The sequence below is a fragment of the Heptranchias perlo genome, chromosome 18 (genome assembly GCF_035084215.1).
Source record: "Heptranchias perlo isolate sHepPer1 chromosome 18, sHepPer1.hap1, whole genome shotgun sequence".
Taxonomy (NCBI): domain Eukaryota; kingdom Metazoa; phylum Chordata; class Chondrichthyes; order Hexanchiformes; family Hexanchidae; genus Heptranchias; species Heptranchias perlo.
The window spans coordinates 7,649,332-7,793,510 of NC_090342.1; the positions used below are offsets into that span (position 1 = coordinate 7,649,332).

At 45.4% G+C, this 144,179-nt stretch overlaps 1 protein-coding gene and 4 long non-coding RNA genes across 9 annotated transcripts in view; 3 read left to right on the forward strand and 2 right to left on the reverse strand.

Annotated features, from left to right (window-relative positions):
* Positions 1-16,415: 16,415 nt before the first annotated feature.
* Positions 16,416-71,154, reverse strand: LOC137334549 (uncharacterized). Of its 3 annotated transcripts, XR_010966173.1 has the most exons (6): positions 70,886-71,154; positions 61,853-61,887; positions 23,172-23,286; positions 21,901-22,056; positions 17,835-17,933; positions 16,416-17,468 (listed from the first exon to the last, which is right to left on the reverse strand). It is a non-coding gene; the product is annotated as an uncharacterized lncRNA (long non-coding RNA). The 3 variants fall into 3 exon arrangements; XR_010966174.1 differs by lacking the exon at positions 61,853-61,887 and having other exon boundaries at positions 21,901-22,010; XR_010966172.1 differs by lacking the exon at positions 61,853-61,887.
* A 2,993-nt stretch (positions 71,155-74,147) lies between these two features.
* On the forward strand, positions 74,148-87,154 carry LOC137334550 (uncharacterized). 3 transcript variants are annotated; one of them, XR_010966177.1, is made up of 4 exons: positions 74,148-74,380; positions 75,216-75,293; positions 82,777-82,836; positions 86,856-87,154. It is a non-coding gene; the product is annotated as an uncharacterized lncRNA (long non-coding RNA). The 3 variants fall into 3 exon arrangements; XR_010966175.1 differs by having other exon boundaries at positions 75,216-75,267; XR_010966176.1 differs by lacking the exon at positions 75,216-75,293.
* Positions 87,155-92,707: 5,553 nt separating this feature from the next.
* On the forward strand, positions 92,708-102,824 carry LOC137334551 (uncharacterized). Its single transcript, XR_010966178.1, has 3 exons — positions 92,708-92,832; positions 93,655-93,690; positions 102,155-102,824. It is a non-coding gene; the product is annotated as an uncharacterized lncRNA (long non-coding RNA).
* Positions 102,825-127,613: 24,789 nt separating this feature from the next.
* Positions 127,614-129,850, forward strand: LOC137334553 (protein BTG1-like). Its single transcript, XM_067999316.1, has 2 exons — positions 127,614-128,131; positions 128,613-129,850. The coding sequence occupies exons 1-2, from the start codon at positions 127,987-127,989 to the stop codon at positions 129,005-129,007; spliced, it is 540 nt and encodes a 179-aa protein (XP_067855417.1). The 5' UTR covers positions 127,614-127,986; the 3' UTR covers positions 129,008-129,850.
* A 9,717-nt stretch (positions 129,851-139,567) lies between these two features.
* Positions 139,568-144,179, reverse strand: part of LOC137334554 (uncharacterized) — an 11,084-nt gene continuing 6,472 nt past the window's right edge. The window contains exon 3 of the long non-coding RNA XR_010966179.1: positions 139,568-140,135. This is a non-coding gene — a long non-coding RNA (uncharacterized lncRNA). The remainder of the gene's footprint in view (positions 140,136-144,179) is intronic.

Here is a 144,179-nt window from a genome sequence, read left to right on the forward strand (position 1 = left end):
TGAATTTGTCCTGCTTTTTGTGGACAGGACATACCTGGGCAATTTTCCACATTGTCGGGTAGATGCCAGTGTTGTAGCTGTACTGGAACAGTTTGGCTAGAGGCGCAGCTAGTTCTGGAGCACAAGTCTTCAGCACTACAGCCGGGATGTTGTTGGGGCCCATAGCCTTTGCTGTATCCAGTGCACTCAGCCATTTCTGGATATCACGTGGAGTGAATCGAATTGGCTGAAGACTGGCTTCTGTGATGGTGGGGATATCGGGAGGAGGCCGAGATGGATCTTCCACTCAGCTCTTCTGGCTGGAGATTGGTTGCAAACGCTTCAGTCTTGTCTTTTGCACTCACGTGCTGGACTCTGCCATCATTGAGGATGGGGATGTTTACAGAGCCTCCTCCTCCTCCCATTAGTTGTTTAATTGTACACCACCATTCACAACTGGATGTGGCAGGACTGCAGAGCTTTGATCTGATCCGTTGGTTGTGGAATCGCTTAGCTCTGTCTGTAGCATGTTGCTTCCGCTGTTTAGCATGCATGTAGTCCTGTGTTGTCGCTTCACCAGGTTGGCACCTCATTTTTAGGTACGCCTGGTGCTGCTCCTGGCATGCTCTTCTACACTCCTCATTGAACCAGGGTTGATCCCCTGGCTTGTTGGTAATGGTAGAGTGAGGAATATGCCGGGCCATGAGGTTACAGATTGTGCTGGAATACAAATCTGCTGCTGCTGATAGCCCACAGTGCCTCATGGATGCCCAGTTTTGAGCTGCTAGATCTGTTCTGAATCTATCCCATTTAGCACGGTGGTAGTGCCACACAACACATTGGATGGTGTCCTCAGTGCGAAGATGGGACTTCATCTCCACGAGGACTGTGTGGTGGTCACTCCTACCAATACTGTCATGGACAGATGCATCTGCGACAGGTAGATTGGTGAGGATGAGATCAAGTAGGTTTTTCCCTCACCACCTGCCGCAGGCCCAGTCTAGCAGATATGTCCTTTAGGACTCGGCCAGCTCGTGGTGCTACCGAGCCACTCTTGATGATGGACATTGAAGTCCCCCACCCAGAGTACATTCTGTGTCCTTGCTACCCTCAGTGCTTCCTCCAAGTGGTGCTCAACATGGAGGAGGACTGATTCATCAGCTGAGGGAGGGCAGTAGGTGGTAATCAGCAGGAGATTTCCTTGCCCATGTTTGACCTGATGCCATGAGATTTCATGGGGTCCGGAGTCAATGTTGAGGACTCCCAGGGCCATTCCCTCCTGACTGTATATCACTGTACCGCCACCTCTGGTTGGTCTGTCCTGCCGATGGGACCGGACATACCCAGGGATGGTGATGGAAGAGTCTGGGACATTGGCTGAAAGGTATGATTCTGAGAGTGTGGCTGTGTCAGGCTGTTGCTTGACCAGTCTGTGGGACAGCTCTCCCAATTTTGGCACAAGTCCCCAGATGTTCATGAGGAGGACTTTGCAGGGTCGACTGGGCTTGGTTTGCCTTTGTCGTGTCCGGTGCCTAGTGGTCTGTCCGGTTTTATTCTTATTATGACTTTTCGTAGCGAGATTTTACAACAGAGTGGCTTGCTAGGCCATTTCAGAGGGTGATTAAGAATCGACCACATTGCTGTGGGTCTGGAGTCACGTTTCGGCCAGACTGGGTAAGGATGGCAGGTTTCCTTCCCTAAAGGGCATTAGTGAACCAGATGGGTTTTTACGACAATCCAGTAGTTTCATGGCCACCATTACTTGATACTAGTTTTTTATTCTGGAATTTTATTTAATTAATTGAATTTAAATTCGCCAGCTGCCGTGGTGGGATTTGAACTCATAACTCTGGATTATTAATCCAGGCTGCTTTGATTACTAGTCCAGTAACATAACCACTATGCTACCGTACCCCGTTATTGGAGCTTTCAAGACTGAGGTGGATTGATTTTTGTTAGGTAAGGGTATCGAGGGATGAGGAGCAAAGGCAGGTAAATGGGGTTGAGGTACAGATCAGCCATAAAGAATAAGAAGACCACATACTCCTTGCAAAATGGGGTTGAGGAGCAGAGGGATCTTGGGGGGTACAGATACACAAATCACTATAAGTGGCGATGCAGGTCAATAAGGCCATATAAAAAGCAACAAAGCACTGGGGTTCAATTCTAGAGGGACAGAATTGAAAAGCAGAGAAGTTATATTAAATTTGTCTCGAACCTTGGTTAGACCACACTCGGAGCACTGTGAACAGTTCTGGTCTCCATATTATGAAAAGGATATAGAGACACTGGAGAAGGTGCAAAAAAGATTTACCAGGATGATACCAGAACTGAGAGGTTATAACTATCAGGAAAGATTGAACAGGCTGGGGCTCTTTTCTCTGGAAAAGAGAAGGCTGAGGGGTGACCTGATAGAGGTCTTTAAGATTATGAAAGGGTTTGATAGGGTAGACATAGGGAGGATGTTTCCACTTACAGGGGAGATCAGGTGAAATTATCCACTTTGGTAGGAAGAATAAAAAAGCAGAATATTTTTTAAAAGGTGAGAGACTAAGAAATGTTGGTATTCAGAGGGATTTGGGTGTCCTTGTACATGAATCACAGAAAGTTAACATGCAGGTACAGCAAGCAATTAGGAAGGCAAATGGTATGTTAGCCTTTATTGCAAGTGGGTTGGAGTATAAGAGTAAGGAGGTCTTGCTGCAATTATACAGGGCTCTGGTGAGACCTCACCTGGAGTACTGTGTACAGTTTTGGTCTCCTTACCTAAGGAAGGATATACTTGCCTCAGAGGCGGTGCAATGAAGGTTCACTAGATTGATTCCTGGGATGAGAGGGTTGTCCTATGAGGAGAGATTGAGTAGAATGGGCCTATATTCTCTGGAGTTTAGAAGAATGAGAGGTGATCTCACTGAAATGTATAAAATTCTTAGCGGGCTTGATGCTGAGAGGCTGTTTCCCCTGGCTAGAGAGTTTAGAACTAGGGGTCATAGTCTCAAGATAAGGGATCGGCCATTTAGGACCGAGATGAGGAAAAATGTCTTCACTCAGAGGGTTGTGAATCTTTGGAATTCTCTGTCCCAGAGGGCTGTAGATGCTCAGGCACTGAGGATATTCAAGACTGAGATCGATAGATTTTTGGACTAAGGGAAATGGGGATAGGGCGGGAAAGTGGAGTTGAGGTAGAAGATCAGCCATGATCTTATTGACTGGCAGAGCAGGCTCGAGGGGCCATATGGCCTACTTCTGTTCCTATTTCTTATGCTGTTATCAGAACGAGGGGCCATAAATATAAGATAGTCACTAATAATTCCAATAGGGAATTCAGGAAAGTCTTCTTTACTCAGAGAGTGGTGAGAATGTGGAACTCGCTACCACAAGGAATAGTTGAGGCGAATAGCATAGATGCATTTAAGGGTAAGCTAGATAAACACATGAGGGTGAGAGGAATAGAAGAATATGTTGATAGGGTTAGATGAAGATGGGAGGGAGGAAACTCGTGTGGAGCATAAACACTGGCATGGACCTGTTGGGCCGAATGGCCTGTTTTTGTGCTGCAAATTCTATGTCATTCTAGGTAATCTATGCAATGATAGAATTGAATGGCGGGGCAGGCTTGAGGGGCTGAATGGCCTACTCCTGTTCCTATGTCTGTTCACTCCACAGATTTCGATTGTTAAACTAGTTAGCTTCTGGTTTCCCATGTGGTGATATCTCCATCTATCCACAACGGATGGTATTGTAACTGTTTGCAGACACTAATCCGGCATTGCCTTAAAGAACAGAGCTTTCACATTTAAGAAGCAAGTTATTTATTCAAGAGATGAGAAGAAAAAGTAACTTGTAGTGGAAAGTCAGGAACGTTATATTTAAACAAAAGGATAATTATCAGAAGACTGTACATGTAGATTCGTCAAGTAGTTTGATAAACCTGTATTCAAATACTCCCACCTAGCCCCCCCCACCAAGATTTAGATATCTGAATACACTCCTTAATTCATTACAGTGAGTGATGGTGAAAGTTCAATCTATCTAGGACTCTTTTCTCTAGAAAAGAGAAGGCTGAGGGGTGACCTGATAGAGGTCTTTGAGATAATGAGAGGGTCTCATAGGGTTGACGTAGAGAAAATGTTTCCACCTGTGGGGGGAGTCCAAAACTAAAGGTCATAAATATAAAATAGTCGCTAATAAATCCAATGGGGAATTCAGGAGAAACTTCTTTACCCAAAGAGTGGTTAGAATGTGGAACTTGCCACCACAAGGAGTAGTTGAGGCGATTAGCATAGACGCATTTAAGGGGAAGCTGGATAAACACATGAGGGAGAAAGGAATAGAAGGATATGCTGATAGGGTTAGATGAAGTAGCGAGGGAGGAGGCTCGTGTGGAGCATAAACACCGGCACAGACCAGTTGGGCCGAATGGCCTGTTTCTGTGCTGTACTTTCGATATAACTCTTTTTGTGCCTACTCCAGAAGAGATTCTTCAAAGGGAGATCTTGGGTACTGGTAATTTGGTGGTTATGTTACCGGACTAGTAATCCAGAGGCCTGGGCTAATAATCCAGAGAACGTGAGTTTAAATCTCACCTTGGCAGTTTGAGAATTTGAATTCAGTTTAAAAATAAATCTGGAAATAAAGAGCTGGCATCAGTAAAAATGACCCATAAAACTGTTGGATTGTCTGAAAAACCCAGTTGGTTCACTAATATCCTTTAGGGAAGGAAACCTGCCATCCTTACCTGGTCTGGGCCTATGTGTGACTCCAGTCCCAAACCAACGTGGTTGACTTTTAACTGCCCTCTGAAGTGGCCTAGCAAGCGACTCAGTTGTATTAAAAGCCCTGCCCAGTTGTTCAAGAAGAAGGCTCATCGCCACCTTCTCAAGGCAACTAGGGACGGGCAATAAATGCCGGCCTTGCCAGCGATGCCCACATCCCGGGAATTTTATAAAGATAGACTGATATCTGGTGAAGATACGCATGTTCAGAATGATTGTTATTAGCCAGTTGAAGCAGCTAACAGTTACTCTGATGCTCATCACAGGCCACCAAACAGTGGAGATGAGACAGAGGTGGAGATCTGCAGGGAGTTCAGAGAGCGATACTAGAACAGCAGGGGGCAATAATACTTTGCAACAAACGAAAATGGAAGTGAGAATTTAGATGTACTAGATGGGATATGGAACAACTGTTCGAGATAACTACAGAAAAGAAACTAGTTTTAAAAGAAATTGTAAAACTCAAGATGAATGAGTCGCCAAACCTGGATGGCTGTATCCTAGGCCATTGAAAGCAGTCAGAGAGGAGATAGCAATACTCCTTAAATATGAAAATGGTGCCTTGAGACAAGAGAGTAATCAATGTAACATCTTTGTTCAAGAAGGGGTAGGGGGATAAACTAGGTAACTATAGGCAAGTTAGTCTCAGGTCACCATTGGCGGCCGTGCCTTCAGCTGCCTAGGCCCTAAGCTCTGGAATTCCCTCCCTGAACCTCTCCGCCTCTCTACCCCTCTCTCTCCTCCATAAAGTCGCTCCTTAAAACCATACCTCTTTGACCGAGCTTTCGGTCAGCTATCCTAATATCTCCTTATGGGGCTCGGTGTCAAATTCTGTCTGATAATCGTTCCTGTGAAGCGCCTTGGGACGTTTTACTATGTTAAAGGCGCTATATAAATGCAAGTTGTTGTTGTTGACTGGTGTAGTTGGGAGGAGCATTCCCGCTTCTCCTGGCTCCACAGGAAATGTAATTTAAAAATTTTTAATTGAACTCACCTCCAGTTGGGGGTCCGGTGAGGAATCCTGGGGTGGGGGGGGGGGGGGAGGCCAAACGTCCTCCTTCTCTGTTGTAAACTCACCCGGTGTGTAATCTGTACTTTTTACTCCTTTCTCTGTGTACAAGTAATTCCAGAAATGATCTGAAATAAAATAAATGTTGATAGATCAAACAGAATTAAAAAATCATAAAATTACTCCCTATATAAAATCAATGTATTAGTTTTTAGTTAAGATCAATTCTCTATCAATTCTAGACACTTTTTGCACCTTGGTTATGTAAGACCAAATTCCTCGTTCTCCATCTTGCATTACAATATTTTAAATTATTTAATTCATTAATGTTCAAATTATGTGGAGTCAACCGTCGGAACAAATTAGACCTAGTTAGTTATACTGGTTATAATGGGATAACTCCGCACCGGCTATGATTGACGGCCTTGGACTATCTCTGCAGTGTTAAAGGATAGAATCCAGCATGCAGAGGGCCACTGATACCTATTTTAGGGGCTTTAGGAATTTTGGCCTCTGTTGAACAAGATATGGTGCTTGCCAAACAGGGTTAAGATAACCCATCGTTGGACCAATACAGGCCATGAAGAACGCGAAATCGAAAGCAAAACACAGCGGATGCTGGAAATCTGAGATGAAAACAGAAAACGCTGGAGAAGCTCAGCAAGTGGGGGCAGCATCTGTGGAGAAAGAAACAGAGTTAACGTTTCAGGTCGAAGATCGACTTTTGAGCAACGCTGAGTATGTTTACATTGCTAATAAAGTCAGCTGAGCTGTTCTGCGCTGGGATAAACCAGATTCAGCGTCCCCCTGGTCCTTTTCAAAGGGGTGTTTTCAGAGTCTGTGGCCTACAAATACTGATGTGGGGAGAAAGCTCCCAACCGGTATTAATCTGGCCAATGGAGATTGGAAAATTGTCCCTCGAGTTCCAGCTCCGAATGTGCACTGTGCAAATCTTTTTCTCCGATCTCCGATCTGCCCATCTTTTACTGCTCTTGCACAATGGCCCATTTTGTAACTCAGGGTAGGTGGTGAATTAGTGGTTGCCAATCCTCCAGGATTGTCCTGGAGTCTCCAGGAATTAAAGATTGATCTCCTGGACACTGCTTCCAGCAACTCTGGAGAAAAATCATTGGGGCATTAAAAAATGTGGGTTTTCTTTTCCATTTACTTTCAAAACTTTTTTTATTAGTTATAAAAATATTGGCGATGGGGGGGTGGGGAAGGTTATCTGATTGACAGTCAAGAATTATCCAATCAGAATCTGTTCACTTTCCATTAGGCCATGGGAAGGTGGGGAGCTGGGATAACGGACATTCTGGGCAACCAATGGCGGGAGTGTGGGGGCGGGGCGGATGGAGGCGGGAGGGTCATGTGATGAAACCTCCGGGAATACATCCGACCAGAGTTGGCAACCCCAAGGTGAGGTGAGTTACTCACCCACAGGCTCCAAAAATCAGTCCCGGGCTGCTTTAAGGGGTAAAGGAGGGGGTAGAATGTCCCGGGCAGGGGGGAGGTCTGATGCTTTCCTTGTGGGCCCACTCGGAGTTAAAATTGGAGGCTGGTCCCGAGTCGGCAACCTCTCCGATCTGCCCACTCTTTGTATCAACTCTCGGAGGCTTCCTTACAACGTAAGACTTATTGTCAGGCAATAGTTATTACCTCCAGCTACCTCGGCCTTGTTTCTCTCTCTCCCCCCTGGAGAAAGTGCCAGGGAGAGAGGGTCCGGCGGGTGGGGTCGTGCGTGGGGTTCCCTGTCACCCCCCCCCCCTTCCCCTTAAGTCGCTCATTCCCCCCTCCCCACGCTCGAGCTGCTACTGCTGTTGCTGCAAAGGTGGCAGCAGGACGGGACTGAGTGAGGTTCTAGGTGGATCCCCTTGTGCATGGGCACCGTAGGCCCGTCAGTTAAATTGTCACTGACTAACATCAACCTGAGAGTCAGCTGTGGCTCAGTGGGCAGTACTCTTGCCTCTGAGTCAGAAGGGTATGGGTTTAAACCCCCACTCCAGAGACTTGAACACATAACCCAGGCTGATGCTCCCGGTGCAGTACTGAAGGAGTGCTGTACTGTCAGAGGTGCCCTCTTTTGGATGAGACGTTAAACTGAGGTCCCTTCTGCCCTCTCAGGTGGAGGTAAAAGATCCCATGGCATGATTTCGAAGAAGAGCAGAGGAGTTCTCCCCAGTGTTCTGACCAATATTTACTCAACCAACCACCTAAAAACTGATTATCTGGTCATTATCACATTGCTGTTTGTGGGAGCTTGCTGTGCGCAAATTGGCTGCTGCATTTCCTACATTACATCAGTTGACTGCACTTCAAAAGTACTTCATTGGTTGTAGAGCAGATTGGTACGTCCCGATATCGTGAAAGGCGCCAAATAAATGCAAGATCTTTCCAGTGGGGAGGCAGGATTTAAACTTGCTGCAGTGTCCTGTCCTGACGTTCCCCCCCAGACTGCTTCTGTCCCTACGCTGATCTTTACCACAATCGGGGCCAAGGGATCAGGTGGATCTGCCCCGCGAGCGTTTATGTATCTGAGTACGATACACTGAGCTACGTTCGACGTACAGAAGATTTGCAGAAATAGGAAAACAAGGATTTTATCTGCGTTTTTTTTGGGAGGATAATAATAGATTCAGGAATAAAACCAGCGTGAAAGAGATGGATGGAGTAATTGTATCAATTAAATGTGTGATTAAAACGAAGATTAAAATTTTTAATCGCGAGATGAATCACGATTATTTTTTTTAATTGCTTGACAGCCCTAATAAAAATACTAATCAAAAATTGTATACAGACATTAGGGGTCATTTTATCAGGTCGTCATTCTTGTGTGGAGCCTCAGGTGCTGGGAGTGTGAATTTGTGATATGGTCCCTATTCAAAGAATCATGGAATCATACAGCACGGAAGAAGGCCATTCGGCCCATTGTACCTATGCCGGCTCTTTGAAAGTTATCCAATTAGTCCCACTCCCCTGCTCTTTCCCCATAGCCCCTGAAAATTTCTCCTTTTCAAGTATTTATCCAATTCCCCTTTTGAAAGTTACTATTGAATCTGCTTCCACCACCATTTCAGGCAGTGCATTCCAGATCATAACATAAGAAATAGGAGCAGGAGTAGGCCATACGACCCCTCGAGCCTGCTCCGCCATTCAATAAGATCATGGCTGATCTTCTACCTCAACTGCACTTTCCTGCCCGATCCCCATATCTCTTGATTCCCTTAGTGTCCAAAAATCTATCCATCTCAGTCTTGAATATACTCAACGACTGAGCAACCGCAGCCCTCTGGGATAGAGAATTCCAAAGTTAATGTGTAGGTACAGCAGCAATTAGGAAGGCAAATGGTATGTTAGCTTTTATTGCAAGGGAGTTGGAGTATAAGAGTAAGAAGGCCGTGCTGCAATTATATACGGCTCTGGTGAGATCACACCTGGAGTACTGTGTACAGTTTTGGTCTCCTTACCTAAGGAAGGATACTTGCTTTAGAGGGAGTGCAACGAAGGTTCACAACCCTCTGAGTGAAGAAATTTTTCCTCATCTCTGTCCCAAATGGTTAACCCCTTGTCTTGAGACTATGACCCCTAGTTCTAGACTCTCCAGCCAGCGGAAACAGCCTCTCAGCATCTACCCTGTCAAGCCCTCTAAGAATGTTATATGTTTCAATGAGATCACCTCTCATTCTTCTAAACTCCAGAGAATATGGGCCCATTCTACTCAATCTCTCCTCACAGGACAACCCTCTCATCCCAGGAATCAATCCAGTGAACCTTCGTTGCACTCCCTCTAAAGCAAATATCCTTCCTTAGGTAAGGAGACCAAAACTGTACACAGTACTCCAGGTGTGATCTCACCAGAGCCGTATATAATTGCAGCAAGGCCTCCTTACTCTTATACTCCAACTCCCTTGCAATAAAAGCTAACATACCATTTGCCTTCCTAATTGCTGCTGTACCTACACATTAACTTTCTGTGATTCATGTACAAGAACACGCAAATCCCTCTGAATACCAACATTTCTTAGTCTCTCACCTTTTAAAAAATATTCTGCTTTTCTATACTTCCTACCAAAGTGGATAATTTCACATTTCCCCACATTATACTCTGTCTACCACCTTCTCGCCCACTGTCTTACCCTGTCTATATCTCTTCGCAGCCTCTTTGCACCCTCCTCAGAGTTTACTTTCCCACCTCGCTTTGTATCGACAGCAAACCTGGATACATTACACTTGGTCCCCCTCATCTAAGTCATTGATATATATTGTAAACAGCTGAGGCCCAAGCACTGATCCTTGCGGCACCCCACTAGTTACAACCTGAAAATGACCCGTTTATTCCTACTCTCTGTTTTCTATCTGCTAACCAATCCTCAATCCATGCTAATGTATTACCTCCAATCCCAAGAGCCCTAATCTTGTGTAACAACCTTTTGTGTGGCACCTTATTGAATGCGTTTGAAAATCCAAATATACTCCATCCACTGGTTCCCCTTTATCTACTGTGCAAGTTACACCCTCAAAAAACTCTAAAAAATTTGTCAAATATGATTTCCCTTTCATAAAACCATGTTGACTCTGCCTAATCATATTATGATTTTCCAAGTGCCCTGATACCACTTCCTTAATAATGGATTCTAGCATTTTCCATACTACTGATGTCAGGTTAACTGGCCTATGGTTCCCTGTTTTCTCTCTCCCTCCTTTCTTGAATAGTGGGGTTACATTTGCTACCTTCCAATCCATGGGAACCGTTCTAGAATCTAGGGAATTCTGGAAGATCAAAACCAATGCATCCACCTATCTTTGCAGCCATCTCTTTTAAAACCCTACGATGTAAGTCATCAGGTCCAGGAGATTTGTCAGCTTTTAATCCCATTAATTTCTCCGGTACTTTTTCTTTACTAATATTAACTAATTTAAGTTCCTCACTCTCATTAGATCCTTGGTTTCTGGTATGTTTTTTGTGTCTTCTACTATGAAGACAGATACAAAATATTTGTTTAATGTCTCTGCCATTTCCTTATTCCCCATTATAATTTCTCCTGTCTCAGTCTCTAAGGGACCCACGTTTACTTTCACCAGTCTCTTCCTTTTTACATACTTGTAGAAGCTCGTACAATCTGTTTTTATATTTCTTGCTAGTTTACTCTCATATTCGATTTTCTCCCTCTTTATCAATTTCTTGGTCATCCTTTGCTGATTTCTAAAACCCTCCCAATCCTCAGACTTACTACTCTTTTTGGCAACACTGTAAGCATCTTCTTTTAATCTAATATTATCCTTAACTTCTCTAATTAGCCACGGTTGGATCACTTTTCCCGTGGAGTTTTTATTCCTCAAGGGAATGTATATTTGGTGAGAATTAAGAATTATTTCTTTGAATGTTCACCATTGCTTATCTACCATCATATCTTTTAATCTAATTTCCCAATGTACCTTAACCAACTCGCCCCTCATATCCATGTAATTGGCTTTGTTTAAATTTAAGACCCTAGTTTTGGACTTAACTACATCACTCTCAAACTCAATATGAAATTCTACCATATTATGATCACTCTGCCCTAGAGGATCCTTAACCATAAGTTTACCAATTAACCCTGTCTCATTACACAATCACAACACTAGATCTAAAATAGCCTGTTCCCTAGTTGGTTCCTCGACATATTGCTCCAGGAAACCATCTCGAATGCATTCCATGAACTCGTCCTCCAAACTACATTTGCCAGTTTGATTTTCCCAGTCCATATGAAGATTAAAGTCCCCCACAATTATTGCATTACTCTTGTTACATGCTCCTCTAATTTCCCGATCGTAACAACTCGCTGTGTAAAAGAAACGTTTCTCATTTCCCCCCTATTGTGTCCGATTCTGCGTAAATTTTCTTTTGTTTGGATGGGTCGAGATGGCAGTTGAGTTCTTGGACTGGGATGTCCCAAGTGCTAAACCAGAGTGAAAACTCCATGAAGCATTAATGTCAGTTTAAGGCCCAGTGGCACAATATAAACAAGACACAATCCAATGGTCCGACTGGTTTGTCTTTGGGCTGTATCTCTTATCTTTTGACTGTAGAGGGCGCAGGATCTCACTGGATGAACATTTCTCCTGCGCTCTCGTGCAGCTGGATTTTAGAACCATGTGAACATGGCAGATCTCAGTATGTCCAAAATGAGTACATCTGAAATCACTCCACAAACAAATGATAGAGGCTCATTTATAAGTTCAAAAGAGTAGGTTTGAACCGGGATTGGGATCTTCCCAGTGAAGTGATTTCAATCTGAATCCAATGAGAATGGTTCATGAACAAAACTTGCCTCTGTTCCTTTGCTTTCAGCTTCTCTCTGGGGCGTCCTCACCCAGGGTAGGAATCAAACTGTTGGTGAAAAGCTTTTCCCCACATAAGCATTGAAGGCTCAACATGCCATAGCATACAAGGCTACGGACCAAATGCTGGAATATGGGATTAGAGTAGACAGGGCTGATGGCCGGCGCGGACACGATGGGCCGAAGGGCCTCTATCCGTGCTGTATAACTCTATGACTATGACTCTATGACTCTATGTCAGGCCTTGGCTCAGTGGGTAGCACTCTTGCGTCTGAGTCAGAAGGTTGTGTCCCACTCCAGAGACTTGAGCACAAAATCCAGGCTGACACTCCCAGTGCAGTACTGAGGGGGTGCTGCACTGTCAGCGATGCTGTCTTTCGGATGAGATGTTAAACCGAGGGCCCCCTCTGCCCTCTCAGATGGTCGGAAAAAAATCCAATGGCACTATTCGAAGAAGAGCAGCGGAGTTCTCCCTGGTATCCTGGCCAATATTTATCCCACAACTGACATCGCTAAAATAGATGATCTGGTCATTATCTCATTGCTGTTTGTGGGATCTTGCTGTGCCCAAATTGGCTGCTGCATTTCCTACATTACAACAGTAACCACACTTCAAAACGTACTTCATTGGCTGCAAAATGCTGTGGGAGGCCCTGAGGTCGTGAAAGGAGTTATATAAATGCAAGTCATTCTTTTTTTAATCAGTTACATGCAGGCGCTGTCTCTCACAAACACACTGTTAATTTGTGCAGTCACAAATCATCTCAGAAACCTAACTGACCCCCGTCACGGGGGGACACCCCCCCACCGCACCCCTCCGCACGACATCCCAGGGAATAACTTCCGATCGGCGAAGTTCAAGTTTGAACACGTAACGCGTTTGAACTACAACCTCTGTTTGTTTTTACGCAGGCCTTGACCGTTTAAAATAAACACATGAAGTGTTCGAAGGTGAAATCTCTCTTCCGTCTCACTCTCCCTTTCATGCAGCCTCTTTGAGTGTAATCTTTTCATTCAGGGCAGTTTTACGGGACGGTTTATTTGTTGGAAAATTGGTTCCAATCGACTTCATGCTGTAAAACTTTAACAACTCTCAGATACAAGGGAGGTCTGTCTGAATTAGATGGGGGGCACAGTTACCTGCGATGAAACAACAGCGTTTCAAAAAATGGTCCCAAAGCACAATTTTATCGACTCCTTAAATGATCCCATCTCTTTAAGTCGATGCTGGCTGCACCAAGTTGTAAAAACGTTAACAGAAACGAAGTCAATCATCTCCCCGCAGTTAACTTCCACAGATCAGATTACTTGATCAGTAAACTGCTGCAATGGGGAATTCTGTAGAAAACAAAACCATTCAGTATTCCTGTAGATATTTAGTCATGACTCAGTGGGCAGCAGTCTTGCCTCTGAGTCAGACGGTTGTGGTTTCAAGTCCCATTCCAGAGACTTGAGCCCAGAATCTAGGCTAACATTCCTACTGAGGGAGTGCTGCACTGTCACAGGTCCCGTATTTCGGATAAGACATTAAACCGAGAGCCTGTCTGCCCTCTCAGGCGGACGTAAAAGATCCCACGGCACTATTTGAAGAAGAGTAGGTATTTCTCCCCGGTGACCTGGCCAATAGTTATCCCTCAACCAACATCACTAAAAAACAGATTATCTGGTCGTTATTTCTATTTGTGGGACCTTGCTAATGTTTCCTACATCACAACAGTGACTACACTTTAAAGATACTTCATTGGCTGTAAAGCACTTCTGGACATCCTGAGGTTATGAAAGGCGATATATAAATGCAAGTCCTTTCTTTCGTTATAAACTACTTGGGAATTATTCTTGCGGGGATACGGTCACACTGTCACACACACTCACACACACATTCACAGACAGGCGCACATACACACCCCATATATACACACGTGTGCGCACACAGAAGAGTTAGGCACGTATGATTAGCAGTAGGCAATGAAGCTCTAAACCACTAAGTTCCCAAAATGAACTGACTTTCAGAGACAGTGTACGATCTCGGGGCTGGAGGATCTATCTGGCCTTGGAAAGTGTACCTTCTGGTGACGGTGAGCGTAAAGGGCTTTGGGACGTCCTGAGGTCACAAGAGGCACGATGTAAATACAATTTCTTTCTTTATAATAAGCACTCTCACTGGGAGTGCAGAAATGGAAATTTGAACCTTTACGTTACGAGATGACGTTGCCTAAAAATGGAAATGTATCTTAAATTGGAGAACGGCTATTAACTCATTCATTTATATAAAGAATATAATTTTATCCAATTAGGCTTTGCTTTGTTTTTATTTTGGTTTTTTTTAAAGCTGTGGTTGGTCAGTCCAGCCCCTGAGCCCATCGATTGGCTCCAGTTGGAAAGTCGATACGACTGTGCATATATTTTTCGTTGCTAACCAAACAAAGTCACCCCTTAGAGTTTGAAATCTGTCTCAGCTCACTGTGCCAAATAAAACAGTTGCTGCCTTAATCCTGCCCACGGTCTGGTAATAATTACAGAGTGACCAACCGATAAAATAATCCTCGGCCACCACAAACCCCAGCTGTTCCAGAATTGGAAATTAAATTTTAACCAAGTTGAATCGAATGCTTCAGGAGCCAGTTTTGCTTGTTTCAAAAGATTGCTGACTTTAATAATCTTTCTCTCAGTTGCTGGTGATTTTTAAAAAATATTCGAATAGGTTTGTTTACGTTATGACTGCTGATGGCGTCATCGCGGGAAATGGTTTGGACGAGCCTGCCTGTGCGGGGGAGACCAATTAACATGTACAGTGGAGGTGACTCGATCACTTGAAGCACCCGGCGTTAATTATTGGATGTCTAGGAGAGTTAATTCAGCTCCTTCACTTAGCCAGGCTCAATGGCTGCTCCAGACAAACTCTCCCGACGATACCATCAGCCTGTTCAAACAAAAAGGTTCCAACAAAAATGTAAACAAAATGATATTGAGGTTAACCACTGAGAACTGTAACTGGTCTCTAAAAGAGGGTCCAGGTGTGTTGGAGAACAAACCTTCATCTGCCTAAGAAAGATTTGGGTCTTGCACACAATGGTGAGGAAGATGAAGAAATTATGCCAATGTTTCTTCACTCTACAGGCATTATTGGGTTAATTGTCCAAGTTCACAATACTGATGGGCAGAGTCATCCGTTGGCTTCGCAAATGGGCCCATACCATGTTTTCTAGTACTGATCAACCCTAGCTCAGTTGGTAGCACTCTCACCTCTGAGTCAAATCCCACTCCAGAGATTTGAGCACAAAATCTAGCGCTGACGTTCCCAGTACAGTGAGGGGGGAATGCTGCACTGTCAGACGTGCTGTCTTTCGGATGAGATGTTAAATCAAGATCCTGTCTGCCCTCTCAGGTGGATCTAAGAGATCCCAAGGCATTATTTGAAGAAGAGCAAGGGGGATTTCTCCCTGGTGACCTGGCCAATATTTATCCCTCAACTAACACCAAAGAAAAACAGATTATCTAGTCATTTGTCTCATTGCTGTTTGTGGGAGCTTGCTTGTGTACAAATTGGCTGCAGTGTTTGCCTACAGGACTGTACTTCAAAAAGTACTTAATTGGCTGTGAAGCACTTTGGGGTGTCCTGAAGATGTAATAACCACTGTATTAACGCAAGTTCTTTCTTTCTTTTGATTCATTTTAATTTAGTGGTCGGTAAACCTGTGATTTCCTGATTGCCATATCTAGTGGATGAGGCTAATTGGTGGGAGAGTAATCTCAAAAAATGACCTCCACAAAGCTGAAGGATGAAACGCCATTGCCTCAATTTCTGTCTCTTCCTCCCAGTGTGTATGAGATCTCTTTAGATGTGCTTTGACAGGCTGACAAATGAAACGTTGATCTAATGTAAAGCCAATACTGAAGAGAGAAGGTTTTAAAAAATTCATTTTTGAGAGATGGGTGTCGCTAGCAAGGCCAGCATTTATTGCCCATGCCGAGTTGTCCTTGAGAAGGTGGTGGTGGGATATTGCAGCTATTGAAATGGATACAGCAGAGAGCAACCAGAATGATTGAGGGGATGGTGGGATTGGATTCCGAGGAACGATTATGTAAGTTGGGCATGTTCTCACTGGAAGAGAAAAGATTGTCAGGTGATACCATTGCTGTTTTTAGGATTCTGAAGGGACTGGATAATGTCGACCATGACAAACTATTTCATCTTGTCCAGAAGAGTAGAACCAGCGCTTGAAGGCGGTAAATTCAAAACTAATCTGTGGAAACAATATTTCAGTGAGCGAGTGGTCAATCTATGGACCAGACTCCCAAGGGAGATGGTGGAAACAGTTAGTATCGATTCATTCAAATGCATAATCGATAGATTTATTTCAGAAAATGACATTTTGGGATACAGTATATGAGTAATTTGAGACATGTCATGTGGTGAGTGTAACTTGCTTGGGAGGAACAGGTCACTTTGGACCTATGGTTCCCAAAGCACTCCACCACTGGGGGTTTTCCTCGCCTCATGTCTGGGTCTGTTGTAGGCCAATTGATGGAGACTGATTGTTATGATTAGTCAACAACTCCATAATCGAAGCGTCATGTGAGTATTAGGATAGTAGGAGACGAACTAGATGGACCTTGGTCTTTTATCGTCTAGCAATTCCTATGTTCTTCTTGAACCGCTGTAGTCCGTGTGGTGAAGGTGCTCCCACAGTGCTGTTAGGTAGGGAGTTCGAGGATTTTGACCCAGTGATGATGAAGGAACGGCCGATATATGTCCAAGTTGGATTGGTGTGTGACTTTGGAGGGGAACTTGGAGGTGATGGTGTTCCCATACAGCTGCTGCCCTTGTCCTTCGAGGTGGTGGAGGTCGCGGGTCAGGGATCAGAAGAAGCATGTTTGATTCGTAAAGTAAGTTCCTTGCAGATACAAAACTTTTTTTTTTGCAATGTTCTTGCTTCTCTCCTGAAGGCGCTGAGTTCGTACTGGGGTACAGTTCAACCAAGCGGCCATTCTTCACGTGAGAGTGTTGACAGCGAGGGTCAGTTGGCTATTTGACTATATGTGGCATCAGGTATGAGCTTAATCTAGTTCTTTCCCAACCGTCACACACTCGCACTTGTCATTAGATGCCTGTAAGGAGCGGGACCGCTGACCGATTTTTATCCCCCTTCCAACTGCAGGGCATGTGGCCTTTAAACATGCAAATTCTCCGTTTGAAGTGGAACAAAGGGGAGGCTCCAGCTCCAGTCATGAACGTTAGCTCAGTGAGTTTGGACCAAGAACATGTCTGAACACCAGTAGCCCTTGACATCACATCACCTGTTCACACAGGTATTCACAGGAATGGCAAATGCTCAAATAATGTTCTGACAAGGAAGTGTGTTTAAACAGCAACACGGTGATTTCTGCCAGGTGAGAAAAAATAAAGAATAAAATGATTCACTGATCAACAGTGTTTCTTTCACAAACACAGCAAGTCATGAGGATGTTCTTTGAATTGGAGTTTAACTAATCAGTACATCACCCTAAGGTGGTTCTAGGGCTCTTGTTAAAACAGGTATAAAATTGTCTGATGCAGTCATTAATATATCTTTATTTTATTGCCCTTTAAACTTTGATAATATGAAAGCTTTCCCAGCTTGGACATGTTTGCATTCTTAGGATTACGAATTCAGGCATTTAAATGAACGCAGCTGTCTCATTTTAATTTCCAAAATCGGTAGTGCATGAGAACAGAGGGAAAGAGGGCAAGCTGCTGCAAATACACTAACCTCAGGGACTGGAGCTCAAGCCAGAGAAAACACAGACCTCTCCTCTGAAGGTTTGATGTGTGGAATTGCCCATTAATGTCTGTGGCACTTATTTCTGTCCTTTATACAAGATAAAATGATGTAACAAAGTCAATTGCACATCAATAGATTTTTTAAAAAATTCATTCTCAGGATATGAATTATCCTGGCAAGGATGGCATTTATCGCCCGTCCCTAATTGCCCTTGAGAAGGCGGTGGTGGGCCTTCTTCTCAAACTGCTGCAGTCCGTGCTCCCACAGTTCTACCTGTTAGGCAGGGAGTTCCGGGATTTTGACCCAGCGCCAATGAAGGAACGGCTGATAAATGTCCAAGTCAGGATGATGTGTGACTTGTCTTTCTAGGTGGCGGAGGTTGCGGCTTAGGGAGGTGCTGTTGACATCAATGTTTGTGGTTTGAGGCCTAAGGGGTAGACCGCAGAATGCCTGAGAACTGGTGAGTACATATTACATATAGGATTACACAGAATGTACAGCAGAGAAACAGGCCATTCGGCCCAACTCCACAGAGCCTCCACCCCCCCCCCACTTCATCTCACCCTATCGGCATACCCTTCTATTCCTTTCTCCCTCATGTGTTTATCTGGCTCCCCCTTAAATGCATCTATACTATTCACCTCAACTACTCCTTGTGGCAGTGAGTTCCACATTCTAATTACTCTCTGGGTAAAGAAGTTTCTCCTGAATTCCCTATTGGATTTATTGGAGACTATCTTATATTTATGGCCCCTAATTTTGGTCTCCCCCACAAGTGGAAACATCTTCTCTATGTCTACCCTATCAAACCCTTTCATAATCTTAAAAGACCTCTATCAGGTCACCCCTCAGCCTTCTCTGTTTGTGGAGAAAAGAGCCCCAGCCTGTTCAATCTTTCCTGATAACCTCTCAGTTCTGGTATCATCCTTGTAAATCTTTTTTGCATCTTCTCCAGTACCTCGATATCCTTTCTGTAATATGGGCACCAGAACTGTACCTGTAAACTTCTTAAAGTCCACTGAGACACTAAGAGCTCCACATATCTGTCCCACTCTATCTGGGATAATTCCATCCTGCAATGCTTCTCCCTATTCCAAATAAAGTAATAGAACCAAGAGTGAAGATGCTTTTTAAAAAGTTGGTTTTCATTATGAATGAAAACACTGAAAAGAGTTGGTTGTTCTTTGGCATAATTACCATCTTGATGAGTTTAACTCTGTCACAGATGGAAAGTTGCAGACTGTGTGGGAGGTCCCATTCTGTCTTGTGCAGCAAGAAAATAAAATTTTATTGCGTTACTCAACCCAAGTCATGCAAGAAAGTATGTTGAAAGTATGTTGAGGCAAAGTCCAACACCACCAAAGCAGCTCAGCTGGTTATTCATCTCATTGTTGCTTATGGGACCTTCCTGTGCACAAATTGGCTGCTGCGTTTACCTACATAACATCAGTCTCTGCACGTCAAAATTTATTTACTCATTGGCTGTGAAGCATTTTGGGATGTCCTGAGAATATGAAAGGCTCTGTATAAATGCAAGTCTTTCTTTCTTTCTTTCTATTTGTATTAATTAGCAGATGAGGAAAGGAAACTTATCATTTAAAGGGAAAGGGAACTTATCATTTAAAGGGAAAGGGAACTTATCATTTAAAGGGAAAGGGAACTTATCATTTCCCCTGCACTGTTGGAGGTGCCGTCTTTCGGATGAGAAGTTAAACCAAGACCCCACCTGCCCTCTCAGGTGCACGTATAAGATCCCTCGACAAATATCTTGAAGAAATGCAGGGGAGTTCTCCCCAATGTCCTGGCCAATATTTATCCCTCAACCAACATCACTAAAACAGATTACCTGGTCATCTGTCTCACTGCTGTTTGTGGGATCTTGCTGTGCACAAATTGGCTGCTGCATTTCCTACATTACAGCAGTGATTACACTTCAAATGTACTTCATTGGCTGTAAAACACTTTGTGACATCCTGTGGCTGTGAAAGGTGCTATATAAATGCAAGTCTTTCTTTCTTTCTCTCTCTCTTTTTATTTCTTTCTGTATCTATTAGTCAGTCAACGCTTTAACGTTGCTTGTTTTTCTATGGCTTCTTTATTATTGAACTGTAAGGTACAGCATGCAGATATAAAATGCATAAGATATGGCAGTCTTACACGTCCAGGGCAATGCATCTTATGGTCAATGTGCTACAAAGCCATTAAAGGCCCCCACGCCAAGTTACTCCTTGACAAAAGTGGACTACCCCGGAATGTTTAAAGTGCGGCCGCACGTACTGAAAGACAATCTATCTGTACTATATCGAGGTTCGTCTGATTGGAATGGGAAGAGTAGAACGACGGGCCTCTCTCGTAGGAGCATATTTAACAGGAAACACAGCAGAGTTAATGTCGGAAAATCCCGCGCCGAGCCCATGCTGCAAGCCTCACATTCCTGATGGGAAGCAGCTGCTCACGGAGCAGGTGGAGATGCTACACAGCGCCCATATGGAGTCACTCCGACTTGAAGACTGATGAGAAGCAAGTTTATTTTAAAGAATGGGACCAAAGCAGGGACACTGGTAATGGGGATGGAATCCTGAGGTCCTTTTAACTGTCTGCTAAACACCTATTTAAATATGGAATCGCTGAAACAATGTCTGTGGAGCTTTTTAAAGACCACAGACTGCTTTATTTCCCACCCCCCCCCCCCGCCAAGGGTCACGTCTAGAATCATTTACCGACACCAGCCAGGGAAAACTCTGTTTCGTATTTATCGTACAATGAAGCTTAGCTCAACAGTTAAGCTTTTTTTTTGACGTTATAACCCGTACTTGTGAGGCAAAAGCAGAGACAGTAACCTCAGCCCTGCTGGGTAATTTGGCGTGGTGCCACTTTTGCAAGTTTGCATGTGTAGAAGTTTCATCTGAGGCTTCATTAAACCTCTGGAGTTACACCCTCTTCCAAAACAAGGCTGACCCAGCCAAAACGCTACAGGAACTATACTGGAACTGTAGGGATCAGTTCTACAAAATTGGCCTATTTTTGGGTAGGAGAAGATGACGGATGCCCTTTAAACTGGAACAAAAAGAAATAAAAAGTAAGAACTTGCATTTATATAGCGCCTTTCACGACCTCATGACATCCCAAAGGGCTTCACAGCCAATGAAGTATTTTTTGAAGTTCAGTCACTGTTGTAATGTCGGAAATACGGCAGCCAATTTGCGCACAGCAAGGTCCCACAAACAGCAATGAAATAAATGACCAGATAATCTGTTTTAGGCGTTGGTTGAGGGATAAATGTTGGCCCCAGGATACCAGGAGAAACTCCCCTGATCTTCTTCGAAATAGTGGCTGTGGGATTTTTTTAAAATCCAGTTGAGAGGGCAGACGGTGCCTCGGTTTAATGTCTCACCCGAAAGACGGCACCTCCGACAGTGCAGCACTCCCTCAGTACTGCATTGGAAAGTCGGCCTAGATTATGTGCTCAAGGCTCAGGTAAGTTAATCTCCTGGTGTCCTAAGCGCTGTAGCTGGGGAGATACTGCAGTCCTCCATCCCTACTTAAAATCCTATTGGATATGTTTTTTGAAACTTCCCTTTCCCTCGATGGCCTGGTAGGCAAAGGACTGCTTGACATAATATTAAGACACAGGATTGATTCCCAGGCCTTTCTGAGTTAGCTGACCTCAAGCAGGGTGACAGTTGACCTCATTGCTCATGCTCGGGGTTAGGGGTTGCCAACTCTGGTAGGCCATATTCCTGGAGGCTTCATCACATGACCTCCTGCCGCCCACTGCCCCGCCCCCACACTTCCGCCAACGGATGCCCGACATGTCCATCCTCGCGGCTTCCCGCATTCCCGCGGCCAATTGGGAAAACGAACAGAATCCCCATTACCCGATTGGACGAATCTCGACTCTCAGTCAAACAACCTTTCTCCCCCATCTCCAACATTTTTTTATAACTAATAAGGAAAATTGTTCAAAGGAAGTGAAAAAGAAAACCCAATTTTTTCTTTTAATCGGTGATTTTTTCTCCCGGGTTTTGCTCGCAGCAGGGTCTTGGAGATTAACCTTCAATTCCTGGAGGCTCCAGCACGATCCTGGAGGGTTGGCAGCCCCTGTTTGGAGTGGGGAGAAGACAACCAGCAAGATCCCGACCCCTGTTCGCTGCTCAGTGGTTCCTGCCGTAACACGTAAAGTTTGAGAACAAAATGGCTGAACATCAGGCTGAAAAAAAAATCAACCAGCCAGTGAAAGTACCTAACAACCTCTGTTATGGTCAAGTGTGAGTAATGGGGGGGGGAGGTAGGAGGAGGAGGAGGGGGGGAGGAGGAGGAGGAGGGTGACGATGGTTTCAGGCAGCAGCAGGCCAGGAAAATCAATGTACCTTCAAATCGAGTGGAGTTTAAAACAAGCTTCTGATCCTAACTCACTCCGTTCCTGCCGGACAGGTTAGGTTAAAATGACCCCACTATCCCCACCAAGTCTCTACAGGTAGCGCAGTATAGAAATGGGACACACTGTAGACGTGCATTGTCCTTGAAAAACCCAACAGGATAATGTGGAGTTGGCTTCGAATACATGGACGTGTGAAGGGATTTTCATTTCCAAACAATGCTTGATCCCTTCCCCCCCCGCCCCCCCCCCGGCCACTCCTCCCCACACCCGCCACCTGCCTTCGCTTTATAAATACAGAAGTCCTTGGCCTCCCTGACGGAAAGCAGCAATGTTTACTTTACGCAGACTTGATGCAGACACGCTGACTCAGGCTAAACCGAGGAGTCTTTTAATGCTGCATCTGAACAATAGCCTCTTTACAAAGCTCTGTGGCAGTGAGACAAACAAACCAGTGTGCTGGGTGTCTGTACCTACCAACCCCACCAGCAACATGAAAGCGAGTCATTTTCTTGTGCCGTGAACCACTTTTTTGTTTCACACAAGTCGGGATAACGACATTTCGTTAGCTACAATCTTGGAACAGTCTATAAATGTTTCCAATCAATTTATTCTGAAGCCAAGTAAAATCTGTGGCCACTTAAAACCTCTCAAGAGGGCTTTCAGGCTAATCTGTTTCCTGAAGAATAATGCACAATTATTTAGAAGCGTTCAATAATATATAGCCAATTAATTAAAACAGTGGAAGGTTGCAGTTTAAAAAAACCAACACAGAGGCTTGCTCTCAAGGACAAGAGAAGATATGGTAATCTATGGTAATTATAATCTGCATTTAAATAAGAAATGGTTCTTTTGTACAAGCTCTTCAGAATCACTCTGCGTAAATCATGCAGTAAGAAAATGTTTCAATATTATGCTTTCAATGTTCTAGTTCCTCAGTCTGTTACCTTAAGAAAAACGTGGACTTTCAGCAGGCTACAACAGAAGCAAAATACTGCAGGTGCTGCGAATCTGAAATCAAAACTGAAAATGCTGGAAACGCTCAGCGGGTCAGGGCAGCATCTGTGGAGAGAAAAAAAACAGAGTTAACGTTTCAGGTCAATGGCCTTTCATCAGAATTGGAAAATGTTAGAGATCTAACATCTAATGTTAGAGACTGCGCTTGGCCTGTTCCATTCATATGTATCCAGACGTAGCCAAAGAATCACCTGCAATGGCTTCTCTTCCTGCTCCCACACCGTTACCTCTGGAGTCCCCCAAGGATCTATCCTGGGCCCCCTCCTATTTCTCATCTACATGCTGCCCCTCGGTGACATCATCCGAAATCACATTGTCAGGTTCCACGTGTACGCTGATGACACCCAGCTCTACCTCACCACGACCTCCCTCGACCCCTCCGCTGTCTCTTATTTGTCACATTGCTTGTCCGACAGGATGGGCAAAAATTTCCTCCAACTAAGTATTGGGAAGACCAAAGCCATTGTCTTCAGTCCCCGCCACAAACTCCGTTCCCTAGCCACTGACTCCATCCCTCTCCCTGGCCACTGTCTGAGGCTGAACCAGACCGTTTGCAACCTCGGCGTCCTATTTGACCCTGAGATGAGCTTCCGACCACATATCCGCTCCATCACCAAGACCACCACCTTCCACCTCTGTAACCTAGCCCGTCTCCACCCTGCCTCACCTCATCTGCTGCTGAAATCCTCATCCATGCCTTTGTTACCTCTGGATTTGACTATTCCAATGCTCCCCTGGCTGGCCTCCCATCTTCCACTCTCCGTAAACTTGAGCTCATCCAAAACTCTGCTGTCCTTATCCTAACTCGCACCAGGTCCCGTTCTCCCTGTGCTCGTTGACCTACATTGGCTCCCGATCCGGCAATGGCTCGATTTTAAAATTCTCATCCATGTTTTCAAATCCCTCCATGGTCTCGCCCTTCCCTATCTCTGTAACCTCCTCCAGTCCTACAGCCCTCCGAGATCTCTGCGCTCCTCCAATTCTGGCCTCTTGCGCATCCCCGATTTTAATCGCTCCACCATTGGCGGCCGTGCCTTCAGCTGCCCAGGCCCTAAGCTCTGGAATTCCCTCCATAAACCTCTCCCCCTCTGCTCCTCGCTCTCCTCCTTTAAGACACTCCTTAAAACCTACCTCTTTGACTAAGCTTTTGGTCACCTGTTCTAATACCTGCTTTTGTGCTAGGTCTCAAAATTTGTTTGATAATGCTTCTGTGAAACACCTTGGGATGTTTTATTGTGTTAAAAGCGCTATATCAATGCAAGTTGTTGTTTATAAGCACGTCCAGAGCCAGGGAAAAGGGAGGCAGCAAAAGAACAAAAGGGAGATTGGGTGGAGGGCAGGAATGATTCATTGACAAAAGTGATGATGGTGCGAGGCAAAATTGAGTGACATTTTGTTCCTATACTTGTCCCATTGCCATGTTCTGTTTTTTATTTCAGATATACTGCATCTGCTTTTGGAGAATTATCCATGTTATCTAAGTTCTGATGTTACAGATTTTAGAATGTTTTCTGTTATGAATGATAAGGGGTAATTTTAAGAGTTTGATATTCCTGTCACAGAGTGTTGTGCGATGGGAGTGCATATCAGCCCATTCGATTCATGGTCCGAATGATTTTCCATCCATTAATTTGCATTTATAAAGCTGCTTATCAGGTCCCTCAGAAATATCTCTTGAGTGCTTGACATGCAGTGAATCCTTGTTGTCCTCCAGGCCCAAATTCCTGAGATGTGGGCCATTTAAAAAAAAATTAATTCATGGGGTGTGAGCATTGCTGGCAAGGCCAGCATTTATTGCCCATGAGAAGGTCATGGGGTGAGCCACCATTTCATTGAACAACTAAGTGGCTTGCTAGGCCATTTCAGAGGGCAATTAAGAATCAACCAGATTACTGTGGGTCTGGAGTCATATATAGGCCAGACCAGGTAAGGACGGCAGGTTTCCTTCCACTAAAGGGGTTTTTACGACAATCTGGTAGTTTCGTGGCCAAAGGAGGAGATTGCGGGGGCTCTGACACATATATTCAGAACCTCTCTGGCCACAGGGGATGTGCCATAGGACTGGAGAACCGCTAATGTAATACCATTATTCAAGAAGGGGAGTAGGGAAAAACCGGGGAACTACAGGCCAGTGAGCCTAACATCAGTGGTAGGAAAATTATTGGAAAAAATTCTGAAGGACAAAATTAGTCTCCACTTGGAGAAGCAAGGATTAATCAGGGATAGTCAACATGGCTTTGTCAAGGGAAGATCATGTCTGACTAATTTGATTGAATTTTTTGAGGGGGTGACTAGGCGTGTGGATGAGGGTAACGCAGTGGATGTGGTATACATGGATTTCAGTAAGGCCTTCGATAAAGTCCCCCACAGGAGATTGGTCAAGAAGGTATGAGCCCATGGAATCCAGGGTGCCTTGGCACTTTGGATACAAAACTGGCTTAGTGGCAGAAGGCAGAGGGTGATGGTCGAAGGTTGTTTTTGTGACTGGAAGCCTGTGGCCAGTGGGGTACCACAGGGATCGGTGCTGGGTCCCTTGCTGTTTGTGGTCTACATTAATGACTTGGATATGAATGTAAAAGGTATGATCAGTAAGTTCGCTGATGATACAAAAATTGGTAGGGTGGTAAATAGCGAGGAGGATAGCCTCAGTCTGCAGGACGATATAGATGGGTTGGTCAGATGGGCGGAACAGTGGCAAATGGAATTTAACCCGGAAAAGTGCGAGGTGATGCACTTTGGAGGGACTAACAAGGCAAGGGAATACACAATGAATGGGAGGACCCTAGGCAAGACAGAGGGTCAGAGGGATCTTGGTGTGCAAGTTCACAGATCCCTGAAGGCGGCGGAACAGGTAGATAAGGTGGTAAAGAAGGCATATGGGATACTTGCCTTTATTAGCCGAGGCATAGAATATAAGAGCAAGGAGGTTATGATGGAGCTGTATAAAACACTGGTTAGGCCACAGCTGGAGTACTGTGTGCAGTTCTGGTCGCCACACTACAGGAAGGATGTGATCGCTTTGGAGAGGGTGCAGAGGAGATTCACCAGGATGTTACCAGGGCTGGAGCGCTTCAGCTATGAAGAGAGACTGGGAAGATTGGGTTTGTTTTCCTTGGAGCAGAGGAGGCTGAGGGGGGACATGATTGAGGTGTACAAAATTATGAGGGGCACAGATAGGATGGATACTAAGGAGCTTTTTCCCTTCGTTGAGGGTACTATAACAAGGGGACATAGATTCAAGGTAAAAGGCGGGAGGTTTAGAGGGGATTTGAGAAAGAACTTTTTCACCCAGAGGGTGGTTGGAGTCTGGAACTCACTGCCTGAAAGAGTTGTGGAGGCAGGAACCCTCACAACATTCAAGAAGCATTTGGATGAGCACTTGAAATGCCATAGCATACAAGGCTACGGACCAAATGCTGGAATATGGGATTAGAGTAGACAGGGCTGATGGCCGGCGCGGACACGATGGGCCGAAGGGCCTCTATCCGTGCTGTATAACTCTATGACTCTATGACTCTATTACCAATACTATTTTTTTAAAAGTCTATTAATTGAATTTAAATTCCCCAGCTGCCGTAGTGGGATTTGAACTCATAACTCTGGATTATTAGTCTAGGTCTCTATACCTTCTAGGATTACTAGTCCAGTAACTTACCCACTGTGCAAAGCTGGTGTGCCAATTTGTCAAATCCTCCCCTTCGAGACGACAGAATTTTCAAATATCACATCATCAAAAAACTGATTGTATCGCTGGCCGTCTCTCTTAGGTTACTAATTACGTGTGCGTGATCATGTTGCTATAATGACCGTGGGATCATCCACTGTTAGCATCTGCCTTGCTTAGACCACACTTGGAGTACTGTGTACAGTTCTGGTCTCCATATAATAAAAAGGATATCGAGGCGCGTCTGGCAGGTATGTCCTTCAGGACTCGGCCAGCTCGGTCAGTAGTGTTGCTACAGAGCCACTCTTGGTGATGGACATTGAAGTCCCCCACCCAGAGTACATTCTGTGCCCTTGCTACCCTCAGTGCTTCCTCCAAGTGGTGCTCAACATGGAGGAGGACTGATTCCTCAGCTGAATGAGGACGGTAGGTGGTAATCAGCAGGAGGTTTCCTTACCCATGTTTGACCTGATGCCATGAGATTTCATGGGGTCCGGAGTCAATGTTGAGGACTCCCAGGGCCACTCCTTCCTGACTGTATATCACTGTACCGCCACCTCTGGTTGGTCTGTCCTGCCGGTGGGACAGGACATATCCAGGGATGGTGATGGAAGAGTCTGGGACGTTGGCTGAAAGGTATGATTCTGTGAGTATGGCTATGCCAGGCTGTTGCTTGACTAGTCTGTAGGACAGCTCTCCCAATTTTGGCACAAGTCCCCAGATTTTCGTGAGGAGGACTTTGCAGGGTCGACTGGGCTTGGTTTGCCTTTGCCTAGTGGTCCGATGCCTGGTGGTCCGTCCGGTTTTATTCTTATTATGACTTTTTTTAGCGAGGTTTTACAACTGAGTGGCTTGCTAGGCCATTTCAGAGGGCAATTAAGAATCAACCACATTGCTGTGGGTCTGGAGTCACATTTAGCCCAGACTGGGATGGCAGGTTTCCGTCCCTAAAGGGCATCTTGTAGGGTATAAACCAGTCAGAAGGCCACATTGACGTGTGTTTGTTGGAGATAGAATGGCCCGAAGGATGTCCCTCGCCAGAAGGTCACAGGACTGCCGGAGACACCTGTGCGACTGTCGTACGTCAACATCTTATTTTAACAGTTGCTGCCGGAGAGCCATGAGTGATGCAGTGAAATGGAGCAGAAGACAGTGGGAAAAGGCATCGGACACACGAGGTGGGTGGGTGTTTGATTTTGTTGTATCTGCCGACAAGATGTTGGCTGTTTTTGGCCACCTGTCCCTTTTGAAAACAGCTCCTGGCTGGGGAGAGGAGAAAAATCAGCCAGCCTTCCCGACCCTGACCCTTGTCCATTCAACGTAGAAGGTTGAGGGGGTGAGCCCATCGAAGTGTTTAAAATGTTAAAAGGATTTGATAGGTTAGGTGCAGAGAAACTATTTCGCCTGGTGGGGGAATCAAGAACGAGGCATTTAAATTAAGAGCTCAGCCGTCTGAAGGGAAATCAGGAAGTACCTCTTCACACAAAGGGTAGTGGAAATCTGGAACTCTCTCCCCGCAAAAGAGTGTGGATGATGGGGAAAAATTTAAGTTTTCAAGCCTGAGATCGAAAGATTTTTGTTGGGCAAGGGTATCGAGGGATACGGAACGAAGGCGGGTAAATGGAGTTGAGATGCAGATCAGCCATGATCTAATTGAATGGTGGAGCACGTTCGAGGGGCTGAATGGCCTCCTCCTGTTGCTGTGAGTGGCTGCTGCCAAGTGCTTGTGTGTGAACGTCAGGGGAAGACAAGAATGGACTCACCTGTGATATACTTTTTGAAAAATATAGGGGTAGGTTTTCAATTCCACTGGTGGCCAGAAAAGGGCGATAGTGGATCTGCGGCCCATTATACGCCCTCCCGATATACACCCGCCCGATATACGCCCGCCCGATAAACACCCGCCCGATATACGCCCGCCCGATATACGCCCACACGATATACACCCGCCCGATATACGCCCGCCCGATATACGCCCACCCGCTATACGCCCCACTCGTTGTACGCCCCACCCGTTGTACGCCCCGCCCGTTGTACGCCCCACCCGTTGTACGTTCCTCCCGTTGTACGCCCCGCCCGTTGTACGCCCCGCCCGTTGTACGCCCCGCCCGTTGTACGCCCCGCCCGTTGTACGCCCCGCCCGTTGTACGTTCCTCCCGTTGTACGTTCCTCCCATTGTACACCTCCTTTCCATTGAAGTCAAGGTAGTCTGTGATGCCCCAATGGTGAAATTATTTTGCCAACACAAACAGCACAGGCTCACAGATGAAAAATGGCCACTTGTGTCAGGTAGCAGAAGACGACCAAAGTCCTTGAATATTTATCCCTAAACCAACATCATTAAAACAGACGATCTGGTCATTATCACATTGCTGTTTGTGGGACCTAATGTAGGAAACGCGACAGCCAATTTGTGCACAAATTGGCTGTCGCGTTTCCTACATTACAACAATGACTACACTTCAAATTGGCTTTAAAGCACTTTGGGACATCCTGAGGTCGTGAAAGGCAATTTCTTTCTTTCTTCAAAATGGCTGCCTTGTTTGCCTGCACCCCACCACTTCAGAAAAAGTAATTGATTATATCCAATTCTGGCCTCTTGCGCATCCCCGATTTTCTTCGCTCCACTATTGGCGGCCGTGCCTTCAGCTGCCTAGGCCCTAAGTTCTGGAATTCCCTCCCTAAACCTCTCCGTCTCTCTACCTCTCTCTTCTCCTTTAAGATGCTCCTTAAAACCTACCTCTTTTGACCAAACTTTTGGTCACCTGTCCTAATATCTCCTTATGTGGTTCGGTGTCAAATTTTGTTTGATATTCGCTCCTGTGAAGTGCCTTGGGACGTTTTACTACGTTAAAGACACTGTATAAATGCAAGTGGTTGTTGTATGTGAAGCACTTGGTGATGTTTTTGAAAGATGTGATGAATTGTTATCTCATGGAGTTGGTGGGAATCTGCCCTCATTTATTTGGGTCGTTTTCAGTTCTGTTGCATCGAGTTACATGGAAACTACAGAACAGAAACAGGCCATTCGGCCCATCAGATATATGCTGGCATTTATGCTCCACATGAGCCTTCTCCCTTCCTACTTCATCTCACCCTATCAGCATATCCTTCTATTCCTTTCTCCCTCATGTGTTTATCTGGCTTCCCCTTAAATGCATCTATGCTATTCACCTCAACTACTCCTTGTGGTAGCAAGTTCCACATTATAACCACTCTCTGGGTAAAGAAGTTTCTCCTGAATCCCCTATTGCTCTGTTGCATTTTAGACTATTTGATTTGAATGCCACTTTTTGCTCATTGGACATTTGACTCGGTCACTGGAATTTCAGGGGAATTTCCGAATAACATAACACCAGGCAACAACACCGCACTCCACTGAAACTGTGCACAACATTTAAATTCTCAATCAGCGCATTCTCTATCAATCCAAATGTCAACATCACAGGCTCTAATACAAGTACTCAAGCGAAACTAGATGGCTAGCTCAAACCATGGCAGAGGAGATTTACTATAATGGTACCAGGGATGAGGGACTTCAGTTACGTGGAGAGACTGGAGAAGCTGGGATTGTTCTCCTGAGAGCAGAGAAGGTTAAGGGGAGATTTAATAGAGGTGTTCAAAATTATGAGGGGTTTTGACAGAGTAAATAAGGAGAAACTGTTTCTATTGGCAGGAGGGTTGGTAACCAGAGGACACACATTTAAGATAATTGTCAAAAGAACCAGAGGAGAGATGAGGAGAAATTGTTTTACGCAGTGAGTGGGGAAGCAGATTCAATAGTAACTTTCAAAAGGGAATAGTATACTTGAAAAGGGAAAATTTGCAGGGGCTCTGGGGCACGAGCAGGGGGAGTGAGACTAATTGGGGCTGTTGAGGGTGAGGCTGGGGGTCAATTGAAAATTTCAGAACTGAGATTGATAGATTTTTGTTAGGCAAAGGGTATCAAGGGTCATGGAGCCAACGCAGGTAAATGGAGTTAAGATACAGATAAGCCATGAATGGCGGAACAGGCTCGAGGGGCTGAATGGCCTATACCTGTTCCTATGTTCCTAATTGGATAGCTCTTTCAAAGAGCTGGCACGGGCACGACGGGCCCAATGGCCTCCTTCTGTGCTGTACGATTCTATGATTCATGCAGTGTTGTGAAATTGTGACCGGCTGCTGAAACTTGACTCTGAACGATTCCCTCACCAAAGAGACATTTTTATTTTGCATCGGTCGGCTCTGCCAGTCTCAACTGGGCAAAGGCTGGTCCTCACTTTGTTCATTGGCCCACAGGCGATGAACCAAGTCCCAGAAGGCACACAGCTTACATTCACAGGCAGCGGGGGGGCGGGGGGGGGGGGGAGAAACCGATTCTTAACGCGGGGCTGTCTGAAACCAGATTCGACCTAGAATTATTACGATCTGGCTTTGTACAGAAAGTAAATATTTTATCTGAAAACATTCGGTTCCAAAAACATCTTTAAGGTTGAAACACCCAGTTTCATAAATATTTGTCTGAACTTCACCCATACCTGTGCTCTGCCCTCTCTATCATTACTCAGACCGGCTAAACTATCTCCAGCTGTGAAAGTACACCAGTGCAGGGAAGGGAACTTGCGATTAATTTTTATTGTTATGGCTGAGTTGGTTTTAAAAATTAACATGGGTAAAACAGTTACTCGCGCTGGGTCACAGATTGACCTCTTTACCAAAATAAACCTTCACGTCAAGTTTAAACAAAGTGCCTCTAAGGTCAGTAACATCAAGCCAGCGCTGCTGCGTCCATTTCTCATTTAAATTTGCAGAATAAACAACTGCGCAGCTGTGTGGCGTTATAATAAATCTTTAGCAAAAACACTTAGATTTACATGAAAACTGCAATTAAAAAAATTTTGATTGTAAAAATCCAGCATTTTGGCTTCTAGCCCTGATAATCTAGACCAGTGCAGAAATTTCCAGCTCATTATAAAGCCAAAGTTTACAATGGGCTAGAAATTGGTCTTGGCCCATTTTTGGAGGCCTAGGCCTGTTTTCGGCGGCCCTAGGTCCGTTTTCTGAGCTCCCGGGCCCGATTTCGGAGCTCCTAGGCCCATTTTCGGAGCCCCTAGACCCGTTATCGGAGCACACGCCAGAAGCTGTAGGCCCGAGGCTCGCCCCAAATTGGACCTCGAGCCTCATTTTAACAATTGCGGCACAGTGTAGGCGCCTGTCACGTTTCCGGAGGCAGGTTGCTGGTTCCCGCGGGAGCCACTGTGGGCCGGTTGCCTAGGCAGGCAGTGGCCTTCAGGTGGGTGGGGGAGGGGAGGGAAATGAGCTGGCTGCGGCCCTCAGGAGTTCTGCGGAGTCCTGGCCCCACATGAAGATAAAATGTAAAACAAAAAACTTAGCTGTTTGTTGGCCACTGGTAAGGCCGCAGCAAACGCTGGAAAAGACTGAGGAGGCGCCAAGCCCCCGGCATGGCCCTACCGAACAAACATAGGCGAAGAGTGCAAAAGACCATCTTCAGCCAGAAGTGCCGAGTGGATGATCCATCTCGGCCGCCTCCCGATATCCCCACCATCACAGAAGCCAGTCTTCAACCAATTCGATTCACTCCACGTGATATCAAGAAACGGCTGAGTGCACTGGATACAGCAAAGGCTATGGGCCCCGACAACATCCCGGCTGTAGTGCTGAAGACTTGAGCTCCAGAACGAGCCGCGCCTCTAGCCAAGCTGCTCCCGTACAGCTACAACACTGGCATCTACCCGACAATGTGGAAAATTGCCCAGGTATGTCCTGTCCATAAAAAGCAGGACAAATCCAATCCGGCCAATTACCGCCCCATGAGTCTACTCTCAATCATCAGCAAAGTGATGGAAGGTGTCGTCGACAGTGCTATCAAGCAGCACTTACTCACCAATAACCTGCTCACCGATGTTCAGTTTGGGTTCTGCCAGGATCACTCGGCTCCAGACCTCATTACAGCCTTGGTCCAAACATGGAAAAAAGAGCTGAATTCCAGAGGTGAGGTGAGAGTGACTGCCCTCGACATCAAGGCAGCATTTGACCGAGTGTGGCACCAAGGAGCCCTAGTAAAATTGAAGTCAATGGGAATCAGGGGGAAAACTCTCCAGTGACTGGAATCATACCTAGCACAAAGGAAGATGGTTGTTGGAAGCGAATCATCTCAGCCCCAGGACATTGCTGCAGGAGTTCCTCAGGGCAGTGTCCTAGGCCTAACCATCTTCAGCTGATTCATCAATGACCTTCCCTCCATCATAAGGTCAGAAATGGGGATGTTCGCTGATGATTGCACAGTGTTCAGTTCCATTCGCAACCCCTCAAATAATGAAGCAGTCCGAGCCCGCATGCAGCAAGACCTGGACAACATCCAGGCTTGGGCTGTTAAGTGGCAAGTAACATTCGCGCCAGACAAGTGCCAGGCAATGACCATCTCCAATAAGAGAGAGACCAACCACTTCCCCTTGACATTCAACGACATTACCATCGCTGAAACCCCACCATCAACATCCTGGGGTCACCATTGACCAGAAACGTAACTGGACCAGCCACATAAATACTGTGGCTACAAGAGCAGGTCAGAGGCTGGGTATTTTGTGGGGAGTGACTCGCCTCCTGACTCCCCAAAGCCTTTCCACCATCTACAAGTCAGGAGTGTGATGGAATACTCTCCACCTGCCTGGATGAGTGCAGCTCCAACAACACTCAAGAAGCTCGACACCATCCAGGACAAAGCAGCCTGCTTGATTGGCACCCCATCCACCACCTTAAACATTCACTCCCTCCACCCCAGCGCACAGTGGCTGCAGTGTGTACCATCTACAAGGTGCACTGCAGCAACTCGCCAAGGCTTCTTCGACAGCACCTCCCAAACCCGCGACCTCCACCACCTAGAAGGAAAAGGGCAGCAGGCGCATGGGAACAACACCACCTGCACGTTCCCCTCCAAGTCTCTCACCATCCCGACTTGGAAATATATCGTCGTTCCTTCATCGTCGCTGGGTCAAAATCCTGGAACTCCCTTCCTAACAGCACTGTGGGAGAACCGTCACCACACGGACTGCAGCGGTTCAAGAAGGCGGCTCACCACCACCTTCTCAAGGGCAATTAGGGATGGGCAATAAATACCTGCCTCGCCAGCGACGCCCACATCCCATGAATGAATCAAAAAAATAGCAAGAGATACTCGGTTTGAGTGCTTCATAATAACTGACTCGAAGTGTCCGTTGAATGACACAGTTACTCACAGTTAACGTCTATCACACCTTTTTTTTTTATTCGTTCACGGGATGTGGGCGTCGCTGGCGAGGCCAGCATTTATTGCCCATCCCTAATTGCCCTCGAGAAGGTGGTGGTGAGCCGCCTTCTTGAACCGCTGCAGTCCGTGTGGTGACGGTTCTCCCACAGTGCTGTTAGGAAGGGAGTTCCAGGATTTTGACCCAGCGACGATGAAGGAACGGCGATATATTTCCAAGTCGGGATGGTGTGTGACTTGGAGGGGAACGTGCAGGTGGTGTTGTTCCCATGCGCCTGCTGCTCTTGTCCTTCTAGGTGGTAGAGGTCGCGGGTTTCGGAGGTGCTGTCGAAGAAGCCTTGGCGAGTTGCTGCAGTGCATCCTGTGGATGGTACACACTGCAGCCACAGTGTGCCGGTGGTGAAGGGAGTGAATGTTTAGGGTGGTGGATGGGGTGCCAATCAAGCAGGCCGCTTTATCTTGGATGGTATCGAGCTTCTTGAGTGTTGTTGGAGCTGCACTCATCCAGGCAAGTGGAGAGTATTCCATCACACTCCTGACTTGTAGATGGTGGAAAGGCTTTGGGGAGTCAGGAGGCGAGTCACTCCCCACAAAATACCCAGCCTCTGACCTGCTCTTGTAGCCACATTATTTATGTGGCTGGTCCAGTTACGTTTCTGGTCAATGGTGACCTCAGGATGTTGATGATGGGGTTTCAGCGATGGTAATATCGTTGAATGTCAAGGGGAGTTCATTGTATGGTGGCATCCACCAGCCCTTGAGTGTCAGGTTCGGCCTGAGGACCACCCGAAATTGGTCCTCGGGCTTCAACTTAATATTTGCCCATGTCGATGGGATCCCAATTTCGGACCCACCGGCAGCAGCCCACAGAGTAAATGCTGGGGGGAGGTGGGGAGGAGAAGAGGATGATGGGGGGGGGGGGGGGGGGGGGCGGCAATCACTGGATGATAGTGTCCCTACGGGGTGTTGTGGAGATAGGAGGAGCACTCCTGCTCCGCATCAAACTTAAAATATTCTTTTTTTAACTTACCTTTTATCGTGACGGCCTCTCGCTAGGCCTCATCCACGCCAGAAAAACCCCGCCCGGCAATGTCTCCGCTTCGGGCAGCCCGGTTTCCCAGACAGGTCCTTAAACATATGCGAGGGACCTTACGCCTGCGTTAGGCGGCCGACCCGGACGCCAGGAAAATGACCTGACCCGCTATCAGTTCGGGCGTCTTCCAAAGTGTCCTTGGGGTTCAGGACGTTAGTCCCCGAAACTGGCCCTCGTTGTTTTGCGCCCATGGAACGGACACAATGAGGTCCAATTTCTACCCCAATGAACGCCAGTGAGTCTTGGGGCATTTCCCAACGTCCCGATGAGAGTCGAAGGCGGAGAGCTGGAACGGATAGCAGTGTGAAAAGGGGTGTGAGCAGCAGTTTACGAAGCCGCCTGAGCAGCTTAATTTGTATCGCCACCTCGTCACTATCGTCACCTATCTGGCACCCAGGGGCTGACACCCGAAATGTTAAGCTGGCTTTTCTCTTTTCAGGTCCCATCGCCAGCACTGTCTGCTTTTCCTATTGTAACCGGCCGATCCGTCTCTCTATATAATCATATATCACACTGAAATGTAATGCATTTGATAAATATTCTCCACTGCAGAAAGCTCGTGGTATTTTGAATATTCATGGGGAAACATTTCCATTTTCCAATCAGCGACAAGAATAACAACAACTTGCATTTATATAGCGCCTTTAACGTCGTAAAACGTCCCCAAGGAGCTTCACGGGGGCGATTATCAAACAAAATTTCACACCGAGCCACATAAGGAGATATTAGGACAGGTGACCAAAAGCCTAGTCAAAGAGGTAGGTTTTAAGGAGCGTCTTAAAGGACGAGAGAGGTGGAGAGGTGGAGGGGCTTAGGGAGGGAATTCCGGAGCTCAGGGCCTAGGCAGCTAAAGGCACGGCCGCCAATAATGGAGTGATTAAAATTGGGCATGTGTAAGAGGCCAGAATTGGAGGAGCGCAGAGATCTCGGAGGGTTGTGGGGCTGGAGGAGTTTACAGAGATAGGGAGGGGGCGAGGCCATGGAGGGATTTGAAAACAAGGATGAGAATTTTGAAATCGAGGCTTTCCCGGACTGGGAGCCAGTCAGTGAGCACAGGGGTGATGGGTGAACAGGACTTGGTCCGAGATACAGACTTAGGGGGAAAAAAATTGGATAGGGGCCGTTTTGGGCGCGGGTCGCGTAATGCACTATTTGCTGAAAATAACAGCCCACTGTCTGCACGGAGTCTGAATGGAGATCAGACATCGCACACGTGAAACACAGATGCAGGTCCCATCCCTATGTTTACACACTGATTAGTTATATTAAAGCATTGAATAAAGGTTGCGCACTACTAAATCCCACATCCTCCAATCTGCACGCCAGACCTCACCAATCTGTCGATCTGAGTTGATACCAGGCCTGCGAGAGTGCCTGCAACAAGGTTCTCTGTTGATGCACTAGAGACCTTGGTGCAAGAGGTGGACAGAAGGAGGGACATCCTATATCTGCAGGGGGTGGGGGGGTTGTCGAGAGGCCCTCCATACATATATCCAAAAGGCAGTGGGAGGCAGTGGGGGGCGAAGTCAATGCCAGGCTCACAGCATCATGAACATGGATGCAGTGCAGGAAGAAGTTCAATGCTTTGACATGAGTGGTCAAGGTGAGTGAGGTCAACTGTCAAGTGGTGTCTCCTACCAACTGCACCAAGCACTACACCCCCATCACCCACATACCAACAAACTCTTTCCATCAGTACTCAACTCTTCCAACCAGATGCTTCCTCTCACCCTTACACCCTACCACTGTTGCAAGCCGCTCACCCACAACTCACAGGCCACACACACTGGCAGCTATTCAACCATGACAGGCACATCACCCAGGCACATGGCCCGCTTTCTTGCAGGAGAAGATGGCGCATAGCCCCTCGAGCCTGTTCCACCATTTGATGAGATCATGGTGGACTTGTGACCTAACTCCTTAGCCCCATATCCCTTAATACCCTTGGTTCACAGAAATCTATCAATCTCAGATTTAACATTCACAATTGAGCTAGCATCAACTGCCGCCTGCAGAAGAGCGTTCCAAACGTCTCCCACCCTTTGCATGTAGAAGCATTTCCTAACTTCACTCCTGTATGTCCTGGCTCTAAATGTTAGACTATGTCCCCGTGTCCTAGTATTCAAGTCTAGGAGATCTCCAAAAACAGTTGCAAATATCTCGGCAGCCAGAAGCAATAATCCAGCCTCTAACCTGTAAATCCTGCATGGCCCCTTTAAATAGTGCCGGTGGGGGTCCTCCAGGCACTCTAAAACACGTTCAGATGGTCGAGGTTAAGACTGTGCTTTGAGTTGAGCGTTAAGTCCTAAAATGGTGTCTATCACTTTAAGTCTGCATTGTACACTGATTGAAGCCATTTTCTCCCTACTTTACATTATTCCAGTGTTCGTTATCTGCGCCTGCGCTAACTCCTATACCAAGATGGTGTCCGGTGCACGTCACGCTGGAAATGCGCATGCGCATCAAAGACGCCATCTTGGATGTCAGAGAGGCCGCGTCGCGCCAAAACAACGGGCGCTACACGGCCCAATTTAACGCACACTTTCTTTTAAATGACTACGTGTCATTAAAAGAGAGATGTCACTGCCTTACTGCTAGAAGCCGTATGTCTGGAACTGAGGAATGAGAATTACTCTGTTCAATCAATGGAAATTAAAGTATGAGTCTGTTCAGACAATGTCACCAGAAGGCGGATAAGAATGACTGAACCGCATTGTGCCAGCAACCTCATTGTTTGCTGTTGGTCCCAATAGAATGCTTCAAACAATACCGTCTAACTCAGATCACTTCCATCGTGAATGGATGCACTGGCCCAGAGGTAAAATGTGTTGATCAACACACACACACACTCACACTCACACACACACTCACACACACACTCACACACACACTCACACACACACTCACACGCACACACTCACACACACACACTCACACACACGCACACACACACACTCACACACTCTCTCACACATTTACACACACACACTCACACACACACACACGCACACACAAACACACACTCTCACACACACACACACACACACTCACACACTCTCTCACACATTTACACACACACATACACACACTCTCACACACACACTCACATTTACACACACACACACACACAAACACACTCACGTACACACACACACAAACACACACAAACACACACACACACACACACACGCCCCTGCCCGAGGTGAGACTGCTTCTAAAAATGATCATCAGTGGGGTGTGTACAACATGATGAGTCAGGTTTGTTCATCTTCTCGAAAGGAAATGGCTTTTGGAGCTCATCCAAAACTCTGCTGCCCGGATCCTAACTCGCATCAAGTCCCGTTCGCCCACCACCCCTGTGCACACTGACCGACATTGGCTCCCGATCCGGCAACGCCTCGATTTTAAAATTCTCATCCTTGTTTTCAAATCCCTCCATGGCCTCACCCCTCCCTATCTCTGTAACCTCCACCAGCCCTACATCCCTCTGAGATCTCTGCGCTCCTCCAATTCTGGCCTCTCGCGCATCCCCGATTTTCATCGCTCCACCGTTGGCGGCCGTGCCTTCAGCTGCCTAGGCCCTAAGCTCTGGAATTCCCTCCCTAAACCTCTCCGCCTCTCTACCCCTCTCTCTTTGTTTCAGGCGCTCCTAAAAGCTACTTCTTTGGCCAAGCTTTTGGTCACCTGTCCTAATACCTCCTTATGTGGCTCAGTGTCAAATTTTTGATTGATAATCGCTCCTGTGAAGCGCCTTGGGGACGTTTTACTACGTTAAAGGCGCTATATAAATGCAAGTTGTTGTTGAACTGAGTCTGAAGTGAAGGGGAGTGATTGTCCCTCCTCCAGGGAATCGTGGGGCCTGACAACAGAATCAGGCAACGTTTAAGTCATGACCGCAGCGTTGGTGGGAACCACTTGAGACTGTGGTAGTGTAAATGCACCCCTAAAAGGCGAGAAGAGAAAGAAATACGTCCGTTACAATACTCCGACTGACCAGGTGTGTCGCTATAGAACAAGCTACAGATTGGACCATGGACAGAAAACTACAAGGAAAACAGCAACGGGTAAGAGATTCAGAGACCCAATGAGCTCGGGCTATAATATAATTCAAAAAGTATAATTAATAATAGAATCAATGTGGATGGATTCTTTTTTTTCTTGTAATCCCCAGTCTCCCCACTTCTCCAATCAGGATTTTATCCATTTTCTGTCAAGTCCAGTTCATTGCATCATAGCAGGTGCAGCACAGGAGAAGACCATTCAGCCCATCCTGCCTGTGCCAGCTCTTTGAAAGAGCAATCCAATTAGTCCCATTCCCCTGTTGAAGGCTGATGATTGCTTTTCCTTCTCAATGTGTTCTGAACTTTTGAAATCCAAATTTTACAAAGAATGTACAGCATAGAAACAGGCCATTCGGCCCAACAGGTCCATGCCGGCTAAGTTTTAGGTCTTACTCCAAAACGTCACCATGCTGTGACATTTGATTTCTGCCGATGCCTGCAGATAAGATCTTAAATTCTTAACACCGCTGGATCGCTCCCTGCACCAACATTTCTCCAGCAACTTTGTGAAGCCACTTTTATAAGAACATAAGAACATAAGAAATAGGAGCAGGAGTAGGCCAATTGGCCCCTCGAGCCTGCTCCGCTATTCAATAAGATCATGGCTGATCTGATCCTAACTTCAAATCTAAATTCATGTCCAATTTTCTGCCCGCTCCCCGTAACCCCTAATTCCCTTTACTTCTAGGAAACTGTCTATTTCTGTTTTAAATTTATTTAATGATGTAGCTTCCACAGCTTCCTGGGGCAGCAAATTCCACAGACCTACCACCCTCTGAGTGAAGAAGTTTCTCCTCATCTCACTTTTGAAAGAGCAGCCCCTTATTCTAAGATTATGCCCCCTAGTTCTAGTTTCACCCATCCTTGGGAACATCCTTACCGCATCCACCCGATCAAGACCCTTCACAATCTTATATGTTTCAATAAGATCGCCTCTCATTCTTCTGAACTCCAATGAGTAGAGTCCCAATCTACTCAACCTCTCCTCATATGTCCACCCCCTCATCCCCGGGATTAACCGAGTGAACCTTCTTTGTACTGCCTCAAGAGCAAGTATGTCTTTTCTTAAGTATGGAGACCAAAACTGTATGCAGTATTCCAGGTGCGGTCTCACCAATACCTTATATAACTGCAGCAATACCTCCCTGTTTTTATATTCTATCCCCCTAGAAATAAACGCCAACATTCCGTTGGCCTTCTTGATCACCTGCTGCACCTGCAAACTAACTTTTTGATTTTCTTGCACTAGGACCCCCAGATCCCTTTGTACTGCAGTACTTTCCAGTTTCTCGCCATTAAGATAATAACTTGCTCTCCGATTTTTCCTGCCAAAGTGCATAACCTCACATTTTCCAATATTGTATTGCATCTGCCAAATCTCCGCCCACTCACCCAGCCTGTCTATATCCCCTTGTAGGTTTTTTATGTCCTCCTCACTCTCTACTTTCCCTCCCATCTTTGTATCATCTGCAAACTTTGATATGTTACACTCGGTCCCCTCCTCCAAATCGTTAATATAGATTGTAAAGAGTTGGGGACCCAGCACCGACCCCTGCGGAACACCACTGGCTACAGGTTGCCAGTCCGAGAATGTACCATTTATCCCAACTCTCTGCTTCCTGTTAGATAACCAATCCTCCACCCATGCCAGAATATTACCCCCAATCCAGTGATTCTTTATCTTGAGCAATAATCTTTTATGTGGCACCTTGTCGAATGCCTTCTGGAAGTCCAAATACACTACATCCACTGGTTCCCCTTTATCCACCCTGTACGTTATATCCTCAAAGAACTCAAGCAAATTTGTCAGACATGACTTCCCCTTTGTAAAGCCATGCTGACTTTGTCCGATTAAATTATGTTAAAGAACTACTCTCAGTAATCCTGAACCACAAACACTCATGCAGTCCAGAAAACCATGGTCCCTGTTTAAAAAGAAACACAGAAAATCTATTGTGGCTCTCATAGGGGTTCATTTGTCAATTCATGATTTCGTGATTTCATTCTGTCATCTTGTCATTGAGACACAAGGGAGGGGAGAGGGAGGGGGAGGGGAGATTCTGACTGCCTCCAATGTTTCTTCTTTCTGCTTCTACTCGACGTCCTCACATCCGCACCCTGGAGAATGCTCTGAGATGTCTGCCTGCATATGTGCAACACCTATAGAGCTATCAATAAGCTGTGGCTCATTGGGTAGCGCTCCCACTTCTGAGTCCCAAGGTCATGGGTTCAAGTCCCCACTCCAGAGACTTGAGCACAAAATCCAGGCTGACACTCCCAGTGCAGTAATGAGGGAATACTGCACTGTCGGAAGGTGTCATCTTTCAGATGAGGCATTAAACTGTTTGCTCTCTCAGGTGGACGTAAAAGATTCCATGACACTATCTCAAAGTAAGAGCAGAGGAGTTTTCCCAGGTGTCATGGACAATATTTATCCCTCAGCCAACATCATTAAAAAAACAGACCATCTGGTCATTACCTCATTGCTGTGGGATCTTGCTGTGTATAAATTTGCTGCTGTATTTCCTGCATTACAACAGTGATTACACTTCAAAAAGTACTTCATTGGCTGTAAACACTTTGGGACATCCTGAGGTCGTGGAACGTGCTATATAAATACAAGTCTTTCTTTCAATCATGGTTGTCATGGGAATATTGTGTTCATTATTACCACAATTCCCAAGCAATGCAGTGATGTCGCGGGTTTCTAAAGGCAGCTGTGTAGGCGGTTTGTGTAAACTGCTTAAAACTGGGTCCATTCATCAAATTGAAACATGTCTGGATTAATGAGTCCCTGATTTGTGAATAATTGCAGATGAATCCGAAAACTCTGGTATCGCAATTTACTTGATGACATCCATATTTCTTTGAGTACAAATCCAGCAGCCAAGGCAAAAAATCTGCTTCCACTCTGGGATTACAGTTTTTTTCTGTTGTCAAATCGTCATTTGCTTCTGGGATTTCCAGATATCCCCAGGGTCCAGAACACAGCTGTAAAATTTTAAACAGACTCACACCTCCTACCAAAGACACCCAACTGGAAAATCTATATGAAAAAAAAAGGTGGTCTAAAATCTCAGACTCGTCTCCCGTTACAATTCTTTGCTCTCATTTTTACGTTCTTGTTTCTTCATTTTGCCCCATTTGCTTTCAATTTTACTTCTCTTTTTAAGTCTTTTGAATCTGGGCTAGACTGGGTAGATTAAGTACTCCCCATCTCTTGCCAATGATGTTCTGTAACAAGCTACAAAGAGGTGAGCAAACATAACTTACACAGAAACAGGCCATTCAGCCCATCTGGTCTATGCCGGTTTTTACGCTCCACATGAGCCTCCTCCCATTCTAATTACCTTTTCTCATCTCGCCCCCCACTCCTGTATCACTCGATTCCCTCCTCCCTCATGTATACATCAAGCCTCCCTTTAAATGTGTTAACGCTCTCTGCTTTAACCATTCCATGTGGTAGCGAATTCCACATTCTCACAACTCTCTGTGTAAAGAAGTTCCTCCTAAATTCTTTATTTGCTCTGTGAGTGACTATCTTATATTTATGTCCTCTTGTTCAGGACTCACCCACAAGTGGAAACAATTTCTCCCCATCCACCTTGTTGAACCCCCTTCATAAGTTTAAAGACCCTTTTCAGGTCTTCTCTTAGTCTTCTCTTTTCCAAAGAAAAGAGCCCCAGCCTGCTCAATCCTTCCTGATAGTTGCATTCTCTCAATTCTGGTAACATCCTTATAAATCTTTTCTGCACTTTCTCCCTTTTTGTAGTATGGAGATCAGAACTGCCCTCAGCACTCCAAGTATGGTCTAATCAAGGTTCTATATACATTTAAGATTACCTCCCTGCTTTGCATTCTATTCTAGAAATGAACCCCAGTCCATTGTTTGCACTTGTTATGGCCTTATCAACTTGTGCTGCTACTTTTAGTGAATACAGTTATCTGTATTCCCAGATCTCTTTGCTCCCCTATCCCATTTAGTTTCTTAGCTTTCAAGAAATAAGTGGCCTCCTTATTCCTTCTACCAAAATGAACCACCTCACACTTCACTATATTGAATTTCATTTTCCATTTATCTGCCGAGAAACCCTTCCCTGACACAGAAAATAATCAGATTGTGCGGACACACCAACAAAGGCTGGAGTTAATGGGCTTTGGGGGAAAAAATTCCTTTGTTCAACTTCCACCGTTGTCCATGAAACAATAGCATTTTTCCAATGAAAAAAATAATGTATTTACAAGTCCCACATTCAATCTTGGATGAGCCACAACTTCCTCCAGCTAAACACCGGGATGAACAGAACCATTGACTTCGGCCTTCGCCAAAAACTCCATACCCTCGCCACCAATTCCATCTCCCTCTCCAGCCACTGCCTTAAGTCGAACCAGATTGTTCACAACCTCAGCATCCAATTCGAACCTGAGCTGAGTTTCCAACCTCATATCCTCTCCATCACGAAGACCGCCTACTTCCACTTCTGTAACATCGCCTGCCTCCGCTCATCTGCTGCTGAAACCCTCATCCATGCCTTTGTCACTTCCAGACTCGACTGGACCAATGCTGTCCTACTAGTCTCCCTTCCTCCACCCTCCAGAAACTTCAGCTCATCCAAAATTCTGTGGCCTTTATCCTATCCCACATTAAGTTCTGCTAATCCGCTATCCCTGTTCTTGATGACCAACACTGGCTCCCGGCCCCTCCCATTTAAAGTTCTCATCCTTGTGTTTGAATCCATTCTTGGCCTCTCCCTATCTCCTCCAGTCCTACAATCCACTCTCCCAAACTCTCTGTTCCTTTGACTCTAACCATTTGTGCACCCCCCTCCCTTTATCCCACCATTTGGCAGCCATTCCTTAAGTCACTTATGCCCCATGCTCTGGAATTACCTCCCTAAACCTCTCCACGTTTTCACCTCCCTCTCTCCATCTTTAAGACCTTCCTTAAAACCCACCTCTTTGACCAAACTATGGGTCACCCCTCCTAATATTTCCTTCTTTAGCTGGCGCCCATTTCCCACCTCGCACCTCTGGGCAGCGCCTTGGAATGTGTTTTCTATGTTAAAGACGGCAGGTAAATGTAAGTAATTGTCGCTGTTACGAGTTCAAATCCCGTCATGGTAAGTTGTGAAATTAAATTCAATACATTTGGTAACTTGTAGGCTGGCACCAGCAGAAAATAAATGTCTTTGATAATCTGCAAAATTATAGCAAAACTCCAACTGGGGAATTAATGTACGTCAGGGAAGGGGACCTACCACCCCTAGCAACTACCAGTCTAACAACCCAGTCCACCACCACCTTCTCAAGGGCAACTAGGGATAGGCAATAAATGCCGGGCTTGCCAGCAACGCCCACATGCCCCCCAAAAAGTCCCACTCTACATGGTTGGCTCTTAATATCTTCGGAAGTGCCTAGCAAGCCACTCGGTTGCACACCATTTAGTCATTGATGGTATTAGCCGTGGGTCAGTGGGCAGCACTCTTGCCTCTTAGTCTGAAGGTTGTTGGTTCAAGCCCCACTCCAGAGATTTGAAGCACAAAAATCCATGCTGACACTGCTTCTGTTGGAGGGGCTGTCTTTCCATTAAACTGAGGCCCTGTCTGCCCTCTCAAGTGGATGTAAAAGATTCCATGGTGCTATTTGAAGACGAGCAGGGGAGTTCTCCCCAGTGTCCTGGTCAATATTTATCCCACAACCAACATCAAAAACCAGATAATCTGGTCATTATATCCTTGCTGTGTGCAAATTGGCTTCTGTGTTTCCTACATTACAAGAGTGACTACACTTCAAAAAGTACTTCATTGTCTGTGAAGCGCTTTGGGACGTCCTGAAAGGTGCTATATAAATGCAAGTTCTTTCATTCATTTAAGTTGAAGGCCCACCACCTTTATAGGGTAACAAGGACTGGACAATAAATGCACCACTTGTATCCTGAGCACAAATAAAAATCATTTACTGAATGGAACTATTTTTTTTGTGTGGCGGATAAGAAATAGATTTAACATAATAACTGCATAAAAACTACAGCACAATCTAATGATCATTTAGCTGTTTATCATAATTTGTATCCTAACTTGGCGCACTGCGTTATCCACACAATCCTTCTGAATAATGAATGACCTTGTTTCTATATTGTGAATATAAAAGTACTCAACTTTGCATCATTATGATCTTTTCTACAGTACAACAGTGACTACACTTCAAAAGTACTCCATTGGCTGTAAGGCGCTTTGGGGCGTCCTGGGTTGTCAGAGGCATTTTATAAATACGATTTCTTTCTTTCATTCACATCTCATATTCAGCCCTTAAGGCATGTGCAGTGCGGGGCAAGGTTCTAAGCAGTAAAGAGTTCATTGTTATCATATTTGTTTACTCGTCTAGCCTGGATAATTGTGGAAAATATTGGACTCCAACTGGGTCAAAGAGAATCCACTATCTTACAGTTTGGAAAGTGCATTAAGTTCACACTGAGCCATGAAAAAAAAATGTAATCAGATGATAAATGATAACAAACAGAAAATGTGATCCTTTTAATTTAAATCCAGGGGCATACAGCATTCTCCCAACGTGCAGCCTTAGTGCATTTGACAAAAGACCCACGTTTGATGCCCGTGACTTATTGCTGAACGGTGAATCTTGCCGTCTCTAGGTCTTGCTGACCAGCCGCCCAGAGGTTTTTTGCTTCGACTACCTTGCCTTTTAATAAGAGTAATTGGATTGAGACTCCATAGCAACGCGTGTGTCACCGTAACCCAAAATAGCCTGGGCCCCAGCATATGCTTGTGGCAAAGTTTCCCCGCAGCTAATCACAGTGAGCTTCCTGGAAGGGTCCGGGAGCAGTTGCTTGTATTGATGCACGGTGCACGGTGCAGACCACATAGATGCTGTTCTCATTTGGCTTTATTGAGAGGCACTTGATGTTCATATCTGCAAACGTTTCCTTGCCGAGGTTTTAAGGGCTTCTCTTTTATCAGTGCTGCTCACTCTCTGCTAAAAGCCTCTTTGTGCGCCGCAGTACAAAAACAAGCTGCTTTATACCTTTTTTGTGCAGTGCCTCGTTAAGCAGCGCAACGTAAAAGGTTTTAATTATGGTTTTATTGAAGCTTCCACTCCAGTCAGGCACTTAAACCATTGCTTTACATACTTGCCCCCTGGCAGGAAAAGCTGCATCAAGTCCTACTTTCTGTTACCTTTTAGGGAAAATATATATATATTTTAATGTATTTGGCATCAGGATAGGACTTCTGAACCGAGAATCTTACAGCACAGAAGGAGGCCATTCGATCCATCGTGCCTGTGCCAGCTCTTTGAAAGAGCTATCCATTTAGTCTCACTACTCACCCCCCCCCCACCCCATGCTCACTCTTTCCCCACAGCCCGTGCAAATTTTTCCCCTTCAACTATTTATCCAATTCCCTTTTGAAAGTTACTATTGAATCTGCTTCCACCGCCCTTTCAGGCAGCGCATTCCCGATCATCACAACTCGCTGCATAAAAAAATTGTTCTTTTGCCAATTATCTTACATCTTTATCCTCTGGTTACCAAGTCCTCTGCCAGTGGAAACTATTTCTCCTTATTTACTCTATCAAAATTCCTCATAATTTTGAACTCCTCTATTAAATCTCTTTAACCTCGCTTAACCTTCTCTGCTCTAGGGAAAACAATCCCAGCTTCTCCAGTCTCTCCACATAACCAAAGTCCCTCATCCCTGGCATCATTCTGCTAAATCTCTGCACCCTCTCTAAGGCTTTGACATCCTTCCTAAAGTGTGGTGCCCAAAATTGAACACAATACTCCAGCTGAGGCCAAACCAGTGATTTATAAAAGTTTAGCATAACTTCCTTGCTTTTTTATTCTATGCCTCTATTTATAAAGCCAAGGAACCCATATGCTTATTTAACACCTTCATCAATCTGTCCTGCCACCTTCAAGGCCTTGTGCACATACACCCCCAGGTCTGTTCCTGTACCCCCTTTAAAATTGTACCATTTAGTTTATATTGCCTCTCCTCATTCTTCCTACCAAAATGTATCACTTCACACTTCTCTGCATTAAATTTCATCTGCTCATTTACCTATGGGAATAGAAATCCATTCATGCAATTTAAAATACATTTTTTTCAAAAAATCTACAGCATTGTGGCAGTTTTATGTAATCAAACCAACTAAGATGACTAATTTGTGCTATTTTACACGTCTAAATTTCAAGCGTAGTTGAGAAGCATCTTTTTTAATTCTGTAGAACAAAATCTCCCATACACCAATGCTAGGAACAAAGAGAGGTTTTATGTTCATATGTATATCTCCCCTGGTAGTGTTCACGGTGAGTTGCTTTTTAACAATGGGAGCGTTCTCAATAAAGTGTGACAGAGAACATGTAATACACATACGTGTGTGTATATGCATGTGAGTATGTTTATGTGCATGTGAGTATGTTTATGTGCATGTGAGTATGTGTGCGTGAGTGTCTGAGTGTGTGTGTGTATGTGCGTGAGTGTGTGTGTGTGAGTGCATGTGTGTATGAATGTGTGTGAGTGTGCATGTCAGTGTGTGTGAGTGTAAGTGTGAGTGTACGTGAGTGTGCATGTGAGACTGTGTGAGTGCATGTGTGAGTGTGTTTGAGTGGGTGTGGGTGTGTGCATGTGAGTGTGCGTTTGTGTGTGTGTGTGTGCACGAGTGTGCATTTGAGCATGAGTGTGTGTGAGTGTGCATGTGTGTGTGAGTGTGTGAGTGCTTGAGTGTGTCTGTGTGTGTTTATGTGTGTGAGTGAGTGAGTGTGTGTGTGGTCTCCCATGACATTGTTCACTCTGGGATCTGGAGCTCAATTGTGAGGGATAATCTTCAACTTTGGTGGAAAGGGAGTGTTTTTTGATCGAGTTTTGAAACTGTTTCTACTGGAGGGAGAGTCGTTAATCAGAGGACACAGATTTAAGATAATTGTCAAAAGAACCAGGGGGTAAATGAGAAGAATTTTTTTTACGTAGTGAGTTATTACAATCTGGAATGCATTCCCTGAAAGGGTGGTGGAAGCAGATTCAATAGTAACTTTCAAAAGAGGATTAGATATACTTAGAAATGGAGATATTTGCAGGGCTATGAGGAAGGAGCAGGGGGCAGTGGGACTAATTGGGATAGCTCTTTCAAAGAGCCGGCACAGGCACGATGGACCGAATAGCCTCCTTCTGGACTGTTAGATTCTATGAATGGGGAGCTCGGATTAACACCTCAGCCAAAAGGCAGCACCTCCTACAATGCAGGCCCACTGAAGTGTTAAGCCCACCACATTACCTGCATGAAGCTCTGACAGTGGGGCTCGAACCCAGAATTGCCTGACACAAGAGGCAAGAGCACTACCACTGAGCCAAAGCTGACACCCAGAAGAATAGCAGGGCTCCATTAAATAAAAACAAATTCAATTCAGCCCTTATCAGGAGGCTGCTTACATTTTCCAGGCTCCTTGCTGGTTTGCATAATTCAATTTTGGCGCTGTGTTTTTTTTTAATGCAAATTTTGTTTGCTTTCAACTTTCAGCTGGAACCTTGTTACTTACTGAGAGCTGAGAAACGTTGTGACTGCAATGCAAATCGACCGTTGTATAATTTGCTTCCAATTAACATTTGCATTGTGCACTACCTTATGCGTTCTGCACTACCCACATAATGTAGACCATGACAGGCCATTTCACCTTGGCCAGGACAGTAGAACCAGGGGACATGGCCTGCGCTTGAAGGGGGGTAAAATCAAAACCAATCTGCAGAAACACTATTTCATTGAGCGAGTGGTCAATCTATGTAACAGGCTCCCTGGCGAGACAATGGAAGCAGTTAGTATTGATTCAACCATAGAATCATAGAGCCATAGCATCATAGAATGATGTGGAGATGCCGGTGATGGACTGGGGTTGACAATTGTAAACAATTTTACAACACCAAGTTATAGTCCAGCAATTTTATTTTAAATTCACAAGCTTTCGGAGATTTTCTCCTTCCTCAGGTAAATGTTTCAAGATCTCCTTGAAGCCTACGCATTTATACATATTGAATAATACATGGTGTTTACAGACTGCCCCTGCAACTGCCCGTTGCCAAGGCAATCACCGTGTTCAGACAGAGAGGTGTCAGCTGCAGAACCCCCGAATACACATTCAACAAAAAAACAAACAGGGAAAAAAAACAGAGAAAAAAAAACACAGAGAGAGGCAGAAACATCCGGAAGGCAGAGAGAGCCAGCAAATGACCCATTATATTAAAAACAGATAACATTTGTTCGCTGGTGGGGTAACGTGTAGCGTGACATGAACCCAAGATCCCGGTTGAGGCCGTCCTCATGGGTGCGGAACTTGGCTATCAATTTCTGCTCGACGATTTTGCGTTGTCGTGTGTCTCGAAGGCCGCCTTGGAGTACGCTTACCCGAAGGTCGGTGGATGAATGTCCATGACTGCTGAAGTGTTCCCCGACTGGGAGGGAACCCTCCTGTTTGGCGATTGTTGCGCGGTGTCCGTTCATCCGTTGTCGCAGCGTCTGCATGGTCTCGCCAATGTACCATGCTCTGGGGCATCCTTTCCTGCAACGTATGAGGTAGACAACGTTGGCCGAGTCACAGGAGTATGAACCATGCACCTGGTGGGTGGTGTCATCTCGTGTGATGGTGGTATCTGTGTCGATGATCTGGCATGTCTTGCAGAGGTTACCGTGGCAGGGTTGTGTGGCGTCGTGGACGCTGTTCTCTTGAAAGCTGGGTAGTTTGCTGCGAACGATGGTCTGTTTGAGGTTGGGTGGCTGTTTAAAGGCGAGTAGTGGAGGTGTGGGGATGGCCATAGCGAGGTGTTTGTCCTCATTGATGACATGTTGAAGGCTGCGGAGAACATGGCGTAGTTTCTCCGCTCCGGGGAAGTACTGGACGACAAAGGGTACTCTGTTGGTTGCGTCCCGTGTTAGTCTCCTGAGGAGGTCTATGCGATTTTTTGCTGTGGCCCGTCGGAACTGTCGATCGATGAGTCGAGCGTCATATCCCGTTCTTACTAGGGCGTCTTTCAGCGTCTGTAGGTGTCCATCGCGTTCCTCCTCGTCTGAGCAGACCCTGTGTATTCGCAGGGCCTGTCCATAGGGGATGGCCTCTTTGACGTGGTTAGGGTGGAAGCTGGAAAAGTGGAGCATCGTGAGGTTGTCCGTGGGCTTGCGGTAGAGTGAGGTGCTGAGGTGCCCGTCTTTGATGGAGATTCGTGTGTCCAAGAAAGAAACTGATTCTGAGGAGTAGTCCATGGTGAGCTTGATGGTGGGATGGAACTTGTTGATGTTATCGTGTAGTCTCTTTAGTGATTCCTTGCCGTGGGTCCATAGAAAGAAAATGTCGTCGATGTATCTGGTGTATAGTGTTGGTTGGAGGTCTTGTGCAGTGAAGAAGTCCTGCTCGAACTTGTGCATGAAAATGTTGGCGTATTGGGGTGCGAATTTGGTCCCCATGGCTGTTCCGTGTGTTTGGGTAAAGAACTGGTTATCGAAGGTGAAGACATTGTGATCCAGGATGAAGCGGATGAGTTGTAGGATGGCTTCCGGAGATTGGCTGTTGTTGGTGTTGAGTATTGATGCTGTCGCAGCGATGCCGTCATCGTGGGGGATACTGGTGTATAGTGCCGAGACGTCCATCGTGGTGAGAAGTGTTCCTGGTTCAACTGGTCCGTGGGTACTGAGTTTTTGTAGGAAGTCTGTAGTGTCGCGACAGAAGCTGGGGGTTCCCTGTACGATGGGTTTCAGGATGCCCTCGATGTACAGGGAACCCCCAGCTTCTGTCGCGACACTACAGACTTCCTACAAAAACTCAGTACCCACGGACCAGTTGAACCAGGAACACTTCTCACCACGATGGACGTCTCGGCACTATACACCAGTATCCCCCACGATGACGGCATCGCTGCGACAGCATCAATACTCAACACCAACAACAGCCAATCTCCGGAAGCCATCCTACAACTCATCCGCTTCATCCTGGATCACAATGTCTTCACCTTCGATAACCAGTTCTTTACCCAAACACACGGAACAGCCATGGGGACCAAATTCGCACCCCAATACGCCAACATTTTCATGCACAAGTTCGAGCAGGACTTCTTCACTGCACAAGACCTCCAACCAACACTATACACCAGATACATCGACGACATTTTCTTTCTATGGACCCACGGCAAGGAATCACTAAAGAGACTACACGATAACATCAACAAGTTCCATCCCACCATCAAGCTCACCATGGACTACTCCTCAGAATCAGTTTCTTTCTTGGACACACGAATCTCCATCAAAGACGGGCACCTCAGCACCTCACTCTACCGCAAGCCCACGGACAACCTCACGATGCTCCACTTTTCCAGCTTCCACCCTAACCACGTCAAAGAGGCCATCCCCTATGGACAGGCCCTGCGAATACACAGGGTCTGCTCAGACGAGGAGGAACGCGATGGACACCTACAGACGCTGAAAGACGCCCTAGTAAGAACGGGATATGACGCTCGACTCATCGATCGACAGTTCCGACGGGCCACAGCAAAAAATCGCATAGACCTCCTCAGGAGACTAACACGGGACGCAACCAACAGAGTACCCTTTGTCGTCCAGTACTTCCCCGGAGCGGAGAAACTACGCCATGTTCTCCGCAGCCTTCAACATGTCATCAATGAGGACAAACACCTCGCTATGGCCATCCCCACACCTCCACTACTCGCCTTTAAACAGCCACCCAACCTCAAACAGACCATCGTTCGCAGCAAACTACCCAGCTTTCAAGAGAACAGCGTCCACGACGCCACACAACCCTGCCACGGTAACCTCTGCAAGACATGCCAGATCATCGACACAGATACCACCATCACACGAGATGACACCACCCACCAGGTGCATGGTTCATACTCCTGTGACTCGGCCAACGTTGTCTACCTCATACGTTGCAGGAAAGGATGCCCCAGAGCATGGTACATTGGCGAGACCATGCAGACGCTGCGACAACGGATGAACGGACACCGCGCAACAATCGCCAAACAGGAGGGTTCCCTCCCAGTCGGGGAACACTTCAGCAGTCATGGACATTCATCCACCGACCTTCGGGTAAGCGTACTCCAAGGCGGCCTTCGAGACACACGACAACGCAAAATCGTCGAGCAGAAATTGATAGCCAAGTTCCGCACCCATGAGGACGGCCTCAACCGGGATCTTGGGTTCATGTCACGCTACACGTTACCCCACCAGCGAACAAATGTTATCTGTTTTTAATATAATGGGTCATTTGCTGGCTCTCTCTGCCTTCCGGATGTTTCTGCCTCTCTCTGTGTTTTTTTTTCTCTGTTTTTTTTCCCTGTTTGTTTTTTTGTTGAATGTGTATTCGGGGGTTCTGCAGCTGACACCTCTCTGTCTGAACACGGTGATTGCCTTGGCAACGGGCAGTTGCAGGGGCAGTCTGTAAACACCATGTATTATTCAATATGTATAAATGCGTAGGCTTCAAGGAGATCTTGAAACATTTACCTGAGGAAGGAGAAAATCTCCGAAAGCTTGTGAATTTAAAATAAAATTGCTGGACTATAACTTGGTGTTGTAAAATTGTTTACAATCATAGAATGATATAGCACAGAAGGAGGTCATTCGGCCCATCGTGCCTCTCCCTCTTTGAAAGGGCTATCCAATTAGTCCCACTCCTGCCTGCTCTTTCCCCTTTCCCAATAGCCCTCCAAATTTTTCCCCTTTAAGTATTTATCTAATTCCCTTTTGAAATTACTATTGAATCTGCTTCCACCGCCCTTTCAGGCAGCGCATTCCAGATCATAACAACTCGCTGTGTAAAAAAAATGTTTCCTCATGTTGTCTCTGGTTCTTTTGATAATGACCTTAAATCTGTGTCCTCTGGAAACGGTTTATCCTTATTTATTCTATCAAAACCCTTCATGATTTTGAACACCTTGATTAAATCTCCCCTTTACCTTCTCTGCTCTAAGGAGAACAATCCCAGTCTCTTCATGTAACTAAAATCTTTCATCCCTGGTACCAATCTAGTAAATCCTCTCTAAGGCCTTGACATCCTTTGTAAAGTGGGGTGCCCAGAATTGGACACAATACTCCAGCTGAGGCCTAGTCCATATTTTATAAAGGTTTAGCATAACGTCCTTGCTTTTGTATTCTATGCTTCAATTTATAAAGCCCAGAATCCCATATGCCTTTTTAACAGCCTTCTCAACTTGTCCTGCCACCTTCAAAGATTTGTGTACATACATTCCCAAATCTCCCTGTTCCCGCACCCCCTTTAAAATTGTGCCATTTAGTTTATATTGCCTCTCATCATTCCACCTACCAAAATGAATCACTTCACACTTCTCTGCATTAAGTTTCATCTGCCAAGTGTCTGCCCATTTCACCAGTCTGTCTACGTCCTCCTGAAGTCTGTTACTATCCTCCTCATTGTTTACTACATTTCCAAGTTTCTTGTCATCTGCAAACTTTGAAATTATACCCTCTTTACCCAAGTCCAGGTCATTACTATGGGCGTCATTTTAGCACCCGCTATCGGGTGCGTTCCTGGCGGTGGGGCTCCGAAAATCGGAGAATCCCTGAGCTGGACCGGAGCCCGCCTCGAACCCATGCACTTCCGGGTTCCCCGCTGACACGCCGGCGTGCGCGCGCAGCCCCCGCTGGTGGGAATCCTGCAAGCAATTAAAGCCAGCGGGATGCCACTTGAAGGTATTTATTTAGGTATTTCAGGTCATTAACTGACCTGATTATGGGATTATGTGGGATTTTAGAGCAAACTGGGACTGTTTCCCACACTGAGGGAAACACTCCCAGGTCAAATGGACCTGTTGCAGCTGTCAGCCTGTGGCAGCTGCAAACGTCCATTTGACAGGTATGGGGGGGGAGACCCTCACCTATTGCAGGAGGCCACTCTGTCACTTGGGACAAAGTTTGGCCTCCACCACCCTCCTCCTGACGGTCAAAGTCACCAACCTGCACACTTACCCCGGGGTCCGGAGACATGTACCTACCTTGCGGACCCCCTCAGATGTACATCTTGCGGATGGGGGCCGCCGTAGCTGCAGTCATGACCTCCTCGGAGGGCGAACAGCATCACCAGCCTCGCCGGCCACGCCATCCACGCCGTCCACCTCTGACACATGGAGCTCCACAACAGAGTGCTGTGACACATCCACCTGTACAGCAGGAGGGAGGGCTACCGCAGAGAGAGATGCATTGCAGAGGGCACTACCCTCGCCACAGGGTCCACAGACCGAGGCTCAGCCTCCTGGACCTCTCTGAGCAGCAGTGCACACGGAGGCTCAGAGTCACTCGACATGTAGCCGTGGACATCTGCAGCCTCTTTCATGCCGAGCTGCTCCTGGCTGGCCCGAGCACCATCTTCTTACCTGTCGCTGTCAACGTCACCACTGCCCTCAACAACTTCTCCTCTGCATCCTTCCTGGGTGCCACCGGGGACATCGCCGATGTCTCTCAGTCGTCTGCGCAAACGAGCCCTGCAAATACACCTACACCCACTCTGCAGTGACACAATGGGTGGCATCAGTTGTGGGTCCTCATAGTGATCCTCAGGAGAGGGCATTATTGCACAAACCAGACAGGATTCGCGAAGACATGGCAGTAGTGGTGCCAATATAATATGTAATGTGAGTTGGTCAGAAATTCAATATAAGTAACACCCATGACAAACCCTCAAACACCCTTGTGCATCCCCTTCATGCTCACGACACGTTTGCCTTATGCTGCCTACTGCACATATGTGATGCATGCCCTGTAGCTGCAGCACAGGTAGTGGCAGGTTGAGTGAGGCTGACCGTGAAAGAGATGCACGAGAGGGTGAGTATGAGATAGAGCCATGAGACTGTATGAGGATTGGGTTGCGTGGTAGTGGCGGGGTGAGTACTGGCGAGGTGAGTAGGCGCAGGTAAGATGAGGATGAGGTTTGAGTGGGTATGAGGGGTGATATGATAGAGTAGTGTTGGCAGTGCTGAAGGAGATGTGGGGTGGGGGCAGTGATGTGGCAGACGGAGTGTAGGGGAAAGACTACGTGTACTCACTTTGGCTGACCTACTGAGGTCATTGGAGCGCCTCCTGCACTGTATGCAGGTGGGCGATATGTTGGTTGCGCTGGTGACCTCCTCTGCCACCTCGAGCCAGGCCTTCCTGGTGGCAGAGGCAGGCCGTTTCCTCCCGCACGCCGGGAGGAAGATCTCTGTCCTCCCCCTCCTCCTCACCCCATGTATTGCTACCTGGAATGAGGCATCATTAAACTGGGAGCAGCCTTCCCCCTGGGCTGCTCCATGCTGTAATTTTTGCTATTTGTTGCAGCATCTGTCAGTGGAGGACTGCCCCTTTAAATAGAGCTCCCCCAGCTGACAGATCTTACTGCGCATGCGCAGCCCGCCCGAGTCGCAGATCAGCAGTGGGGAACCCGGAGGAGCAGGTAAGTGGATCCAATTAGTGGGTTGGATGCTACGATCGCGCGGGGAGCTGACTAATTTCACCGGGCGCGTTACCCAAGCGCCCGATAGCCCCCCCGCCAGAAACCCGCAGCCCTGCTTACATCGGGCCCTATATGTCAAAAAGAGCAGTGGTCCTAATACTGACCACTGGGGGACACCACTGTATACTCCCCTCCAGTCTGAAAAACAGCCGTTCACCACTACTCTCTGCTTTCTGTCCCTTTGCCAATTTTGTATCCACGCTGCCACCGTCACTTTAATCCCCTGGGCTTCAATTTTGCTAATGAGTCTAGTATTTGGTACTTTATCAAACACCTTTTGAAAGTCCATATACACAACATCAATCGCATTACCCTCATCAACCCTCTCCATTACTTCATCAAAGAACTCAATCAAGTTAGTCAAACACAATTTGCCTTTAGCAAATCCGTGCTGACTTTCATTTATTAAAGAATATTTTTCCCAAGTGAAAATGAAGTCCCGGAGAGTACCATGGGAGAGGCTGAGGAGAAGATTTAAAGAGCGGTGGCCGTAGAATCGGGTCCCAATGAAAGGGTGAAATCAAAAACAAAAAACAAACAAAAAATAATCAAGGAGCAACATCATAGGACAGCAGGTAGGTGATGTGATTGGTTGGTGAGTATTATCCTTTTTATTTTGTTCTCTAAGCTAGGACAGTGGTTTAAACTAAGAGCTGGGAAACTATAACTGGTACTTTACTAAATTAATAACTTATACCAGATACACTAATTAGTTAATAAAACTAAAAATATCGAGTGAATAAAACAAGGTTAGGTAGGGATGGCAGGGCAGGTGGTGTGTCGTAACTGCAGCATGTGGGAATTGGTGGAGACCAGCGAGATAGCAAGTGACCACATCTGCAGTAAGTGTCTGCAACTCATGTATCTTCAGCTCAGACTTGTTGAGCTGGAGTCCAAGCTGCAGACATTGCGATGTATCAGGGACAGGGAAATGTTATCTGGACGCTTTGATCCAGGAGGTAGTCATGCCCCTTAGGTTAGGTAGTAGTTTAGATTTGGTCCGTGGTCAGGAATGGGAGGATGTGACTGCAAGACAGCCAGGTCTGGGGACCCAGGATGCAGTGATGGAGGAGCCTCAGCCATTGACCTTATCCAAATGGTACGAGGTACTTGCTACCTGTATGGATGAGAACAAAGACTGCAGGGAGGATGGGCAAACTGACCACGGCACTGTGGTACAGGAGGCCATTCAAGTGGGGGGATTAAAAAGGAATGTGGTAGTGGTAGGGGATAGTATAGTCAGGGGGATAGATATTGTTCTCTGCAGTCACGACCGGGAGTCCCGAAGGCAGTGTTGCCTGCCCGGTGCCAGGGTTAAGGATATCTTTTCGTGGCTGGAGAAGAACTTGGAGCATGAGGGGGAGGATCCAGTTGTCATGGTCCACGTAGGAACCAACGACATAGGTAGAATTAGGAATGAGGTTCTGCTGAGACAGTTTGAGGTGCTAGGGTCTAAATTAAGAAGCAGAACCTCAAAGGTAATAATCTCTGGATTACTACCAAGCCACATGCAAATCGACATAGGGACGAACAGATCAGAGAGTTAAATGTGTGGTTCAAAGAGTGGTGTGGAAGACAGGGGTTTTGATTCATGGGGCACTGGCACCAGTGCTGGGGAAAGAAGGAGCTATTCCGTTGGGACGGGCTGGGACCAGTGTCCTGGCGAATTTAATAACTAGGGCAGTAGATAGGGCTTTAAACTAAAAAGCAGGGGGGAGGGTTCAGGTAAGGGTAAGTTTATAAACCTAAAGAGAAAAGTCAAGGCCGTAGAGCAGCGTAGGGATTTGGGTAAAGATAAGCAGAGTGTGTCAGGAAGGGACAAAGAGTTTAATGGTAATAGTGCATCAGTGAATAAGGTCAAATCAGGGAAAAATAGTAAAAAGTTAAAATTAAAGCTGCTTTATCTGAATGCACGGAGCATTCGTAACAAGATAGATGAATTAATGGCACAAATAGAGATAAATGGGTTTGATCTAGTAGCCATTACAGAGACGTGGTTGCAAGGTGACCAAGGTTGGGAACTAAATAGTCCAGGGTACTTGAATTTTCAAAAAGACAGACAAAATGGAAAAGGAGGGGGGTAGCCCTGATAATAAAGGATGACATAAGGACAGTAGTGAGGAAGGATCTTGGCTCGGAAGATCAGGAAGTAGAATCAGCCTGGGTGGATATAAGAAATAACAAGAGGCAGAAAACACTGGTGGGAGTAGTTTATGGGCCCCCTAACTGTAGTTATACTGTTGAACTGAGTATTAATCAAGAAATAAGAGGAGCATGTAGCAAAGGTAATGCAATAATCATGGGGGACATTAATCTTCATATAGACTGGACAAATCAAATTAGAAAAAGTAGTTTGGAGGATGAGTTCATGGAATTCATTCGAGACAGTTTCCTAGAACAATATGTCATGGAACCAATCAGGGAAATGGTGCTTTTAAATCTTGTTTTGTGTAATGAGACAGGGTTAATTAGTAATCTCGTAGTAAGGGACCCTCTGGGGAAGAGTGATCATAATATGATAGAATTTCATGTTGAGTTCAAGAGTGATGTACTTAAGTCTGAAACTAGAGTCTTAAATTTAAATAAAGCCAATTATATAGGAATGAGGGCGAGTTGGCTAAGGATGATTGGGAAATTAGATTAAAAGATATGACGGTAGATAAGCAATGGCGAATATTTTAAAAATATTTCATAATTCTCAACGAGCATACATTCCCTTGAGGGATAAAAACCCACGGGAAAAGTAATGGGACTAAAAGCCAACAAATGCCCTGGACCAGATGGCCTACATCCTAGGGTCCTAAAAGAGGTGGCTACAGAGATAGTGGATGCATTGGTTGTGATCTTCCAAAATCCCCTAGATTCTGGAATGGTCCCAGTGGACTGGAAGGTAACAATGTAACCCCGCTATTCAAGAAAGGAGGGAGAGAGGAAACAGGGAACTACAGGCCAGTTAGCCTGACATCAGTAGTCAAGAAAATGCTGGAATCTATTATTAAGGGTGTGATAACGAGGCACTTAGGAAACCATAATATGATTAGGCAGGGTCAACATGGTTTTATGAAAGGGAAATTGTGTTTGACAAATCTATTAGAGTTTTTTGAGGATGTAACTAGCAGAGTAGATAAAGGGGAACCAGTGGATGTAGTATATTTAGATTTTGAAAAGGCATTCGATAAGGTGCTACACAAAAGGTTGTTACACAAGATAAGGGCTCATGGAGTTGGGGTAATACATTAGCATGGATAGAGGATTTGTTAATGGACAGAAAACAGAGAGTAGGAATAAATGGGTCATTCTCAGGTTGGCAGGCTGTAACTAGTGGAGTGGTGCAAGGATCAGTGCTGGGGCCTCAGCTATTTACAATCTATATTAATAACTTAGATGAAGGGACCGAGTGTAATATATCCAAGTTTGCTGATGATACAAAGCTAAGTGGGAAAGTTAGCTGTGAGGAGGACATAAAGAGTCTGCAAAGAGATATTGACAGGTTAAGTGAGTGGGCAAGAAGGTGACAGATGGAGTATAATGTGGGGAAATGTGAGGTTATTCACTTTGGAAGGAAGAATAGAAAAACAGAATATTTTTTAAATGGTGAGAAACTATTAAATGTTGGTGTTCAGGGGGATTTGGGTGTCCTTAGCAGAAAGTTAACATGCAGGTACAGCAAGCAATTAGAAAGGCAAATGGCATGTTGGCCTTTATTGCAAGGGGGTTGGAGTACAAGAGTAAGGAAGTCTTGCTGCAATTGTACAGGGCTTTGGTGAGACCACACCTGGAGTACTGTGTACAGTTTTGGTCTCCATACCTAAGGAAGGATATACTTGCCTTCAAGGCAGTGCAACAAAAGTTCACTAGATTGATTCCTGGGTTGAGAGGGTGGTCCTATGAGGAGAGATTGAATAGAATGAGATTATACCCACTGGAGTTTAGAAGAATGAGAGGTGATCTCATTGAAACATAAGTTTCTGAGGGGGCTTGACAGGGTAGATGCTGAGAGGTTGTTTCTCCTGGTCGGAGAGTCTAGAACTAGGGGACATAGTCGCAGGATAAGGGGTTGAACATTTAGGACTGAGATGAGAAGGAATTTCGTCACTCAGAGGGTTGTGAATCTTTGGAATTCTCTACCCCAGAGGGCTGTGGATGCTCAGTCGTTGAATATATTCAAGACTGAGATTGATAGATTTTTGAACTCTAAGGGAATCAAGGGATATGGGGATCAGGCAGGAAAGTGGAGCTGAGGTACAAGATCAGCCATGATCTTATTGAATGGCGGATCAGGCTCAAGGGGCCATATCGCCTACTCCTGCTCCTATTTCTTATGTTCTTATTGTCTTTAAAAGTTTCCCCAACACCAACATTAGGCTGACTGGCCTGTAATTGCCGGGTTTATCCCTCTCCTGTTTTTTGAACAGGGGTGTAACATTTGCAATCCTCCAGTCCTCTGGCACCACTTCCATATCTATGGATGTTTCGAAGATTGTGGCCAGAGCCTCCTCAATTTCCACCCTTACTTCCCTCAGCAACCTACGATGGATCCCATCCGGACCGGGTGACTTTTCTACTTTGAGCGCTGCCAATCTTTTAAGTACCTCCTCTTTATCTATTTTTACCCTATCCAATTTCTCTACTACCTCCTCCTTTACTGTGACATTGGCAGCATCCTCTTCTCTAGTGAAGATAGATGCAAAGTATTCATTTAGTGCCTCAGTCATGCTCTCTGCCTCCACAAGAAGATCTCCTTTTTTGGTCCCTAATTGGCCCCACCCGTCCTTTGATTTACCCTTTTACTATTTATATGTTTATAAAAGACTTTTGGGATCTCTTTTATATTACCCGCTAATCTATTCTCATATTCTCTCTTTGCCCCTCTTACTTCCTTTTTCAGTTCTCCCCTGTACTTTTTGTATTCAGCTTGGTTCTCTACTGAATTATGAACCCAACATTTATCCAAAGTCTTCTTTTTCTGTTTCATTTTAATCTCTATATCTTTAATCATCCAGGGAGCTCCAGCATTGGATTCCCCTCCTTTCCCTCTCGTGGGAATGTGTCTAGTCTGTACTCGAACTATTTCCTCTTTGAAGACCTCCCATTGCTCATTCACTGTTCTACCTGCCAATTTTTGATTCCAATCCACCTGGGCCAGATCCCTTTTCAACTCACTGAAATTAGCCCTCCTCCTCAAATGCAAATTAGATTGATTTCTTTCAGAAAATAATATTTTGGGATACAGTATATGAGTAATTTGAGACATGACATGTGGTGAGTGTAACATGCTTGGGAGGAAGAGATGACTTTTGATCTGTGGTTCCCAAAGCTCTCCACCACTGGGGGTTTTCCTTGCCTCTTGTCTGGGTCTGTTGTAGACTAATTGATAGAGATTGATTGTTATGATTTGTCAGCAACTTCATTATCGTTGTATCATGTAATTACCAGGATGGTAGAAGGTGAACTAGATGGACCTTGGTCTTTTTCTGTCTAGCAATCCCTATGTTCCTATGCAGAAAAGGAAAGGTGAGCATGAAGAAAGAAAGAAAGAAAGACTTGCATTTATACAGCGCTTTTCATGACTTCGGGACATCCCAAAGCGCTTTACAGCCAATTAAGTACTTTTGAAGTGTAGTCAATGTTGTAATGTAGGAAACAGTTACAGGTCAAGACTGTACCTGAAATCCAGTGTATAATGATGTCTATGTCGGATTTATAATGCACAACTCTTTCAAGGGGCAGGGTTGTGTAAAAGGCTTGGATTTTGCCCCAGGTACACTCCTTCAAACAATCCTTGTACTTATTCTATGAACAATACAATCCTGCCCATTCAACATTATTCCACAGAACTTCACACCATTATTGTTTGAATGCAATGTGCCTCAGCAGCCAAGTTTTTGCTGTAAGATTTTGCTCCAAGTAGGTTTTTAAGTAATAAAAATTCATTTCAAGCTGCTGAGTTTTGTTTTTAATTAATTGATCTGAAAATGGCCATCGTTTATCTGTCTGCTGAGCTCTGATTGATAATCATTATACTTACAGCTATTAATGACATTCTGCTCATTCAATTCACCACTGCAAAGAACAAGGCAAGATTTCAGTTCCAGCGCAGTAAAAAAAAACAGATTTGGATCAATGTGAAGTAGTTTAAAACCCCAGTATAAATCTTTAAGTAAATGTTATCCAGCTTGAAATCCGTAAGCTTTTAACAAAGGTATAAGGTAGTTTCTAAAAGCTACTATAAGCACAGGGGAATGGGACTAATTGGATAGCATGATGGGCCGAATGGCCTCCTCCTGGCTGTATCTACTATGATACAATGATTCTATGCTCCTGCCCACAAAGGAGAATCTTTTGCAACATCCTCCCCTCTCAGAAATTAATTTCCACTAATTTAGCGCCTTTGACGTAGGAAGGCACTTTATAGAGGAGAAACGGACACTGCGCAGAGGTGGAAGAATTAAGAGAGATGGTCCAGCAACGTCTTGATTTTAAAATTCTCATCCTTGTGTTCAAATCCCTCCATGGCCTCACCCCTCCCTTTCCCTGTAACCTCCTCCGGCCCTTAACCCTCCAAGATCTCTGCGCTCCTCCAATTCTGCTCTCCTGCGCATCTCCTATTTTCATCGCTCCACCATTGGCGGCCGTGCCTTCAGCTGCCTAGGCCCTAAGCTCTGGAATTCCCTCCCTAAACCTCTCCGCCTCTCTACCTCTCTCTCCTCCTTTAAAATGCGCCTTAAAACCTACCTCTTTGGCCAAGTGCCCTAATATCTCCTTACGTGGCCCAGTGTCAAATTCTGTCTGTTAATCGCTCCTGTGAAGCGCCTTGGGACGTTTTACTATGTTAAAGGCGCTATATGAATGCAAGTTGTTGTTGACTAAAAGCACGGGCAAAAAGGTGGAGATTGTGGCTTTTAAACAGGGGGTAGCAAAACATCGGGGTTTCGTGAGGAGGTTCTAGAGAGTAAGGCCAACTCAGCTGAAGGCTCAGCCACCAATATAGGGGACAATGGGACTGCATGCAAGAATTAAGAGAGCTGAAGGCACAGGCTGAGACATGAAGCTGGAGGGTTTAAAACATAAAAAAACACAGTGGAAGCTTCTCTTGTGGGTTGGGTTTACACCTCCAACTACTTGCCTGCTTTAAATGACTCTGTTCTTTTTTAAGGATTTGCTGTTCTTTGAACGGGAAGTATCCTCCTAAATATCTTAAAAAGTCAAACTTGGAGTTCATCGAGGTTAAAGGAGTTTTACAAAAACCCTTGCTGCGTTTACTTATTGTCCTCGAACACTTAGTCATACTTGGGAAAATTCTGGATTTTTGTCTGAAATTGTGCATTGTGCCAATAAAAGTTTCAAAAGTCCCCTCAACTCACCGAAACAGGAAGTAAAGAAGTTAAACTACATGATATCATACACAGGCATTCCCCGAAATCAATCTCAACCAAATGGAAAGCTGCCAAGTCCCATGTGAGAGGTCAAACAGAGCCCTATTTTCAGATTGTTAGGGCACAAGACATTCTTTTTCCTAATAAGTCTCATCTCCTTTTCTGAAGACCCTGATTCATGCTGGGGTATTGTTCAATGGTCACCATTGGCCCAGAAGTACTTTCACCAAAGTGCCGGCTCAGTAATACAGGTTCTGAGCGTTGCTGTTTTGGTATAAAGAAAGAACTTGCATTTATATCATGCCTTTTATGACCTCAGGACATCCCAAAGTGCTTCACAGCCAGTGAAGTACTTTTTTGAAATGTCGTCACTGTTGTAATGAAGGAAACGCAGGGCAGCCAATTTGGGCACAGCAAAGGTCCCACAAACAGCAATGAGATAAGGGCCAGGTAATCTATTTTTTTAGTGATGTTCACGGAGGGATAAATGTTAGCTAGGACACTGAGAACTCCCATGCTCTTCTTCGAAATAATTCTTTTACATCCACCTGAGAGGGCAGACGAGGCCTCGGTTTAACATCTCTTCCAAAGGACAGCACCTCCGACAGTGCAGCATTCTTTCAGAAATGAGTCTACTCCAGTAGAGTAAGGCCAAATCAGCTGAAGGCTCTGCCACCAATATCAGCTGAAGGCTGACACTGGAGTGTCAGCCTAGATTTTACATTCAAGTCTCTGGAGTTGGCACTTGAATCCACAACCAGAGGCAAGACTGCGACCCACTGAGCCACAGCTGACACCTGACACAGTCAGCTCACTGTATGAATGCTTTAATGCGCACCTACCAAATTCCTGCCTATGCTATCTTTATGCAGACGTTAACCAGCTTAAACATTTAAAAGCTGCATTAAGATAGAGCAGGCAGGAATTTGGTCTCAACATTCACACCACCAAAAACAAATTATCTGGTCATTTATCTCACTGCTGTTTCTGGGATCTTGCTGTGCACAAACCGACTGCCACATTTGGCTGCATAACAAAAGTGAGAACGCTTCAAAAAAAATGTAATTAGTTGGCTGTAAAGTGCTTTGGGACGTCCCGAGGTGCTATATAAATGCAATTGCTTTGCTTTCATCCACTCTGCTCATATTAAAATACTGCCGACAAGAAAATAGACCCAGCGATGTTATGTTAATAAATTAGGCTAAGCAACAATGTTCGTATAATTATTATCACTGGTTGGTGGTGAAACAATGCATCAGTAAAGAAAAGAAAGACCTGCATTTATATAGCGCCTTTCACAACCTCAGGACATCCCAAAGTGCTTTACAGCCAATGAAGTACTTTTGAAGTGTAGTCACTGTTGTAATGTAGGAAATGCAACTGCCATTTTGCGGCGGGCGGGGGGAGGAGGAGGAGGAAATGAGTCTACTCCAGTAGCGAATCGGCAGCCTGTTTTACATCCTTCTTTTCTTAGTAAGTTGCATTTTATTGGATCCAAATGAATAAAAAGGGCACACTTTAAGCTGCAATTGTTCTGCCGATCTCACTGAATATCTCTGCAGATTTAACGAGAACATTTCCACAGAAGTTATGAGATATTCTCCACAGATTCCCACTGCCCTCCATGTCACGTCCTGTCAGTCACGGCCTACGTGACTACGTCTGTAAACGATGACGCTGATTGGTGGGCCAACCAAAGATCTGTACATTCAAAAATTATCAATTTCTAAGCAGAAAATAAGTCTTCATTTAAAAAAAAATTTGTTTGGCACCGCTTCAATGAAGTTATGAAGCAATGACGTCAATTGTTGTGAAACACGTGATTGTGTCATTTGCACATCACATATGTGCAAAAATGACGCATGATGTTCCTGCCCTTCCTCTGACACAGACACAACTTTTGCATGTAGGCATCTCTTTAACGGCATCTGTGCGTCAGCCTTTAGTGCATTCACCCTCCCTTCCCCGTGCCTCCCGCCCTTGGAGACAGAGCCTTTAGGCACCTTGGTGCCATTATCTGGACCTCCCTAAACCACCCCACTTCCTCTTTATTGTTCTGTCTCAGGATGTGGGCGTCAGTGGCAAGGCTGGCATTTGTTGCCCATCCCTCATTACCCCTGAGAAGGTGGTGGGCTACCTTCTTGAACCGCAGGTGATGGTTTTTGATTCAACTGAGGGGCTTGTTGGGCCACTTCAGAGGGCTGTTAAGAGTCAACCATGTTGGTGTGAGACTGGAGTCACATAAAGGCCAGGCTGAGTTAGGAGGGCAGGTTTCCTTCCACTAAAGGACATTACTGAACCACTTGGGTTTTTATAACAATCTAACAGCTCTTTATTTCCAGATTTTTTTAAAACTGAATTTAAATACTCAAACTAATACAGTGGGATTTGAATTCATGTTCTAAGCTAGATTATTAGTCCAGATTTATGAGCCCAGTAATATAACCACTACACTACCCTACTTCATACTTTGATCTTGGCTTTAAAGAACCTTCTTAAAACTGGTCTTTTTCACTAGGCTTTCCAACCCCTAACCTTTGCACCATGGTTTAGGAGTAATTTGTTTAATCCTTTTCATGGAATCATAGAATCATACAGCACAGAAGGAGGCCATTCGGCCCATCGCATCTGTGCTGGCTCTCTGAAAGAGCTATCCAATTAGTCCCACTCCCCTGCTCTTTCCCCGCAGCCCTGCAATTTTTTTCCCCTTTCAAGTATTTATCCAATTCCCTTTTGGAAGTTCCTACTGAACCTGCTTCCACCGCCCTTTCAGGCGGTGCATTCCAGATCATAACAACTCGCTGCGTAAATTTTTTTTCTCCTCATCTCCCCCCTGGTTCTTTTGCCAATTACGGTAAATCTGTGTCCTCTGGTTACCGACCCTTCTGCCACTGGCAACAGTTTCTCATTACTTACTCTATCAAAACCCTTCAGGATTGTGAACACCTCTATCAAATCTCCCCTTAACCTTCTCTGCTCGAAGGAGAACGACCCCAGCTTTTCCAGTCTCTCCACACAACTGAAGTCCCTCATCCCTGGAATCATTCAAGTAAATCCCCTCTGCACCCTCTCTAAGGCCTTGACATCCTTCCAAAACACGGTGCCCAGAATTGGACACAATACTCCAGCTGAGGCCTAACCAGTGATTTTCTGTATGATTTTCTTATTTCTTCCCTCGCTGTGAAGCGGGTTGTTTTCTACATTAAGAGCGCTGTACAAATGCAAGTTGTTGTCGATGGAAACCTAAGCATTCAGGTTGTCTGCATGGGCAACGTGCAAATGATCACAAGTGTCTGAGATCTGTGTGCTGAATCAGAAGACAAGGCAGCACCGCCCAGCCTTCGCTATGGTCTGATTCTAGTCTGGCATGTTCACTGTATCATTTGGAGAACATGTTCAAACTGTGGAGCGACTGTAAATAGCACATGAGTCACGCACCCTAGTAGCCAAGAGCCAAGGAGTGCTCAGAGAGATTAACTATCATTAGGGGTCCTGCCAGGAGTTTAACACTGTTTATATTACAGCTGCATTTGTTTTGCAGATTTGGAGCTGATTTGCAATAAGCGATCGGGATTAAATAGCGTAGTCGTGTGATCGAGGTTTAAGAGGGAGTTAGATAAACAACAACAACTTGCATTTATATAACGCCTTTAACATAGTAGAACATCCAAAGGCACTTCACAGAAGCAACAAAATTTGACACCGAGCCACATAAGGAGATATTACGACAGGTGACCAAAAGCTTGGTCAAAGAGGTAGGTTTTAAGCAGCGTCTTAAAGGAGGACAGAGAGGGGTAGAGAGGTGGAGAGGTTTAGGGAGGGAATTCCAGAGCTTAGGGCCTAGGCAGCTGAAGGCACGGCCGCCAATGGGGGAGCGATTAAAATCGGGGATGCGCAAGAGGCAAGAATTGGAGGAGCGCAGAGATCTCGGAGGGCTGTAGGGCTGGACGAGGTTACAGAGATAGGGAGGGGGCGAGGCCGTGGAGGGATTAGAACACAAGGATGAGAATTTTAAAATCAAGGTGTTGCTGGACCGGGAGCCAATGTAGGTCAACGAGCAACTTGGACAAGTGTGGATTAACAAAGGAAAGCCAGCACGGATTTATTAAAGGCAAATTGTGTTTAACTAACTTAATTGAGTTTTTTGATGAGGTAACAGAAAGGGTTGATGAGGGCAATGTGGTTGATGTTGTGTATATGGACTTTCAAAAGGCGTTTGATAAAGTGCCACATAATAGGCGTGTCAGCAAAAGGGGCAGTGGCAGCAAGAATACGAAATTGGCTAAGTGACAGGAAACAGAGCGTAGTGGTGATTGATTATTTTTTGGACTGGAAGAAGGTATATAGTGGTGTTCCCCAGGGGTCAGTACTAGGACCGCTGCTTTTTTTGATATATGTTAATGACTTGGGTATACAGGGCACAATTTCAAAATTTGCAGATGACACAAAACTTGGAAGTGTAGTAAACAGTGAGGAGGATAGTGATAGACTTCAAGAGGACATAGACAGGCTGGTGGAATGAGCGGACACATGGCAGATGAAATTTAATGCAGAGAAGTGCGAAGTGATACATTTTGGCAGGAAGAATGAGGAGAGGCAATATAAACTAAATGGTACAATTCTAATGGGGAGTGCAGGAACAGAGAGACCGGGGGGTATATGTGTACAAATGGTGGCAGGTCAGGTTGAGAAAGGCATACGGGATCCTGGGCTTTATAAATAGAGGCATAGAGTACAAAAGCAAGGAAGTTATGTTGAACCTTTATAAAACACTGGTTCGGCCACAACTGGAGTATTGTGTCCAGTTCTGGGCACCACACTTTAGGAAAAATATGAAGGCCTTAGAGAGGGTGCAAAAAAATTTACATAGAATGATTCCAGGGATGAGGGACTTCAGTTATGTGGATAGACTGGAGTTGTTCTCCTTAGAGCAGAGAAGGTTGAGAGGAGATTTGAACAAGGTGTTCAAAATCATGAAGGGTTTAGATAAAGTGAATAAAGAGAAACTGTTCCCATTGGTGGGAGGGTCGAGAACCAGAGGACACGGATTTAAGGTAATTGGCAAAAGAACCAGAGGTGACATGAGGAAACATTTCTTTACACAGCATGTTGTTATGATCTGGAATACACAGCCTGAAAGGCTTTCAAAAAGGAATTGGATAAATACTTGAAGACAAAAAATTTGCAGGGCTATGGGGAAAGAGCGGGTGAGTGGGACTAGCTGGGTGGCTATTACAAAGAGCCGACATGGGCTCGATGGGCCGAATGGCCTCTTTCTGTGCTGTAACCATTGTATGATTCTATGATCCTAGGAGCACAGGGGTGATGGGTGAACAGGAGTCGGTGCGAGTTAGGATACGGGCAACAAAGTTTTTGGAGGAGCTCAAATTCACAGAAGGTGCAAGGTGGGAGGCCGGCCAAGCGAACATTGGAATTGACCTGAAGAAAAGATGGAATGAGTGGGGGAAAGTGCTTAAAATGGTGGTGGAGTCAATGTCACCGGCGCAATGGGACAAAAGGCCTCCTTCTTTACTGTAACTTTTATGAGGGTGAAATTCAACTTCAACGGCGACGCAAAACAAGTACTAGTGATCGGACGCCCGTTATACACCCCCCCCGATATACACCCCCTGATATACACCCCCAGATATACACCCCCCGATATACACCCCCCCGATATACACCCCCCGATATACACCCCCCCGATATACACCCCCCCGATATACACCCCCCGATATACACCCCCCCGATATACACCCCCCGATATACACCCCCGATATACACCCCCCCGATATACACCCCCTGATATACACCCCCCGATATACACCCCCCCGATATACACCCCCCGATATACACCCCCTGATATACACCCCCCGATATACACCCCCTGATATACACCCCCCGATATACACCCCCCGATATACACCCCCCCGATATACACCCCCCGATATACACCCCCCGATATACACCCCCCGATATACACCCCCTGATATACACCCTGCCTATTATACGCCACCCCGTTATACAATCACCGTTATACACACTCCCCATTGTACACCAAGCCCGTTATACATCCCGCCCATTATACACCCCCCGTTATACACCCCCTGATATACACCCCCCGATATACACCCCCCGTTATACACCCCCCCGATATACAACCCCCGTTATACACCCCCCGTTATACACCCCGCCCATTATACAACCCCCGTTATACACACCCCGTTATACACCCCGCCCATTATACACCCCGCCCATTATACAACCCCCGTTATACACACCCCGTTATACACCGTGCCCATTATACACCCCGCCCATTATACACCCCCGTTATACACCCCCCGTTATACACGCCCCCATTATACACCCCCATTATACACCCCCCGTTATACACGCCCCCATTATACACCCCCGTTATACACCCCCCCGTTATACACGCCCCCCGTTATACACCCCCCATTATACACCCCCCCGTTATACACCCCCCCGTTATACACCCCGCCCATTATACACCCCCGTTATACACCCCCCCGTTATACACGCCCCCATTATACACCCCCGTTATACACCCCCCATTATACACCCCCCGTTATACACCCCCCGTTATACACCCACCATTATACACCCCCCTGTTATACACCGTGCCCATTATACACCCCGCCCATTATACACCCCCCGTTATACACCCCGCCCATTATACACCCCCCCGTTATACACCCCCCCGTTATACACCCCCATTATACACCCCCCATTATACACCCCCCGTTATACACCCCCCGTTATACACCCCGCCTGATTTTCCTTTCCATATATCATAGAATCATACAACACAGAAGGAGGCCATTCGACCCATCGTGCCTGTGCAAGTTCTTTGCAAGAGCTATCCAATTAGTCCCACTCCCCCACCACCTTCTTTCCCCAGACCCCTGAAAATCTTTTTTCCCTTTCCAGTATTTATCCAATTCTGCTTTTGAAAGTTACTGTTGAATCTGCTTCCACCGCCCTTCAGGCAGCGCATTCCAGATCGTAACAACTCTCTGCGTTAAAAAAAAATTCTCCTCATCCTCCCCCTTGGGTTCTTTTGGCAATTTTCTTAAATCTGTGTCCTCATCTCCCCACTGAAATCAATTGAGAGGAACATGGGGGCGGGGTGTATAATGGGCGACTAATCCGCTTCTTGTGCCCCCTCCCATAGTCGAATTTCACCCCATATAATTGACCAGAAATTTAACTGGACCAGCCATATAAATACTGTAGCTACAAGAGCAGGTTAGACGCTGGGTATTCTGTGGCGAGTGACTCACCTCCTGACTCCCCAAAGCCTTTCCACCATCTACAAGGCACAAGTCAGGAGTGTGATGGAATACTCTCCACTTGCCTGGATGAGTGCAGCTCCAACAACACTCAAGAAGCTCGATACCATCCAGAACAAAGCAGCCCGCTTGATTGGCACCCCATCCACCACCCTAAACATTCACTCCCTTCACCACCGGCGGACCGTGGCTGCAGTGTGTACCATCCACAGGATGCACTGCAGCAACTCGCCAAGGCTAGAAGGACAAGGGCAGCAGGTACATGGGAACAACACCACCTGCACGTTCCCCTCCAAGTCACACACCATCCCAACTTGGAAATATATCGCCGTTCCTTCATCGTCGCTGGGTCAAAATCCTGGAACTCCCTACCTTACAGCACTGTGGGAGAACCTTCACCACACGGACTGCAGCGGTTCAAGAAGGCGGCTCACCACCACCTTCTCACGGGCAATCAGGGATGGGCAATAAATGCTGGCCTTGCCAGCGACGCCCACATCCCATGAACGAATAAAAAAATAATAATTCTACCATAATCCAACGATAGCCCAGAGTAAAACTTCCATCACTTGATATTAAAGTGGACCTGAGCTGAGCAGCGAACTCGTGTCAATATCCCGTCATTTTGTTTTGTGGGGAGGGTGAGGGGGAACTTATGAGGGCTGCAGTGTAAACATGGCCTTTGACCCCCTCGTGACTTGATGAATGGGCCCCCCTGTTTGTGCAGGGGCCTGCTGTCGGAACACAGACCAGAGCTTTGAGTCAAAGCTGCAATTTAATTACTAGCTGCTCACCAAGGTGTGTCAGTGGACAATGCTGACATATGCAAATCTGCGATGTAACTTGATCCTGCTTCAACTTGCCTGTTCGGTACTTAACATACCCAAGATCATCATGCGTGAGGCGTACAGTATTACCCCTTTACAAAAGGGCACATTTAATCATTTTCGGCCAAACATTAACAGCGCTCTGGAATACGGGCCTGTTGTTTTTGGGTAAAGGAAGTGTCCTCCTGTTAAACCTGCTTGAGTGCCCGAAAGTGCGTTAAACAGAAAACACCACCAACCATTTAGAAAGCCTATAAAAGTTTGTGATCTGTGAAAGCGCTGCAGTTAGCCCATTATATATTAACAGTTTACCTCGCCCAATGCTTCACTTGTATGAGGCCCTGGGATCACTCACCAGCATTTCCAAATAGTTCCTGCACAGGCATGTGGAGAAGGTGGGGTTGTTCTCCTTCGAGCAGAGAAGGATAAGGGGGAGATTTGATGAAAGTGTTCAAAATCATCAGGGGTTTCGATAGAGTAAATAAGGAGAAAATGTTTCCACTGGCAGGAGGGTCGGTAACCAGAGGACACAGATTTAATGTAATTGGCGAAAGAACCAGAGGGGGAGAGATTTTTTTTTTGAACGCAGCGAGTTGTTTTGACCTGGAATGCACTGCCTGAAAGAGTGATGGAAGCAGATTCAATAGTATGTTCCGATAGCAGGCCCGTGCACAAACAGGGGGGCCCATTCATCAAGTCATGAGGGTTCAAAGGCCATATTTACGCTGCCGTCCATCATAAGCTCCCCCTCCCCACACAAAAAAAATGACGGGATATTGACACTAGCTCACTTCACAGCTCAGGTCCACTTTAATATCAAGTGATGGAAGTTTTGCTCTGAGCTATCGTTGGATTATGGTAGAATTATGTGGGGTGAAATTCGACTACAGGAGGGGGCACAAAAAGCAGATCAGTCGCCCGTTATACACCCCGCCCCCATGTTCCTCTCCATTGATTTCAGAGGGGAGATGAGGACACAGATTTAAGAAAATTGCCAAAAGAACCCGAGGGGGAGGATGAGGAGAATTTTTTTTTAACGCAGAGAGTTGTTACGATCTGGAATGCGCTGCCTGAAGGGCGGTGGAAGCAGATTCAATAATAACTTTCAAAAGCAGAATTGGATAAATACTTAAAGGGGAAAATTTTGCAGGGTTTTGGGAAAAGAGCAGGAGACTAATTGGATAGCTCTTTCAAAGAACCAGCACAGGCACGATGGGCCGAATGGCCTCCTTCTGTGCTGTAAGATTCTATGACTCTAGGTCAGTGTTGGGGGTGCGTTGCTTTATCTTTCAGTTCCAGTCTTTTCCCCCAAGAAAGTCTCTTATCGCTGTTACCACACCCATAATGAACTGCCGCACTTAAAGGGGTGCAGAGATGTCAATGGGCGTTAATTAACTGAAGTTGGCTCCGAATTGCACCAGTCGAGTTCTCAAGGGTGGATTTTAACCCGGAGCAGGTTTTGGACGGGAGTGAAACACACTCTATGGCCTATCTTTCAGGTTCCAGTGAATTTTAACTCCCAGGCCTCATTTAAATGTGGCTGAGGGAGCAGAGCGGTTGCTGGCGGCAACCAAAGTTCGGGCGGACGTTAGCATCCGTGTAAGTGGCGGGGGTGGGGGTTTCTTGGGAGGGAAGAGGTGTGGGGGGTGGTGGTGGAGGGGGGATTCTGGGACAAGGAGGGGTGGGGGCCGCGACTTTCCTTGAGGGACCTGGAGGAGGAGAATTCTTTCCACTTACCTGGAGGGCCTCTTCATCCTTCTACACGGAAGCCAACCCCCTTCAGTCTGGGGGGTCGGGGGGGGGGAACACCCCTCGATGCTTTGCCTGCTCAGACCCCGGTTATGATGCCGTCGGGGTTCCTAGTGACGTTATCAGGCCCTGATTGGCATTTCAGCCTGAGCTTCCAGTCTGAATCGGGCAGGCACCTTAACTACCTCTAAAATCAGCAGTGTCAAAATTGGCAATCGGCGGGAATGGAGCAAGGAATGAAGCCGCTCCATTTTAACTGCCCGCCCGTTCCCTTTCTGCCCAGTGGAGAGAATTAAAATCCACCCCGCCCCCCCCATTAGAAACCGAAGCTTAACATTTCAGAACTAGTCAGTTGTGGCTCAGTGGGTGGCATTCTCACTTCTGACTCAGAAGGTCATGGTTTGAAGTCCCACTCCAGAAACGTGACTGCAAAATCTAGGCTTGACACTCCTGGCGCCAGTACCAAGGGAGTGCTGCACTGTCGGAGGTGCCGTCTTTCAGATAAGACGTTAAACCGAGGCCTCTCAGGTGGACGTAAAAGATCCCATGACACTGGTCTGACGAAGAGCAGGGGAGTTCTCCCCAGTGCCCTGGTCAATATTTATCCCTCAACCAACATCACTAAAACAGATTATCTGGTCATTATCATTTTGCTGTTTGTGGGATCTTGCTGTGCGCAAATTGGCTGCAGCGTTTCCTACATTACAACAGTGATTACACTGCAAAAGTACTTCATTAGCTGTAAAGTGCTTTGGTCTATAAAGGCACTACGTAAATGCAAGTCTTTCTTTCTTTTAGTACTTAGGTAAAGTTCTGCATTATATTTTATTGTAGCATGAAAGCTATGGGCTGGGGAGCAGCTGGTTCCTCACATCTGGTTTTGAGAAATCAGCATCTCTGCCAAACAGCATCAGTAACTTTTCTGTCTCAAAAGCTTTCTGAAGGTGACATTTAACGCTCTGATCCTTAATTTGGATTCAGTTGAATGGGTCGCTCCACTTCAGTGGAACGGTTGGACCCTGACCTTGGATCTCAGTGTAAGCAGTTACACACAGGAACTTCCATCTTAAGCAGCGTAAGCACCTGTGAGCACGAATCGTCTTCCGTCTGGCGGTTGAGACTGTCTAGACTGCAGGCGCCGACTGCCAGTGTCGGTTTGTGATTAGCTACCCCCACTTCAGCTCCCTGGGGGCAGAAATGCCACCTCTTCATTCCCCATAAAGGAGCATTTGGCGAAATGCCACATTCATCGGGCCCCGTTTTGAAAGCGAGCAAGACTTTGTTCATTAAGGTGAGTTGAGCGTGGATGTTAGTTGGGACCATTGCTAGAGGCTTTAATAACTACTACATGAGACCGCTTCCAAGTTGACCGACCCAGTCAGCAGTGTGTAAGGTTACTCATATCATGGTAGACAGATTTCAATGTGTAGCTCAAGGTTTCTAATAATAACTCCCTTTATTTGGAATGTGGAGTTGGTTTATGTCTAGCATGAGCTTCAGGTAAACACCACTGATGTTTGAATTTCATATATTCACTACTTCTGGAGATGGTCAGCTATCAGAAAGTTTATTTATGCTTACCACCTTAGACTGCTATGAAAGCAGTCTCCAGCCCACACCAGCGTGAAATGGCCAAGGTAAACACTACCATACGATGAATTTTTGCTTGCTCGCTTTCACATGGGGCCGATGAATGTGGCATTTCACCAAACGCTGCCTTCTCCTTTTTGAGGCATGAAAAGATAGCACTTCTGGCCCAGAGAGGTGAAGTGGTGTCTGCTAATCACAAACCGACATTGGCAATGGCTGTGAGGAGGTCTGCAGTCTAGACAGTCTTAACCTCCAGACGGGAGATGATTTGATACTGACGTTGCTTTTCTTTGGTTTCGGGGTAACTCCATACTAATTTCAAGGAGGTCCAAACGCAAACAGACTAAATATTATTATTGACTGAATTCTCTGCCTTGTAGAAATATAAAATCGTAGAAATAGATCGTGTTTATCCAATTCCCTTTTGAAAGTTACTATTGAATCTGTTTCCACCGCCCTTTCAGGCAGCGCATTGTTCTGCGGTCACTTTTTTATCAACAACAAAATTTTGATGGAAGTATGTTTGCCATTTGCAGCAAATCATGATTCAAAATCTACCAACTGTGATCTTACAAGGTCAGGAATTTGGTAAGACGACTGCTCGTGAAATTATGGTGTGTATGGACTACAAGATGGATGATATATGAAGCATACCATATTAAGAGATATGTCCTCGGGCTATGTGCAAGTATAAATGACCTAGGAACAAATCTGGAGTCAGCATAACATCAATGAGTTGCTCGAGCACTTTGGAATCAGTCTTGCAAATCCGCAGAATGGATTTTGTCACAATGCCTTCCTTGCTGAATGCTAACTTGCAGAGGGTCATGGGTTCAAGCTCCACTCCAGAGACTTGAGCATAGAATCCAGGCTGACACTCCCAGCGCCAGTACTGAGAGAGTGCTGCACTGTCAGAAGCGCCACATTTTGGATGAGGTGTTAAACCGAGGCCCCATCTGCCCTCTCAGGTGGGAGTAACAGATTCCACGGCCACTATTCAAAGAATAGCAGGGGAGTTCTCCCCGATGTCCTGGCCAATATTTGTCCCTCAACCAAAACCATTGAAACAGATTATCTGGTCATTTATTCCATTGCTGTTTGTGGGACCTTGCTGTGCTCAAATTGGCGGCCGTGTTTCCTACATTACAACATTGACTACACTTCAAACGTAATTCATTGGCTGTAAAGCACTTTGGGATGTCCTGAGGTCGTGAAAGGCGCTATATAAATGCAAGTTCTTTCTTTCTTTCATTTTGCTGTAGTAGCTCAAACCTAAAGGAAAGAAAGAATGGCACCAAGAAAAAATAACTGTAAAAGCTGCCTGATTGTTGCAAAAACCCAAACCCCATGAAGAACCCTATCCTCAACCATTGTCAAACCCAATGCAAGAGTGCAAGAAACAGGGCTGAAGTGATGGCAAATGTCTTCAGCCAAAAGTTACTTCAATGGCACCTCCTTCCCCTGTTATCTCTCTTACCGAGAAGGACAAGAGCAGCAATATTGTGGGAACATCATCGCCTCCAAGTTCCCCTGCAATTCACACACCATCCTAACTTAGACAAACATCGGCGTTCCTTCAGGGTCAATATCCTGGAATTCCCTACCTAACGTCATCATGGGGAGGGGGGGGGGCGGTGGGGGGCATCTGCGCGAGGAACGCAGCCGTTCAAGGGGAAGACCCACCACCACCTTCTCAGAGCAACTAGGAGTGGGCAATAAAAAAAAACTGCTTCACTAATGTCCTCCAGGGAAAGCAACCAGTCACTCCTGCCCAATGTGGCCTACACGTAACTCCAGACCATAATATGTGGTTGTTTCTTAATACTCTCAGGACAACTAGGGATGGGCAATAAAACCACAAACCCAAATGTAAGCAAACATTTTGCACTGAGATGAACGAGCGGTTAACCTGCTTTGTTTCGGTGGTGTTGGTTGAAGTGAGGTCTGACGGACAGGATACCTCTTTGCTGGTTTTGAGATCTTTAACATCTACCTGAACAAGCTGATGGGACCTCAGCTTTATAGGGACATAAGAATACAGGAACAGGAACAGGCCATTCAGCCCCTCGAGCCTGTTCCGACATTCAATGAGATCATGGCTGATCTGCATCCTAACTCCATTTACCCGCCTTGACTCCATATCCCTTGGCTAGCAAAAATCCCAGATTTAAAGTTATTAATTGAGCTGGCATCTACTGCTTTTTTGTGGGAGAGAGTTCCACCCTTTGTGTGAAGAAGTGTTTCCTAACCTCGCTCCTGAATGGCCTGGCTCTGATTTTAAGGTTATGTCCCCTTGTCCTGGACTCCCCCACCAGCGGAAAAAAATTCTCTCCGTCTACCCTATCAATTCCTTTCAAAATCCGAAAAACATCGTTCAAATCACCCCTTAACCTTCTACATTCCTGGGAATACAAACCTGGTTTATGTAATCTCTCCTCATAATTTAATCCTTGGAGCACTGGTAACATTCTGGTGAATCTGCACTGCACTCCTTCCAAGGCCAGTGTATTCTTCCTAAGCTGTGGTACCCAGAACAGCACACAGTACTATAGATGTGTCTCTTCCATCAATGCAACGCTCCCTCGGTACTGCACTCAAGTGTCAGCTGAGATTATGTGCTTAAGTTTTGGAGCAGGGCTTGAACCCACAATCCTCTGACACAGAGGCGAGAGCGCGACCAACTGAGCCAAGCTGACGGGTGAAACAAAAATGGGAGGAACGTGAAGTGAGCCACTTGCTCTTACAAATGTTTTTATTTTTAATCGATTTCAGTTCCAGTCCAGTCACAATCATCCTGCGCCGAAAGGAGAATTTATAACTTAAATATGCAAATCCATTGCATCACTTAGGGAATGTAATGCCAGTTTGCATGATGTGGGCAGTTTTAGAGCCATTCCAGATATTAACCCTTTCAGTGTTGGAATTCCACTGTTGCTCGTTAAATTTAAAAATGTATTTAACATGATTTGCTGCCCCCTTTGTAAGTGTCCCGGAGATCTGTCGCTACTCACTAGAGCATTCTCAAATCAGTCAGTGGGCAGGTTATTGTTTATCATAAAGCTTGGTTATGATGCCCCTCATGGTAAAATAGTTTGCTGACGTTTAAAGGGCCGTTCGTGAGGTTGCCACTCCTGCCTTGGAGCACCACTAGATAGCACCTTAACACGACAGGGTCGATTCTATGGCTTTTGACCCCGTCTGCTGTGTTAGGATGGGTGAATGTTAAAACCATAACTGACATTTGATAAATTTCTAATATGCAGAGTGCCAAGTTTCTGTATTAAAAAAAGGGATATAGAGGCACTGGAGGAGGTGCAAAGAAAAGAATTACAAGGGTGATACCAGAACTGAGAGGTTATAACTATCAGGAAAGACTAAACTAGCCGGGGCTCTTTTCTCTTGAAAAGAGAAGTCTGACCTAATAGAGGTCTTCAAAATTATGAAGGGGTTTGATAGGATAGACGTAGAGAAGATGTTTCCACTTGTGGGGAGTCCAGAACTAGGGCCATAAATATAAGATAAGATAGTCACTAATAAATCCAATGAGGAATTCAGGAGAAACTTCTTTACCCAGAGAGTGGTAAGAATGTGGAACTCACCACCACAAGGAGTAGTTGAGGCGAATAGCATAGACACATTTATGGTGAAGCCAGATAAGTACATGAGGGAGAAAGGAATAGAAGGTTATGCCGATAGGGTTAGATGAAGTAGGGAGGGAGGTGGCTCGTGTGGAGCATAAACACCGGCACAGACCAGTTGGGTCAATCTCCTGTCTCTGTGCTGTAAATTCTATGTAACTCTGTGTAATATGTAAAAATGTTGGAGTTACACAGCAGGTCAGTTAGAAGCTATGAAGAGAAAAGGCTTGTTGGTCTGTGGATACTTCATCAAAACCCACCCAAAATGTCTTTTCTCTTTTACAGTTGCTGACTGGCCTGCTGGGTAGTTCCAGCATTTTACTGTTTTCTTTTACACTAATATAGGATGCTGATGACATCATGACCCACGGGTGTAAGTCCGAATGGACAGCTGAAGACTCAGAGCCGGCCATTTTGTTTACTGTCCGTAATACTTTGCCCCCAGCGCAGTAAAGATGTTGTCACCTGTTGAACTAAAGATGAAAACGGGAGAAAGGCTGATGACAGATGACATTTAGAGACGGTTCCAATTGCAGTACCAGCCAGCAGAAAGCAGGAGAATTCACTATTATTTTAGAAAGAAAGAAGAAAGAACTTGCATTTATATAGCACCTTTCACGACCTCAGGACGTCCCAAAGCGCTTTACAGCCAATGAAGTACATCTGAAATTTCGTCATTGTAAGATAGGAAACACAGCAGCCAATTTGTGCACAGCAAGTTCTCACAAATGACCAGATAATCTGTTTTTAGTGATGTTGGGTGAAGGATAAATATTGGCCAGGACACTATGGCACTATTTTGAAGAAGAGCAGGGGAGAACTCCCCTGCTCTTCTTCAAAATAGTGCCGTGGGATCTTTTATGTCCACCTGAAAGGGCTTTGGGACATCCTGAGGCCATGAAAGGCACTATATAAATGCAAGTTATTTTCTTCTCATGCTCATCTGTTAGAATTGTTGAGATCGTTTGACCTTGATCGTGCTTTGATATCATAGGAACATAGGAATTTAGGAGCAGGAGTAGGCCCCTCGAGCCTGTTCCGCCATTCAATGAGATCATGACTGATCTGTGACCTAATTCTATATACCCACCTTAGACCCAAATCCTTTTGGTTAACAAAAATCTATCAATCTCAGATTTAAAATTAATAATGGAGCTAGCATCAACTGCTGTTTGCAGAAGAGAGTTCCAAACTTCTACCACCCTTTGTGTGTAGAAGTGTTTCCTAACTTCATTCCTGAAAGTCCCGGCTCTAATTTTTAGGCTATGTCCCCTAGTCCTACACTCCCCAACCAGAGGAAATAGTTTCTTTCTATCTACCCTATTAGTTCCCCTTAATATCTTGAAAACTTTGATAAAATCACCCCTTAATCTTCTAATTTCCAGGGACTACAACATTAGTTTGTGAAATCTCTCCCCTTACTTTAGCCCTTGGAGTCCAGGTATCATTCTAGTAAATCTACACTGCACTCCCTCCAAGGCCAATATATCCTTCCTAAGGTGAAGTGTCCAGAACTGAGCACATTACTCAAGGTGTGGTCTAATCAGGGCTTTGTGTAGCTGTAGCATAACTTCTATCCTCTTGCATTCTAGTCCTCTAGATATAAAGGTCAGCGTTCCATTAGCCTTTTTGATTATTTTCTGTACCTGTCCATGACATTTTAATGATCTATATTCATGGACCCCCAAGTCTCTTTGGACCTCCACTGTTTTGAGCTTTTCACCATTTAGAAAGTACTCTAATCGATCTTTTTTAGCTCGATTTGCCACAGTTTTGCCCATTCACTTAATCTATTAATATCTCTCTGTAATTTTATGCTTCCATCTACACTGCTTACAATGCTGCCTATTTTTGTGTCATGGGCAAACTTGGTTATGTGGCTCTCTATCCCGTCATCTAAGTCGTTAATAAATACAGTGAGGCCCCAACACAGATATCTGGATTTTAATACTGTGAACACGAGCTTCAGTCAGTTCCGGTTGCTATGTCGTGTTATCTTGGGAAGGGAACAGCTTTACACTGGGTTGCTGGACCACCTAGATGGCGGTAGCTGCAGTGATAACTTCCTAACATGACTTGGCAGCTCAAGGTTAAGGACACAGCAGCACCAGGACTCCTTCCTGCCATGTGTGTCCCTTGCATGAAGCAATCTCCTTGCGGGACTCGAGCTGACTGCTTGCCCCAACTGGAATGAATCCTTTCAAGCCGTTTGCCTAAACCAGCAGCTGTTCTCCTCTGACAAGTGATAGTTCTATAATTTGTCGTTATATGGATTTCAGTACATGCCAACTTCTCCCTGTCAGCCTGGTTCTCTTACGCAAATAATAAAAAAACACCAAACCCCCCCCAAGGTTTAGATACCGGAAGGCCGTGGCCCGAGGGAGGTCTGTGGCTTTTTCTCAGTCTCCCAGCTGCTGGAAATGAGGACAAAGAGATAAAGAAAAAAGATGAGAAAGTCTACATTTAAAAACAAAATGGCTGGAAACCGTAACGCCAGTGTGAATCAAAGAGCGGATAATGAGCAATAACAAAGAAATTGTAACCCATCTCCACGCAATGTCACAAATAAGGTGCCTGCTGTCCTGACGCTAACATCCTTCAGGAAAACAGCCGGAATGTTAAAAATGATGACATTTTCTATTTAAAAAGTATCACGGGGCTGAAGACACCTGCCTCCTCAGTAAATCCTAAACCTCGACTTCAAAAAAATAAAAAATCGTCTCTATAGATCATCTCGAATACGAGCCAACGCATTTTGTTCATCTGCACTTTCATAAAAAAAAAATTAATTTATTGTTGGAATTGGACCAAATGAGTTCATTTCACTGACAAGTGCACCTGGGGACATAGCTGATCTCTCCGCAGCGCTGGCATCTGTGCTCCACGGCACTGCATACAGGAGAGCCCATCGCCCCACCTGTACCAAATAAAGAAGTGAGTCTAATATTCATCAGTGGAAATTCTTACGTCCTTAACAGCATTATTAACGCATATAATTCACATCGTTATCCCAACGCCAGCAGTCTTGCAAAACTGATATGAGTTTTATGTCACTGCCTGCTCTCCTTTAGCGACCTGAATATTGATTTGACCTTTAGTGGGATCAAGGTTTTTGCAGATCTTTCTCTGATGTTTACTTCAGAAGGTTGTGCCACTTGGAAAGTCGAGGCAAATGGAGCAGAGAGAGAGAGTTGGCCCTGGCAGGATTCCATCGTACGAACAATGGATGAATTCTATCACAACTTTGGGTCGCAGTAACCGATAACCTCCTGGCTGAGTTGCTCTGCTTACTTGGGCTTGATAATGCAAGGGAGGCAACATGCATTCGAATGAATGGAAATGGCCTTGGTAGAGCTCAGGATAGGGCGTGTGCGTCTGGAAAACGGATCCTCTGCAGGATGTTATTGTACTGATGTTCAACCACCATTGTGATGGGAAAGCATGTTATTTTTTCTACTCCATTTATTTACAGCTGGGCCTAACTACAGTGATTTGTTCCCACTCTCCATTTAGTGGCCTCCTCAGCATTTGATCGTAATTGTAATTATAATAGATACATTATAGTGTTTAGAAAATACAGAGCTGGATTAGATCTGTACCACAGGCATGTATTGGCTACGAGGTCCATGCCACAAGTTTCCACACGATACTGCTCTAAAATTATGTGTCTCCCATTAATATTCTTGTTCTTGTGTAAACTGGCCCCATTTAAATAACATTAAAATGTTTCAAATGTCACTTTTTGGGTTAAAGATCTCTTTTAGACACTGTGAGGCATAACTCTTAACTTAGCTCAGTGGTAGCACTCTTGCCTCTGAGTTAGAAGGTTGTGGTTTAAACACCTTTACAGGACTTCATCACATGATCCAGGCTAACCCATCAGTGCGGTACCGAGGGAGTGCTGCATCGTAAGAGGCGCCCTCTTTCGGTTACGATGATAAAACCGAGGGCCCATCTGTTTGCTCACGGGGAATGGAAAAGATCCCATGGCATTTTTTCAAAAAAGAACAGGGAGTTCTCCCCGATGCCCTGGCCAACATTCACCCCTCAAACAGCACCACCGAAGAGAATAACTGGCCATTCATCTCATTGCTGTTTGTGGGATCTTGCTGTGCGCAAAATGGCTCCCATGTATGCCTACAAAACAACAATGACTACACTTCAAAAGTAATTCATTAGCTGTGAAGTATTTTGAGACATCCGGAGGACCTGAAAGTAAGATATATAAATGAAATTTCTTTCTTTCGTCTTTTATTTACTCTGTACGCTACTTGTAGCAAAACCGTAAATATGTTTATGAAGAATTTTATTCGAAGAAGAGCAGAGAGCTCTCCCGGTGTGCTGGCCAATATTCTTCCCTCAACCAATATCACCAAAAATAGATTAACTGGTCATTCATCTCACTGTTGTTTGTTGGATCGAACTGTGCATGAAATAGATGTCACTTCTGCTCATACAGCTGCAGTGGACACTCTTCAAAGTAATTCAGCGGATGTGAAGTCCTGAGAGATGTATAAAGGCAAGTTCTTTCTTTTCCTTCTTAAAGAATGCGTTTACGATTTTGTTACAAGTAGCAAGCAAAGGAAACCTTTCCAGTTTCCTTAACAGGGTATGGGGGGTAGAGTGAAATTTGTGTAGCATCGTATGGGGTGCTTAACGGTGAAGGAGATTAGATTTCTTAAGACCAATGTTTGGATACTTTGAGTCATGGTGTGAATTTTAGGAACATAGGAATATTAGGAGCAGGAGTAGGCCATTCAGCCCCTCGGGCCTGCTCCGCCATTCAATTAGATCATGGCTGATTTGCACCTCAGCTCCATTTTCTCGCCTTTGTCCCATATCCCTTGATACTCTTACGTAACAAAAATCTACCAATCTCAGTCTTGAAAACTCCAAATTGTTCCCCAGCATTCACGGCCTTTTGGGTGGAGAGAATTCCAGATTTCTACTACCCTTTGTGTGAAAAAGTGCTTCCTGATTTCACTGCTGAACGGCCGAGCTCTAATTTTAAGGTTATTTCCCCTTGTTCTGGATTCCCCCACCAGAGGAAATAACTTCTCTGTTCCTACCCTATCGAGTCCTTTTAATATTTTAAACACTTTGATCAGATCACCCCTCAATCTCCTATGCTCAAAGGGATATACAATTGTAAACAATTTTACAACACCAAGTTATAGTCCAGCAATTTTATTTTAAATTCACAAGCTTTCGGAGATTTTCTCCTTCCTCAGGCAAATGTTTCAAGATCTCCTTGAAGCCTACGCATTTATACATATTGAACAATAATACATGGTGTTTACAGACTGCCCCTGCAACTGCCCGTTGCCAAGGCAATCACCGTGTTCAGACAGAGAGGTGTTACCTGCAGAACCTCCGAATACACATTCAACAAAAAAACAAACAGGGAAAAAAAACAGAGAAAAAAAAACACAGAGAGAGGCAGAAACATCCGGAAAGCAGAGAGAGCCAGCAAATGACCCATTATATTAAAAACAGATAACGCACAGGGATATAAGCCAAAGGGATATAAGCCAAGTTTATGTAAGCTGTCCTCATAAATTAACACTCAAAATATGCTGTTTTGTTACTTGGTGATTTTATTGCTAAAAGGTGCGGGAGATGAAAAATAGATTGGGTCGTAGGTTGTGGCTCCATAGGAAATCCTGAAGGCCAGTTTCCTTTCTGATCCTGGATGCTAATCTGGAGGCAACAACATTGGAAATTGATTGATCTTTATCAGTGTGGAAGTGGGAAGCATCTGTTTTGGCCAGCAATATAGTGAACATAAGAACTAAAAAAATTGGAGCAGCAGTAGGCCATACGGCCCCTCGAGCCTGCTCCGCCATTCAATAAGATCATGGCCGATCTTCGACCTCAACTCCACTTTTCCTGCTTTATCCCCATATCCCTTGATTCCCTTAGTGTCCGAAGATCTATCACTCTCAATATACTCAACGACTGAGCATCAACTGGGGTAGAGAATTCCATAGATTCACAACCCTCTGAGTGAAGAAAGTTTTCCTCATCTCGGTCCTAAATGGCCGACCCCTTATCTTGAGACCATGAGCCCTAGTTCTAGACTCTCCAGCCAGGGGAAACAGTCTCTCAGCATTTACCCCGTCAAGTCCTTTAAAAATTTTATACGTTTCAATGAGATCTCCTCTCATTCTTCTAAACTCTGGAGAATATAGGCCCATTCTACTCAATCTCTCCTCAAAGGATGTTGTAGAAGTGTAGAGGAACAGAGGAACCTTGGAGTTCCTGTCCACTGATCCCCGAAGGTAGCAGGACAGGTAGATAAGGTGGTTAAGAAGGCCTTTATTAGCCGAGGCATAGAATATAAGAGCAGGGAGGTTATGCTAGAACTGTATAAAACACTAGTTAGGCCACAGCTAGAGTACTGTGTACTGTTCTGGTCACCACATTACAGGAAAGATGTGATTGCATTAGAGAGGGTACAGAGAAGATTTACGAGGATGTTGCCAGAACTGGAGAATTTTAGGTATGAGGAAGGATTGGATAGGCTGGGGTTGTTTTCTTTGGAACAGAGGAGACTGAGGGGAGATTTAATTGAGGTGTATACAATTATGAGGGGCCTAGATAGAGTGGATAGGAAGGGCCTATTTCCCTTAGCAGAGAGGCCAATAACCAGGGGGCATAGATTTAAAGTAATTGGTAGAAGGATTAGAGGGGAGTTGAGGAGAATTTTTTTCACCCATAGGGTAGTAGGGGTCTGGAACTCACTCCTGAAAGGGTGGTAGAGGCAGAAACCCTCATTGCATTTAAAAAGTACTTGGATGTGCACTTGAAATGCCGTAACCTTCAGGGCTACGGACCAAGTGCTGGAAAGTGTGGTTAGGCTGGATAACTCTTTTTCAGCCGGCACGGACATGATGGGTTGAATGGCCTCCTTCTGTGCCTTAAGTTTCTATAATTCTATGATCCCTCTCATCCCAGGAATCAATTTAGTGAACCTTTGTTGCACTCCCTCTAAGGTAAGTATATCCTTCCTTACGTAAGGAGGACAAAACTGTACACAGTTCTCCAGGTGTGGTCTCACCAGATCCTTATATAATTGCAGCAAAACCTCCTTACTATTTTGCTCCAACCCCCTTTGCAATAAAGGCTAACATATCATTTGCCTTCCTAATTGCTTGCTGTACCGGCATGTTAACTTTCTGTGATTCATGTACCAGGACACCCAAATCCCTCTGACTACCAACATTTCTTAGTTTCTTACCTTTTAAAAAATATTTTGCTTTTCTATTCTTCCTACCAAAGTGGATAATTTCACATTTCCCCACGTTATAATCCATCTGCCACCTTCTCGCCCACTCACTTAACCTGTCTATATCCTTTGCAGCCTCTTTGCTTTTTCCTCACAGCTTACTTTCCCACCTAGCTTTGTATCGTCAGCAAACTTGGATACACTACACTCGGTTCCCTCATCGAGATCATTGATATATATTGTAAACAGCTGAGGCCCAAGCACTGATCCTTGCGGCACCCCACTAGTTACAACCTGCCAACCTGAAAATGACCCGTTACTGTTAGGGAGCCTTTAAACTACTCCTACCCTTGTTTTCTGCTACTTGTTAGTTCTTAGCTCCACCCATATTGAGTCTACATCCCAATTTTCTGAGCTGAGTGAAGGGTGTATTTGTGCTCCCAGACAGTCTTAGGAAGATTTACAAAGTGAATACTGGGTTTGCACTGTGGTTTCAACTTTGCAAATGTTTGTGCTTTTGTGTCTTCAAGGCTGAATCCCAAAGAAAATTGGTCTCTAATACCTAACCCTGACATTTATGAGTCACCTTGGTTCAGTTGGTTTGACTTTCTAGCTCATTTCTGAGTCAGAAGGTTGTGGGTTCAAGCCCAGTCCTTGAGCGTATAATCTAGGCTGACACTTTGAGGGAGTGCTGGAGTGTCAGGAGTGCCTCTTCCATATGAGATATTAAACCAAAGTTCTGTCTGTCCGTTCGACGGTTAGGCGGACATTAATATCCCAGGGCACTATTTGAAGAGGAGGAGCATGGTCTTTGCCTGATGTCCTGGCCAACATTCCTCCCTCAACCAACACCAGTAAAAACATTCATTGGCCGTTCATCTTGTTGTACTCAAATTAGCGGCTGCATTTGTTTACGCTAATAGTTACTGGGGTCGATCTTGACTTTGTGCGATAGTGTAAAACAGGTGATAGCAAGTCTCTCCCCATTTTTATTTCTATTGAACGCAATGGGGAGAGATGTAAAACGGGAAGCCAATTCGCTACCACCTGTTTTACACTATCGCACAAAGTCAAGAGCTGCCCCACTATGTGTGAAACATTTTTAGGATGTTTCTGAGAGACATGATTTAGTCTGTTAGCTGTGACTCAGTGGTAAAACTCTTGCCTCTGAGACTAGAAGGTTCATGGGTTCAAGTCCCACTCCATAATCTAGGCTGACACTCCCTGTGAAGCACTGAGGGAGCGCTGCACTGTCCGAGGTGCCGTCTTTTGGATGAGACGTTAAACCAAAGCTTTGTTTGTCCTTTCAGGTGGATGTAAAAGATCCCACGGCACTATTTCAAAGAAGAGCAGGGAAGTTCTCCCAGGTATCCTGGGGCCAACATTTAGACCTCAACCAACATCACTAAAACAGATAACCTGGTCATTTATCTCATTGCTGTTCGTGGAATCTTGCTGTGCGCAATTTGGCTGCTGCATTTCCTACATTATAACGGTGACTACGCTTCAAAAGTACTTCATTGGCTGTAAATGCTTTGGGACGTCCTGCGATCATGACAGGCGCTATAGAAATGCAAGTTTTTCTTAATAAAAGGAAAAAAAAGAAAAACCCTCAAGCTTAGAGAGCCATCACATTATTTTGAATATCTAGATGTTTATAAATATTTGCTTAATAAGTACTTTTATCAACAAATTCATTGAGTATTATGTTACAGCCAGTACCCTTAATCTGACGCGTCTACATACACTTTCTGTAGGAATGGCTTGAAAGTCCTGAGCACCATCCTTGCTGTTCTCACTGAGCGACGCTGCTGTTGTATTTTCTAGTGTGCTCTCTGCCCAATTCTCACTCCCAAAGCACATCCCAAAGTGTCACATAAGGAAAGGCAAAGTGATTAATACTGAGGTGTCAAAAGAAAATCACTGCTGCTGAGTTCTGCTCTTTGTTCTCAGTGTGAAACCTGTTTGATGATCTGCTCCAACAGTCTGCTTCCGTGTGGACTCTTTCAACAGCAGTCAATGTCTCTATATAATTGTGAAACACAGATTGCAATATGGTTTATTTTTAATCAGATTCAGGCTGGCTTTCTTTCGCACCATGATTGCTCGCTGTAAACCCTTTATGACTGCAGCTCTTCAGACAGCAGAACCACCCAAACAACGCAAGAGATTACATACAGGACTGGTGACTCAAACTGCTAATATATCATTATAGATTTACAGCAATGCTTGTGAGGAAAATGGCAACTGAAGTAGCTGTGTGCGTGTGTGTGTGCGAGCACGTGTTGGTGTGTGTGAGTGTGTGTGTGTGTGCAAGCCTCTGTGAATGCGTGTGTGTGTGAGTGAGTGTGTGTGCGTGAGTATGTTTGTGTGAGTGTGTGCGAGTGTGAGTGTGTTTGCACGCGTGGGTGTGTACGTGTGTGCGTATGTGTGTGTGGGAGTGTGAGTGTGTGCTTGTATGTGTGCTTGTGCATGTATGCGTGTCTGTGTCTGTGTCTGCATGCGTGGGTAAGTGAACGCAAGCATTTTCTTATCAACACATTAAATAAACTTGATGAAACCAGGCAAAATTCATCTGTATTCTTGTCAAGTGAGGCAATTAAGGCTTTATTTACGAAATAGAAGAGTTTAAATTTACACTGAAAACAAAATAAAATAAGTAGCAACAGCGTCACATCCACGTGTGTCAATATAGGTGGCTGTTTATGGGTCTATGCATGTGAGAATGCACGTCCATGTGGAAAAGAATTCTCTCTTACAAACCCATTTTTTGCAATATCATCTATATATATATTTAAAAATCTTGCATAGGCCATTACCCTCGTGTCCACAAACTTTACTTCCCATTATTGTGATTTTTGGTCCTGCATTTGTGTCGCCATTTATCATTTCCCACTCAATTTCGCCATGTCAACTGGCAAGACGTATTTGCAGGTTCTGGCCACTCGGGGCACTCTGGTGCAAGATTCTGCAATCTCCCAACTCGATCATCTTATATATTTATATAAAGAAAAACTTATATTCTTCATCTAACAGTGAATAACATGGCAGATAATTACTAGCTGATACATATTTAGTTTGAGTCATGCTGGATCTGTCGAATTTATTATGACCCCTTTTTTTAAACAAAAATATCTCTACTTAAAATGCAAGATATTAACAGAAGAATTTGGCAGTCAGAATCTTACATTATCTCTGCTCTGTTATGACCTATTGATAGGCTCGGCCTCTGGCACTAAGCTTTTGCAATAGTCTTTCTTTCTTGCCATCTCTTGCTCTACAGTTCTATACAGCACATTGTTTTACTAATTAGTGTAAAGAATCTTACAACACCAGGTTATAGTCCAACAATTTTATTTGAAAATCACAAGCTTTCGGAGGCTTTCTCCTTCGTCAGGTGAATGTGGAAATCCTTGAACGTTTCGCATTTATATTCAGAGAACAATACCTGGTGATTACAGATAATCTTTCCAACTGCCCGTTGTCAAGGCAATCAAAGTGTTCAGACAGAGAGGTGTTACCTACAGGACCACTGAATATACAAACGGCCAGAACACAAAACAGAGAGAGAGAGGGAGAAACATCCGAAAGGAAGAGAAAGACAGAAAATGACCCGTTGTATTAAAAACAGATAACTTTTATTCGCTGGTGGGGTTACGTGTAGCGTGACATGAACCCAAGATCCCGGTTGAGGCCGTCCTCATGGGTGCGGAACTTGGCTATCAATTTCTGCTCGACGATTTTGCGTTGTCGTGTGTCTCGAAGGCCACCTTGGAGAACGCTTACCCGAAGATCGGTGGCTGAATGTCCTTGACTGCTGAAGTGTTCCCCGACTAATTAGTGCTCATTTGTAAAGTGTCAGCTGTGGCTCAGTGGGTAGCACCCTTGCCTCTAAGTTACCAGGTCATGGGTGCAAGTCCCACTCCTGAGACTTGAGCACAAAACCTAGGTTGGCACTCCCAGTGCAGTACTGAGGGAATGCTGTATTGTTGGAGGCGCCCATCTTTCAGATGAGATGTTAAACCAAGGCCCTATCTGCCCTCTCAGGTGGACATAAAAGATTCCATGACACTATGTCGAAAAAGAGTAGAGGAGTTCTGTCCTGGCCAATATTTATCATTCAAACAACATTGCAAAAAACAGATTATCTGGTCATTATCATGTTGCTGTTTGTGGGAGCTTGGTCTACGCAAACTGGCTGCTGAGTTCCCTACATTACAACAGTGACTACACTTCAAAGAAAGTGCTTTGGAAAGATGCTTAATTTCTTTCTTTTCACTGACATGTTCAATGTAGAACTGGTTTTGTCATCCCGTGTGTGTGATTGAGATTTTTGTACTGAGCACAAAATGTGAGTCTTCCAACTCTGGCCTCGCTGCAACCCCTCTCCTACCCCATTGCACTATCTGTGGCACCTGCTGACCCCATAATGGAGGTCCAGGCTTGAGTTATGGCCTGGACTCCTGAAGAGAAGATAATGGAACAATTAAAAAAAAAACAGTGAGGGCGACTCCTAGCTAAGGGACTCCTGGGGGCACAAGTTTAATTGTGAGGGAGAGGAGAGCCAACTTCCCCCCCCCGCCCCCCCGCCCCCCGCCACCCCCACCCCCAGCTGATTCCATACAAATGAAGTGCTTGACCCCCTGACCCTGTGAACTCCGGGAGGCTCAGTACTGGAGGGCACCGGTAGAGGCAATCCTGACGTAACCATCGGGATCGCAGCCTGTGTAATTGTGGGGCCAAGGTGTTTAATTCTCAGACCAAAATGAATTGCAATTTAAAAATGTGGCAAATGACATATATATCCTGCACCAGCTGACAGAGGTCTAAAGGTAGGAACCTCTGATTGACGAAGTTCACATACGCCTACCACATTCATACATGTACTATTTGTAGACCTCTAACACCTGCATAAAAGTAGCACCCAGGGGAATTTAGTACAAGTGGGTTAATTGTTCTGCCGTGAACTTTGCAATTGGAAAATTCTGCCTTTGAAGATTACACTTAAGGCACAATCCTCCACCAGGGTATTAAAAGAAAGAGGTGAGGCAATTGCAGATGTATTAGTCATCATTTTCCTAGGCTCTCTTGATTCGGGAATTGTGCCTTTGGATTGGAAAATTGCAAAGGTCACTCCATCGCAGTATAAGGAAGGGAGGGAGAAATCGGGTAACTATAGACCCATCAGTTGAACACAGTTGTGGGGAAGTTACTAGAATCTATCATCAGGGACAGAGTGACTGAGCACTTGAACAAGTGTGAACTGATCAAAGCGAGTTAGCGTGGATTTGTGAAGGGTAGATCGTGTCTGAGTAATCTAGTTGAATTTTTTGAGGAGGTCAATAGCATGGTCGATAGGTTAGTGTCTATGGATGTTGTCTATATGGACTTCCAGAAGGCAATTGATAAGGTTCTGCACAAAATAACTTTGTAACATGAGTTGGCAATTGGTTGGGAGGTAGGAGACAGAGAGTAGAGATAAAGGATTCGTTTTCTGATTGGTGGTGGTCCTCGGGGATCTGTACTGGAGACTCAATTTTTCACCATATATATTAATGACTTGGATGAAGGAATAAGAGAGTTGTATATCCAAGTTTGCAGATAACACTAAGTTAGGGGGATCAGTAAGATGTGTAAATGGGTGCAGGAAGTTACAAAGGGACATAGACAGACTAAATGAGTGGGCAAAACTATGACAGATGGAGTTCAATGTGGGGAAGAGTGAGATCATCTTTGGAAAGACAGATGGGAATATTTTCTTAATGGTGAGAGAACAGGAGCTGTGGAGGAGCAAAGAGGTTTGGGGGTCCATGTATACAAATCACTAAAAGCTAGTGGACAGGTACAAAAAGCATTCAAAAAAGCTAATGAATGCTGTCCTTTATCCCAAGAGGGTTAGAATACAAAAGTGAGGAAGTGATGCTTCAGTTGTACAGAGCCTTGGACCTCGATCTGGAGACCTGCGTTCAGTTTTGGGCACCGAACCTCAGGAAGGATATATTGGCCTTGGAGGGGGTGCAGCGCAGTTTCACCAGAATGATACTGGGGTTTAAAGGGTTAAATTATGAGGACAGGTTGCCTAAATTTGATTTGAGTATAGAAGGTGATCTAATCGAGGTGTTTAAAATGATAAAAGGGATTCAATAGGGTAGATAGAGAGAAACTATTTCCTCTCGTAGGAGAGTTCAGAACAAGGGGTGTAACCTTAAAGTTACAGCTAGTCCAGTTAGGATCGAAATCAGGAAGCACTTTTTCACACAAGGGGTAGTGGGGATCTGGAACTCTCTCCCCCAAAAGACCGTGGATGCTGGGGGACAGTTGAAAATTTCAGGACTGAGATCCGCCAAGCCCTCTGAACAGGTGCTGATGTGGGAACTCCCCACCCATGGCCTTGCCCTGTCCTGGCCCCAACCCCCCCTCCATAACAGTGGCCCTGTTTGGCAGGCTGCACCCCCCCCCCCACAACCCCGGTCCCAACAAAGGCCACAGGATTCCTGACGGAAGATTGAGGCCCAACATATCCGGATCCTAGACTCTTTCCCAGTTGGACTGCCACACTCCCGCTGAGTTGCGTCAGAAGAGATTTGGAATTCCAGTCCTCTACCTAGTCAGTCAAAGACATTTTTACATGGAATTAAGGAACAAATGTAGACAAATGCCATCTTTTGTATTTTTTTTACTATGGGGGAAATGTTGAAAAAGAATTATTACAAACTGTCAGTAATCGTTAAGAAAAATTAACACCAATGGTCATGAATTGTGCCTAATTCCATAGCAGTCCCATTTATAGAGCTGCAGTAAATTTGTACCTTCTTGCGAATTCGCAACTGAAACCAAGAGATAGCGAAGTAGTGAAAAGCCGCTAACTCCAGGCATCAGGTTTAAAGCAGCTGAGATTCAACGTGATTTGAACCAAGCAAGTGTACAAACATTTCCACTTTAATACCAAAGTGTAGAGTATGCACCAGGACTGGTAGTCTGATACCATGCACCATGTGACCTCGGCAGGGTCAGGGGCGAGTGTTAATGCTGCTACTCTGTTTACACAAGTGATTGAATTCCATTTTGTTCCCTTCGACCCATGTGAATTTGATCCTCGTCAGCATTCGCAGAAACGCCTCCCACCCCACCCCGCCCCGTCTCTCTCTTCCCCCACCCCCAATCTGTAAGCGCGCTGAGAAAACTATCGAATTACAGAATGACTCGTGGAGTGCACACTATACCTCAGTGGAAAACCGGAGGGGATTCTAATCAGGTTGTTGACACAAGTCTGATTCAAGTCATTTGGTAAGGCATCTGGCTGCTACGTGGCAGATTTCTCAACGCTCACATCGAACACTCATCAACAACAGATTACTTTCCAACACAATGTCTCGGGATTTAGGTCAGGTCTCCAGAATTAGGAGCAAGCACGGTGAGAATCATTCCCTTGTTCCTTCCCCCACCATGGGAAAAAAAAATGTACAGTCCAGTCACAGGCCTCTTATATATTTCACACAACAACAAGTTGCATTTATATAGCGCCTCTAACGTAGTAAAAAAACGTCCCCAAGGCGCTTCACAGGAGCGTTATCAGGCAAGATTTGACACTGAGCTACATTAGGACAGGTGACCGAAAGCTTGATCAAAGAGGTAGGTTTTAAGGAGCGCCTTAAAGGAGAAGAGAGAGGTAAAAATGAGGAGAGGTTTAGGGAGGGAATTCCAGAGTTTAGGGCCTACACGGCTGAAGGCCCGGCCGCTAATGGTGGGGTGAAGGAAATCAGGGTTGCACAAAAGGCCAGAATCAGCGCAGAGTTCTTGGAGGGCTGTAGGGCTGGAGGAGGTTACAGAGATAGGGAGGAGCGAGGCCATGGAGGGATTTGAACATGAGGATGAGAATTTTAAAATCGAGGCGTTGCCAGACTGGGAGCCAATGTAGGTTGGTGAGCACAGGGGTGATGGGTGAACGGGACTTGGTGTGAGTAAGGATATGGGCAGCAGAGTTTTGGATGAGCTCAAGTTTATGGAGGGAGGAAGATGGGAGGCTGTGTCGAAGACTTAATTACCTATTATATACAAGTAACTGTTCACGTATTTCTACATTAATGTGGTCTTTATGGTTTTCCACAGCTGGCCAGGAGAGCATTGGAGTAGTCAAGTCTAGAGGTAACAAAGACATGGATGAGGGTTTCAGCAGCAGTTGATCTGAGGCAGGGGCAGAGACGGGCGATTTTATGGAGGTGGAAGTAGGCGGACTTGGCGATGGAGAGGATACGGTCGGAGCTCAACAACACAAGTGCTGTTTTCTCTGCAGAGATGTAAATGGCAAATGCTTCCTGCTGTACTTCATTGGCTGTGAAGAGCCCTGGGATGCCCTGAGGATGTGAAAGGCACTCTACTAGTGCAAGTTTTTCCTTCTTACTGCCGTGATTGTATTAAGGAAACCTAAACATTCTTCACAATTTATAGACAGCGGACAGGCCTTCTGGATTGATCTGACATAAGTGGCCTCTGGAGATTTAGACTCTCCAAACAGACACTGTTTGAACTATAACAGGATTTTATTCTGTTGTGAAATTAGTATATTCTGTGTAAAAGGCAAATAGGCTCCATTGGCAGAGCTGGGAACCTTTTTTCCAGTTAGATCTCCTGCGATTTGATGGGGACAGGACTTGGATGGAACATAGGAACAGGAGGAGGCCGTTCAGCCCCTTGAGCCTGTTTCGCCATTCAGTTAGATCATGGTTGATCTGTACCTCAACTCCATTTACCTACCTTTGCTCCATAATCCCTCGATACCCTTACTTAACAAAAATTTAACTATCCCAGTCTTGAAAGCTCCAATTGACGCCCAGCATCCACAGCCTTTCGGGGGAGAGAGTTCCAGGATTTCCACTACCTTTTGTGTGAAAAAGTACTTCCTGATTTTACTCCTAACGGGTTTAACGCCAGAGCTCTAATTTCAAGATTATGCTTCCATGTTCTGGATTCCCTCATCAGAGGGCATAGTTTAGGTGTCAGCCATGGCTCAGTCAGTAGCACTCTCACCCCTGAGTTAGAAGGTCATGGATTCAAGCCCCAATCCAGAAGCTTGAGCACATAATCTAGACACTCCCAGTGCAGTACTGAGTTAGTGCTGCACTGTTGGAGGTGCTGTCTTTCAGATGAGACATTAAACTGAGGCCCTGTCTGTCCTCTCAGGTGGTTGTAAAAGATCCCATGGCACTTTTCGAAGAACAGTACTCTTGAAATATGGTCACTGTAGCAATGTAAGGAAATGTAGCAGCCAATGTACGCTCAGCAAGGTCCCACAAACAGCAATGAGATAAATGACCTGATAATCTGTTCTGTTGGTGATATTGGTTGAGGGATAAATATTGACCAGAACATCAGGAGAGCTCCCTGCTCTTCGTTAAATAGTGCCTTGAGATCTTTTACGTCCACTTGAGAGGGCAGACGGTTTAACAGCTCATCCGAAAGAAGGCACCTCCGACAGTGCAGTACTCCCTCAGTATGATACTGAAGTATTAGTCTGGATTATGCGCTCAATTCCTGGAATGGGGTTTGAACCCACAACCTTGTGACTCAGAGGTGAGACTGCTACCAATTGAGCATAGAATAGCCACAATCCAAGCTCTCAAGGGAAGCCCTGAAGGTTCATAGCTGGACATGACCACATTTCACATGTGTACGTCTGAGGGGTAGGTGTCTGACCTTGTGCTCCTGGTGTGGAGCCTCATCCATCAGGAGTGTAGGATTGAAATTTGGGCATCGCTGCGCAATATTTTCTTAAAAAATGGGAATTTCGGATGTGCTCTCGACAGGTAATGCTTCTTGACAGAAGCACCAAGTCGGATAATTTCCCTCTCTGCACTTTTTCTCCCACAGAAGATAATGGATTATGACTGGGCAGTTAAATATTATCCTGCTTGAGGTCAGTTTCATTCTGCAAGAGCCACAGTTTGTCAACAGGAATGAGTAACAGTCTATGTCTGAGAATTCAAAGTCACATATTGCATCAAATGATTAGAATCATCGGATAATTTGAATGAGGCAATATAAATGTTTTTTTAAAAATGGAAATGAATTGTCAGAAAATTTGAATCATAGAATCATAGAAAGGTTACAGCATGGAAGGAGGCCATTCAACCCATCGAGTCCGTGCCGGATCTATGCAAGAGCAACCCAGCTAGTCCCACTCCCCCACCCTATCCCCGTAGCCCTGCAAATTTTTTCCTTTCAAGTACTTATCCAGTTCCCTTTTGAAGGCCATGATTGAATCTGCCTCCACCACCCCCTCGGGCAGTCCATTCCAGATCCTAACCACTCGCTGTGTAAAAAAAAATTTCCTCATGTCACCTTTGGTTCTTTTGCCAATCATCTTAATTCTATGTCCTCTGGTTCTTGACCCTTCTGCCAATGGGAACAGTTTCTCTCTATCTACTCTGTCTAGACCCTTCATGATTTTGAATACCTCTATCAAATCTCCTCTCAATCTTCTCTGTTCTAAGGAGAACAACCCCAGCTTAGAACATAAGAACATAAGAAATTGGAGCAGGAGTAGGCCAATCGGCCCCTCGAGCCTGCTCCGCCATTCAATAAGATCATGGCTGATCTGATCCCAACCACAAATCTAAAGAACACAAGAAGTCGGAGCAGGACCCGGCCACATAGCCCCTGGGCCCTCTCCGCCACCCACAGGGCATTGACCGATCCGAACTCAGCTTCATGTCCAATTTCCTGCCCGCTCCCCATAACCCCTAATTCCCTTTACTTCTAGGAAACTGTCTATTTCTGTTTTAAATTTATCTAATGATGTAGCTTCCACAGCTTCCTGGGGCAGCAAATTCCACAGACCTACCACCCTCTGAGTGAAGAAGTTTCTCCTCATCTCAGTTTTGAAAGAGCAGCCCCTTATTCTAAGATTATGCCCCCTAGTTCTAGTTTCACCCATCTTTGGGAACATCCTTACCGCATCCACCCGATCAAGACCCTTCACAATCTTATATGTTTCAATAAGATCGCCTCTCATTCTTCTGAACTCCAATGAGTAGAGTCCCAATCTACTCAACCTCTCCTCATATGTCCGCCCCCTCATCCCCGGGATTAACCGAGTGAACCTTCTTTGTACTGCCTCGAGAGCAAGTATGTCTTTTCTTAAGTATGGAGACCAAAACTGTATGCAGTATTCCAGGTGCGGTCTCACCAATACCTTATATAACTGCAGCAATACCTCCTTGTTTTTATATTCTATCCCCCGAGCAATAAAAGCCAACATTCCGTTGGCTTTCTTGATCACCTGCTGCACCTGCATACCAACTTTTTGATTTTCTTGCACTAGGACCCCCAGATCCCTTTGTACTGCAGTACTTTCCAGTCTCTCGCCATTAAGAAAATAACTTGCTCTCTGATTTTTCCTGCCAAAGTGCATAACCTCACATTTTCCAATATTATATTGCATCTGCCAAATCTCCGCCCACTCACCCAGCCTGTCTATATCCCCTTGCAGGTTTTTTATGTCCTCCTCACTCTCTACTTTCCCTCCCATCTTTGTATCATCTGCAAATTTTGATATGTTGCACTCGGTCCCCTCCTCCAAATCGTTAATATAGATTGTAAAGAGTTGGGGACCCAGCACCGACCCCTGTGGAACACCACTGGTTACTGGTTGCCAGTCCGAAAATGAACCATTTATCCCAACTCTCTGCTTCCTGTTTGATAACCAATCCTCCACCCATGCCAGAATATTACCCCCAATCCCGTGATTTTTTATCTTAAGTAATAATCTTTTATGTGGCACCTTGTCGAATGCCTTCTGGAAGTCTAAATACACTACGTCCACTGGTTCCCCTTTATCCACCCTATACGTTATATCCTCGAAGAACTCAAGCAAATTTGTCAGACATGACTTCCCCTTCATAAAGCCATGCTGACTTTGTCCTATTAAATTATGCTTATCTAAATGTTCCGTTACTGTCTCCTTAATAATAGACTCCAAAATTTTACCCACCACAGATGTTAAGCTAACTGGCCTATAATTTCCAGCCTTCTGCCTACTACCCTTTTTAAATAACGGTGTTACATTAGCAGTTTTCCAATCTGCCGGGACCTCTCCTGAGTCCAGGGAATTTTGGAAAACTATCACCAAAGCATCCACAATCCCTACTGCCACTTCCCTCAAGACCCTAGGATGGAAGCCATCAGGTCCAGGGGATTTATCCGCCTTGAGTCCCATTATTTTACTGAGTACCATCTCTTGAGTGATTTTAATCGTATTTAGCTCCTCCCCCCCGAGAGTCCCCTGTTTGTCCAGTGTTGGGATATTCTTAGTGTCCTCTACTGTAAAGACTGAAACAAAATATTTGTTCAGCATTTTTGCCATCTCCATGTTTCCCACCATTAATTTCCCGGTCTCATCCTCTAAGGGACCTATGTTTGCCTTAGCCACCCTTTTTCTTTTTATATAACTATAGAAACTCTTGCTATCTGTTTTTATATTTTTTGCTAATTTCTTTTCATAATCTAACTTCCTTTTCTTAATCAATCCTTTAGTTACTTTTTGCTGTCTTTTGAAGAATTCCCAATCTTCTATCTTCCCACTAAGTTTGGCTACCTTATATGTCCTTGTTTTTAGTCGGATACTATCCTTGATTTCTTTACTTAGCCACGGGTGGCTGTCATTTCTTTTACACCCTTTTTTCCTCAGTGGAATATATTTATTTTGAAAGTTGTAAAATAACTCCCTAAATGAACACCACTGCTCATGTACCGTCTTACCCTTTAATCTATTTTCCCAGTCCACTTTAATCAATTCCGCTCTCATACCATCATAGTCTCCTTTATTCAAGCTCAGTACGCTTGTTTGAGAATCAACCTTCTCACCCTCTAATTGGATATGGAATTCAACCATGTTGTGGTCGCTCGTTCCAAGGGGATCCTTAACTAGGACATTATTAATTAATCCTGACTCATTACACAGGACCAGGTCCAAGGTTGCCTGCCCCCTTGTCGGATCAGTTACATACTGCTCAAGAAATCCATCCCTGATGCACTCAATGAACTCGTCCTCAAGGCTGCTCTGCCCAATTTGATTTGTCCAGTTAATATGATAATTAAAATCCCCCATAATTATGGCTGTTCCCTTATTACATGCCCCGACTATCTCCTGATTAATACTTCTTCCAGCAGAGTTGCAACTATTAGGAGGCCTATATACTACGCCCACTAATGTTTTTTTTCCCTTATTATTCCTTATCTCCACCCAAACTGTTTCATTATCTTGCTGCTTTGTCCCAATATCATTTCTCTGTATTACAGTGATTCCTTCCTTTATTAACATAGCCACCCCACCTCCCCTTCCTTCCTGCCTGTCCTTCCTGATTGTTAAATACCCTGGCATATTTAATTCCCAGTCGTTGTCACCCTGCAGCCATGTTTCTGTAATGGCCACAAGATCATACCCATACGTAGTTATTTGTGCCGTTAACTCGTCCATTTTATTACGAATGCTACGTGCATTCAGATAAAGAACTTTCAAATCTGTTTTGTGACGCTTAGTTCCTGCTTTTTCCTTTTTTAACACTTTACCTATTACTCCATACCTTCTGTCCCTTCCTGTTACGCTTTCCTCTCTCTCCCTGCTCAGGTTCCCAACCCCCTGCCACTTTAGTTTAAACCCTCCCCAACAGCACTAGCAAACACTCCTCCTAGGACAGCGGTCCCGGCCCTGCCCAGGTGCAGACCGTCCGGTTTGTACTGGTCCCACCTCCCCCAGAACCGTTTCCAGTGTCCCAGGAATTTGAATCCCTCCCCCTTGCACCATTCCTCTAGCCACGTATTCATTTGAAATATCCTCCTATTTCTACTCTGACTAGCACGTGGCACTGGCAGCAATCCTGAGATTACTACCTTTGAGGTCCTATTTTTTAATTTACCTCCTAACTCCCTATATTCTGCTTTTAGGACCTCATCCCCTTTTTTACCTATATCGTTGGTGCCTATGTGCACCACGACAGCTGGCTGTTCGCCCTCCCCCTCCAAAAGCTTCTCCAGTCTATCCACATAACTAAAGTCCCTCATCCCTGGAATCATTCTAGTAAATCTCTTCTGCACCCTCTCGAAAGCCTTCACATCTCTCCTAAAGTGCGGTGCCCAGAACGGGACACAATACTTCGGCTGTGGCCGAACCAGTGTTTTATAAAGGTTCATCATGACTTCCTTGCTTTTGTACTCTATGCCTCTATTTATAAAGCCCAGGATCCCGTATGCTTTTTTAACCGCTTTCTTAACCTGCCCTGCCACCTTCAACTATTTGTGTACATATACCCCCAGATCTCTCTGTTCCTGTATCCCTTTTAGAATTGTGCCCTCTAGTTTATATTGCCTCATTCTTCCCACCGAAATGTATCACCTCGCATTTTTCTGTGTTAAATTTCATCTGCTATGTGTCCGCCCATGCCACCAGCCTGTCTATATCCTCTTGAAGTCTATCACTATCCTCCTTGCTGTTCACTACACTTCCAAGTTTTGTGTCGCCTGCAAATTTTAAAATTGTGCCCTGTATACCCAAGTCCATGTCATTAATATATATCAAGAAAAGCAGTGGTCCCAGCACCAACCCCTGGGGAACACCACTATACACCTCCCTCCAGTCCGAAAAACAACCGTTCAACACTACTCTCTGTTTCCTGTCACTTAGCCATTTTCGTATCCATGCTGCCACTGGCCCTTTTATTCCATGGGCTTTAATTTTGGTGATAAGGCTATTATGTGGCACTTTATCAAATGCCTTTTGAAAGTCCATATACACATCAACTAAATTGCCTTCATCTACTCTCTCTGTTACCTCATCAAAAAACTCGATCAAGTTAGTTAAACACGATTTGCCTTAAACAAATCCGTGCTGGCTTTCCCTAATCAATCCACACTTGTCCAAGTGTCTGCTAATTCTGTCCCGGATTATCGTTTCTAAAAGTTTCCCCATCACGGAGGTTAAACTGACTGGCCTATAGTTGCTGGGTTTATCCTTACACCCTTTTTTGAACAAGGGTGTAACATTTGCAATTCTCCAATCCTCTGGCACCACCTCCGTACCTATGGATGTTTGGAAGATTATGGCCAGTACCTCTGCAATTTCCACCCTTACTTCCCTCAGTAACCTAGGTTGCATCCCATCTGGACTGGGTGACTTATCTACTTTAAGCAACTTTAAATTAAAAGTGAACTGTATGCAAATTCACGCTGTTGATTTGGTGCCTTTTGAAATGTGATCAAACCCTAATTAGCTGTTGCTAAATAAAGCAGAATACAAGAGGTTAAATCCAATTTGGAGCAACTGTGAATGGATTTATATTATGGTGACATTTTTGAACCTGACAATTAGTTTCATTAACATTGTTATATAACGATGCGGCTGTTGGCCGTGTCATTAGCTTCAGGAGGCGACACGATTTCAACATTTGTTTTGTTTTTCGAATCGTTTTTTTTTTGGTCTGGTGAGAGGAGCAGATCTCCTTCAATAGGTCGTCCACTGTGACCAGAGATGACTCATCCTGTCATTAGAATGAGTCACTCTTGGAGCAGAGCTCAGAGACCAAAAGAGGCACGAAAGCATTTCTGGAAAATGAATATGACTTTCGAGCAACAACAAAAAAAAAATCAACGCACTAGATTAATTGGGCTAAATCTGACCCTGTTTTCTGTCGGTGCAGTTTGTGTTAGGTGGCTTGCTTTCAGGTTATCGTTTGTGCCTTGCTGTATCTTATTGCTTGATGTCACATCGCACACTGTCCACGCACTGCCAGCAAGTCACATCGCTGTGGTTTCAGACAATGTTATTATACTATTAACCTATTCAGACTTCCTAATCACCACTTTCTGAGCTATTGGGGGTGATTTTAAACCCCAAGAACGGGTGGGTTGGGGGCGGGCAGGAGTTGAAAATAGTTGTTTTTTGGGTCGCGACCGCAACCCGGCTTTATTTTCGGGTTTAACGCCGGAGCGTAAAAGTATAGGCTTCCCACTGGGAATACCAAATCCGAAAATTTTGCGGTTGTGACCCAAAAAAACAACTGTTTTCAACTCCCACCCGTCCTTAACCCACCCGTTCTTGGGGTTTAAAATCACCCTATTGTCTGCGAAGTTTAAAGAACGGTGCACAATAAAAAAAGAAAGAAGAAAGAAAGACAGACGTGCATTTATATAGCGCCTTTCACAACCTCAGGACGTCCCAAAGTGCTTTGCAGCTAATGAAGTACTTTTGAAGTCACTGCTGTAATGTAGGAAAACATGGCCACCAATTTGCGCACAGCAAGCTCCCACAAACAGCAATGTAATAATGACCAGATAATCTGTTTTAGTGAGGTTTAGTGGTTGGGGGATAAATATTGGTCAGGACTGCACTTCTTCAAAATAGTGCCATGGGATCATTTATGTCCACCTAGAGGGCAGATGGGGCCTTGGTTTAACATCTACATGGGCACCCCCAACACTGCAGCACTCCCTCAGTACTGCACCGGGCTGTTAGACTAGACTTTATACTCAAGTCTCTGGAGTGGGACTTGAACCCTCAAACTTCTGACTCAGAGATAAGAGTGCCACACACTGATAATATACAATTATGTTTCCGCAGCAGGGATTCCGTGCCCAAAAATTGCAGCTCATCGCTGATGGGACTGGGTCCCGCAAAGAAAAAATGCCCCTCGGGACCCGGTGGAGGTGAATTTCTTCACTTGTCAGACAACATGGAAAGTTATTTCTCACGTTATCATTGCATCGTTCAGGAGGACCGCCCCTCCCCCTCTCTGCTATATCTATGCCAGTGTTGTCCAATACATTAGCCACTAGCCACATGTGGCTAATTGGAAATCCAGATGTGGCCAATGGCATGTCTGATTAGTAAATTAAAAAATGAGTAATAGACGCCATCATTTCAATACTCATATTTGCATGGCCTAATCATGTGAACTTTAACCTTTTTGTATGTTTGATGGTAAAATGGTGAAATTAAAAGCAGAGTGTGAGATTGTTTTTTTTTGATCGCTCTGAGTGTTTTACTTCCTTGGTTGCTGAATGGTGGTAGATGTTTGTTAAGTAAATAAACACGTGTAAAGTACAATTATCTGGATTGTGTAAATGCAAGGCGTTTTCCACTAAAATTAGTGCATGTGGTTAAAACGGTGTCACTGTGGCCATGCCTGTGGCTAGTCAGCAGCTTTTATTGGACAACACTGATCTACAACTGCCCATTGAGTGCCCACTAAACAAACTTTGTTTCATTGGTTATGCTGCCTGTGTCCTGGATGCTACTAATTGTACCCACATTCCCGTCTATGCACCTTCTTAATGTCAATACACCTACTGCCATAGGAAAGGGCTCCTAAGTGTGAGGGTTTGTAGACTGACTTTAAGACTGTCAGTATTGATACGCGCACCAGTCGTTCCAACTTCAAGTGCAACTTATCTTTCTTTGCTAGGTCCCAGCAGGGGGGCTCAGGAGGGACTACTGTCTGCTGACTGACTCCTAGGCAATATAGAAACCTTGGAGATTGCTACGTGATTCTGTGTGCGTATGGAATGTCATTCTCTCTTTCTCACGTGACAAGGGCTACTGGAGTCCCCAAACTAAGCACAGTGAGCTACCAACATCTGTTTTAACATTTATACGGCAGACATTCCAGAGCCTTAAGATGAGCCTACAGCGTGTAGATTTAATATAGGTTAATAACTACAGTTACAGCCCTAAGAATGTTTGTTGCCTCTCAGATCCTGTACAACACAGCAACCGTACAGACATTTCAGAGGGTAAGAGAAACACTCAGAATAGAGGCAGACGACCAGAGGGAGGGGAGCTAAACCCTTCATATGTCTTACAGGAGCTCCTGTGATGCCAGCAAATGTAACCACATTTCCTTTGGATTATGGACCTCAAGTATCACGCGGGCACAAAAATATAAAAAATATTTAAATGTTGGATTTTCAATCCAGGTGAGTCATTCACTCCTACATTGTGATCTGCGTGGAGACTCGCCCTTTCTGTCTCTTCAGACACTGGGCAAGGGGTGGGAGGGAGGAAATTCAACTTCAGCAATGGTGAATGAGGCGAGCTGTAAAACGGGTGACCAACGCGCTATTGCCCATTTTGCATTACTGCCAAGGACAAATCTCATCACCGGGGATGCATCTCAAATGGTGACTCAAGAGGATGCCAGTCGGTTTTGACCTGACCAAACTTTGCCAAATCCTTGATTTTATTGCTGCTATTCTTTCCTGATTTCTGCACATCACGAATATCCCATCTCTCATTTGCCTCAGCCATTTCTTTAACTGTGAATGTGCTCTGGAAAAGAATTTCCCATAAAACTCATATATAATTTATCTCATCCACGTTGCTCTCTTGCAAGCCAAGGTTTCTCTTTCTCTAAAGTCAACCCAACTATACTGGCACTTGAGTTGACCTCTGGTGTGTAGGAGGGAAGAGGATGTCTTCCAAGAGTTGTCAGGCAGATATCTTGATGATTCTCATCCTTGTTTTCAAATCCCTCCATGATCTCGCCCCCTCCCTATCTCTGTAACCTCCTCCAGCCCTACAACCCTCCGAGATCTTTGCGCTCCTCCGATTCTGGCCTCTTGTACATCCCCGATTTTTACCACTCCACCATTGGCGGCCGTGCCTTCAGCTGTTGGGCCCTAAGCTCTGGAATTGCCTCCCTAAACCTCTCCACCTCTCTACCCTCCTTTAAGATGCTCCTTAAAACCTACCTCTTTGACCAAGCTTTTGGTCACCCTGTCTAATATCTCCTTTTGTGGCGCAGTGTCATATTTTGTTTGATAATGAATCCTGTGAAGCTCCTTGGGACGTCTTACTACATTAAAGGTGCTATATTAATTTGAGTTGTTGTTGTTGTTGTTGTTGTTGTTGTTGTTGTTGTGTGCAAGCCTAAGGAGTTGATGACGAGCAAACATGAGGTGGCATCGACTTTGTTTAAGAGGTTGAGATGAAGAATATTTGCAAGATTGTATAAAGCTGCAGCTTGGACATCCTAGCTGATATGAATGACCTGGACCACTCTACCCTCTGGTCTCTAATGGTGGGGATGGAGGTGTACCCATAACTGCAAATGGAGCGCGTAGATGATGGATTACTCAGGGTCTTACCTGGGGTCAACCCTTCCCTTGACTGAGGAATGAGACAGTCCATTCCTCATCTAGAGTTGAGTGGTCCGCCCCTTGTTGTTGCTCACCATCCTCTCTTTTCCAGCTTTTAAACTATCTTTTCTCCCTCTCATTTACTCTCATTCCATGGAGTGAGCCTATGGCTCAGTGGTGGCATTCCTGTCACTGAGTCAGAGAAGGTGAAGAGTTCAAACCCCTGCTCCAGACAGTCCCGGCGAGTGGAGTTCCGGCTCTGAATTCTGGGTTGACGTCCAGCGGTAATATTTGTATCCGGTGGGGATTGGGTGACCATCCCCCTCATATTATGGGTTGTAGGAGCTCCTTGAACCTTCCCGCAATGTAGGACTAACCACCCTTTCAGCTGGTATAACGATGGTTACGGCCATGGGGGAACGCTTACGTTGCGGATTGTTAATCAGCCCCTGCAAATCCCTCCATCACCATGTTATTCTCCAAAGGAAGAGCGTGAAGAGACGAAAATAACAACCACCGCGTTCCATCATCTGTAGAGAAATAAAAACCACTCTGCTTTACAAAGGAAAAGAAAAGATAGAACTGGCATTTATATAGCACCTTTCGTGTCCTCAGGACATCCCAAAGCACTTTACAGCAATGAAGTACTTTTGAAGTGTAGTCGCTGTTGTGATGTAGGAAATGTGGCAGCCAATTTGTGCACAGCAAGATCCCACAAACAGCAATGTGATAATGACCAGATAATTTGATTTTTTAGGGGTGTTCGTTGAGGGATAAATATTGGCCCAGGACACCGGGGAGAGATCCCCCACTCTTCTTTGAAATAGTGCCGTGGGATCCTTTACGTCCACCTGAGAGGGCAAACTCGGTTTATCGTCTCATCCAAAAAGCGGCACCTCTGACAGTGCAGCACTCCCTCAGTACTGGCACTGGGAGTGGAAATTGAATTTAACTTCAGCCAGGCTCCTGTCTGCAGAGGCGTTGGAGCTTGAGCTTATGAGCACAAGGATCGTTCCCACCTGCATTCTGTACACCACAGGTTTTCGGAGGCTTTCAATTCACAACCAGACTTTCCCATCGCAGAGGGACATCCACCCACCTGGCACTGTAATGTGTCACCTGACTCCATTGTATAGATACATTTCCATTGATTAGAAGAAATGTACAATTAGCTGGTGCATTACTATGGCAACCCAGTACACACCAGACCGAATAGCTATTTTGTACTATGGTAAATCATGCGTGGGTAGCATTGTACACGTTGATGCCTTGTGCTGTCACTGGTCTTGACAATAAAACCCAGCCACCAAGCATGTGTGTTCAATTATGCATTGAGGTTGCATAATGATCTCCTTCTACAATTATAAAACTGAGGAAAGGAACAGTAACATTTTCAAAAGCAAAATGCTGCGGATGCTGGAAATCCAAAATAAAAATGCTGGAAATACTCAGCAAGTCAGGCAGCATCTGTGGAGAAAGAAACAGAGTTAGCTAAAGTTGAAGCTTATGGAATTGAGGGCAAATTATTGACCTGGTGAGGAAATTGGCTGAGCGGCGGGAGACAGAGAGTAGGGATAAAGGGCAGGTACTCAAATTGGCAGGAGTGACTAGTGGTGTCCCACAGGGATCTGTGTTAGGGCCTCAACTATTCACTGTATTTATTAACGACTTAGATGATGGGATAGAGAGCCACATATCCAAGTTTGCCCATGATACAAAGATAGGCAGCATTGTAAGCAATGTAGATGGAAGCATAAAATTACAGAGAGATATTAAAAGATTAAGTGACTGGGCAAGTGAATGTGGCAAATGGATTGCAATGTAGGCAAGTATGAGGTCATGCACTTTGGAGCTAAAAAAGATCGATTAGGGTACTTTCTAAATGGTGAAAAGCTCAAAACAGTGGAGGTCCAAAGAGACTTAGGGGTCCATGTACATAGATCATTAAAATGTCATGGACAGGTACAAAAAATAATCAAAAAGGCTAATGGAATTCTGGTCTTTATATCTAGAGGACTAGAATGCAAGGGGGTAGGAGTTATGCTACAGCTACACAAAGCCCTGATTAGACCACACCTGGAGCACTGTGTTCAGTTCTGGGCACACCACCTTAGGAAGGATATATTGGCCTTGGAGGGAGTATAGCGTAGATTAACTAGAATGATACCTGGACTCCAAAAGTTAAATTACGAGGAGAGATTACACATACTAAGGTTGTATTCCCTGGAATTTAAAAGATTAAGGGATGATTTGATCAAAGATTACAAGATATTAAGGGGAACTGATAGGGTAGATAGAGAGAAACTATTTCCGACGGTTGGGGAGTGAAAGACTGGGGGACATCAAAAATTAGAGCTGGGACTTTCAGGAGTGAAGTTAGGAAACACTTCTACACACAAAGGGTGGTAGAAGTTTGGAACTGTCTTCCACAAAAGGCAGTTGATGCTGGCTCCATAATTAATTTTAAATCTGAGATTGATAGATTTTTGTTAACCAAAGGTATTACGGGATTTGGAGTTAGGTCACAGGTCAGTCATGATCTCATTGAATGGTGGAACAGGCTCGAGGGGGTAAATGGCCTACTCCTGTTCCTATGTTCCTATGTTTCAGGTCAATTACCTTTTGTCAGAACTGGAAGAAGTTAAAGATTTAACAGTTTTTAAGCAAGTACAGAACCAGGCAAATTGGGGGGGGGTGGGGGTGGGGAAGGGGGAGGGAGGGGAGGAAAGAACTAAAGGGAAGGTCTGTAGTAGGGTGGAGGGCAGGAGTTTTTAAAAATTCGTTCATGGGATGTGGGCGTCGCTGGCGAGGCCGGCATTTATTGCCCATCCCTAATTGCCCTTGAGAGGGTGGTGGTGAGCCGCCTTCTTGAACCGCTGCAGTCCGTGTGGTGAAGGTTCTCCCACAGTGCTGTTAGGAAGGGAGTTCCAGGATTTTGACCCAGCGACGATGAAGGAACGTCGATATATATCCAAGTGGTTAAATAACAAAAGGGATGATGGTGCAAGGCAAAAGGAGGCTGGTAATAGGACAAGTAAAGAAACAAAAGCTCTAGAGGAGCTGTAAATGGCAACAGCAGAACCATTACCAGCACTTGCTGTCCGAAAAAATGGGACCAGTGGTTATAATCTGAAGTTATTGAAAGCAATGTTGAGTCCGGAAGGTTGTAAAGTGCCTAAACGAAAGATGAGGAGGTGTTCCTCGAGCTTACATTGAGCTTCATTGGACCAGTGTAAGAGGCTGAGGACAGAGAGGTCAGAGTGGGAGTGGGACGGGGAATTAAAATGGCAAGCGACCGGCAGGTCAGGGTCATGCTTGCGGGCTGAACGGAGGTGTTCAGCTAACCTGTGTTTGGTCTCCCCAATGTAGAGGAGATCGCATTGTGAGCAGTGAATACAGTACATTAAATTGAAAGAAGTACAAGTAAATCGCTTTTTACCTGGACGGAGTGTTTGAGGCTCTGGATGGTGGGAAGGGAGGTGGTGAAGGGGCGGGTGTTGCATCTCCAGTGCTCGCACGAGTAGGTGCCGTGGGAAGGATAGCAGGTGTTGGGGTGATGGAAGAGTGGACCAGGGCGTCGCAGAGGGAATGAATGCTGAAAGGGGAGGCGAGGGGAAGGTGTGTTTGGTGGTGGGATCGCGCTGGAGGTGGCGGAACTGGCGGAGGATGATCTGTTGAATGTGGAGGCTGGTGGGGTGGAAGGTGAGGAGAAGGGGACGCCCTATCATGGTTCTGGGAGGGAGCAGAAGGTGTGAAGGCAGAAGTGCGGGACACAGTCGAGGGCCCTGTCAACATCAGTGGAGGGAAATCCTCGATTGAGGAAAAAGGAAGACATATCGGAAGCACTAGTGTGGGAGATGGTATCGTCAGAACAGATGTGACGGAGGTGAAGAAACTGGGAGAATGGACTAGAGTCCTTACAGTAAGTGCGGGGTGGGAGGAAGTGTAATCAAGGTAGCTGTGGGAGTCGGTGGGTTTATATCAGATATTGGTTGACAGCCTATTCCTAGAAATGGAAATAGAGAAGTGGAGGAAGGGAAGGGAAAAGTCGGAGATGGACCATGTGAAGGCGAGGGAAGGGTGGAAATTGGAAGCAAAGTTGACGAAATTTTCACCTTGATGAAAGGTGCTATATAAAATGCTAGTTCTGTCTTTTTTTCCCTTCATAAAACAGAGTGGCTTTTATTTCTCTACAGATGATGAAATTGATGAAAGTTTTGCAAGTTGATGAAAGTAACATTTTCAGCATTGCGATCCTTAAAAAGATGGTGCAGGATGTGGTATGTGAAAATCAGTAGCACATCAGTTAAGATAAAACTGAAAACAAGTTTTGGTTTACTTACAAACACTGTGTGGATGTGGTAAGAATTGCAAGAGGACAGTAATCTCCAACAGCTTCCTTTATCAACAGCTCATATCTAGTCCCTCCAAGACTTGCATTTATATAGTGCCTTTCACCACCTCAGGATGTCCCAAAGTGCTTTACAGCCAATGATGTACTTCTTGAAGTGTGGTCACTGTTGTAATGTAGGAAACGCGGCAGTCAAATTTCACACAGCAAGATCCCACAAACAGCAATGAGATAATGACCGGATCATCTGTTTAAGATGTTGGTTGAGGGATAAATAATGGCCAGGGCAGCGGGGAGAACTTCCCCGCTCTTCTTCGAATAGACTTTTATGTCTCAGCTGAGAGGGCAGACTGGGCCTCGGTTTAACATTTCATCTGAAAGACGGCACCTCTGACAGTGCAGCGCTCCCTCAGTACTGCACTGGGAGTGTCAGCCTTAGATTTTGTGCTTAAGTCTCTGGGGTGGGAATTGAACCCACCACCTTCTGACTCAAGAGGTGAGAATGTTACCACTGGCAGCAGAGATCTGAGGCAGACTGTCAACAGGCCATGATAATGCACAATTCGGGGCTCACACCACACTTCCTACTCCCTTTGTAAACAGAAAAACGTTCAAGCATTTTAGTACTCGGAGATTCTATACACTACGTTCACCCATCACCCCTGTGCTTGCTGACCTACATTAGCTCCTGGTTTGGCAATACCTTGATTTTAAAATTAATATCCTTCTCTTCAAATCTCTCCATGGCCTCGTCCCTCCCTATCTCTGTAACCTCCTCCAGCCCTACAACCCTCTGAGATCTCTGCGTTCCTCCTTCTGGCCTCCTTTGCATCCCTGATTTTAATCGCTCCACCATTGGTGGCCGTACCTTCAGCTGCCTAGGCCCTAAGCTCAGGAATTCCCTTCCTAAACCTCTCGGCCTCCCTACCTCTTCCCCCTCCTTTAAATCCTTGGAAATCTGAAATAAAAACAGAAAATGGTGGAACATGTTAGTCTTCATCTGAAAAAAGAAAAGACTGGCAGGACTGCTGAGGGAATTCAGAACAAGGGGGCATAATCTTAAAATTTGTGCTAAGCCATTTAGGAGTGCTTCTGGCAGGAAGCCTTGCCTGTCGAGAGTGCATATCACAAATTCCCAGTTGGTTAGAAAGTTTTGTCTGAATTTCTGTCCTATGCTCCTGATGAGTGAAGCTCCACACCCCGAGCACACCAGGCTCCCCTCCTCTCTCTCTTCTCTCTTTTGCATGTTTCTCAGTGTTTCTCTGTGGCTCTCCCATGTGTTCCTTTGCTCAATATCTATTTCTTATTTTATTTTAAGGCCTGGGGTAGGAAGGAAGGCGGGGCTGGAAGATGTACTGGGTTGGTGGCAGGGGTGGGAAGAGGTTGTTAGAGAGGTCCTGCAACATGGGTGGTTGAGAGGGAAGGTGGGACTGTAGGTCAGGCCATGAGGGATCGGCGGGGGTCTACGGCCGGGAGGAAGCAAGGGGCTGCATTTTGGAGCGTGGGAGGGAGTGAGTGGAGGGGAACATAGTCTAGGACAAAATGGGGGGGAGGGCAGGGAGGGTGTAATCATGGGGGACGTGGTGTAGAATCACTAGGACTTTGGTCTGGGGCCTAGGAGAACTTTTGGGATCTGGCAATACTTATGGAAGGGGAATGGAATTATTTGCAGGGCGTGATGCCTTGTTGCAATGGAAGGAGGTAGCTGCTCCCTCAAAGCACTAGTTGGTGGGTTAGAAGCACTCAAGAGGGCAGTCTGAAGAATGGGAGGACTCTGGAGATTGGCCTTCTGGAAGAATTGAGGGTGCACTGCTGTCTCTGGGCAGTCAGGGAGGGGGTTGGAGGCACTGGGCACTGGGTGTGCAGCGCATTGAGAGGCTGGGAGCACTGGGGTGAGTGAGTGGGAAAGAGGACTGGGCTGGGAGTGGAATTCCTGAGGGTAACTGCACTGGAGGGGGATTGGGTTGTGGAAGCAGTGAGGAGGAGCTGGAGGACTGAGAGGGAAGCAATTAGGAAAGTAAAGAATCATTGAGGAAAGACAGTGGACAAACAGTTGGAACCACCAAGGGGGAAGATGGAGACTGGAGGTAGCACAGGACACATAGCTGGACCTTGAATATAGGCCTAGGTCCTAATTATCAACCTGAGAATGGTCAAACTGAGCAATGAAGCGTAAACCCCTGTTGGGAGCATGATAAGAGGTTACATAGAATTACATAGAATTAAGTCCCACTCCAGAGGCTTCAGCACAAAATCCAGGGCTGACACTCCCAGTGCAATATTGAGGGAGTGCTGCACGGTCAGAGGTGCTGTCTATTCAGATGAGATGTTGAACTGAGGCCCTATCTGCCCTCTCAGGTGGATGTAAAAGATCCCACAGCACAATTTCAAAGAAGAGCAGGGGAGTTCTCCCCGATGTCCTTTAACAGGTAAATCCTCATTTCAGCCAGTCACTAATTTTTGAACGTGTCACACACTATGATATAATGTCCTCAGGTGTGACGCCTTATTGCTTTGACATGATGGACACACATTGGGTGCTGAACTTTTAATCATAGAGATATAATAATTACTTTATTTGAATCTCCCAGATGAGAAATTTACATATGTGTACAATAGACCCTAATTATAAATTCATGTTGTTGGCTCCGTAATGACAGACTGCTGTTAAAAAATAATTGTCACATCTGTGACCATGGCAACAGTCACTGCCTTTCAGACAAAGCTTGTCTTTATCGGTGGGTTCTGAAGATTTTCTTGTAATGAAACAGCACACGATTTTAAAAAATGAAATATCCTCAGGATCTTCAATCTCCTGTGGCACTGGATATGGGAGGTCAAGATCAAAGTATGGTCTTCAGGTGAAGTGGGGTCAGAGGGCAAAGGGATAACTGGGCCAGTACGAGCGACATAACTCATAGAATGATACAGCATAGAAGGAGGCCATTCAGCCCATCATGCCGATGCCGGCTCTTTGAAAGAGCTAGTCAATTAGTCAATTAGGGATGGGCAATAAATGCTGGCCTCACCAGTGACGCCCACATCCCATGAACGAATAAAAAAAAGTCCCACTCCCCTGCTCTTCCCCCTGGGCCCTGCAAATGTTTCCTTTTCAAGTATTTATCCAATTTCCTTTTGAAAGTTACTATTGAATCTGCTTCCACCACCCTTTCAGGCAGAGCATTCTAGATCATAACAACTCGCTGCGTAAAAAAAATCTCCCCCTCTGGTTCTTTTGCCAATTACCTTAAATTTCTGTCCTCTGGTTACTGACCCTCCTGCCACTGAAAACGGTTTCTCCTTATTTACTCTATCAAAATCTCTCATAATTTTGAACACCTCTATTAAATCTCCCCTTAACATTTAGTCATAATTTTTAAGTCGTACATTCGGTCATCATCTTCATATTTGCATTATAAATTCATGTGTCCATATTTATAATGGAAATTGACCAATTGATAGAGATCGATTGCTATGATTAGTCAATAATTCCATTATCATTGTATCATGTGACTACCAGGATGGTAGAAGGTGAACAGGATGGAGGGTGGTCTTTTCTTGTCTAGCAATTCCTATGTAAGATATTGCAAATCGACTCAAACTGAATCAGGTAGTCATGCAAGCGTAGAAAAATACACAGGATTTTTACTTTGTGTGAGCTGTCAGGAGACTGTGCCCCTCCCCTCCTCCCCCTCCACCTCCCGCCACGGGCTGAAAGGGACTGATACAGCATGGTAAGACCATGTCTACAATATGAGACTATATCACTAAGTAGGAAGATCACAACCAAATACGATCTCATGAATGCCCCTGTGTCCCAGTTGAGTTCCAGCTATTACTAAGTTATTAGCCCAGAGCAGACTCTGTCTCTGTTTGATAGATAATGATGTGAGATTCCCATTGGGCTGTTTTTACACCAGCTCAATGCAAATTCTCTTTGTCAAGGCTGGCTTGACAACATGCAGATCAGAGGTGAGGGTTTCTGCTCTGAACCGCAGCAGCAGTAATCATCCCTACAATACAGCTGACACTGCTCAGTACGGAAGTGTAGCGGTAATGTCATCTGAGCTAGTAATTCAGTCTTAGGCCGTAGACTAATAATCCAGAGAGCGTGAGTTCAATTCTCACTGTGGCAGTCTGAGAATTTGAATTCAATTTAAAAAAGGGAACTTGATAAATCTGGTAATTTATGTGCCGGCATCAGAAAAATAACTATGAAAGTTGCTGTTTGAAAGAAAGAACTCTTATAGCATCTTTCATGACCTCAGGATGTCCGAAAGCAATTCCCAGCCAATCAAGTAACTTTTGAAGTGTAGTCACTGTTGTGATGTAGGCAAACACAGCAGCTGATTTGCGCACAGCAAGATCCCACAAACAGCAATGTGATAAATAATCTGTTTTCAAGTGGTGTTGGTTGTGAGGTAAGTATTGGACAGGATACCAGGGAGAACGTCCCTGCTTTTCTTTAAAATAGTGCCATGGGATCTTGCCATCTCTACCCAGTCTGACCTACATATGACTCTAGTCCCACACTAGGTAATTCCTGTTAATTAGTGGTGTAGCAAGCCACTCACTTGTACACAATCACTGCCAAGTTCAAAAATAAGGAAAATATCAGATGGACCTATTGGCAATGCCCCAGGCATCGGTTCAGGGTAAGATTTAGACAATTTCAGCCTAGACAACCCCGCAAAATCCTTCCTACTAGTATCTGCGGACTGCTGCCCAAGTTGGGAGAGTTCTCCTGCAATAGTCAAGAAACAGCCTGACATAGGCATACTCATAGAACCATATCTTCCAGCCAACATTGCCATCCCTGGGCATGTCCTGTCCCATCGGCAGGACAGACCCTCTTGGTAGAGGCATAATGGTATATAGGGTACACTGCAGCAACTCGCCAAGGCTTCTTCAGCTGCACCTCCCAAAACTGCGGCCTCCGCCACCTAGAAGGACAAGGGTAGGAGGCAGCAAGTTCCCCTCCAAATCACACACCATCCCGACTTGGAGATATACGGACTGTTCCTTCATCGTTGCTGGGTCAAAATTCCGGAACACCCGACCTAACAGCACTGTGGGAGCACCTTCACCACACGGACTGCAGTGGTTCAAGAAGAAGGCCCACCACCACCTTCTCAGGGCAACCGGGGATGGGCAACCCATGTGGCCTTGCCAGCCTCACCTACAGCCTGTGAGCAATAACAAAAACTTCCTCTCCACTCCTCCAATTCTGGCCTCTTGCCCATCCCCGATTTTAATCGCTCCACCATTGGCTGCCATGACTTCGGCTGTCTGAGCCCTAAGCTCTGGAATTCCCTCCCTAAACCTCTCCGCCTCTCTCTCCTCCTTTAAGGTGCTCCTTAAAATCAACCTCTGTGACCAAGCTTTTGGTCACCTGTCCTAATATCTCCTTACGTAGCTCGGCGTCAGATTTTGTTTGAAAACGTTCCTGTGAAGCGCCCTGGGACGTTTTACTATGTTAAAGGCACTGTATAAATGCAAGTTGTTGTTGTCTCTCCCTTGCCCCTTCTTTTCCTCAAACCTTTCAATTTTCAGCTCTGACGAAAGGTCACACCAAAAAACATTTTAACTTTTATTTTCTCGTCACCAATCCTGACTGATCTGGTGCGTATTTCCAGCATTTTTCTGGTTTTGTGCCTGATTTCCAGCATCTGCAAGGCTTTTTCCTTTCCTTTTTTGATTAAATGAAACCATATCTCCTTGCAATGCAAATGTGTTAGTTCATAAAATATGCAAATGACCTTCAGTCTCTGCGAAGTGTTAATTTGAAAGGTACAACTTCCTGGTGTATGGAACTTGAAAAATATTGCTAACTTTAATTGCAAACCCTCGAAATAATGTCCTATTCTTCAAATGCCATAGACAAGGACTCTTCTTAGCCCCTTTTGCAGAGATGCTATTTCAGGAGAGGATTGTGTTATGATTCATTGCTATGAAGAGCACTTATGTGCCCATGGGTTCAGACGATAGATCATTACTCAGCTCATAGTAATAATGAAACTACAATAGGAACTAAGCAACTCCTCCCACAAAGCTTTCCGTAAAACGATGCAAAATACACTACAGCAGCTTCTCATTTCTCTAGAGGTAGATACACATTAAGAAAGAAAGATGTAAAGAAAGAAAGACTTGCATTTATACATCGGCTTTCATGACCTCAGGACGTCCCAAAGCGCTTTACAGCCAATGAAGTACATTTGAAGTGTAGTCACTGTTGTAATGTAGGCAACGCAGCAGCCAATTTGCGCACAGCAAGCTCCCACAAACAGCAATGAGATAAATGACCAGATAATCTGTTTTAGTGATGATAGCTGAGGGATAAATATTGGCCAGGGAGATCTCCCCATCTCTTCTTCAAAATAGTGCCACGGGATGTTTTATGTTCACCTGAGAGGGCAGAAGGGGCCTCGGTACAAGGTCTCATCTGAAAGACGGCACCTCAGACAGTGCAGCATTTTTTCCTAATACTGCGTTGGAGTGTTGGCCTAGATTCTGTGCTCAAGTCTCTGGAAGGGCGGCTTGAGGCCTTGAACTTCTGAGCCAGAGGTGAGAGTGCTGCCCACGGAGCCAAGGCTGACACCATTAAGGTAGCAGTGGGCTCGTGGTAGTGATTAGAACTTGCACTCCAGGCCCCAGACTGCCCATTGGGCGCCATCGTGGGAGATCAATAAAGAAAATACTGCAGATGCTGGAAATACCACAAAAAAAAGAGAAAAAGCTGGAAATACTCAGCAGGTCAGGCAACATTCGTGGAAAAATAGCAGCAGTCAATATTTCAGGCCTTTGGCCCTTCCTCAGGACTGGTCAAGACCATGGGAGGTCCACCAGTCGTAGTCTGGCAATGCTGTGTAAACTATTTATCTCCTCATAATAATTTATCTAGAAGATATAACCTTTTTAACAGTCTTGATCAATATTATAATAAAAATGCTCTAAAACCCAATGCTTCGTGTTAATGTCAGACTGCCTGACTCTGGCTGCAATGCCCAAGGTCAGCATCGAAACCCCATCACCCTCTGCTCTGATACAAGAACCAGTGTTCCTCAGCGGCACAACAAAGACCTCATCCCAACCTGCACCATTAGCTCCGGACCATTATTTAATGGCTTAACCCGGATTAAACCCTGGAAAAAAATTAAGACCCTTTAATGGGGAACGGGGTGGGAGGGGGGAACGGTGCTCGTGAGCCCCGAAGTGGGTGACGCACATGGGGAGTGCAGGCATGTGGAGGCCCGGTTGACCTTAACGGCACGGCCTCATTACCGTAACTTCCATCGGAGCCCCGTCCAATCCCAGCCAGATGTGCTACCTGGCTGGCAGGTGGGAACGGAGGAACGCAGGCAGGAGGCCTCAGACGGGAACCTGCAGGGTGGGAATTCAGGTAAGTGGTAAGAAGGGGCGTGTGGGAGGGGGGACGGTGGGTGGAGGTTTATCAACATTTATCTGCTATTGCTTGGTGATGACATCTGGAACCATGGGCTCACCTTCTACCTGTAAGCTGATGACACCCATGCACTACCATCCTAAGGCTGTTGCTACAACTGCCTGTCTTACAATAAGATGTGAATGAGATGACATCCTCTTATATCTCCACCAGCATCTATGTGCTTCTGGCCTTGACTTTATTCATTTCCCCACCTGCCAATTCAGGTGGAACCTGGTTGTACTGCTCCAACCCAAACTAAGCTCCATTCCCCCCCGTATCGCTCTTGTTACCAAGCGTGTGTTCCTCCACCTCTGTAACGTTACTTGTTTGCTGCATCCCCTCTCTTTGCTGATGAAACCCTAAGCTTGAATTCTCTGATGCACTTTCCCTGCTTCCACCTTACACGAAAACACATTTCAAAATTACATAGCTAGTGTCTACAGCACAGAAACAGGCCATTCGGATGAATTTCACCTGTGAAAACTCTCCGTAGTTGCAGTATGTTTAATACAACAACACCATGCATTTGTATGACATCTTTAACATAGAAATGCGTCCCAAGAGGCTTCACAGGAGCGTTATCAGACAAAAATTGACACTGAGCCAAAGAAGGAGACATTTGGACAGGTGAGCAAAAGCTTGGTCAAAGAGGTGGGTTTTAAGGAGGGTCTTAAAGGAGGAGAGCGAGAGGTGGAGAAGGGGGAGAGAATTCCAGAGCTTGGATCCTAGACAGCCACGGCCGCCAATGGTGGGGCAAAGGAAGTGGGGGATACACAAGAGCCCAGAATTAGAGGAGCTTAGAGATCTCGGAAGGTTGTCGGGCTGGAGGAGGTGACAGAGATAGGGAGGGGCGAGGCCTTGGAGGGAGTTAAACACGAGGATGACAATTTCAAAATTTGAGGTGTTGAAGGACCGGGAGCCAATGTAGGCCAGCGAGCACAGGGGTGATGGGTGAACGGGACTTGGTGCGAGTTAGGATACAGGCAGCAGGATTACAATCCTAATTTAAATTAAGGCAAGCCACGGAGAACAATATTTGCTTGACAGTAGCAGCAGCCGCCATTTATAAGGTCCAGAACAAGTGTTGGATGGTGATACAAAGATATGGTAAATTGTGAAAAACAATCACAGCTTTAGAGGAACTATGATGTCGTTCCTGGCAGTAAATTCTCTAACGTACAATATCTAACATTGAAGTTCTGCAGTTAACAATCTGCCAAATAAAAGTGTAATTAAAAAATTGCAAAATATTCCTAACTCAGGGGCACAATTATCTCGCTGCCATGATCCGCATTTTTATGTTATGATTAAACATTTTTATTGGAATTAGCAAATGTGCGACCCTCATACAGTAAGTTACATAAAATATCAAAGTATTACTCTGGTCAACATTATATAGTGTCTCGGTATCTATGCAATGTTGCTATGATCAAACTGTTCTTTCTATGCTGGTTTTCACAAAATGTCTGTCCACGCAAATAACTTTGAAAGCAGCGGTGAAAGCAGAGAGCTTGGAGTGGGGATGAAGAGGACTGGTGGCGGAGAGAGGTCCCAGACCAGCACGAGAGCAGAGAGCTCGGAGTGGGGATAAAGAGGACTGGTGGCGGAGAGAGGCCCCAGACCAGCACGAGAGCAGAGAGCTCGGAGTGGGATAAAGAGGACTGGTGGCGGAGAGAGGTCCCAGACCAGCACGAGAGCAGAGAGCTCGGAGTGGGATAAAGAGGACTGGTGGCGGAGAGAGGTCCCAGACCAGCACGAGAGCAGAGAGCTCGGAGTGGGATAAAGAGGACTGGTGGTGGAGAGAGGCCCCAGACCAGCGCGAGAGCGGAGAGCTCAGAGTAGGATAAAGAGGAGTGGTGGCGGAGAGAGGCCCCAGACCAGTGTGAGAGCAGAGAGCTCGGAGTGGGATAAAGAGGACTGGTGGTGGAGAGAGGCCCCAGACCAGCACGAGAGCAGAGAGCTCAGAGCGGGGATAAAAAGGAGTGGTGGCGGAGAGAGGCTCTAGTTCAGTGCGAGAGCAGAGAGCTCAGAGCGGGGATAAAAAGGAGTGGTGGCGGAGAGAGGCTCTAGGTCAGCGCGAGAGCAGAGAGCTCGGAGCGGGGAGAAAGAGGAGTGGTGGCGGAGAGAGGCTCTAGGTCAGCGCGAGAGCAGAGAGCTCGGAGCGGGGATAAAGAGGAGTGGTGGCGGAGAGAGGCTCTAGGTCAGCGCGAGAGCAGAGAGCTCGGAGCGGGGATAAAGAGGAGTGGTGGCGGAGAGAGGCTCTAGGTCAGCACGAGAGCAGAGAGCTCGGAGCGGGGATAAAAAGGAGTGGTGGCGGAGAGAGGCTCTAGGTCAGCGTGAGAGCAGAGAGCTCGGAGCGGGGATAAAGAGGAGTGGTGGCGGAGAGAGGCCCCAGACCAGCGTGAGAGCGGAGAGCTCAGAGCGGGGATAAAAAGGAGTGGTGGCGGAGAGAGGCTCTAGTTCAGCGCGAGAGCAGAGAGCTCGGAGTGGGGATAAAGAGGAGTGGTGGCGGAGAGAGGTCCCAGACCAGCGCGAGAGCAGAGAGCTCGGAGTGGGATAAAGAGGAGTGGTGGCGGAGAGGGTTACAAAAACAAGAACACCTAAAGTGACGCCAGCACAAGGGAAGGAGCTGATTGGTGAGTAGCTGGCGAGTCTTTAGTTTATTTTTGTTAAGTGAGTTAGTGGTCTAATAAATCAAGGCATGTCAGGGCACCTCAGTCTCGTCGAATGCACATCTTGTGCCATGTGGGAAGTCCAGGATGCTTCCCGTGTCCTGGACAGCCACAGGTGCAGGAAGTGTGGTCTGATGGAGGAGCTCGAGCTCCGGGTTTCGGAGATTGAACAGCAGCTGGCGTCACTGCAGTGCATCCACGAGGCTGAGAGCTACGTGGATAGCAATTTTCAGGAGATGGTCACCCCGCAGCTTAAGAGAGTGCATTCAGAGAGGGAATGGGTGACCACCAGACAGACAAAGAGAACCAGGCAGGTAATGCAGGAGTCCCCTGAGTGCATCTCGCTCTCTAACCATTGTTCAGTTCTGAATACTAGTGAGGGAGAGGGTTCCTCTGGGGACTGCAGCCAGAGCCAAGTCCACAGCCCCATGGGTGGCTCAGCTGTACAGGGGGAGAAGGAAGCTCAGGAGAGCAATAGTGATAGGGAATTCAATAGTTAGGGGAGCAGACGGGCGTTTCTCTGGCTGCAGACATGACTCCAGGATGGTATGTTGCCTCCCTGGTGCCAGGGTCAAGGATGTCACTGCGGCTGCAGAACATTCTGAGGGGGGAGGGTGAACAGCCAGAGGTCGTGGTCCATATCGGTACCAACGACATCGGTAGAAAGAGGGATGAGGTCCTGCAGGCAGATTTTAAGGACCTAAGAAAGAAATTAATAAGCAGGACCTCAAAGGTAGTAATCTTCGGATTACTCCCGGTGTCACACGCTAGTGAGTATAGAAATAGGAGGATAGTGCAGATGAATGCGCGGCTGGAGAGATGGTGTAGGAGGGAAGGCTTTAGATTCCTGGGGCATTGGGACTAGTTCTGGGGGAGGAGGGACCTGTACAAGCCGGATGGGTTGCATCTCAACAGGGCCGGGACCAATATCCTCGCGGGGAGGTTTGCTAGTGCTATTGGGGAGGGTTTAAACTAGCTTGGCAGGGGGATGGGAACCTGAGCGTAGACTCAGAAGGGAGCGAAGCAGAGCTGGAAATGAAAGATAAAAAATTAGTAAGCGAATTCGGAAGGCAGAGCAAACAAAGGTTAGAAAATAGACAACAAAAGAGTTTGGCAGTGCTTAATGATATATACTTCAATACAAGGAGTCTAGTGAATAAGGCAGATGAGCTGAGGGCACAGATAGACACATAGAAGTGTGCTATCATAGCTATTACTGAAACATGGATTAAAGGGGGACGGGAATGGCAGCTCAATGTTCCTGGTTACAGGGTTTTCAGACGAGATAGAGAGGGGGATAAAAAAGGAGGGGGGTTGGCAATATTGGTTAAAGAAACAATTGCAGCTGTGAGGAGGGATGATATGTTAGAAGGATCATCAAATGAGGCCATATGGGTTGAGCTAAAGAACAAAACAGAGGCAATCACACTACTGGGAGTGTACTATAGACCCCCAAACAGTCAAAGGGAGATGGAAGAGCAAATATGTAGGCAAATTTCTGAGAAGTGCAAAAACAACAGGGCAGTAATTGTACGGGATTTCAACTATCCTATTAGTAACTGGGATAGAATCAGTGTGAAGGGTATAGAGGGCGCAAAATTCTTAAATTGCATTCAGGACAACATTTTTTAGCCAGTACGTAGCAAGCCCAACAAGGTGGGGGGGGGCTAATAATGGACTTAGTTTTAGGGAATGAAGCTGGGCAGGTGGAAGGGGTATCAGTGGGAGAGCATTTTACAGGTAGTGATCATAATTCAGTTAGATTTACCATATTTATGGAAAAGGACAAAGATAGAACAGGAGTAAAAGTTCTCAATTGGGGAAAGGCCAATTTTACTAAGCTGAGAAATGATTTAGCAAAAGTGGACTGGAAACAGCTATTTGAAGGTAAATTAGTGTCAGAGCAGTGGGAGGCATTCAAGGGAGAAATAGTGAGGGTTCAGAACAAACATGTTCCCACAAAGAAAAAGGGTGGGACTGCCAAATCAAGAGTCCCCTGGATGACAAGGGGCATACAGGGTGGGATACAGCAAAAAAGGGAAGCTTATGTCAGATACAGAGAGCTCAATACTGCAGAAATCCTAGAGTAGTATAGAAAGTGCAGGGGTGAAATTAAAAAGGAAATTAGAAAAGCAAAGAGAGGGCAAGTAAAATCAAGGAAAACCCAAAGATGTTTCATGAATACATAAAGAGCAAGAGGATAACTAAGGAAAGAGTAGGGCCTATTTGAAATCGAAAAGGTAACCTATGTGTGGAGGCGGAAGATGTGGGTATGGTTCTTAATGAATCATAGAATCATAGAAGTTACAACATGGAAACAGGCCCTTCGGCCCAACATGTCCATGTCGCCCAGTTTATACCACTAAGCTAGTCCCAATTGCCTGCACTTGGCCCATATCCCTCGATACCCATCTTCCCCATGTAACTGTCCAAATGCTTTTTAAAAGACAAAATTGTACCCGCCTCTACTACTGCCTCTGGCAGCTCGTTCCAGACACTCACCACCCTTTGAGTGAAAAAATTGCCCCTCTTCATCCTTTTGTATCTCTCCCCTCTCACCTTAAATCTGTGCCCCCTCGTTATAGACTCCCCTACCTTTGGGAAAAGATTTTGACTATCGACCTTATCTATGCCCCTCATTATTTTATAGACTTCTATAAGATCACCCCTTAACCTCCTACTCTCCAGGGAATAAAGTCCCAGTCTGTCTAACCTCTCCCTGTAAGTCAAACCATCAAGTCCCGGTAGCATCCTAGTAAATCTTTTCTGCACTCTTTCTAGTTTAATAATATCCTTTCTATAATAGGGTGACCAGAACTGTACACAGTACTCCAAGTGTGGCCTCACCAATGCCCTGTACAACTTCAACAAGACATCCCAACTCCTGCATTCAATGTTCTGACCAATGAAACCAAGCATGCTGAATGCCTTCTTCACCACCCTATCCACCTGTGACTCCACTTTCAAGGAGCTATGAATCTGTACTCCTAGATCTCTTTGTTCCATAACTCTCCCCAACGCCCTACCATTAACGGAGTAGGTCCTGGCCCGATTCGATCTACCAAAATGCATCACCTCACATTTATCTAAATTAAACTCCATCTGCCATTCATCGGCCCACTGGCCCAATTTATCAAGATCCCGTTGCAATCCTAGATAACCTTCTTCACTGTCCACAATGCCACCAATCTTGGTGTCATCTGCAAACTTACTAACCATGCTTCCTAAATTCTCATCCAAATCATTAATATAAATAACAAATAACAGCGGACCCAGCACCGATCCCTGAGGCACACCGCTGGACACAGGCATCCAGTTTGAAAAACAACCCTCGACAACCACCCTCTGTCTTCTGTCGTCAAGCCAATTTTGTATCCAATTGGCTACCTCACCTTGGATCCCATGAGATTTAACCTTATGTAACAACCTACCGTGCGGTACCTTGTCAAATGCTTTGCTGAAGTCCATGTAGACCACGTCTACTGCACAGCCCTCATCTATCTTCTTGGTTACATCTGTCTCCACACCGCCTGAGGAAGGGGAAAGCCCCCGAAAGCTTGTGGGATTAAAAATAAAATCGTTGGACTATAACTTGGTGTTGTAAAATTGTTTACAATTCACAAAAGAGGGGGACGATGCAGAGATTATAGTTAAGGAGGAGGAGTGTGAATTATTGGGTGGGATAAACATAGTGAGAGAGGATGTATTAAAGGGTTTTGCATCTTTAAAAGTAGATAAATCGCCAGGCCCGGATGAAATGTGTCCCAGGCTGGCTCGAAATACCTTAACTCAGCACAGACCAGGAACCTAAGCTAGAGCCTGTTGGTCTGAATTATGACTCAGTCATACATTGTCCTTGCCAACCAAGGCCCCTTATTTAAAATCTTGTTTTACATTCTGTTACACTCCCGTCTCTCCCTTGGTGGCTTCTTGGAGCACCTTCAAAGATACAATCACCAAAATATATTTCCTCCACTTACCGATATCAGTGAAATCATTTTCTTTTCCTCTCTTCTTGCTTTCACACACAGAAAGGATTAACCTCGCAGGTCCCTAAGAGTCAGTTCGGAAAGCTAGCCAGTGAGGATGCTCATGTAACTATTAAAGAAAACCAAAAAGTAGTTTTAAAATACCTTAGCATGAACTGTCATCTTACAAGTAAAAATAGCGAAAGATATAGCAATTTAATTAAACCGTTGCAGAAGGCCTGCAAATGATGTTAGTGAAAAAAATAAATACAATTATATAGAATTTTACAGCACAAAAACAGGCCATTCGGCCCAACAGACCTGTGCTAGTGTTTATGCTCCACATGAGCCTCCTCCCGCCTTACTTCATCTCACCCTATCAACATATCCTTCTATTCCTTTCTCCCTCATGTGTTTATCTAGCTTCCCCTTAAATGCTATTTCGCCTCAACTAGTACTCGTGATAGTAAGTTTCACATTTGAACCACTCTTTGGGTAAAGAAGTTTTTCCTGAATTCCCTTTTGGATTTATTAGTGACTAACTTACAATTTATGGCCCCTAGTTTTGGTCTCCTCTACAAGAGGAAACATCTTCTCTACGTCTACCCTATCAAACCCTTTCATAATCTTAAAGACCTCTATTAGGTCACCCCGAGAGAAAAGAGCCCCAGCCTATTCAATCTTTCCTGATAGATATAACGGGCTCGATATTAGGAGGGCGGTGGGTTTGCGGTGGGTGGTCTATTGGGCGCGTGGGTAACGCGCCCGGTGAAATCAGTCTGCCCCGTGCGCGATCGCAGGCTAATTGGATCCACTTACCTGGTCTTCCGGGTTCCCCGCTGCTGAGCTGCGCGTCGGGCGGGCTGCGCATGCGCAGTAAGATCTGTCAGCTGGAGGAGCTCTATTTAAAGGGGCAGTCCTCCACTGACAGATGCTGCAACAAATAGAAAAAATTACAGCATGGATCAGCCCAGGGGGAAGGCTGCTCCCAGGTTTAATGATGCCTCACTCCAGGTATCATTGGATGGGGTGAGGAGGAGGGGGAGGACAGAGATCTTCCCCCCGGTGGGCGGGAGGAAGCGGCCTGCCTCTGCCACCAAGAAGGCCTGGCTCGAGGTGGCAGAGGAGGTCACCAGCACCACCAACATATCGCCCACCTGCATACAGTGCAGGAGGCGCTGCAATGACCTAAGTAGGTCAGCCAAAGTGAGTACACTTACTCATTCCCCTACACTCCATCTGCCACATCACCGCCCCCACCCCACACCTCCTTGTGCACTGCCAACACTACTCTGTCACATCACTCCTCACACCCACTCAAACCTTATCCTCATCTTACCTGCACTTACTCACCTCGCCAGTACTCATCCCGCCACTACCACTCAACCCAATCCTCATACAATCTCATGGCTCTATCTCATACTCACCCTCTCATGCATCTCTTTCACGGTCAGCCTCACTCAACCTGCCACTACCTGTGCTGCAGCCACAGGGCATGCATCACATATGTGCAGTAGGCAGCGTAAGGCAAACGTGTCGTGAGCATGAAGGGGATGCACAAGGGTGTTTGAGGGTTTGTCATGGTTTTTACTTCTATTTAATTTCTGACCAACTCACATTACATATTATGTTGGCACCACTACTGACACGTCTTTGCGAATCTTGTCTGGTTTGTGCAATAATGCCCTTTCCTGAGGATCACAATGAAGACCCACAACTGATGCCACCCATTGTGTCACTGCAGAGTGGGTGTAGGTGTATTTGCAGGGCTCTTTTGTGCAGACGACTGAGAGACGTCGGCGATGTCCCCGGTGGCACCCTGGAAGGATGCAGAGGAGAAGTTGTTGAGGGCAGTGGTGACTTTGACAGTGACAGGTAAGAAGATGGTGCTCGGGCCAGCCGGGAGCAGCTCAGCATGAAGGAGGCTGCAGATGTCATAGAATCATAGAATCATAGAGGTTTACAACATGGAAACAGGCCCTTCGGCCCAACATGTCCATCTCGCCCAGTTTATACCACTAAGCTAGTCCCAATTGCCTGCACTTGGCCCATATCCCTCTATACCCATCTTACCCATGTAACTGTCCAAATGCTTTTTAAAAGACAAAATTGTACCCGCCTCTACTGCTGCCTCTGGCAGCTCGTTCCAGACACTCACCACCCTTTGAGTGAAAAAATTGCCCCTCTGGACCCTTTTGTATCTCTCCCCTCTCACCTTAAATCTATGCCCCCTCGTTATAGACTCCCCTACCTTTGGGAAAAGATTTTGACTATCTACCTTATCTATGCCCCTCATTATTTTATAGACTTCTATAAGATCACCCCTAAACCTCCTACTCTCCAGGGAAAAAAGTCTCAGTCTATCCAACCTCTCCCTATAAGTCAAACCATCAAGTCCCGGTAGCATCCTATTAAATCTTTTCTGCACTCTTTCTAGTTTAATAATATCCTTTCTATAATAGGGTGACCAGAACTGTACACAGTATTGAAGTGTGGCCTTACTAATGTCTTGTACAACTTCAACAAGACATCCCAACTCCTGTATTCAATGACTACATGTCGAGTGACTCTGAGCCTCCGTGTGCACTGCTACTCAGAGAGGTCCAGGAAGCTGATCCTCGGTCTGTGGACCCTGTGGCGAGGGTAGTGCCCTCTGCGAGGCATCTCTCTCTGCGGTTGCCCTCCCTCCTGCTGTGCAGGTGGATGTGTCACAGCACTGTGTTGTGGAGCTCCACGTGTCAGAGGTGGACGGCGTGGACGGTGAGGCTGGTGATGCTGCTCACCCTCCGAGGAGGTCATGACTGCAGCTACGGCGGCCCCCATCCGGAAGATGTACATCTGAGGGGGTCCGCAAGGTAAGTACATGTCTCTGGACCCCGAGGTAAGTGTGCAAGTTGGTGAGTTTTATTGTTAGGAGGAGGGTGGTGGAGGCCAAACTTTGTCCCAAGTGACAGAGTGGCCTCTTGCAATGAGTGAGGGTCTCCCCCCCCCCCCACCTGTCAAATGGACCTTTGCAGCTGCCACAAGCTGATAGCTGCAACACGTCCATTTCAACTGGGAGTGATTCCCCCAGTACGGGAAACAGTCCCAGTTGTTTGTAAAATCCCACCCCTCCTGAAATATCTCCTTAATCAGGTCTGTTAACGACCTGAAATACCAGAATAAATACTGTTAAGTGGCACCCCGCCGGCTTTAATTGCCTGCGGGAGTCCCACATGCGGGGGCTGCGCGCGCACGTCAGCGCGTCAGTGGGGAACCCGGAAGTGGGCGGGTTGGAGCCCGGCTCCCGACCTGCTCTGGGATTCCCCGATTTTTGGAGCCCCCCCGCCAGGAACGCACCTGATAGCGGGTGCTAATATCGAGCCCAACCTCTCAGTTCTGGTATCGTTCTTGTGAATCTATTTTGCACCTTCTCCAGTGCCTCTATATCCTTTCTATAATATGGAAACCAGAACTGTACATAGTGTTCCAAGTGTGGTCTAACCAAGGTTCTAAATAAGTTTAACATAATTTCCCTGCTTTTCAATTCTATCCTTCTAGAAATAAACCCTAGTGCTTGGTTTGCTTTTTTTTAATGGCCTCATTAACCTGTGTCACTACTTTTAGTGATTTGTGTATCTGTACCCCAGATCCCTCTGCTCCTCTATCCCATTTAGACTCTTAGACTTTTATTTGATATTAAAAGTGGTGATTGGATGGGACACAGCCCCTTTTATTCAGCAATGTATATTTTTTTTCCTCTTTTTTTATTGGCGGAGAACGCCGCGGAAGAGAGGCAGACAGTCGGAGCGAGCGCCCCCACGGGCCGCATCTAGCCTGGACCTGTAGATGGCCACTTTTTCTTTTTTTTCCCCCTTCTATAAGAAGGGGGGGGGGGTGGTTTTAGGGTGTGTTCACGTGCAGAAAACCAAAAAACCCAAAATAAGTGTCAAATTAAGATTTTATTATTCTGGTCCAGGATGCACTCCAGCCCCTGCGGAGCCCGCCGGTCGCGGAAAGCCTCGAGCGTTCCGGCAGACACCGCGCGCGCTCCCTCTCCAGGGCCACCCGGGCGCGGAGAATGCCGCGGAAGAGGGGCAGACTCTCGGAGCGAGCGCCCCCAGGGGCCCGCGTCTAGCCTGGACCCGTAGATGGCCACTTTGGTTCAGGAGCAGGACATCCTCCGACTTGCCCGCTCCCACCACCACCACCACCACCACCGGGCGGCCAAAGGTCACAAGCCTGGGACTGAAATGCAACCAGAACTTCCTTCCACTCCATCCATTTTTTGCTAACAAAAACACTACCGCACCCACGTGACCTCCATCCCTTTGTTGTACCACGTGGCCTCCCCCCCCCCCCCCAGCGACCACATGACCGCCAGCCGCACCAATTGTCCGCAGACAAGAACGTTACGTCATTGACAACCCACATAGCGGTGACGTCACCGGCAGGGCGGGTTTTTTTTCCGCCTCGTTTGTTGTTCCGACGTCACGTCCTGCCTCCCCCCCTTATAAATAGCGCCTCCCCGCTCCGGCGCGTCCCGTGTGGCGGTGGACTTAAAGCGTGCGTGGCCATGATGAAGCAGCAGTGGCTCGCCTAGCAGCGGCGCTGACTCATCGCACGTACAAAGACTTTTATTTCGCCACATACAGCACCGAAGAAACTCAATTTCTCCCTCTCACGACCGGACCCCCTCCTCCCCCCCTTCATTACAATTTTTTGAACACAGACCTCTCCTTCCAAACCCACCACCCCCCCCCCCCCTCCTCCTTTCCCCTTCCTCCCGCCCAAACAAAACAAAAAAGCAGTTCGTACCTTTTTTTAAAAAAAACGAAAAGTTTTTCCAGAATAAATTCTGATCACTTTTTTTAAAAAAACAAACAAACAAGGATTTCCTCAATGTACGTTCTGGGCACTTGGGCCGATATGAAGCCAGAGATCACCGCGGCGGTGGGATTTATTTGTAAACTCCTCCGGACGAAGGCTCTCGTCGACGAGCGGCAGCTGCAGACTTTCTGCCAGTCGCTGCAGGACCTGCTGGCGGGTAAGTGGAACCTTCGGCTCGGCCTCCGGGACCGTTTCTTCTCGCGCCCCCCCCACTTTCGAACACGACGGGGTTCGAAAAATGGAACCCCGCGGGCCCGCCGGGGTTCGAAAAATGGAACCCGGACCCTGGAGCCCGTGCCAAGCGGGCTTTTGTCTCGCGCTCGGTCCGCCCGCCGCCTAAGGACAATGTGTTTTATGTTGCACGCCCAGCGCTTTCGGACGTGATCTAAAGAGCTGCAGAAATGCAAGTTTTTTTTTTAAATATTAAAAAAAAATCCCTCGTGTTGCAAAAGTGGGATCCGCACTGAATGCAAAAAAAAAAAATCCTTTCGGTTGCAATAAAGACCGATGAAAGCAAGGGTGGAATACTGGATCCTAAATCAGCACAACACAAAAAAAAGTTACTTTGTGCAAACTGGGAGGCGGCATTGAGAGTCCTTTATTCATTAAGGTCGTGTCTTCCTTTGCCTTTCCAACAGAGCACTATAAACACCACTGGTTCCCCGAGAAACCGTGCAAAGGATCCGGGTACCGGTGCATCCGGATCAACCACAAAATGGACCCCATCATCTGGAAGGCGGCAAACCGGATCGGACTGAGCAACCAGCAGGTTTACCAGCTCCTTCCGAGCGAACTCACCCTCTGGGTCGATCCTTACGAGGTGTCGTACCGGATCGGCGAAGACGGCTCGATCTGCGTCCTGTACGAGGCGCACCCCATCGGCCACGGCCACCATCACCATCACCGCCACCACCTCGGCGCCAGCTCGCCCATGGCCATGGCGGACGGCAGCCGGACCAGCTGCAAGGACGAGTTGCTGATTGGCAGGACGAGCCCTTCCAAAACCTACAACATGATGACCGTGTCCAGCTAGGGCACGACCCACAAAAAAAAAACACAAAAAGGGCCGCACTGGAAACGGCAAAAGTGGTTTGTTTTTTTTTTTGGGGGGGGGGGGGGGGAAGGAAGGCTCCTACATCAGGGACCCATAAACTGGGCTTTGTTTTTGGAGGTTGGGTTGTCTCTCTTAAATGTTAAAGAAGAGGGGCATGGTAGCTCTCTCACACTGGCTGTTGTGTGTCTTAACAAAAGTCACAGCCGCTCAAACATTTTCCAGCAATGTACCAAATCCAGACTTAAAATTTTTATTTATATGTGATATAAAAACAAACATTGCTGTATGGGGAAGTGAAAACTACCAACTGTCCACTTTTACTTATTCCTCAAAACAGTGTTTTGACACTTGGCAGTTTGTTTTTTTTAAAAAAAACATTTTAAAAAAATGATAAGGACAAAAAAAATCCGTCCTCTTTAAAATGGGTTTAAACAAACAGCCTTTGTGGAGCTACAAAAGGCACCACTCTTTAACATTTGACTAACCTACTTTGATGAAATAGCTATATCTGTACATTGCTAGCCTAGGGTTTTTTCTAAAAGTGCCGTCTTTTATTTTTAGCACTGTTCAGTGAAGTGGATGCGGACTGTAGTTTCTCCTCTGCCGTGATCGGGTAGCTTCACAGATGTTTTTTTTAATTTGTGAATTCTGTTTTGACCATCTCTTGACATTTGGTAAATTATGAACTGCTGTAAATTTGTACAGTTCATGTATATTGATCGTGGCAAAAGTTGTACAGATTTCTATTTTGGAAGAGAAATTTTCTTCTCTTATAATAAAACGTTTCCTATCTTGCCATTTTAACAAGAAAAAAACACAAAAGTTGGCTTCCGTGTTTGGTTTCGGTCGGGAATGTTTGCATTTTCTTTGTTTCCCGTTGCAGCCGGTGTTCAGTATGATGAAATTCCAAAAATTGGCCTCAAAAAGGGGAGAAGTGAAAGTAAAATCTTATTACTGAGTGTGTCCAAACTCTGCGGTTAATCCAATGTTTCAAAACAAAGTGTAGGAATTAACGGCAAGTTTTTTTTTTGGAGTCTGAAATTCTGCAGAATGCTTGAAATCATTTTTTTTTTGAACGGAATGTCGCTTGGGGTCCAAGAGAATATCCAAATCGGCCAAAACAGGGTTAATAAATTCGAGTGTTACAGAGCATTAAAAAATAATGGAGCCCAAATCTCTTTGTTTACTTTCCTCCGCCTGGATCTTTGAGACGTCAGATGTTAACCCCCCACCTCGGTCGGGTGTTTAGTTGGACAAGTCCGAGTGAGTTATGAGTGCTTATTAGTAATAGAAAGTGTTGGTGTGAAGATCAGTGTCTGGTGAAGTGTTCAGCACGTCTCAACATGTCAGATCTTGCCGATCAAAGCTTCCCTCAGTAACCCAAAAGGGTCTATGATTATTAGCTGTGCTTTTACATTTACAATCCCCCGGCCCCCTCAACAGTTTGTGCATTCGAACTCGCCGCACTTCAGGGGAAAAAAAAAATGCTTCCAGCCTCCAACTAACCGAAGGTATAAAGTAACGCTGGTTAAATAGGGGCAAATCTCGCCTTGGGCATTTAGAATCCATTCAGTCTCATATAAAGTGAGATAAAGAGTGACACTGGCAGTGTTTAAACCCCCCCACCTTCCTCCCTGGGACTGAGATGGAAATCGAACCCCTTTGTTTCAGCACAGACTGGATCTTGAGCAGCTCGGGACATTCGTTCAAGCTCCTACTGTTACCATGACAGCTGCTGGTAAGGCTTCAAACGACACTTTTACCTCTTTAAAGGAATGGCAGCGAGAGATTATTGTGCAGGAGGGAATTTTCCTTAACACCCTTCATTGTGCAAGGTGAGGTGCCTCTCATAATACCGTATGTTATGATTGATACAAGACTAGAAAGATTTTAATTTTTCTTTTTGGTTAAGAAGAATGCCCACATCAGCCATGAGATGATTTGTATTCTGTTTGTGGAGCTGAATAAAGCTCACTTGAATGCTTTTATCTCTGGTGAATTAGTCCACCAGCCTTGCATGTGGAATACAAATTTGCAATGTATAGCGTGGTATGGCAGCTTCCCCAACTGTTAAGGAGGTGAATATTCCTTTAATCTTCCCCCTCCCACATAATCTTGAAAGTGCCCTTTCATAATGGGGTAAAATTCTACTTTTAAAAAGTGCATTCATTTTAATTTTATGTCTATAGTTTCATGGGTTGCTTTGGAAGTGAGAAGATACTTTAAAAAAAAATCAACCAAGTGTAAATAGTGCAAGGTTCAAGATGCCACTGAAAACAGTTGCCTCACTGTCTTTGTGAAAAGATGTTCCGACTATTTTTCATTTGTGTACAAACACACGAGAATGATGTAAATCGCATCAACACGCCTCATTTGCATCTAATGATGTGATGAAAATAACAGGGATCTTATTACAGACAGATTTAAAAAATTTGCCAGACTCTTATAAAAGATAATGTCCCTTTAATTAATGCTGAGCAGTATTTGTTGATTTGCAAATATGGAACTGGAGCTGGGAACCATTCTAATCAAGTTGCTATCTTCGCAGGAGCATATAAAAGGTCATCCAGCCCTGGATGTGTGGATCAAATTTGAAAGGCTTATCAAAGGCAGAAATGGGGAGGAAGCTATATGATGAAGCCATTATTGATGATTGCAAGGGTGGAAATATTTCTAGACTAGTTAGGCTTCACAAATTTGATGGGAGAATTACCCAATATTGTTATCATATGTAACATGAACTCTTCAGAAACTTCCAAGATTTTTTGCTTGATGATTGACTTAATGATTATTTGACATGTTGGGGTTGATTTTAAAGAGTTTACACACTGGCCTTGTCTCCACCCCTGCCTCAACTCATCTGCCGCTGAAACACCTATCCGTGCCTTTGTTACCTCTAGACTTGACTTTTCTAATGCAATCTTGGCCACTTGCCATAAACTTGAGCTCATCCAAAACTCTGCTGCCTGTATCCTGACTCGCACCAAGTCCAGTTCGCCAATCACCCCCCACTGTGCTCACTGACCTACATTCGTTCCCGGTCCACCAACGCCACAAATTTAAAATTCTCATCCTTGTTTTCAAATCCCTCCATGGCCTCACCCCTCCCTTTCTCTCAGCCCCGTAACCCTCTGAGAACTCTGCGTTCCTCCAGATCTGGCCTCTTGTGCGTCCCCCACTTCCTTCGCCCCACAATTGGCGGCTGTGCTTTCAGCCGCCTAGGCCCTAAGCTCTGCTATTCACTTCTTAAACCGCTCCACCTCCTTTTAAGACGCTCCTTACAACCAACCTTTTTGACCAAGCTTTTGGTCACCTGTCCTAATGTCTCCTCCGGCTCGGTGTCAAATTTTGCTGATTCCGCTCCTGTGAAGTGCCTTGGGACGTTTCCCTACGTTAAAGACGAGTTGCTAATGATTTGAGGTTCTTGCCAGACGCGCAAGATAAATCTTCTTTGGAGATGGGTTGAACTTAAGCAGATTTCTAAGGAAAATGACTAGGAACAAGAGATTGAAGAGAAGTTATACGGCAGAGATAAATTTGGAAGCACAAATCTTGAAGATGGTGGTCGGGATACTCCAGAGATCTTGCTGACCTCTAGGTGAAGGGGCTGATCTGAGCGAGCTGGCAGAGATAAAACATGACATCAGTCACCATTGCCAAAAGAATAGAGAAATGGAGGTTCTTTACCAAACCTCATTAGGATTAGGGTTACAGGAGGGACGTAGGTCAAGACCGCCAGCTTTCACTTCAGGAGAACCTTAGCAACAGAATGAAGAAGTGGATTCACAGAAACTGAGCAGCCGATTGTGGCAAGGGACCAGAGGGTGTAGCTCACATAGGGGCAGGGTGATAGTTTGTGCTGCTTTAGCGAAAATTGTTTTTATCAGCTCTAATAGCGGGTTCATAAAAATTCTGAGCAAGGGATCGAGCTGGCTGGGGGATGCCTCAAGACACGGAATTTGTATCAGCAAAATGTAATTACTTGACAGCAACTAGACCTGTCCATTAGCTTTGAAAACTCGCTTTCACTTTCACTCGCCTTAAGTAATAACCTAAAAACAAAATCGTTCGTAAGAACGATTTTGTTTTTAGGTTATTTTCAGGGATCCTTATCTTGGTCAAATAGAACCCTTCGTTCAACCTTGACAAACCTGCTTACAAAAATGACGGAGGCGATTGAGATATAAAGTAGCGCATCTGCAGGGAGGGAAAGAGTGAGGTAGGAGAACTTCCTCGCCAGCTACAACATCATCAGTCACTTCACTGGCACCGATCGAGAGGTCAGACGAGTTGAAAGCAGCAGTTGGACCAAGGAACGGCAGCAAAGAATTCTCGACAACCATTTCCAGTTGGCTGACTTAAAAGTGCCAAATATAAATGGGACTGACTTACAAAGTGCTATTTGTTGCCTGGTAATTTTGCAAAAGGATAGATCTGAGACTGGGGAGAAAATAAATAGATAAATCAGAGAGGCGACCTTATTGAAACATATAAGATCCTGAGGGGACTAGAAGGGGCAGATGCGGAGAGGATGTTTCCCCTTGTGGGAGAGACTAGAACTAGGGGCCACAGTTTAAAAATAAGGGGTCTCCCATTTATGGCGGACTTGATAATTTTTTTCTCTGAGGGTCGTGAGTCTGTGGAACTCCCTTAGAGAGCGGTGGAGGCAGGGTCAGTGAATATTTTTAAGGCTGAGTGAGTTCGATTCCTGATTAACAAGGGAGTCAAAGGTTATAGTAGGTAGACTGGAAAGTAGGCTTGAGGTCACAATCAGATCAGCCATGATCTTACCAAAGGGCAGAGTAGGCTCGAGGGGCTGAACGGCCTACTTCTGCTCTTAATTCGTATGTTCGTATGTAGATATAACCATAATTGAAAGGATTATGTGTCTTCCCCCCTCCCCCCCCCCACCGGGCAACATCTGTTTGGTTTAGGGTGGAAGTTATGTTACAGTTGTATAAAGCTCTGGTTAGACCGCATCTGGGGATACTGCATTCAGTCCTGGGCACCACACCTCAGGAAGGATATATTGGCCTTGGAGGGGGTGCAGTGTAGATTCAGTAGAATGATACTGGGGCTAAAAGGGTTAAATTATGAGGACAGGTTGCATGGACTAGGCTTGTATTCCTAGGAGTACAGAAGATTAAGCCGTGATCTAATTGAGGTGTTTAAGATGACTAAAGGATTCGATGAAGTAGATGGAGAGAAACTATTTCCTCTGGTGGGAGAGTCCAGAACAAGGAGACATAACCTTAAAATTAGAGCTAGGCTGTTCAGTGGTGATGTCAGGAAGCACTTCTTCACACAAAGGGTAGTGGAAATCTGGAACTCTTTCCCCCCAAAAAGGTTGTGGATGCTGAGTCAATTGAAATTTTCAAGACTGCGATTGACAGATTTTTGTTGGGTGAGGGTATCAAGGGATATGGAACTAAGGCGGGTAGATGGAGTTGAGGTACAGATGAGCCACGATCTAATTGAATGGCGGAACAGACTCAAAGGGCTGAATGGCCTCCTCCTGTTCCTATACCAAGCTTACAGAACCACTGCTTTTGAAAGTTTGCAGTTTTGCCTTCCTACTGGTAAAATGATTATTACCCTGTTTATAGTACAGAATAATTTCACCAGCAGCAGAAGGAAGCAACAGCCCCCCCAAAAAAACTTGTCTGTCACTCACCTGTCTGACTTCGATTCATTTCAAGCTGCCCTGCTCCTTCCAGGAACGCAATTGGCAGTTCCTGGACTATTTAATCGCATACAGGGCTCCTTTACTAAATGAGTAGAACTGGCCTGGAACAAAAGGGTAACATTTTTACCGATATACACACCCAGTGCGGAGCCTTGCCCACCACGAGCGCACTGGCCACGATTTTCCGCTCACCAGGAACGCGTATCGGCAAAGTCTAGGGCGGGCACTCCATAATTTTCCACCCATTTAATTTTAGCACCCCCTGCAGCCCTACAACCTTCTGATATCTCCGCGTTCCTCCAATTCTGGCCTCTTATCCATCCCCGACTTTCATTGTTGCATCGTTGATGGGGCCTCAGTGTAATGTCTCAGCTGAGAGGCGGCACCTCTGACAGTAGTGCAGCACTCCCTCAGTACTGCACTGAAATAGGGACTTGAACCCACGACCTTCTGACTCAGAGGCAAGAGTGCTAGCCACTGAGGCATGGCCGACACACAAATTAATGCAGCCACTGTGGGATGCTACAGCTGTAATTTGAGTCTATGTGCTTCTGACGATTAGTATTTATAACAACTTAAACACACATATTCCAAATGTAATATCTTAATTCTGGAGCACTTATTTAAAAGGCCTGAGTAAGTTACTGTAGATCAGTGGCAAAGGTTTGAACAAATTCAATGATTGCAAAAGAACTATTGAAATATCTCCAGTGAAAGTATTTTCATATTAACTTTTTGATTTTTTTTTAAAAAACCTTCTGGAATTGCCGTTGAATTTTTGCAATTATAGTATTGAGAAAAAATTTCTTGAAGTAATTATGTAAATCGTTAAGAAAAAAGTAGCTTTTTTTTAATAATTAAGAATTAATCATTTCAAACCAGAGATCGATAGATTTTTGCCAGCCAAGGGTATTAAGGGAAATGGAGTCAAGGCGAGTGGATAGAGTTCAGATACAGATCAGCCATGATCTCATTGAATGGCAGAACAGGCTTGAGGGGCTGAATGGCTTTCTCCTGTTCCTATGTTCTTAAACAGGGTGTGCTCAGTCAAGCTAATTTTCCTTTTTGTTTTTGCAGCGTTTTAAGTTTATTGGCTTCTTCCCTTTTTCAGGTCAACCTTTGCCTGGTTTCTCATGCACGTTTGCTGTATGCTATATTCAGTTGAGTGCAGAACCAGAAGTAGTTGTGTTACGAAATCACAGCTAGTGAAAGTTTCACAAACTTGGAGTTGGCATTAGAATCGAGCAACATTATGATCTTTTTGAATTCATGCCTGGGTTATAAAGTAATGCTTTCGAGTTTTCACCACATTTGTTATGCAGTATTTTATCATCTACTTTATTTGCTAACTGGTTTATTGGGAATGAACAGTCTGTAAAAATGGATAAGTGAAGCTAAAAGTGGCTGTGCCAGAGTATTAAGTTACTTAGAATCATAGGATCTTACAGCACAGAAGGAGGCCATTCGGCCCATCATGCCTCTGCTGGCTCTTTGAAAGAGATATCTAATTAGTCCAATTCCTCTGCTCTTTCCCCATAACCCTGCAATTTTCTCCCCTTCAAGTATTTATCCAATTCCCTTTTGAAAGTTACTATTGAATCTGCTTCCACCACTCTTTCAGGCAGTGCATCCTGGACATCATAACTCGCTGCGTAAAATAATTTCTCCTCATCTCACCTCTGGCTCTTTTGCCAATTACCTTAAATCTGTGTCCTCTGGTTACCAAACCTTCTGCCACTGGAAACAGTTTCTCCTTATTTATTTTATCAAAACCCTTCGTGATTTTGAACACCTCTATCAAATCTCCTCTTAAATCGTCTCTGCTCTAAGGAGAACAATCCATGCTCCAGTCTCTCCACTTGTTAGGAGGATGACAGGAACAATTATGTGAACAGACTAGAGAAGCTGGGAGATCAGGAGAAACTGTTTCCACTGGCCAGGAGGGTTAGTAACCAGAGCAACAGATTTAAGATAATTGGCAGAAGAACCAGGGGGGAGATGAGGATAATTTTTTTAATGCAAGGAGTAATGATGATCTGGAATGCACTGCCTGAAAGGGTGGTAGAAGCAGATTCAATAGCAACTTTCGAAAGGGAATTGGATAAATACTTGAAAAGGAAAAGCATTTCAGGGCTATGGGGAAAGAGGGCTGGTACTAATTGGATAGCTCTTTCAAAGAGCCGGCACAGGCTCGATGGGTCGAATGGCCTCCTTCCGTGCTGTATGGTTCTAGACACTGTCAACAGTGTCTGAATTAGTGGAGAGTTTCAAAGCTTCTTTCAGTTTAGGAAAAACTCCCATGTTGATTGATGTAAGATGTGAGGAGTAATTTTGGCTTTAATTGAGTCTTAATATCTGGACATCACATCAAGGGGTTCAGAGAATTTTGGCTTTGGAAAAAGGGGCTCTAAAAATATCAGCAGACATTTGCAACTAATTCTAAAGATCATTGCAATTTTGTACAGAAACATCCTTCTTTGTCCAAACAAAATGCAGGGTGTTTTTTTTTTAACTGCCCGTGAGATTGTAACAGTCAGGGACCCTGTTTAGCCTGTGCCGTGCGGAAAATGATTAAATAATGCAACCGGTTTTAATTAAGGCTTTTCTTCTTATCGTTCAGCTTCAGGAGTACAAACAGATTGTCAAATCCCCCAATTTTTTTGTTAATCTGCGTTAATATGCCATTACTTATAAGATTAAACAGCCACACACTGCTATATCTCTGGTGCCTTGCATTTTGTTAAACATCTGTTTCCTATTGCCATGTTTCTATCAAAAGAGAATTGAAACATGATCATGTGTGCCTGTAAATTAGTTAAAGGGGGATGTTGTACATAACCAAAATAGTTCCGTTAAAGACATAAGTTATGTCCTTGCCAATTGCTAAACATTTCAGAATCGAAGCTATCTCTTAAATGACAAAGTCGTACGTGCGGGATTTTTAGACCCGACATTGTGCTCTATGGTTAGGCGTGGTCATAGTTGAGTGCCGGAAAGTTGATTGTATTTCGACTGCCCAGGTCGGACACAGAGGAAAGTCCTCTCTACGCTGCCCTTACACGAAAACAGCGACAACCACAACTTGCATTTATATAGCACCTTTAACATATTAAAAACGTCCCAAGAGCACAATCAGACTAAGTTTCACACTGAGACACATAAGGAGATATTAGGACAGGAAACAGGTAGGTTTTAGGGAGAGGTCTAGGGAGGGTATTCCAGAGCTTAGGGCCTCGGCAGCCGAAGGTACGGCCGCCAATGGTGGGGCGAAGGAAATCGGGGATGCTCAAGAGGCCAGATTTGGAGGAACGCAGAGTTCTTGTGAACACAGTGCCTGCACCCATCTCTGAAGAGCACCAGTCTGACATTTCCACCTCCTGCACCAACTATTTGTGTGGGTTGTCCAATCAGTGCCAATTTGTGCTTAATTATGAGCAGTTTTTAGACCCGTGGGGCAACGCGCCCTTAGGAACTGGGGGCAGGCTGTCTAAACTTATTTGACTCAGAATGTTTACAGCCAGCAGAGTGGGAAGATTGTTACCCCATTAATCAGGGTAAAAGGTTCGTGTTGAAATATAATGCACTGCCCAGTTCCTATTTGCTGCCATGTTTACTTTTTTTTTAAAGATTGGAAATATTATGAGGATAAGGCTCCATTTCGTAACGTTGATCTTTACTTTAAATCCCTCATGGCCTTGCCCTTCCCTTTCTCTGTAACCTCTGCCATCCCTACAAACCCTTCCCCCTGAACTCCACGTTCCTCTGACTCTGGCCTCTTGTGCATCCCCCCATCCCTTCGCCCCACCATTAACGACTTTCACCATCCTGGGCCCCGCTCTGGAATTCCCGCTCTAGAAAGCCCTTCTCTCCACCTCCCTCTCCTCCTTTAAGACCCTCCTTAAAACCCACCTTTTCACTCATGCTTTTGGTCACCCCATCTAATGCCTCCTTCTTTGGCTTGTCGCCCATTTTTATGATTGTCCCTAGGTGCCTTGGGATGTTTTTCAAAGTTAAAGGCGCAAGCTGTTGTGGTTGATCTGCTGAATTGGGTCCTATTAACAAAATGCACAAAAGAGGAGAAATCGGCATCTTGCAAAAGTAGTTCTGGCTATTGAAGGGATTTCCAGTGTCAAATATGCAAATTGAATATGAAAAAATACAGCCTGGAAATGAAGCCATGGTGTGTTGTAAACATCTAGAGAAGAGTCTCAAGGAGACATGTACTTACATGAATGGGTTATGATTAAAAAGCAGCAGGATTAGTGCTGACCTTATGCTTGTTGCTAATAGTGCGCTGCCTGTCTTATCTATTACCACTATTTCTGTGTTCTTGGCGCTTTCTTTCTCCACTTTTTCATTTAAATTTTAGCACTGTATCACTGAAGTGTTCATGCAAGTGTACTTAACCTAGTGTAAGATGGTATCACCATAACAGTGGAGGTGCGTTTGGTTGTTCATTTTAATGAGTGAAACCTGTTGAGCTTTGTTGTTAGGTAGATCCTCTACCCTCTGTAAACTTCAGCTCATCCAAAACTCTGATGCCCGTATTCTGTCTCTCACCAAGTCCCCTTCACCCATCACCCACATCCTTGCTGACATTGGCTCCGGGTGCCTCAAACTGAACATTCTCAGCCTCTTATTTTAAATCCCTTCACGGCCTCGCCACTCTCTATCTCTGTAACCTCCTCCAGTCCTACAACCCTCTCCACCCTCAAACTCTCCGTTCCTCTGACTCTGGCCTCTTCTCCGTTCCCTCCACCCCCCCCCCCCCCCACCTCCGCCCCACCATTGGCAGCTGTGCTTTCAGGCACCCAGGCCCCACTCTCTGAAATTCCATTCCTATACCCCTCCGCCTCTCCACCTCCATCTCTTGGACCGAGCTTTTGGTCACCCCTCCTTTGGCGTGGCGAACATTTTTTGATTGCGCCTCCGTGAAGGACCTTGGGTCGTTTTCTTCCCCCTGCAGTCAAGACGTTATATAAGTGCGAGTTGTTGATACAAAAATGCCAAGCTGGTTGGGTTTGTACCTCTTTGTTCACTGATCCACCAGGCTGCATATATAAGAACACTTCAAAGTAATTCACATGAAGCACCTACTGAATCCTCGAACGATGGTTCCACCATTTGCAACTTGAGCAGTTACTGGCTCTTCTGTGGCTCAATCATGGCAGGCACTAACGCCCCTGGATGTACGAGAGTATTTCATCGGAGCCTCAGCTTCCGGCTGACGCTTTCTGGCCGCTGCCATTTCAAATTTCGAGTGTCCTCGTCGGCCTTTATGACAAGACGTGTACCTTCAATGCGTTGGAAAGACCTGTCCAGGGCAGCCAGTCACCAGGCATATTGCACGCTGTCCTTCTGCCCCACATAAAGCACACGTCAAGTGGCAACATGTGTTCTAAAGCTGTGAAACTCGCAGAGCTGGAAGAAAAAGGATCAGTCATAAACATGGTGTTGCCACCTTAGTAATATCAAATTTACGGCACAGAAACAGGCCATTCGGCCCAACTAGTCTGTGCCGGTGTTTATGCTCCACATGAGCCTCTTCCCACCCTACTTCATCTCATCCCATAACAACAACAACAACAACAACAACTTGCATTTATATAGCGCCTTTAACATAGTAAAATGTCCCAAGGCGCTTCACAGGAGCGATTATCAAACAAAATTTGACACCGAGTCCCATAAGGAGATATTAGGACAGATGACCAAAAGTTTGGTCAGAGATGTAGGTTTTAAGGTGTGCCTTCAAGGAGGAGAGAGAGGCGGAGAGGTTTAGGGAGGGAATTCCAGAGCTTAGGGCCCAGGCAGCTGAAGGTACGGCCGCCAATGGTGGAACGATTAAAATCGGGGATGTGCAAGAGGCAAGAATTGGAGGAGTGCAGAGATCTCGGAGGGTTGTAGGGCTGGAGGAGGTTACAGAGATAAGGCGGGGCGAGGCCATGGATATCAGCAGATCCTTCTATTCCTTTCTCCCCCATGTACTTCTCTAGCTTCCCCTTAAATGCATCTGTGCTATTTTGCCTCAACTACTTGTGGTAGCGAGTTCCACATTCTAACCACTCTCTGGGTAAAAAAGTTTCTCCTGAATTCCTCATTGGATTTATTAGTTATTTAATTGTGGTTGTTATTTTTTAAATAAAGATATATATTTCAATCTTGATCATATTTGAAGATATTTAAATGTAACCATTGTAAAGGTGGAAATTACGGAGACTCTGGCCACAATCTTCCAATCCTCCTTAGATATGGGGATGGTGCCAGAGGACTGGAGGATTGCAAATGTTACACCCCTGTTCAAAAATAGAGGAGAGGGGTAAACATGGCAACTACAGGCCAGTCAGCCTAACGTCGATGGTGGGGAAACTTTTAGAGACAATAATCAGGGACAAAATTAATTGGCACTTGGAAAAGTATCATAGTATTATACAGCACAGAAGGAGGCCATTCAGCACGATGGGCTGAATGGCCTCCTTCTGTGCTGTATAATACTATGATACTATTGCTGACGTTTAAAACAATTATAAGCATATCTGAAAGTACAAATGTTCTATTTTTTAACACCGAACCCCATTGCTCTATTGACTTGTTCATCCTGTTTGCTTTTAATTTTTAGATTTCTGTAACAGTTTTTCCTGGTTTTTCTTTATTGTGCCTCCTTCATGCGGGTGACCCTCCCTGAATTGGACAGCTGCCTATTTTCTTGTTATATAGATGTCAACATTTTGGGATTTTTTTTCACCATTTTTCCACAGAGAGGTTTTGGGGAAAAAAGGAGTTACTGTCAAATGTTGAGTTTTAAAGCATAGTGCATTCACGCAAGCTTTAAGGTGATATGTGAAAGAAAGTCTTGCATTTATGTAGTGACCTTGACGACCTCAGGAGGTCCCAAAGCGCTTTACAACCAATGAAGCACTTTTGAAGTGTAGTCACTGTTGTAAAGCAGGAAACCCGACAGCCAATTTGTGCACAGCAAGGTCCCACAAACAGCAATGAGATAATTTTGTTTTTGTGATGTTGATTGAGGGATTAATATTGGCCAGGACACTGGGAAGAACTCCCCTGCTTGTTTTCGAATAGCGCCATGGGAATCTGTTACCTCAGAGGGCAGACAGGGCCTCGGTATAACGTCTCGTTCGAAAGACAGCACCTCCGACAGTGCAGCACTCCCTCAGTGTTGCACTGGAGCGTCAAGTCTCTGGAGCTGGACTTGAACGCACAACCTTCTGACTCAGTGGCGAGAGTGCTACCCACTGAGCCATGGCTGACTGCAGTTAAAATGCTAATAAGTTCAGCTTTGATGTTGTTTATCAGAGATGGTAAATAATAAGCGACACGTTAGCCTGTCTCAGCAGTTGACAAACAGCTTACATCTATCATCACAGAAAACTTCTGCATCCTCCTGTGGGAGACTGAAGGAAATGAAAAGACAGATACAGACAGGCAGCCAGGTTTATTTTAGCAGAATGCTGTGGGAACAGTTAGGCTCAGCAAAGATTGTGAGAAAGTTAAGATCGTAGGGGGGTGGTTAGAAGTTATTTTGTTGAAGTTGAGCAAGCTCACACACTACTGGGGGAAACGTGTGGCATGCTCGTTATTTTTGTATCATTACGCAAAGACAAGTTATACTAATTGAACTAAGGGATTCTGATCATCGCTGTTGCTCTGCATGTTCACTTGCCATGAAATAAAGCAGCCCAATTATTTGCATGTGGCCTTGTCTGACCAAACGTTTGCTCGGTTGATCTTAAAGAGATTGAAAAAGTAAACATGGGATAGTTTCGAGTATCCCGTTCAGATCGTAAATGGATGGTATTATTGCACCATTGGGTTGCGCTATCATATAGTTTGGTATTGAGCACGTCCCCAAAAGTAAGACACTTATAGGACTGCGTAACACCGTTGTACGAGAGAGAGAGAGAGAAAATATGTAAGGCAAGACCCGAAACATTTAGCTTTTTCTATTTCAAAAACAACAGAGTGGAACTGCTGGAAATTTAATCCCGCCTCAGGAGGGACACAAAACAACAAGCGCAAAAAAAAATATTTGTTCTGTCAAGGCAGCATATATTGCCTATTCTGGCAAAAGAACCAGAGACGGGATGAGGGGAAGTTTTATTTGCGCAACGAGTTGTTATGATCTGGAATGCACTGCCGGGAAGGGTGGAGGAAGCAGATTCAATAGTAACTTTCAAAAGGGAATTGGATAAATACTTGAAGGGGAATAAATTGCCATGAGGAAAGAGCAGGGGTGAGTGGGACTAATTGAATACCAGATTTCAAAGAGCCAGCACAGGCACGATGGGCCATTTGGCCTCCTTCAATGCTGTATTATTTTAATGATTCTATCCCTAGTTCCCCTGAGGGGATTAAGAATCAGTCACAAAGTATAGGACTGGAGTTAGATGTAGGCCGGACTGGGTGAGGGCGGTTGGTTCCCATTTCAGTTGGGTTTTTAATGGTGAAATGGTAGCTTTCATGTTACCAGATTGATTGAATTCAAAAATCACAATTTGCCCATGGTGAGATTTGGACTCTATCTGTTGGTTACCAGTCCAGTGCCATAACCACTAGGCTACTATTCCCATGCCTGGTTAATGTGGTGATGAGGCAAGGTTTCATTCATGAATAATATTAAAATGTTTCATCCCTATTGGAAAAGCCTTTAGACCTGAGATGATACTTGTCATGGATAAATCGTATACTCACAAAATATATGTGACATTTTCTAGGTATGTGTTGGCGATGAGGAGCTCCAGTTGCTGCCAACACTTATCAGAAAACCGTGGGCATATTGCTGGCAATGCCCCGATATGTGTTTGGCAGTGGGTGAGGATTATTGCCACCCAGTGTGCATTCATAGAATCTTACAGTGCAGACTGAGGCCATTCAGCCCATTGAGACTGTGCCGGCTCTTTGAAAGATCTATCCAATTAGTCCTGCTCCCCCTGCTCCTTCCCCATAGTTCTGCAAATTTTTCCCTTTTCAAGTATTTATCCAATTCCCTTTTGAAAGTTACTATTGAATCTGCTTCCACCGCCCTTTCAGGCAGTGCATTCCAGATCGTAACAACTCGCTGCATAAAAAAACTTCTCATCTCCCCCTGGTTCTTTTGCCAATTATCTTAAATCTGTGTCCTCTGGTTATTGACCCTCCTGCCACTGGAAACAGTTTCTCCTTATTTACTCTATCAAAACCCCTCACAATTTTGAACACCTTTATTAAATCTCCCCTTAACTTTCTCTGCTCTAAGAAGAACAATCACAGCTTCTCTAGTCTCTCATTCCTGTTACCATTCTGATAAAATTGTCCCTAATGTTTAGTGTCTGTAAAGTTAAGACAAGCTTTGCACTCTAAAAATTCGAAGAGTTACAGTTCAATTGTTGATTAAAATGTAAGATTGTCTTGTTTAATTCTCGTTCCCGTTTGACAAGCACTAAACAACTCTCTACTCTAAACAGGTTT

What these genes read in the sequence shown, in the direction of transcription:
- LOC137334553 (XM_067999316.1), top strand. Translation starts at nt 127,987, where the DNA reads ATGTACGTTCTGGGCACTTGGGCCGATATGAAGCCAGAGATCACCGCG. An exon ending in GCTGCAGGACCTGCTGGCGG is followed by an intron (nt 128,132 to 128,612) that starts GTAAGTGGAACC and finishes CCTTTCCAACAG; the next exon opens with AGCACTATAAACACCACTGG.